This window comes from Bubalus kerabau, chromosome 6 (genome assembly GCF_029407905.1).
Source record: "Bubalus kerabau isolate K-KA32 ecotype Philippines breed swamp buffalo chromosome 6, PCC_UOA_SB_1v2, whole genome shotgun sequence".
NCBI classification, from domain to species: domain Eukaryota; kingdom Metazoa; phylum Chordata; class Mammalia; order Artiodactyla; family Bovidae; genus Bubalus; species Bubalus kerabau.
Window position 1 is genome coordinate 60,882,347 of NC_073629.1, and position 144,179 is coordinate 61,026,525.

The 144,179-nt window shown below is 40.4% G+C and overlaps 2 long non-coding RNA genes across 2 annotated transcripts; both read left to right on the forward strand.

The window, feature by feature from the left end:
* The first annotated feature begins 23,698 nt into the window (after nt 1-23,698).
* On the forward strand, nt 23,699-71,119 carry LOC129656176 (uncharacterized). Its single transcript, XR_008716247.1, has 3 exons — nt 23,699-23,817; nt 48,342-48,469; nt 70,987-71,119. It is a non-coding gene; the product is annotated as an uncharacterized LOC129656176 (long non-coding RNA).
* Nucleotides 71,120-102,085: 30,966 nt separating this feature from the next.
* Nucleotides 102,086-108,978, forward strand: LOC129656177 (uncharacterized). The gene is made up of 3 exons (XR_008716248.1): nt 102,086-102,259; nt 102,438-102,526; nt 108,568-108,978. It is a non-coding gene; the product is annotated as an uncharacterized LOC129656177 (long non-coding RNA).
* Nucleotides 108,979-144,179: the final 35,201 nt, after the last annotated feature.

A 144,179-nucleotide genomic window follows, 5' to 3' on the forward strand; every position in this document is an offset into this window, starting at 1 on the left:
GTCTCATTCTTAGAATATGGGTACATAATATCTAATTTGTAGTTTATAGAAGGTGATCCGATAGGACACTCTACTCTGAAACTAAAGGGCAAAATCCTGAGAAGTTTAAAGTTAAATATCTGAATTTTTAAACTTTATATTTAGAGAATCTTTGCCTAGCATGTGGTAAAGCATATTTAGATGTGAATTCATAAGTTTACTAACAAATATTTACTGAAAGCCCACCATATGTAATCCAGCCTGGCACTCCCATTTTCTAGCTTGTGACCTTCTTGCTTAATGCTGAGTCACACTGTCCTTATTGTAAAAATGGGGAGAAATGATACTGGCCTAACAAAAGATGTTGTGAGAATTGACACAAGACATGTGAGGGCATCTAGCAAGGCCTCTACTTTGTATGAGGGGCTCCAGAAATGTTAGTCTCCTTCCTTCTATCTGTATCCACTTGGATATTAAAATCCAATCAGGATACTATTACTATGATTAGGAAGCAAATTAAGTTGTCAAAATATGAGAAGTAAGAAAATACCTAAATTTTTTAACCTATCTAGGCACACTGTGAAATGGTCATACTTTCCAAGGTGATGCCATTGATGAAATTGCAGGATACTCTACCTGATAAAAATCTGTTAGCACCTCCCACCAAAAAATCCTGTTTCTTTGCCTAGGTTTGAAATTTGAAGACAGAATAGCACCCATTTTATCGCTATAGTTGCCAGGAGCGATTGGACTGGACAGATTACACATAAAAATAATGTTTAAGGGTCAGGTAATTATTCTAGTGACTTGGGGGAATTATCTTGGTAATAAAAGAAACACTCTCTTATCTCTTCTTAATTCTGAAATCTAAACTTCGTTAGTGCCAGTCTGCTTTAAAATCTGAACACAGTGCTGCTGGCTGTCGTTCCATGATGTTAGAGAAAGTGTTGAACACTTAAGGAATTCAAGGGTGTGTTTTTAGTGATGAGAAGTGCTGTCTTGTGTTAACAGTGTCAGTATGAGAGAGACTTGAAGGCACCAAAGACTATGTTTATATAGGTACTCTTTCATGTCGGGTGCTACACTTATTGCTTTTGATTAAGATGTATGATTGAGTTACTGGATATGACATTTGTTGAGAGAAGGAAGATTACCATGGCTGAAGTGCAAGAGAGTAAAGAATGAGGTGGTGGATGAGGTGTGAATGAAAGGTTACGTGCATTGATGTCTTGTTTATTTGATTTAGGGGTTTGAGATAGAATCAATCTATTTCATTTTTTAGCATGTTAGGAAAACTGTTTTAAAAATGTACCTCCCAATACATAATCAAAATATATCAAAATAGACTTTGGAAGTTAGCTTAAGTTGTAGAAAATTGTGTGTTGGGGCAGGTGGAGACGACGCTTGGGGACACTCCCCTTAGGAAAGCTTAGACTGCTGTTACATGTATTATTCAATTTATATTTACCATATTCCACTGCAATAGGTAAAGCCAGATCTTTTTCATGAAGCTTAAAGGCTTCAAATGAAAACCCATTTTATCTGCTATTTTCCTGGAACACTGTGAATGCAAACCAAACTCATCATCTCTGAACACAGAAATTAAAGAATGAAATGGACTATAAACTGAAGCTGAACAATCTAATTTCACTGTTGCAGTTAATATGGTGAAAAAAACCCTCAAAACCATGGACATTTAAAGGGCAGAAAATAAATGCACTGTTTGAGGTTGAATTCTGTAAATAGCACCTGGATTTTGGCAGCCAAAAATGATGCTAGAATCCACAATGAAGAACTGAAAATTCTCCCAGAGCTAATCTTGCTCTGAATCTATACACTCACTGTCTCCGACCGTTTGCTAATTCTGCTTTGCTAAGAGTAAGCTGGGCATATTATCATTTCCATTTTACAAATGGGAAAAAGGAAAGAATGGGGTTCTAAACTATCCCAATTTATAAAGTGATTCAATGGCAGGGTCAGAAATAGAAAACTAGATCTCCTTACTCTTAGACCAGAGCTCTATTCGCTAAACCAAATTCCCACTCTCTGGTCCATTCTAAACCGGTTTGTTTATTTTCATCCTCAGATAAGCCCCAGCATTGGGGTTATTAGTGCTCTTCAAGTGGTCTGGGCTGGCTTCCCCCACCCGAAGCACTGACAGCCACCAGGGACTTAGGCTTCTTTCTGTTTTCTAATCCAACCCATCCACTGCAAAGCAGTCTTGTCCTGCTCTGAAGCCTGTCTGCCTCATTTTGTTTTAGAATGTATTATAAATTGACTAAATATTTCTCTCTAAATTAAAAAAAACCAAAAACTTTAAAATGTGACATCTAATTTTTTAACTCTGTGGATCTTCCTTTTAGGACAAAATTTCATAGTTTACTAGGAAATGTTAACTCTTGTTACAAATGAAATAAATATCATCTTCGTTTTAAACTAATTCAGATGGTTTTCCTCGTTGGTTTAAAGCAGAAAACTTTTACTGTATGTTTGCATGTCCCTGGGTATGTATGTTTACATCTGTATCTAAACATACAGATATATACACCGAATCAAATGAAATGTTACTCTTTTCTCCTTTCTATTATTATTCCTTCTGCTCTGTTTTTCTATCCATTCCTTGTTAAGAGAATGACGTTTGTTGCTAGCAGTGTGGGAGAGATGATGGTAAATCGGTTAGTGAACTTTCCTGTTGAATCCCAGGACACAAAAACAAGTCTTAACAAAAACTTCATTTTTCCTTCTTCCCCTACACAAGATCATTTAAAATTGCATTCATTTTAGGATTTCTATTGAAACACATAGAACTGAAGGTCTGAAACTGTCTATCAGAATGGCCTGGAATTTAGCAATGCCAGCCTCACTCAAATGACTGCCTGCCCCAGATCAAGTGATCTGCCAGAGGGCATGGATGGAATCGGATATGAAGGCAGCCTATTGATTCTTTAGATTACCTCCTTGGGAAACTAATTATTGTTTAATCTTTATATGGGTAGATTTTTGTATTTGAAAATCTACTCTTTTTTGTCAACAAGAGAAATATTAGTTTTGATCCTCAAAGTTCTTGCCTCTGATTTTAAAGGGATATCACTTTGGTGCTCCATCCTTTATGGTATCAATAAGCTACTGGAAAAGGTGGCAAATAAATCCCATAGAAAGTAGTTAAAGAAGATCAAACGTAACCTTCACTGCAGAAGTAGAGGTGTCTATTCTTCTTTACTTGAAAAAAAGATCCTGACTTGGAGATGCCCTCTTCTTTTAGAGAGTCTGACATGTTCTTTTATTCTTCCACTAATATTTACATGAAAATCAACTTTTATTGTTTGCTGCAATTGATTGTGAGCTTTGATATATAGGGGGCAGATTTCAATTACAAATCAAATGCTTGCTTAGTAGATTCTTAACCAGTAATCACTTTAAAAGCACAAATAATACAATATACTTGGTCACTGGAGAAGGAATATTAATGAATTATGAACTTTTAAGTAACAAGGTTGCTAAGAATTTTAAGATAATTTAATCTTGCTACAGTGCATTCAGTTGAAATATGCTTTAAAATTACTATCCATCTTTGCTATTTGGGGGTTATTTCATTTTTCAGTAACGTGGGCAGAGATTTAAAGATACTTAAGAAAGATTATCCTTTGAAGTATATTTCATTTATCTTTCTTTTAAACATATGAAAAATAACATTTAAATTTAACTTGTCTGGGTCTTTGAAATTTCTGAATGCTTATATTTTATGTTAGAGTTTTCACAACAGAAATAAGTTAGTACCTTGGGTACAAATCTTATCGTGAAGAACTTTATGCTAACGTGGCAATTGGGTAATGAGGGGTTTGTAAACCGAGTCAGAGCATGTAATTCTCCTCATAGGTTGCTCTCTATCCAGATTTTATGACTTTAAGTACTTCATGATCAGTAAATAATAAATTCAATTTACCGGATAGAAGTTTTGTCACTTAGAAATACTCACTTGGAATATATATTTCTTAATTGGCATCAATGGCACATTTCCCAGGAAGCATAACAAAATGGATCATTTAATAGATGCCCAATCTCTCCATCCATCTATCTATCAGTGCGGCACATGATGTTTTGACTCTAATATGGTAATTATCTCAGGCTGACTTCAGAGCAGGAAGCTGCCTCCCACACAGCAGTGCTTAATTACTTTAGACTTCAGCTTGCCAAGTGAAAAATTGACTGTTTTTTTGCACATTGCATGGAATTGAAATGATTTCATTGTCATTTCATTTGAAATACAGCCTGACATCAGCATAGAATCATGGGAAAGATAATGCAAAATTTCTCTGAAATTCTAAAATGGTCTGAAAGCTGCCTTATTTTTTTATGAAGCTGCATTTCATTTTCAGAATGTTAATGAAGATCCACTTCATCATGAGAGAAGCAAACTTTCAGGAATTCACTTCTGTGAAACCTTTGCAATGGCAATTCAGTGAAGGGCAATATTGTCGGGTAGCTACAATTGCGGGGGCCTAAGCCATTGAAATGGGTATTGACATAGTTAGTAGTAAAAATTGTTAGCTTGAGCGTACCACTAATGAAATCAAAGGAATAATAACTGCCCCATTCAGAAAATTTAAGAAAACTTGCCTTTATGCGATTCTGTGATGTAAATAAAGTCACAAATAAAGGCATTTGTACAATAAAGTGGCAGAAATAAATCCAGGCTATCTTGTGTTGAAATTTATAAAAAAAATTTTTTTTCTTCAGATTTCTGCTGTCAGTCACATTCTACTAATTGAATAATTTCCAAGATACTAAAGACAGATTTCATGAATAAAATGTCCACAAAAATGTACTCTTGGATAGAGGCAGAAAGTAAAATTATGAGAGAAAGCATTGGTATTATGGAGCAAATCAAACCCAAGCTTTCACTTTGGCCAGAAGCACTCGGCAAGTAGCAGTGACACCTTTGCCATGTAAACCGCAGGGGAAAGTAATTAAATTTAACAGAAGCTGCCCTTGATTTAAAGCCACAAGGGAAGTAATTAAATTTAATACAAGCCACTACTTCTAAACAAAGATATATGGTATTTCTATCACCAAATGTTACCTTATTTTTTTCAAGTGTGCCTGTAACTTCTAGTAGCCTGCTTGCAGAAACTAGTTCCAGAACATCTAATGGACAATATGATGGAATATTGTGAGCCATACTGGGCAGTAATGTAATGTGAGCACATTTGAATTGCAATCTGAGAAATGTCAAGGTGCTCCCCTCTATGGCAGTCTGCTCAAAACCAATACCAGGCCTTAAGATGAAGACAAGAAATCTTGGGGAAAAAAGTAGACATGTGATTTTTTTTGGGGGGTGGTCAACTTTGATGCATTTTGTACATCTGTTTGAACTGTCCCCCAACCTTAGCCCCCAGGGCTGCTATTTTCTTATTGAGTTGATTCAGTATTCTGGTTTTGTAAGAAACAAAGTTCTCCTTCCCTATTAATAAAATGTGTGCTCTTGTCATCAGGGTTCTCCATGCCAGACCACGAGGCCCTACATGTTTTCTTGCTCATTGGGCCAGCCCAGTTGAAGCTGGTCCCAGGGCCACCATGGATATCTATGCAGAATGCTCATTTCGAATGGTGGTCTTTCCATTAAGCCTTATAACCTGGCTCTGATGTCTTGAAAGAAAGTTTGCTTTTTAAAATTTTGTGTCAGGATCCCTTTCTTGTCCGCTTATGCATCTTATGAGCTTTGTCCTAAGCCTCACAAAGGCCATAAAACCAGCATGTCTTGGTTTGCTCCTGTTTTATTTCAATATGATGTTAAGAACACCAACAATGAACATTTTTTGACACTTTTTACATAATCAGTTTGGAAGGAGTGATAGTGATTGAGGGTGAGAAGACTTACTTTTCTTCCTGAATTTAAACTTAAGAAGACCAGAGATATCTGCCCTTACTTATAGGGCATAAGCAGCAAAGAAGCAGTGGAATAGGTGTTATTCAGAGAAGTGGTATCAGTGACAAGTTTCAGTTGTCATACGACATTGTTTACAGAGGCAGAGGGATGAAGAGTTGGACTCTGTAGACTTCTTGCTTGAATCTTGAGCAGACTCTCAAGCTGCATGACATTGGCAAGTTCCTTTCTTGGTTTTATTATCTATGAAGTGAGGGCAGTAATAATATCTGCCACACAGAGCTGTGGAAAGGATTGAATAGGTTCATACATATCAAGTGGCTAGAGCAGTACCTGACACACAGTAAATGCTATCTAACTGTTGACTCTCATTACATGAAGTATATGTAACAGTACCCTGCTATTGATGGTGACAGTGCCACATCGTATCCAGTGTTATAAAAACCGTGCCCCATGGTTTTATTTGAACTCCATATCCAAACTACATTGTAAACATGGATCCTTATATATTATGTTTTAAGTGGAAGCTATGCAGCCACAGCCCCTACTGCTCCAATAGAAGAGTAATGGTGGTCTAGTTGGGAGGTGGGGTGGGGATTTGGGGCTGAAGGTATAGAGGGATGGACTAGAAGATAAACCTAGCAAGGAGGCATGGTGGTGAAAGATGTAGCTCAGTATATCTTGCTACATTTCTAACAAAAGCCCAAATAATGCCTCTCTAGCAGTTATGGATTATACCAGCTTTCTTGGTTAGCCCAGAACTGGCACCAGAATAAGTAAAATCAGTTACTCTTTCTTCCAGGACTGAACACATAGATGCAACACATTTATCAGCCATATCTTTTCCTATCGAGTAGTCATTGGGTGGAAAATCATCGAAAAAAATTTTTCTTTGTCAGATAAACTTTTCACAATGGAGGAATGTAGTGAAGGTTTCTGAAATAAATCTAGTGGCACTGGGGAGTTTACAAATACTAGCATATTAATATACAGCTAAAATAATAATAAAAAACACCATGCTGCTAAAGATGTTTAGTATTATCAGCTCACTGCAGGAGTTTATTAGAAACTCCTGCTTTCTTTTATTAAAATTTCAATTGGCTTGGTGAATGAGATCCTATGTTAGTGTCATAAAGTGAGAAGCCAGAAGGAGAGGATATTGGCATTTAAGTGCAGATTTCATTTTAAAAACACTTTACATTATAAAAGAAGATTGCATATTGTAAATATCACATATAACGCTAGTAGTGTTAAAAGGAGTGTTAGTAATTTTTTAAAATTCGTCAAATTGTCTTTGTTTATGATGATATCTGGCAGATTTTATGTTTCTGTAGTAAAGCAAAGTTTTAAATTTATCCCAAGATGTTTTTAATTATAAGCAGCAAACATATTTTTCAGAAAGTTTCATAAAATAATACATAAGTATAATTTAATGGGAATCTTTTTTGGCAACAGCACATGACAATTGCTTAATTCTATAATTAGCTGATTATTTTCCTTCTGCATTTTGGAAGCTTTTGCTACACTAACTTGGTTTAGCTGGGCAGCTGGAAGGATTGCAAATCTCAGTCTATGGTTGAATGTTTGGGTCGGCAATGCTGTAGTAAATTATATGGAGCACCTTCTGAAGGAAGCCAGGATTTTCTTTCCTGGTATTAAATGATCATAGCTTCTTTACCTGGTAAAAAAATTGTTTAAAAGATGGCGGCAGGCAATGCTCTAAGGTACAACAGCTGGGGAGCCACGATGAAAATCTTGCTTCTCTGTCCCGGCATCTGGAGTCTTCATGGAAGTGAGAAGTTTGTAGGTTTGCAGCTGCAGCCCTTTCATGACAAGTTCAGTAAATTTTACACATGGTTGCTTGCTTAGAAAATATTTTCCAGATTTAACATGTTTACAGCATTGACATTTGAAGCTGAAGCCCCTTCCTTCTTGATTAGAGCAGAGAGTACTCACAGACTGCTTTCTAACTTTATGGGGTTGGAAATCTGGGACTGGGTCATTTACAATTTTCAAACAAATCAAAATGCACTTTGATCTCTGGTCCAAGTTTCTTTAAATGCAATGAGTAGTAATAATAAATTAGCCCAACTTAGCTATTTTCCCCTTAAATATGGTCATTTTTAATGTAATCATTTTATTGCATTCTAAAATCCAGCCAACCATATTTAATTCATCTTATTCAAAGTATATATTTTTTGAGAAGGAACATTAACTCAACAAATTAGGTAGAGACTGTGTGTCTGTGTGTGTGTGTTTGCATGTGTATATTTTTACATTTTAAACCACAACACAGTTTGTGAAAATACATATTAATAATAAAGGCAGCATTTTTTTTCCTTTACACACATTTTCTAACTGAAATCTCATTTGATTTACGTATTTTAGATGAACGGGATATTGTCAAAGAAATACATGGAATGGTTCAGCAATAACACACATTCAAAAGAAAGAGAATGTGATTTTGAATTTTCCAGTGTTAACTAAGATCTCTAATTTAAAACTTATTTTAGCAGATTAATTTTACATTAATAACATCAGTTCTGTTGAACATTTTGACCACAACTTTGGAATAAAATAAGAGATAATTAATATTGGTACCTTTTTTAGAACCATAAAAATTTAGTTGACTGTTACCTTGCTCTTAGGTTGCTAGCAGGCGTGCAAAAGACATTCATATAATGTGATACATTTCAGCATCCTCATCTCCACAAATGTAAGCCCTGTTGCTTTAAACTGGATTTACTAGAGGCCAGATGCAAAGTGCTAAGAATTTTCATTAACATTTGTCACATTGAATACAGTGTATCTCCTTCATGATTTAAGACAAATGATGGCACATATCATATGAAAAAGTCTTTCCTAGAATAGTCTTTAGGTTATAATATTTCATATTCAAAACAAAAGCACCTCTATCCCTTCAACAAAACAAAGCAGCTTACAATTGTGAAACAATGCATTATACTGTATATATGATACTGCATATTATAAAATGATAATTAGGTACCAGTGTATCACTCCTCTAATTTGGAAAGGGTAAAAGCAGTTTGTTCTTTTTTGTGTACTAAGTTTACTTAATTCCTCGTCTCTAAATAAATGATAACTGTTTGCTTTGAGTAATGTTTAACTCAGCCCAAGGATGACTTATTTGAGCAGCCAAATGGTTTGTATTGATTTTGATCTTTATTATTTGTAGAAAGATATTTTAGCAAGTTTTTGAAAGAGAAAAGCATTTCAAAATCATATCCTTTTGGGATTAATTGCAGAGTCGAACATTTTAATTTTAACTGGGAGAAAGAGAAGAACGAATGAAAAAATATGAAGATCTGTAATGAAAAGACATAAAATAATCTAAGTGAATCATTTTATTAAAATGGTAGTTTCACTATAAATAAGGAACCATAAAAAATACAATTTGTATATTCTGTTACAAAAAACCGCACTCTAGGCAGCCAACTACTAAAATTTTATATGAAAAAAAAATGCTCCCCTAAGGAAAATGTGCATATCTGCTGTTTCTTTTTAACAAAGATTGAGATGCTTATAAAGGACTTAGAAAAGAATTCTAAAAATAAAACCTCTTTGCCGTCCCTCACCCCCTCTACTGCACACGCTGTGGATGTGAGAGTTTTTTTTTCCCCTATTCACGCTGAATTGTCTGATTCCAATTTAAATTGCTAGTCAGTATTTCACAGCTTTGCACAACACTTTCTAACCTTTTCCTCTTGGGCATCTCTATTTGAAATGAAGCTTTACTGTCTCTCATATATCTGAAACAAACAAGTGTACCTTCTTGATGGTTTAATCGTAACTGGCTAAGCTCAAAAAAATGAGCAGCAAGTTCAGGAAAAATGCATGGGACACAACCAGTCAACAGAACCAAAACCCTCAGCAGAGATGCAAATGATATTTTATTATTTGAAACAGCTGCCTTGCAGTCTCAGACACTTATTTTTTCTTTACAGATTTTTCCTGAATAACTTTGTGCTGGTGTGGTATATTCTTTCATGCTTTCCCTGGTGACCACGGCTCTCATGCCATTTACCTTGCTCCAGGTAATTTGGAGAAATACCACAGACACATATCATTACAGAGTCTGTATAGTTGTTTAGCTGCTAATTGATTCTCAAAGGAAGCCGACAGATACTGTCACTATTATGTCATATTTAAAATTCTTCGAGATAAGCGTGCTTATTTTAGTGAAATTAAAACTGCTGGATTTTCTGGATATTCAACTATAAAAAGCTTTTACAGAAGAGGTTATAATCAATATTGCCTTTACTAGCAAAAGAAAAGAAAAAGGAAATCTATGCACATTTTTAAGATTGAATTGTTTTTTTAATTTTCATTTTTTAAATTATTATAGTTTTAATTTATAGAAGTACTTGATGTCTATCATGAGAAAAAATCAGTCTAGAAGGTTTTAACCCATGATTCAAAAGGACTCATAGCCTAGAATCAGAATCTCAGAAGACAGTGCAATGAATACTTGTTCTAAAATGGTTTCATTTTTCTTCATTTTACCAGGTCACCCTGTTGTTAGTGTCTGTCTTGTAACGAATGCTGTGATATCACAGAAACTTGCACAGAGTGTCCTCACTTAAAAACAGAGTGTGGTGTCAATTTTTTAAAGGTACATTACTTCTATGAATGGGTTTATTAGCAGTACAACCACATTACAAGACAAGCTAAGCCATAAAAAGGATTAAGTGGCTCTGTGTAATACTGATTAAGTAACAGAGCAACACAGGCAAGTCGTGAGAGTAACTCGTGCTGCCAAGCCTTCTGAAACAACACAGTAATAAAAGTTTACTTTCCTTGCAGGCCCAGCTCTTTCCTCTGGGATCTTCTCTAACAATATTCAAACATTAGCTCTTCTACAGTCACTAAATTCTGCCCACATTAAAAATAGTCATCAACAACAAAACCCTTGATACAAATGAACTCATGTACAAAACAGAAAGAGACTCACAGACATAGAATGCAAGCTTATGGTTAATAAAGGGAAAAGATATAGCGGGTGAGAAGGATAAATTTGGAGATTGGGATTAACATATACACACTACTATATATAAAATAGATAACCAACAAGGACCTGTGTGTGTAAAGCACAGGGAACTTTACTCAATATTTTATAGTAACCTATTAAAAAGCAGAGACATTACTTTGCTAACATAGCTCTGTCTAGTCAAAGCTATGGTTTTTCCAGTAGTCATGTATGGATGTGAGAGTTGGATTATAAAGGAAGCTGAGCACCGAAGAATTGATGCTTTTGAACCATGGTCTTGGAGAAGACTCTTGAGAGTCCCCTGGACTGTAAGAAGATCCAACCAGTCCATCCTAAAGAAAATCAGTCCTGAATATTCATTGGAAGGACTGATGCTGAAGCTGAAACTCCAATACTTTGACCACCTGATGCAAAGAAGTGACTCATTTGAAAAGACCCTGATGCTGGGAAAGACTGAAGGTGGGAGGAGAAGGGGACAACAGAGGATGAGATGGCTGGATGGCATCACCGACTCAATGGACATGAGTTTGAGTAAACTCTGGGAGTTGGCGATGGACAGGGAGGCCTGGCGTGCTGCAGTCCATGAGGTCACAAAGAGTCGGACACAACTGAATGACTGAACTGAACTGAACAAGGGAAAAGAATCTAAAAAAGAATATATGTATGTGTGTGTGTGTGTAACTGACTTTGCTGTACACTTGAAACTAATAAGACATTGTAAATCAACTATACTTTAATAAAAAATAAAAGTAAAAATAAAAAATAGCTAAAACAACCCTCCCCCCCAAACATCCCTTTTTGTGTCTTCTTGCTTTCATAACACTTCTGTGATGTGAAAAAAGACGGGGTTCCATTTGGATTCTACCACATACCCTTGAGCGTGAGCCTTCACCTCTTCTGTTTCCTTAGCTGTAAAAAGAAGGTGATAAGACTCCCTTAAAAAGTTTCTGTGAGGGTCAGTCAATGCCTATAAAGTGCTCAATGCAGTACCCAGGACATTTTAAGCATTAAAATATTGGTAACTCTTATTAGGGGAAATAATTGTTAAGTCCTTTTTCCCCAATGATAAATATATTTTGAGCAAGTAACCAGCTTTTGGTTTTGAAATCTACAGAGAAGTTCTTACTGCTTTGCTCTTATTACAACACTAAATGGTGGCAGGTACCCAAGAATACTTTATAATACTGTGCCTTGAAATTTAAGATAGGTGCAAAAGAAGATTTCAGAGACATACACCTTTAAAATGCCTTTTACAAATGAGTTAGTTGGGCTATTTGCTCCAGTAATCTATTTAATATAAAGAATATTCCAAAACTGAAGTTAACACACTGGATATTCTTTACCTGTTAGCTGCTTATGAGAAGGGTTAACTCAGTTCAGTTTTATGTGAGAAATTAATTTCAGGAGACAATTTCATTCATATCACTTGAAATGTATTCCATATGGGCTATTGAGAATTATAAATTCTAACTTAATAAAAAGGCAAAGCCAAAAAAAAAAAGAGAAAAAAGAAAAAAAAAAAGACAAATGTCTGTTGGATTTCACACACTAAATCCATCTCACATTGTTTTTGATAGTTTTTCCAAGATCCCGAGGGAATTCAACAATAGGTTATATTGAGTGCAATTAACATCATTAATGTAGAAGCCAGTAAATTAGGGCAGATGTTGAGATTTCACAACTAGCCTGCTTTCCTTATATTGGAACATAATTCACTAGATGTGTTAGGAAGTAACAATGTCTCCTCTTGAACGCATCAAAATTATTTTCAGAAAATAGGGAAACAATGCCCATTAGCACATTGCCAAAATCTGGCCCCAAACAACTTTTGGAACCCTTGATTTCAACCTAATTTTATGGAATTACCTTTCTGGGATATGCCACAACCCAGAAAGCTGGGGTGTTAGGTGGAGTGGGGTGCAGTGGAATTAGGGCTGGGCCCAACCTGGGCAATAGGATAAAGGCCACCAAGCAACGCTTTGTATTAGATATCAATCTGCTGATAACGGCTTGGCGAAGCTGCTTTTGATTCGGAAAGGCTTCTCTGCTTGAGCTGGAGAGAAGAAAAGAGGAAGGAGCTACAACAGAGTCAGACGTGGGGTGGGAGAGGGTGGGGAGGGTCCGCGATGATCGGCAGAGAAGGAAGCTTGATCGCGATGATCGGCAGAAAAGGAGGAAGTCGGCGGATGGCAGGCAGGTAGGTTTGGGAGGGGACCTCAGAGGCCGGGTCCTGCAACAGCTTCCTAGAAAACCGCTCTCCGGTTCTCTTGGAAAACAGAATAGCAGTAGAGACAGCCAACCCCAGAGGACCTCTTCAGCCAAAGAAACTCTCAGTTTGGAGGGTATCTTTTTTTTTTTTTTTTTTTTGTATGATCACAACACAAACTATACATTAAAACCTATTTGGGTAATTTCCCCTAGGAAGAAAGCTGACCCCATCCCTCCCTCCTCTAAAAGTGCTACGAGTATCACGATGCATTTGGAATGCTTTCTTAAAAGTTCCAGATCATTCGACCACTTCCACTGCTATGTCAGTGCTTCTGCTTCTATACAGAGGCTGGCAGCGGTGGGCGGGTCTGACAGCAGCTGGGAGGCGGCACCCAGGGAATCTGTGGCAGGTGGAGGTGGAGGAGGAGATAATGACCACTTGGAGACAACCTATTTAAGCAACTGTCTGCTCTACAATAAAAATTACTCAGTGGCTCTGAGCTTGAACTCTCAAAGGGAGGGTGCTGCGGGCGGCAGTTGGAGACTTTGTTTTAACCAAATGAGCAAACAGGAGCCTGGGGCTTTGTTGAGAGGAGGGCCTTCCTCTCTTCCTCAGGCTTCATTTGCTTGTGAGGCGACAGGGCTGCCCCCAGGGACGAGGTGGATGAGGCTGCTGCAGAGGAGGTTCCGGGAGGATTCTCAAGGGTTGGGAAGGGGGAGGCCTCAGTCAGCAAGTACCGGGAGGGGCTGGAGAGAGCACCGCTTGGGGACCACCTTTCAAAGCACACGGTCCAGAATACTTCTTTGTCTTTTTTGTATTATGCACATTTTCACAAAAATGGGAGCAATTGAGCCTCCACCACAGCCTAACAGGACAAAGTCTGAACTATGGCAACTGAGTAAAGCAGTGATTTTTCAGAGCCCAGGACCCAGGGGAGCAGAATCTTAGCGGCCTCTGGAGGAGAGAAGGGGGTGAGCAGCACTAGAAGGACCCAGCCCAATCAGACCCCAGGAGCTCCCCCAATGGCTGCATCTTCTCTGAGATTCCACCAGCATCCAGATGTCTGGATGCTCTAGGGGAACACTGGCATCAGAAACACTGATCCTCATCTCCACATTCTCCTCATAATCAAAATGTTTTTTAATGTATGCTGTCTGCCTACTTCGGAGAAAAGGGTCAGCTGAAGAGCAAGAGGAGGCAAAGAGAGTCTGGAGCATTCTGGTAATAAAAATGAGGTCAGACAACACAGTAGCATTGCAAGGCATGCCTACAGGCAGGGTTTTCCGGATTGGTTTTTTATACCAAACAAAAGGCAAAAGGCCAGTTGACCTGTGGCCACAGGAATTGGCGGAGGACAGCTCTGGGGCCAAGCTGGCCTCTGGAGGAGTTGTGTTCTCCATCGCATCTGGGGCTGCTGTTTGAGGCTGTCCACCAGCGCGTCAATCTCAGAGCATGTAAAGCTAGTGATTAGAAGACTCTGTCTCTGTAGCTCATCTCTTTGAACCAGTTCCTGGCTCAGAAAATCTCCCTGCTGGAGGAGCTGGGAGTCTTCTGTGGTCTGTGGGTCTCTCCTGCAAGCTGTCTGCTCGCTTTGTACTATCTCTGGAGTTTGTTCTGTGCTCTGCTTGCATCTAATGTATATTTATTCTCAAAGATCGGGAGCCTCAGCAGGCAACTGAAGTTTCAGTAAGTGAAGGGCTCTTCAGTCCTGGGGAAGATTCATTATCAGTACTTTTCTAGGCTCTTTGACATGGGAGATTTGGTGTTGATTAGCAGTTGATGTGGTGAGGAGAAGGCAGAATGACAATATGGAAACCTCTTAGGATATGCAAAAAAGTGCAGCCCACACAAGACTGCCATTCATTAGGTAATAAATGTGATGCCAGATTTTGCCAAACAGTAATATAGAGAATAAATACTCAAGACATAGACCAAAGTCCAAGGAGAGGCATTGAGTCCTGTTCATGGCTTTCACCACCTCCTAGGAACACCATTTCTCTAGATGAGATTTAGCTTTTAGCAGCTACGTTATGAGGCAGGGTTACTAATATGACTCCTTTGAATATGAAAAATAGAAAGAAACCCCTTTTTAATCTTTGTTTTTATGGCTGCAAACATGATTACATAGAGGAAAATCAATCCCAATGGAGCACAATGGATAATACAAAGTAATTGATTGGCCTTTATCATTTTCTATTATGGTATTAAAATAACACCATAACATCAAGCAGCAGCCACTGATACATAAAGGAAAACAGGAGTTGATTATGTCTAAGGGTAATCAGGTCAGGGAAGTGTGAAGGTAAGATAAATAAGGTAAATACAAAAACAGAAAAAGTCTTCAAAGAAGCAAAAGGGAGTTGGTGGCAGAGAGTCGGCACAATAGAAGGGAGGTCTGCTGTTGGCAACATCATTAAGCAGTAAGCCACGAGAGACCGTCTACTGCAGCTGTGTGATTGCAGTATGTCTCGGTTGGTGTCCCAAGCCATGGGGGCAAAAGCTGAGTGACTTCAACTTCTCAGAAAGTGCAATAAGCCTTTCAGAATACAATGCCTGCAGCCTGACTGCCATCAGGCTATGAAATTCAAAAATGAAGGACAGGAAGCATTTAGCTCTTGGTATTTCCCAGGCACTAAGGCCACCAGCATGGTTTTGTGAGCAGCCACTTAGAAAACCTCCATTTGCAGCCAACTTTGCAAACTGCCCGCGACAACTGAGGCTTTGTCAGCTCCCCAAATGCTGTGGTCTGTGTCCTAGTGGCAAGTAGCTGAAGCAGAGCCCTGGAGAAAAATTCCATCAGTAGAATGCCTAGATATGTTATGCTGCGTTCTTGCCTGTTTTATCTCTCCATATATATTCATTCTCTCAACAAATATCACAAGAATACTGGAGTAGGTAGCCATTCCCTTCTCCAATATATTTATTCTCTCAACAAATATCCATACTTACTAATGCTTGCATAAATGTTACTAATTACATTGTTTGATATTAAAATATGACCAAATTTTAATTCTTACCAACATTTTTATTCTTTGAAAATACTTTTTGGGTCAAAATACATTATGCACATTGTGTCTGATCAATAAACAAATACACTCAGGGACTAGTTTATTCAACTATACAAGATATTAGTTCTAATCTCTTTGTCACTACCTAACTCTCTTATAATTTGAGTTAACATAATGAAATTTATGTTAACCATCCAGAAAAGCCTTGTTGTTGCTGGAAGTCAGTTTTTCACATTCACACTTAAAATACAGTATAAAAATATCATGTCCGCCAGAGTGACCCAGTCTTAAGGATAAGCAGTAATGAGAAATATAGCTTAAGGTGATAGAATAAGTCATCATGTGGGGTGGGAACATAAGAGAGCTGGTTAGCTGTGACACCCTCAAGAGATGTGAGAAGTAGTTTCTTACTCAGAAGGACTCTTGATAATATTGAATTTGTTTCTAACTTTTCTAAATCCTGGGGGGTTGAACTCCTTTGTTCATTCATTCACTTATTTATTCCAGTAATTGAATGCCTATTATGGGTCTAGAACGTAACTTGGTGCTGTGGTTACAGAGATGGCCTCAAGGAGCCCATGGGCTTTTAGAGAACATTGACATATATAGACAGATATATGAAAATGACATGACACAGCTGCTATGAAATATGGAGCAAATGAGAGTGAGAAAAAGGCTTCACAGAGGTGAGCATGGATGGAAAAGTAGATTTCCAGACAGAAAAGAAGGATACGAGCATTTTAGGCTGCAGACTTTCATATGAATGGCTCAAAAGACAGAAAGAGAGGTGCTGTGGAACAGAGGGAAGAGCAGAATAGTGCACCTGTGCATGGAATGAATGGTGGGAGTTGGACAGGATGGCAAGTGAAGCCCAGATTCCCAAGGATCTTGTTTGCCATGCTAGAGAGTCGTCCCTATATGAAATATAAAGCCTGTAGAGGTGTTTCAGCAGAGGCACAGTCTGATACGATCTTGGGGTGGTGGCATTTGGGTATAGGGTAGAGCATAGGTAGGAGTGGGGACGAGAGAGGCCATTGCACCATATAGTAATCTGTGGTGCTGGTTGAAGCATAATAAACCACCTATGCTCCATGCAGAGGGGATTGCATCAGAATTATCATGCCTTGTCTGTCAAATGCTCCCGGTAGCAAGTGACAGAAAAGTGAAAGGTATCATCTCATCTAACAAGAAGTTCATAAAGCCATGGCTCTGTGTGTGGTCTGTCAGGGTCAAGCTCCATTTCTCAGCTGTTCTCTTAGTGCTGCTTTCTCCTATGTGTTGTCTTTGTTCTTGAGCTGGAGGCAACATGACTGCAATGGCCCAGATGGTAAAAAATCTACCTGCAATGCAGGAGACCTGAGTTCAACCCCTGGCTTGGGAAGATCCCCTGGAGAAGGGAATGGCTACCCACTCCAGTATTCTTGCCTGGAGAATTCCACGGACAGAGGAGCCTGGTGGGCTACAGTCTATGGGATCACAAAGAGTCAGACAGGACTGAGCGACTAACACTTTCACTTTCTTTTCATCTAGACACACTGTGTCCAGAGGAAGAAGGACCATCTTTTTTTCCTAATGTCTCTTCCTTAGGAATGAGGACACCTTTCCCAGAAATTCCTAGCAGGTATCCCTCATGTTTTATTGTCTATGTTAGGTCAAATTCCCATTCCTGAACCACTTACTGATAAAAACTCACAATGGACTTTGGAAAGTCAACTATTATGCCTGTCCCGCTTTCCTTTAAATATCTTCCCTTTGGACTTTGTGTCTCCCTCACTGAAATGATAATTTGTATGATAAGAATTACTTAATGATAAGTAGTTCTGTAATGGGTATTGAATTATTGCATGCCATCCTGGGCATAAATACTGCTTTACTTCTTTATCAAGATGTCATGTTAATTCTGATCCCTATCCTTGAGGACAAATGAGATGTCTTCCATCAGGCACTGTTCATAGCTTCCTTTCCTTCCCTCTTGCTGATGGATGGGATTCATGCTATTTACACAGATTCAGAAGACACAGGGAGGCTCTGGTCCCCAGTCTTCACTGTTGCGCTTCTTGCCAGGCCTGTAAGGTCTTCTCGGATATTGTTTTAGGTCCACACACCCTCTCAGAACCTGCAAGTCTCACCCTACTCTCGGGTCCTAGAACCAAGCCCCTTCTGGTATAATGGGTTACCATTGTCAGACAAATTCAGTTTAATTATCTCAATGAACATGCCTGATAGTGGTTGTCGGCCTGGATTCATCTCCATCTGGCAACTTCTCCCAAAGCCTTGAGGACCCAAATATCAACTGACTTTGGCTGGGGAGATTGCAGATGTGCAGTGGGGAGTTGATTTCAGTTCTTCCTGATGAGCCTAGAGTCCACCAAATAAGATGCAGTCAATTACTTAATTGTCCGTTCTATACTACTGAGTATTCTTAAATGTCTTTATACAGTGCATCGAAGGAATAAATACAACTGTCCTGGGCCAGGCTGAGTCTTAATTGGTCTCTTAGAGGTAGTCTGACTTTGGAGGCTCTCTAATCCTGCAAAACCAATATTCCCTTTTTGCGTTACCCTTGCTCCTCATGCCCCTCCCCTATCTAAAAAAAAACACACTTACTAAGTTTACTGATTTAAGAAGCTTGTTAGTGGGAAATGATTTGATTAATTAATTCACACCAAGTTTGAACAACTGACAATCCTGATTAAGGTGATATGCTTTCCAGTGTTATTTAAAATTTAAAAGAGATGTCTTCTAACCCAGATGAATCGAGCTCCAAAGGTGAAATTTCAGGCAATATAGAGGAACATAATTATTGCCTCAGAGTTGCAAGTGTGACCTCTTAAATCCACACCTTTTATAAACCTCTGCTGTAGAATATTATACTTTAATACTCTGCTGAAGAGCCTATCTTAACCATGAAACTGACTTTACCAGAAGACCAAGCCTCATTTATTGTTTTTTCCTCAGCCCTTCGCACAGTTTATAACACAGAGCAGCTTAATGCTTTTTGGTGGTTGCTTGAAGCGTTTTTTTGCAGTTAATCTGTTTTATGGGACTTATGTGCATGCATGCTAAGTCACTTCAGTTATGTCCAATTTTTTGTGACCCCACGGACTGTAGCCCACAGGCTCCTCTGTCCATGGAATTCTCCAGGCAAGAATACTGGAGTGGGCTGCCATGCCCTCCTCCAGGGGACTTCCTGACCCAGGGTTGGAACCCATGTATGTTATGTCTCCTGCATTGACATGTGGGTTCTTTACCACTGAGCTACCTGTGTCTGTTTAGTCGCTAAGTCATGTCCAACTCTTTGTGACACTGTGGACTGTAGCCCACCAGGCTCCTCTGCCCATGGGATTTTCCAGGCAAGAATACTGGAGTGGGTTGCCATTCCTCCTGCAGGGGATCTTCCTGACCCAGGGATTGAATACCCAGTTCTTGCTGAGTTTTCTGCACTGGAAGGAGCATTCTTTACCACTGAGCCACCAGGGAAGCCCTTTATATGGGACTTGGGGCAAATCAAAAAAATAAAAAGTGACTTTTTTTTTTATTATTTTGGACTTGGGAAATCAAAAAAAATCAATTTCTTCTTCTCTATCCACTAAATAATCCATATTTTTCTAACTTTTCACTTATATTCTGTGAAATAAGACCTTTCATTTAGATTATGTAAATCTCTATTGTCCAATTTGGAACTGCCTTAATTTCCTTATGATCTCCTCAAAATGAAGAATTCCCATCAAGGACTGGAGTTTTACTACTGGATGTTTAAGTGACCAGCTAAAGAATTTCCCTCCGTTTGCTTCTCAGTGCCACTGGATGCCCGGATGTGTTTAATAGAGATTTCTTCCCAGGAAAGATTTCTTTGGATTTCCAGTCATTTTTCCTGAGATAAAATCCTCGACTTTAGCTTGAGTCCACAGTTTAGCTTTACCTTTGAAACGTTCATTTCCTTTGATTTGGAATATGGGTCGAAGTGCCTGCAGGTTCTAGGGGTGGTTTTTACTGAGAGCAGAGGCAACCCTTTTTCAAGCTGAACCACCAATAAGGCCTCACGTACTCAGTCTCCTGGTCTAGTGCACAAATGGTTCACGTTCGATGGTTTCCTGTTATGATGAATTAGTCTGCCCAACCTCTTTTTTTATGTATTTATTTTTATTTATTTATTTGGCTGTGCTGGGTCTTATTAATAGTTGTGGCTTGCAGGATCTTTAGTTGTGGCATGCGAACACATATTGTGGCATTTGAGATCCAGTTACCCGACCAGGGATTGAACCATGGTCACCTGTGTTAAGCAGGAGTGTTAACTGCCAGACCACCAGGGAGATCCCTGCCCAGCTCTTTTTTATTTCAGCGGTCATTCCTTATGGCTTGGTGAAATGTTGGTCGCAGTAGTTGCCTCCCCTGCCATGTTGGTGACCGTGTGACTCAACTGGCCACTCAAGTTGCCTCCTTCTTCTCCTGCAATACTTCCTAGATGGCCAGATGACCCAGATTTAGCCAGTCAGAGTCATCCTCAGGAATTCTGCTGAATTTGTTAGGAAAGTCTCCCTGACTTCTCTCTGTAATTAACTGTAGGTCAACAGAAGCGTTGGGTTGATTTGCTGGGGACTGTTTGCACCATTAGGTATGAAAAATCTGGTGGTGCAAAAAGAAGGCAGTAACTAGGAATGGATGGATGGATAAGAGGGAAAGAGAGAAGGAGCACTGGGGACAATATCTGAGAACCTAAATCCAGCCTTATCTGAAAAGCTGAAAACTTCTCTTTTATTCTGGTTATTTGAACTGGGTTTCTGTAAATGACATTAAAAAGAATCCAGATAAACAAACAAGCATGTTCCCAGTTTATTTATCAAGTACAAAATTATATGAGCTTCATGAGATAAAGGTGTATATATTTTTAGCCATTTAAAAATTGTATTTTGAATCCACTGAACTGGGTATTATCACACATTTAACTTTGAACAAATAAAAAAGAGCATGTGCTTTGTGCTATATAATATACATGACATTACTTCACCACAGAGAAATTTCTGTATCCTACACTTAGGTGAATTCAGCTAACTAATAACTTTATAAAGCAACTGAGAAGTTTTGGGAAGTAAACAAACTGAGGCTCAGAACTAAAAATGAAATTATACTTAACACAGAATTATCTAAGAGAGAGGGAGAACATGACAAGAGCAGAAATTTTAAGTCAACTATACAGAAAAAAAATAAGTGATTTCCTCATGTGTGAACAGGCATTGGTAGCTTTAGAAACATCCCTGTTTTCGGATCACAGCTTGGGTACCATTTGCTCTGGTAAACTCTCCTTCATAGCACCCAGAACTTAAGCTTGGCCAGCACTTACTACATGAAACTGAAATTGCAGGTTTACTTCTTGGTTCCCCAATGAGACAATAAGCATTTGAGTGCAAGGACTGTCTCATTCATCAGCATATCCATCTCATCTCTCTCAGTGCCCTACACCTGCTCCATTCATCAGGGATACTGAGCAACGAGACATGTCTGCTGATAACGGCACAGAGTTGCCTGTGCATGGAACCTGTGGTCTGGGATCTTCATCCTCTGGGGCCAGCTACTATTCTTTTTTGATCATCGACCATATCCTTGATGTTGATTGTCATGTGATGTTATGTTTATTATGTAGATGCCTCAGCCAGAGTCCAAAGCTCAGAAGAAACATAATCATACAGTGGAAAGTGTATGAAGATTTTGTTATCTGACAATAGTGTCTCCTTCCTGTGCACAGACATGTTAAGCTGCTGTGTTGTTAGACTCGGCTTCCAGGGTTGGAGAGGAAGAATATTTTCAGTGTGCCAAGACTGGCTTCAGTCAGTTCCTACAGGCTTAATTTCACTTACTTCTCCTAATTACCCTATGAGTATTATTCTATTTTATGGATGATCAAATTAGACTAAAAGCAAGTTCCCCTAAAAGAGAAAGCTTATAGTGAGACTGGATTTGAATCTAATTCAAACTTCCCAAACTGTGGCATTTTGTACAACCCTACTGGGAAGAGCAACTTCAATCCTGGGATTTTTCAAGCAAAGGTTAGACTGAATTAGTTTATTTAGAATTATATAGTCTTTGACAAAGCTCAGCCAGTAAAGAATCTGGCTGCATTGCAGGAGATGCAGGAGACATGGTTCAATCCCTGGGTCAGGAAGATCCCCTGGAAGAAGAAAATAGCCACTCTAGTATTCTTGCCCTAAAAATCCCATGGACAGAGGAGCTTGGTGGGCTACATTCCTTGGGGTCACAAAGAATCGTAGACAACTGAGTGACTGAGACATACATCGACAAAAAAGCAAATTTAATTACACTCATTTTTGTATTATCAGCAATAGAAAGGTTACAGAGAAAGCAGATTACCTGCAAACTTTATGTTTCTTACAAAACTCATAAATAATATATGAATAGCTGAAAGCTGCCATCAAACTACACTCTCAGCTGTAAAAAGAGGCTGGTTATAAGTGAGGTGTGATGATTACCATGTTAGGTCAACTTACTTCTCCAGAGTTTATGGCAAATGATTATTTACCAGATGGAATTTTCTCTAAGAAATTTCATTTACTTTATTTCCTCTTATCCATTTTTTTCATAAAGTTGATTCTACTTAAAAATAACTTCTGGGATATTATTTGAGAGTAAAAGGTAGACTTAACTTGATTCCAGAGGGAAAACAAAAGATTGTCTAAACATCAGCTTAATCCATAGCATGGAATGGAAGCATTATGTCTATCTATTCTCTGTGAGGAAGTCTGGGGGAGCAGAATAAGTAGTGTGTGGGAAATCCAGAAGGGACCTCTGTTGCAGAGTCTAAATTATGAGGTGTTTTTAGGAAACATGTATTTTATCCCAGGTCAAGGCCAGCTGGGGTTGGAAAGGCAGCCTCCAGTGATTTGACATTTCCCTGATGCCTCCTGGAGGAAATACTCATGTTCCTAGAGGGGAGTGTGCTCTGGGCTGGCAGCTCATGTCTTTTTTCAAGGCACCATTACCTATGGCAGGTGATGAAATACTCTGTAAGTTTTGACATGGGGAAGGTAGGACTAATTCAAAAGGGTCTTGCCCTCCTAGGCTAAGATGACTACCTTCCCTGTGAGTTTTTATAGACCCCTACCTCTTGTATACTCAGTCACACAAACATAGAGAACCATTCACACCCACATGTGTGTGCTCATATGCACACATATACAGGCTCAGGCTCTCACCTACCTATAGGTACTGTTAATTTCTAAACTTTTGCACTTTTAAAAAGTCTTTAAATTTTGGTGTTTTGTAACAAGGGAAATAATATTTTGGAATTATTAGGCTATATAGTTTCTTTCCCCTTAAATTTTGTTCTCTTGAAGTCGCCTACCTCCAAGGTTAAGCATGACTCATATGTTCATTGGAAGGTGTGCGTTAGGGGATGTACCATGCAGAACAAAGGAATCAAAACTATGGTTGCTAAGAATTGAATATTTGTGTCCCCTCAAAATTCATGTGTTGATACCTTAATCCTCAGAATGGTAGTATTTGGAAAAGGGGCCTTTAGGATGTAATTAGGTCATAAGGGTGGAACTTTCATGATGGGATTAGTGTTCTTTATGAGGGATAACATGAGAGAGATTGCTTCCTCTTTCTGCTATATGAGGATACATACATTGGGAAGATGGTTGTTGACAAATCAGGAAGAAGCCTCTCACCAGGAATAAAATTGATCTGGCATCTTAATCTTAGTGCACGTGTGGTAAGTTGCTTCAGTCACGTCTGACTCTTCATGATCCTATAGACCATAGCTCACCAGGCTCCTCTGTCCATTGGATTCTCAAAGCAAGAATTCTGGAGTGGGTTGCCATGCCCTCCTCCAGGGGATCTTTCCCACCCAGGGATCAAACCCTCATTCTTTACCCCTAATGCCACCTGGGAAGCCCATCTTGATTTTAGACTTAATGTAAATGTTGACTCAGTCTCCCAGTCTACAGTGATTTATTATACTGTAATAAACTGTCAAAGTCTGAGCTGGCTAAGAGAAAGATGAAAGAAATGGTCTGGTTAAGGAGGAAGAGAATATAGAAATATTGCTATCTCATGAGATGGTAGACAAAAAAGTGGAAATAAGGAAATAAATGGTAAAACTTGTTCTGAGCACCTGATCTAGATCTAGGTCACCAAATGTGGGTCACTGACCTCAGCATAGCTTCAGGTTTGGCTAAGACGACCGAATTTTGGAGTCAGGCATCAAGGGAGATGGCCTTGTTCCTCAAGAACTCACCAGCTACAGCTGCTCACTTCAAAGATGAACACAGTAGGATGTTCGCCCTGGGTACAGTCAAAACTAGATCAGATAGCCCACCATGGACCCTGCCCTTATACCAGCATGAGACCAAGGGCCTCGCCAACCCCATGTCCTGAGATATATCCTCTACATCCAAGCCTCATTTGTTGAAAGAAGAGGGGAAAGAGAGGAGCTGTTCCATTAAGGAGTAAACTTTGAATGAGTGAACAATTATCGCAAAGAAACTATGTAACAGAGCAGTGCTGAAACATCATAAATAGGCAAATTTAAAGTTAAAGACTGTTGCTCCCCACCGTCCACCCCCATCAGCTAGCCAGCAGAGTGAGAATTTTTGAGAAAGATTCTATCACTTGTAGAAAATAAAGAAGTTCATTTTTCTCTGCACATTTGATATGTTAATTGTGACCCTCCAGACATAAAAGCAATACCTACAGCATAGTTTTGGCATTCCTGCTAGGACTAATGTTGTTTTCTGGGTCTGTCATTTTCTGGGCCCAGGGAAACATCACTAAGAAAAACTTCTTAATGTGACCTGATGTCTTGTTTCTTTAACAGACTCCCAGTTTGGTTGGTGCTTGTTTGGGAAATGAAAAATGCCTTTTGGCCTATATTTCCCTGTGCAGATAAAGATCCTAATTGTGCCCTTACAAGCTGGTACATAAATCTGTGTCAGGTCTCTCATAATATTATATCTGCAAATGAGATCTTGGAGGTATTGTTTTCTTTTTCACTTGATGACAGAACAGGATTCTTCATTGGAAAAAAAATGGTAAAGGATGATTGAGTTCAATTCAGCCTAAGCATTTGAGTTTGCATATTTTAGGGGAAAGGGGATCAGAAAACAGAGTTTTCAGACAGACCAAGAAAGCTAATTGAAATATCTGGAAAAATCCCTTTGAGACTGAAAGCATGCGATATACAACAAAGGCAGCGAGAAGTCTCAATCTTTATGTTTTTATAGTTTCTTGATTGCAGTGGGGAAACTGAGGCACCAGCAACCTATAGATCCCATCTTGGTCCTTGTTAATCCCTGGTATTATTTGCCAAGATACTGAAAATCCTCAAAACAGTGAGAAAAGAAATGTTAAATACCTGAAACACTCCTTACAAATTTAAGAGAATCTGGAAGAAAATAATCAAAGCATCTAAAATAATTGGATTAGGGGTTAGTAGATATTACCCAAATCTCACTTTTATTGTGGCTTTTTTTTTTTTCCTGGCAGGATATTTACTAGTGTTAATAAGAAGCCTTTATATGTATTAGTATTTTTATTCCAGATAGCTCAGAGGCTCCACAGACATTCTTTTATTATTTCTCACAACATCTCTATAAGGTTTTTGGCAAGAGGATAGGTATTACCCTTGTTAAACCTGATGCAGGAAAAAGCAAGTGTTTTCAAATGCAATTTACAGAAAAGCACCTCTTAGGCTGAAATCTAAATTGCTGGTAAGGAACTTTCTCTTGGGAATGTTTTTCTCCCTTTTCCCCTTTAATTTAAAGTATGAGACTGTCATTTCTGTCATTAGTTACTGCAGTAACTTTTTCCTCTTCAGACCAAGGTCAAAAGTCTCCTGCTGTTAGTGTATCCAGGAAAGTGCTTGAACACACACAGCCGCATATCATGCATATTTATGCTGCACAAGTATTAGAGTAAACATAAGAGGGATGAATTATTAAGGGCGAAGTAAGACTGATGAAATGTTGTTAGCTTGAATATTTGACTGATTTGTACATTTATAAGCTGACATGAAGCAGTTGAAAGCAAAGGAAACAAACTTGGTCTTCATGCTAATTCCTTAAAAATGATAAGTTTTAGGAATTGAGAATGAATATATACTTCCCCAATGGCTCAGCAAGTAAAGAATCTGCCTGCAATGCAGAAGACACAGGAGACACAGGTTCGATTCCTGGGTCAGGAAGATCCCCTAAAGAAGGAAATAGCAATACACTCCAGTATTCTTGCCTGAAAAGTCCCATGGACAAAGAGCCTGGAAGGCTGCATTCCATGGGGTCACAAAGAGCTGGACATGACTGAGCAACTAAGCATAGCACATATCCATATATGCTCACATATAGGATTATACATTACACATTAGTGACTTATTTCCAGAAATGCAACGAGAGTTTCTATTTGTATTTATCAGGGTGCCAGGAGCCCATGAACTCTGCCAAGTAGGGGCTCCCATTGGTCCTTGGTTCTTCTGTAGATGTTTAACTGAATTGGATTTTTCTAAAATTCAAGAGTTAGTCTTTACTTCCAGAGCCACCTCCACCCAATCATCAGAGCCACTATCTAGAATGAAGTTTCATTTCTAGATCTTTGGCTCTGATGTGGATGGTAAATGTCATTGCACTCCCCCCACCCCCCCAGGCCCCGCCCCCAGGCTTCTTAGAGGCAATCTTCCTTCCATGTTAAGTAGCCTCAATTGTTTGGCATTTAAGGTTCATCATACTTTACAAAGCCTGCAAGTCAACTCTGTTGGAGACTAAAACTGTGGTTAAACAAGCCCCAGTAGATTTCAAGGGAAAATGGTATGTTTTATCTGCTAAGCCTGCTCTGTCTCCTCTCTTGATTGGTTCGGAGTGGCTGGACAGAGGCTGCTGAGGATTCCAGCCCACTGTAGCAGTTTGTTCTAATTGCTGCCAAACGGTGGCAGAGCTGGAAAGCTGCATAGTGCGAGAAGATATCTCCCCATCCTCTTTCAACAGCTCTGTAAACTCAGGTGGTAGAATGAAATTGTGACTAGGGTTCGGGGGTGACAATGGGCAACTGGAATGAATCAGTAAAAGGCAGGCATGGAATTTTATGCTCAGGAAGTTCAATTCAGTTCAGTCGCTCACTTGTGTCTGATTCTTTACAACCCTTGCACTGAGGCATGCTAGGCTTCCCTATCCATCACCAACTCCTGGAGCTTGCTCAAACTCATGTCCATCAAGTCAGTAATGCCATCCAGCCATCTCATCCTGCTTTCAATCTTTCCCAGCATCAGGGTCTTTTCCAGGGTGTCAGTTCTTCCCATCAGGTGGCCAAAGTATTGGAGTTTCAGCTTCAGCATCAGTCCTTCCAATGAATATTCAGGATTGATTTCCTTTAGGAAGGACTGGTTGGATCTCCTTGCAATCTAAGGGAATTTCAAGAGTCTTCAACACCACAATTCAAAAGCATCAATTCTTCAGTGCTCAGCTTTCTTTATAGTCCAACTCTCACATCCATACAGGACTACTGGAAAAACCATATTTCCATAGTTTTCACTAGATGGACCTTTGTTGGCAAAGTAATGTCTCTGCTTTTGAATATGCTCTCTAGGTTGGCCATAACTTTCCTTCCAAGGAGTAAGCGTCTTTTAATTTCATGGCTGCAGTCACCATCTGTAGTGATTTTGGAGCCCCAAAAAATAAAGTCAGCTACTGTTTCCACTGTTTCCCCATCTATTTGTCATGAAGTGATGGGACCAGATGCGATGACCTTAGTTTTTGAATGTTGAGTTTTAAGCCAACTTTTTCACTCTCTTCTTTCACTTTCATCAAGAGGTTCTTTAATTCTTCTTTGCTTTCTGCCATAAGGGTATTGTCATCTGCATATCTGAGGTTATTGATGTTTCTCCTGTCAGTCTTGATTCCAGCTTGTGCTTCATCTAGCCTGGCATTTCTCATGATGTACTCTGCATATAAGTTAAATAAGCAGGGTGACAATATACAACCTTGACGTACTCCTTTCCCAATTTGGAATCAGTCCCTTGTTCCATGTCTGGTTCAAACTGTTGCTTCCTGATCTGCATACAGGTTTCTCAGGAGTCAGGTCAGGTGATCTGGTATTCCCATCTCTTTCAAAATTTTCCATAGTTTGTTGTGATCCACACAGTCAAAGGCTTTAGCATAAGCAATGAAGCAGAAGTAGATGTTCTTTTGGAACTCTTTTGGTTTTCTTATGATCCAACAGATGTTGGCAATTTGCTCTCTGATTCCTCTGCCTTTTCTAAATCCAGCTTGAACATCTGGGAGTTCACGGTTCACATACGGTTGAAGCCTAGCTTGGAGAATTTTGAGCATTATTTTGCTAGCATGTGAGATGAGTGCAATTGTGTGGTAGTTTGAGCATTCTTTGGCATTGCCTTTTTTTGGGATTGGAATGCAAACTGACCTTTTCCAGTCCTGTGGCCACTGCTGAGTTTTCCAAATTTGCTGGCATATTGATTGCAGCACTTTCACAGCATCATCTTTTAGGATTTGAAATAGCTTAGCTGAAATTCCATCACCTCCACCAGCTTTGTTTAGAGTGATGCTTCCTACGGCCCACTTGATTTCACGTTCCAGGATGTCTAGAGAAAAGCAGTTCTCATTTCTAATGTTGCTAGAGTCTCATTTGTGCTCCTGCCTCTTGATTATTTTGCTTTCTGTGATGGAAGAGGTTGTAAGTTGTCAAAAAGAAAAAAAGAAATGTTATGAACTGAACTGGGGTCCACTAACCTGCTGTGCTGCTAAGCCAATCTACTGACACTGGGCTGTGGTGAAGGAAAGTACAGTGTTCACCGAAGGGCACCAAACAGGGAAAACAGGCAGCTGATGCTGGCTTTCAGGAAAGGGTTTTTATAAGCGGCATTTCAGGTGAGTGTTGTAGCTCATGGACTTTTTCCTGATTGATTGTTGGTGAGGAAACAGCATGATGTTTGGGGAGTTGTAAGCATCATACTTTTGGTTCCAAGCAGTCTGGGGTCTACCTGCTCATGCTTAGCATGTAGTCATCATTCTCTACCTGAGGGGTGGGTGTCTTAATTTCTGTTGAACAACTCAAAGATCTGTGTCAGATTGTTATGTATATTCCTTGAGAAGGAACTAAAACTCTGTTTTATCACTCAACCATTGTTTCTTGATGGCTTTTCCTTTGTTTCTGCATCCTCCTACTTCCCTTATTAGTAACTGCTTGAGTTTGTTCTCTGGAACGCCCCACTTTTCTTTCATATTCCTCCATCCTGAGGGGAGCAAGGGTGGGATAAGAAAGGGAATAAAGTTTTGGATAGAGAGGATTATAACCTTCATGGGGGAGCTCAGTTTTAGAGGGATTCAGTTTCAAAATCACAAAGACATGCCACCAAAAGTCATAATGTGGAAAAAGCTCTGCTCTTCAATTTTGCACAAAACAAATCAGAATCCTTTAAAAAAAAAAAAAAGGTGTATTGTTGTCTGAAGCGAGCAAAGAATTCCTTCCATTATGTTCTTTAGGAAAATGACAGCAGCAACCAACAACTTATTGCTTGATATGATTTGACTCAAAATTTATTTTTCAAGTTGACAGACTTACGGCATCTGGAGGGGTAAAACCATATACCCACCAAATAGCCTCATTGCACAAAGGTACATTTAAATAGAAGATTGTCACATTGTCCAGGTACTGCTTATCACTTAAAAATAATTATTTCTCCCCTATTGCTTATAATAACTACTTTAAAGCTCAAAAGTGAAATCTATTTCCTCACCTCAATTTTCTCTCCTCCATCAGGTTTGCATACACTGTAGGACTTCTGGAGACTGCTGGGCTGCTGCCATTGATCTTTCTTTTCCCTGAGGGGGGAAAGAAAAGTAGCCTTGAAATTTTTCCTTTGGGGAAAAAAATATCACACTTTTACAAGATAACCAGATTTTCTCTTCTTTCTTCTGATTTGGGTTATTTTATGTTATTAAACAGTCTTATACTAATGTAACAGTCATTTATATATCCATTTATATATTAGTACACTTAAATATTTATCTATTCATTCATGGAATATTTTTGTGTCACTCATGTGCCAGGCATTTTTTAAGGCTAGGTGAGGCTGCACAGGTTATGTCCTCACCGTCATAGGGCTTTAGGTCTATTGGTTTCCATTAAATTGCAGAGAAAATGGTACTATTCACTGTGAACTTGTTTGTTCTCATATACATATAAAATGATAAGAATATTTTCACCGAAGAGAAGATTGTGATGATAAGGAGCTTACCCTTTGGATCCACTAATCTCAAAGATAATATACTAATTGCTTTGTTTGGTTCTCTCATTGTGTAATGGGCTTTTAGAAATATTGGAGGATTCTGAAAGGTGAAAAGAAGGAGTAATATATATTTAGATTTTCAGAAGTTATGTAGAAGACTATGAATTCATATAAAATATTGATTTCTCAATCAGTTTACCTGAAGAGAATTTCAATCATTTTATTATGTATGTTCTCGATAGAATAGTGCCATCTTGGACCTGGTGATTTTAAAGCTTTGGGGAAAAGTTCAGTTCAGTCAGTTCAAGTGCTCAGTTGTTTTGGACTTTTTGCGACCTCGTGGACTGCAGGATGCCAGGCCTCCCTTTCCATTACCAACTCCCGGAGTTCACTCAGATTCATGGCCATTGAGTCGGTGATGCCATCCAACCACTTCAGCCTCTGTCGTCCCCTTCTCCCACCTTCAATCTTTCCCAGCATCAGGGTCTTTTCAAATGAGTCAGTTCTTCACATCAGATGGCTGAAGTATTGGAGTTTCGGCTTCAACATCAGTCCTTCCAATGAATATTCAGGACTGATCCCTTTAGGATGGGACTGGTTGGATCTCCTTGCAGTCCAAGGGACTCTTAAGAGTCTTCTCCAACACCACAGTTCAAAAGCATCAATACTTCGGCGTTCAGCTTTCTTTATAGTCCAACTCTCACATCCATACATGACTAGTGAAAAAACCATAGCCTTGACTAGATAGACATCTGTTGGCAAAGTAATGTCTCTGCTTTTTAATATACTATCTAGGTTGGTCATAACTTTTCTTCCAAGGAGTAAGCGTCTTTTAATTTCATGGCTATAGTCACCATCTGCAGTGATCTTGGAGCCCAAAAAAATTAAGTCAGCCTCTGTTTCCATTGTTTCCCCATCTATTTGCCATGAAGTGATAGGACCAGATGCCGTGATCTTAGTTTTCTGAATGTTGAACTTTAAGCCAAGTTTTCACTCTCCTCTTTCACTTTTATCAAGAGGCTCTTTAGTCCTTCTTTCCTTTCTGCCATAGGGTGGTTTCATCTGTGTTATTGATATTTCTCCTGGCAATCTTAATTCCAGCTTATGCTTCATCCAAGCCCAGCGTTTCTCCTGATGTACTCTGTATAGAAGTTAAATAAGCAGGGTGACAATATACAGCCTTGATGTACTCCTTTTCCTATTTGGAACCAGCCTGTTGTTCCATGTCCATGTTCCATGTCCACTTCTAACTGTTGCTTCCTGACCTGCAAGTTTGGGGTAAAGTTAAGCTTTGTTAACTAAAATGTACAGTTATGCATCCTGGTCTCTGACTTCCTCAAACACTGTTGAATTCTGTGCATCAAGTCAGTTGACCCTTGATACTGGGACGGGGTACTCTGGTCTTGGTGGTAGCCTTGGCTTGCCATGTGTGAGATTTGGTGAGCATGGGTTGATTCTGATCTGTGGTTTAACTGAAAACAAATTTTCTGATGCGCTCTGAACTCCAGATCAGAGGAAAGTTTCATTGCCAGGAGAGTGAAGGGCAAAAGGAGACCAATACTCTTCTGACCCCTCACTTTAAAACTGCTCACCCCTGTTTTATTGCTTTTTCAACTCTGCATCAAAACAAGGAACTTTAAAATCTCAGCGAAGGAGGAGAATTTCGCTTTTCAGGGGCCAGAGTAACTTTAATTAAAATTGGGTTTCATTTTGGAATGTTTTGCCTTGCATTTGAAACAGAAAGAAGAGAGGGAGACTGAAAAATAGGGCAGTTGATCATCTCCCTAATGGCAAAAAGATCAATTAATTTACAATGAGAAGAAAAAGAACTACATTACAGATTTACAAAATGTTCATTATCTATGGACTTTAGATATGAACCATCATCAGCCTAATATCCAAGACAGAGATCTGACAGCTCCAACCCTGAATTCAGGGACCAGTTGATAAATTAAAAATCATTTTAAAATTTAATATTAAAATTGATAATTGCTCTGTGGGAAATAGATTTTTCTGAACTTAGACCCTTTTCCTGCAGTGCTGAGCAAATGCAAAGCAATAAACTGTCTATTTGTCATAATGATAGATGGACAAATCCTACTTTTACCCTTGTTCCACGGTTCTCATACATTTCAATTACGGAGAATAAGTGCTACCATTTGTATCACATATCTATATTGTCTTACATAGTTCTTTAGGGATTAAAGAATTCTCTTTAGGAGTAGAAAAATGTTCCCCAGCATACCCATACCACTATTGGGAAGTATTGCCCATCCCTTCATGTAACGTGGCAGGTGGACTAAAGAAGAGTGTTGGTTATTATTTATTTCTTAGACAGGTAGCATAGAAAGTGGTGCCTGGAATAAGAGTTAATTTTCTAAATCCAGGGAAGCACTAATTCATGGTAGGCCTACTGAATTCTCTCTGCCTGGCGAATGCTGATGTATCCTTCAAATTTTAGTACAATTGTTACTTGAGATAGGATTATTGGATTACTCTTCTCTGCTTTTCAATGATTTCCTTTGCCCTGTGATTTTGAAAGTGTTAAAGAAAAAACTATTCATGACACTTATTACAGGATGGTAAGGCAGACTTGCTTCAGGGGGATGGTTGTGATAGGATGGACTTTGTAGCAGGAGAGAGAGACTGGGCTCAACTCCAAATACAACAAAGAAATAGGGGGATTTATAGCCAAGGAGCAGGGTGAGTGGGTGGAAAGTTACTAAAAAGAAACCTCAGGAATAAGCGGGTATTCTGGCTAAAATGACCTAACAGAATTCTTGCTAAAGGCAAGGTTAAAAAGACCACTGAGGGTAGTGGAGGATGAGGAACCTGATTAAACACTTAGGTAAATTCTCAGGTATTGAGAATGGGGGATTCTGTCTAAACTGACTTAGTAGGATTCTTGCTATAATTAAACAATGCAGAGATGAACATGAAAGGCCAAAAGTCAGGGCTCGTGGAAAAGAGAGTTTAGAGAAGCCTGACTAGAGTTTGGGAAAGGACAGACGCTTTGTCAAGTAAACTAGAGTAAGTGAGGTCTACTTGCCATTCCACTGATGCTAGGTTTGTTTATGACTTGCTTTAAGCCATGGACATATTAGGGGATGTGAGACTGGCAAAGTCTTTAAATATGCTTGTGAGTTTGCTTGTGACCACTTGGGCGTCTTCACTTGTCATTAGGAGAGCAAGTTCTAAGTAGCCGTTGGCTCTTTGCCCAGAGTCCCAGAATGAGGAACACAGAACAGATATGTCTCTAACTGGAAGCTTGTAGCCGACCCGAGTCAAAACAGAGTCTGAAGCAGAAGTGTCCCAGACAACCTGCAGACTTGTGAGTGAGAATAAGAAGTCCTTATTGTTGAATGCACTAAGTCTTAGGGTAGTTTACTGACCAGCATTAATTGCAGCCACAGCTGCCTAATACAAAATGCTCTAATTAACACTTCCAGTGGCCTCAAGACTTTGATTTGCTGCTAGCATTTATCACAACTGTAATCCATCTATGTTTTGTTAACCAGTATAATTTAGCACAGGGCATGTACTAAGTTCTTAATAAATGTGTGTTGAAGAATAAGTTTCTCTATATTTCATATCATGCCCAGCTGCCTTGCTTCATGTATAATGTTCTTAGTAAGTCATCTTGAAAATATGGGACTTTGTTTCCAGCTGTGTCTATTCTCAAGCATTTATGATCCTTAGCAGTTGATAACACAGATTAATAAATGTGGTGAAAAAGAAGTGTTTAATGAGTGCAAAGTTTGGGAACTGAACCCAAACTTACAGTGATGTCATTAGGGGATGAGGAGTGTAGATGTCCCAGTGAACTTCCTGGGGAAGAAATGCTTGAGCCACTTTAGAGATGTCCAGGCCAAATTCTGAAGCTAACAGTAGTTGTTAAGCATTTGCGGTAACTGTTTTACATATGCTGTCTCACTTGAGATAGATATCCTGATTATACCTATTTTACAAGTACAGAAAGTCAGGCTCAGAGACATTGAGCAACTTGCCTGAGTTCACAGAGCTACTAAGTGAGGGAGATGGGATTTTTATTCAGGACTGCTTGACTCCAGTATCAGCTTGTAATATCAGCCAAAAAAAGTCATCAATATACCTGCTGAGTCCTAGACCCAAGTTGCTGTCTCCTGAGATCTTTGACATTTCCCTTGTTTGGCTCATTATCTCCTATCCTCCTCCTTTTTTCCCCCCTCTGAAACAAATTCATTCATAACTGTAGATGTGGGTGAAGAGAGAGGTGTTCTTGTTCTTTGCAGTGGAGAGAAGAGAATATGCAGGAAGGGGGCCTCTAATTAGCTGGTCCCAGCCCTTCACTAGGCTAGCAGGGTTTCTTTATTTTTAAGGCTTCAAGGCAGGGGCCAGGCTAGGCAGAGAACAATGAGCAAGTCATAGAGGTAAGGCTTTTAATGATACATTCGTTAATGAAATGGCACGCCATGGGTTCGCTTATTAGTAACTTAGCTCAAACAGCCATGTCCTACTGCCAGCTTGCCACTGACGACCCAGTGTGACCTCAGAATTGTCAGCTCCACCTAAAAAAGAGCACATGTAGCAGAAAATAACAGAAGCAGCAGCATAATTTGAGTGGAAAGATTAGCAACAACAGAGAAAGCTCTTGAATCTCTGTATTTCTAGTTTGCTGTGAAATTATGCCACCAGCGCAGCTATTTGAAGAACGGGCTAACCTTGCGGTATTTGGGTTTGTGTGTGATTTGTAAACAATAGGATGACTTGATTGAATGTTTTCAGAGCCTGGATGACAGTGTTGGCACTAGAGGAGTGACTAGCTCAACTCCATTCTCAACTAATTACATAGTGTGGATCTTTATGTTTTCCAGGGCAATGGGGTTTTTAACTTTATGTTTGGAAAATGATTTATGGGGAAAACACTTGTATACAGACCTTGCTTGATGACTAGGGAATCAAATGATATGTGGATGTGAAAGTTTATAATACTTCCCATTTATATAACCTCATTTATTTGAATACCTCAATGACCTTTCCATCAATTATTGAATTAAATCTTTTAATATTCCTCTGCAAAATGGGAAGTGTGCATTTACTCTTTATTTTATGGTTGGATGATGGGGTCATGATGATTTGAACTGCTTTTCTGGGATGAACCAGACCTTACATTCATGCTTTGGATCCATAGTTAAAGGCTGCTTCCTAAATGGGACACCTATAAATAAAATGTCCTTTTTTGTGACTCTGATGGGATTAGGGCAGACTGCCTCCAAATATGCCACTTTGGCATATTGATTATTTAGAATTAAAGTTACTTAAGACATAGCAGGTGCCAGAAGGATTCAGTGCCTCCTTTGTCTGTCTGAAGGCAGGAAATAAAGTCCCGAGGTGAGGGTAGTCAGTCTCCTTGCACCTGGAGGGTGGATGGCATCCTTAATGCCAGAGATGGGGAATTCAGGACTGAGAAAGCTATATTAACAAACTTTGTTACTTATGAATTATGACTCCAAGTCTAGAAACCCTTTTTCATTTCTTCACAAATAATTTTTGTCTGTTTAAAAATATAAAGTTTGCCTGCTTTGGTCACTTCTTTGAGTCTCATATTCTTATGAGCTTCTGTGCATATGAAATTAAATTTGTTCTTCTCCTGTTCTTCTATCTTATGCCAATTGAATTACTAGGCCAGTCAAAGAACCTAGAAGTGAAGAAGGGAATCATCTTCCATTGTATACCGCTGTACATTCTCATGAACAATTCATGATTCCTGTGCGTGGTTCCTATGCACTTTCTTTGTGTAAAGCTAAACAAACGTAGTTTGTGTGTGTGTGTGTGTGTCTGTGTGTTTGAGGTCTGATTGTAAAACTAGAGATTTTCCAGGGTGAATGAATTCCTAGTAATTTTATAGCATGAAATCTAATGACTTTCATTTTCGCTGCTGATCAAGTCTTATTTTCTAGTGAGGAAATTGTGGAAAGGCCGATGAATTTGAATCATAATCAACAGCTTGAGTCAGAAAAGCTTTCCAGATATCAGATATATGGTGGACACAGGTTGGAGGTGATCCCTTTTTCATGTTGTCATTTCAGAGTTTCTCTTCACAATTTTTCAGTTCCTTGTGTCTTTTTACATAGCCCCACCGGTTTCTCACTTTGTCTCCTGTAACTACAGCATAATCAGCTCATTTCTCTCAGCTTCTAAAACAGCTCCACTTGCCACCAACTCCTGCACCCTTCTTGCCTTTGGCTATCTAGTCACGAAGCCAGGCAGTAATGAAAATGGGTTTCATTAAACAGGAATCCTACTTATTTTCTCCAACCACTATGTTAATAATCTCCCTCCTCAATATAAAGGCTTAAACACATACCAATATAACTAGTTTTTTCAGCTATTTTTTCTAAAGAAGATTATTTCCTGGGGATAAAAATATCCCTCTTCAAAATCCAGGACTTTGTTGTTAGAAATGAAGACCTAAAGTATATAGAACTCTTTTTTTTTTTCCCTTAGCTCTGGAAGCGAATGAAGCTTGAAACTCCCAACTTCTAGTTATTTGGTTTTGAAAATGAACACAAAATAGATATGAGGAGCTCAAACATTTCCTTACTAAACCATGAATTTTGCAGGCCCTTATGAATAATAAAGGTGAGTATTTGAATACAGACATAGTTTACAGGCATATGAATATAAAGAATAGAATATAATTTTTCCCCTGGATCAACCGAAACATGTACCAGGACATACATAGAATAATACTGAAGGAAGAAACAGAAACTCTGATGGGTGTTGTGTCTTTCTAAAAGAAAGCCAGCCATGCAGGGGAGTGTTACCCTTCTATCTCAGCAGGCTGCTGTCATAGAGTCCATCGTGATTGGGGTTGAAGTTCTTCGGCCTCTGCACCTTCTATCTAATGCCTGTAGTTTCTGTTTGAGTATCTAACTTACTATTTATCTGGAGGCCTGTTTTGAAATCATCTGCCTTAGCAGTTATCTTGACATTCTGCATCACAGCTTCAATCTCCCCCCTTTTTCCCCTCTCCCTTGTCATGAAGTTTGTGATCATCAACAAGAAGTCAATTTTGACTCTTTTCACTCTCTGGGGCTTTTAGAGCTCTTTGCAAATACAAGGAGCGTGACCCTGGAAATTTCTTTTCCCCCAGAAAAGGAAAAAGCTCCACTTGTCAATCAGTCATCTTGAGCATAAGTTCTCACAAAGGAACTCAGAGCAGCCCCTGTCTAAATCTATCAAGGGGGAGGGGAAATGGGGGAGGGGTGGGTCATGTTACCAAATAACTGTGATCAGCTTTAAAGTCTAGCTTCAGGGTTATTACTTACATCGCCTTTCATACTACTCAAACACAGCATAGGCGCACAAAAAATGAAAAACACCAAATCCTTTGTTCCTGGACAAGTTTGGGGATCCAGACATCCTAAGTAATGCAATTTCTGGTTAATTGAATATTAGCCTATTTATGGACAAAGCTTATGCTATGGTAAGGGTTTGCTGAAGCGCACAGAAGGATGAATGCCTCTTTTCAGATGTGCACAGTTTAAGGATTCATCCCATGCTACCATGTATCTTTCTTCCAGTTCTTATATTTGTTTTATTTTATAGTGAATTGTCCATATGTTTCTTTTACCCAGGAAGTAATAAGCAATTCAAGAGCAGAAGTGTTTTTTCCATGTTTGCAAAACCTGTAAAATATTTCATATTATAAAAGCTCATTAATTATTTGCTGAGTTGAATTCATTGTGCCTCTCTAATATGTTTTTAGATATGCTCTACCAATGACAAATGCCTGCTATGTAACGTCAATGCCTTAAGTGCAAAAAAAGAGGCCTGAGAAATATGAGACTAGTGTGTACTTTGATGACTTTTATAAAACTTAAAAGAAAAACTTTCTTTTAAAACTAATACCTTCATAAAATAATACCTGAAATCTTGAGGTATACACACCCCCCAACACATGTGCAGTTTGAAGTATATTCCACTGGAAATGTGAAAAGATAAAAGTGGATCATAGAACAATGAAGCACCTTGAAAATATTAGATATGTGATTTAAAGAGACTGAAAGTGATTTAATAATGAGTATTCAGTTCCTCTTGGGCTTCCCTGATGGTTCAGACGGTAAAGAAACTGCCCACAATGTGGGAGACTTGGGTTTGATCTCACGGATAGGGAAGATCTTTTGGAGAAGGGAATGTCTATCCGCTCTAATATTCTTGCCTGGAGAATTCCATGGACAGAGGAGCCTGGTAGGCTACAGTTCATGGGGTTACAAAGAGTCAGATATGACTGAACGACTAACATTTTTAGCTGCACAGTGCTGTATTTGGTATGACGAGGGTACAAAAATTATGAAACCAAATTTGAGCTCCTACTTTGTTTCACACAATCTTCTAGGTCTATAGAGTTCATTGTGCTGTGTGCTGTGCTAAGTTGCTTCAGTCATATCCGACTTTTTGCGAACCTATGGACTATAGCTTGCCAGGCTCCTCTGTCCATGGGGATTCTCCAGGCAAGAATACTGGAGTGGGTTCTCTTTTCCTCCTCCAGGGGATCTTTCCGACCCAGGGATCCAACCCTCATCTCTTACATCTACATTGACACTAGCACCACCTGAGAAACCCATTCAGTTCAGTTCAGTTCAGTCGCTTAGTCGTGTCCGATTCTTTGTGACCCCATGAATTGCAGTACGCCAGGCCTCCCTGTCCATCACCAACTCCCGGAGTTCACCCAAACTCGTGTGTATCGAGTTGGTGATGCCATCCAGCTATCTCATCCTCTGTCGTTCCCTTCTCCTCCTGCCCTCAATTCCTCCCAGTATCAGGGTCTTTTCCAATGAGACAACTCTTCGCATGAGGTGGCCAAAGTATTGGAGTTTCAGCCTCAGCATCAGTCCTTCCAATGAACACCCAGGACTGATCTCCTTTAGGATGGACTGGTTGGATCTCCTTGCACTCTAAGGGACTCTCAAGAGTCTTCTCCAACACTGCAGTTCAAAAGCATCAATTCTTTGGCACTGGGCTTTCTTTATAGTCCAACTCTCACATCCATACAGGACTACTGGAAAAACCATAGCCTTGACTAGACGGACCTTTGTTGGCAAAGTAATGTCTCTGCTTTTGAATATGCTGTCTAGGTTGGTCATAACTTTCCTTCCAAGGAGTAAGCGTCTTTTAATTTCATGGCTGCAATCACCATCTGCAGTGATTTTGGAGCCCAGAAAAATAAAGTCAGCCACTGTTTCCACTGTTTCCCCATCTATTTCCCATGAAGTGATGGGACCATATGCCATGATCTTAGTTTTCTGAATGTTGAGCTTTAAGCCAACTTTTTCACTCTCCTTTTTCACTTTCATCAAAAGTCTTTTGAGTTCCTCTTCACTTTCTGCCATAAGGGTGGTGTCATCTGCATATCTGAGGTTATTGAGATTTCTCCCGGCAATCTTGATTCCAGCTTGTGCTTCATCCAGCCCAGTGTTTCTCATGATGTACTCTGCATATACGTTAAATAAGCAAGGTGACAATATACAGCCTTGATGCCCTCCTTTTTCTATTTCGAACCAGTCTGTTGTTTCATGTTCAGTTCTAACTTCCTGACCTGTATATAGGTTTCTCAAGAGGCAGGTCAGGTGGTCTGGTATTCCCATCTCTTTCAGAATTTCCCACAGTTTATTGTGATCTACACAGTCAAAGGCTTTGACATAGTCAATAAAGCGGAAATAGATGTTTTTGTGGAAGCCCGTTGCTGCCGCTGCTGCTAAGTCGCTTTAGTCGTGTCCGACTCTGTGTGACCCCATAGACGGCAGCCCACCAGGCTCCCCCATCCCTGGGATTCTCCAGGCAAGAACACTGGAGTGGGTTGCCATTTCCTTCTCCAATGCATGAAAGTGAAAACTGAAAGTGAAGTCGCTCAGTCTTGTCTGACTCTTCCCCACCCCATGGACTGCAGCCTACTAGGCTCCTCTGTCCATGGGATTTCCCAGGCAAGAGTACTGGAGTGGGGTGCCATTGCCTTCTCCGATAGGGACCAATAAAATAAGTTCTTGATCCTCACTCTCATAAAAGGAGAAGGTAAAGCCCCACAATTAGCAATTAACATAATGAGTGAAGTACATAGTGGTCAGAAAGGAGGTACATATAATAGACAAAGAAAAATCAGATCAAGGTAAGTGAGATTGACTTGGTAGCAAGTTAAAACGTGTGATCAGAGTAGGCTACATTGAGAAGGTGGTATCTGAGCTGAGAACTTATGAGAAGTGGGAGAGTTAGGAGCATTCCAGGGAAAGGGAGTGACTCATGCAAAGGGTGAGAGCGAGCCTGGCATGTTGTGGGAAAGGAGGCAGAACAATGGAGGAGGATAGTAGGAGGTGAAGTCAAGAGAGTATCTCAGGATCAAACAGGATCTCTTAGGCTGTTGCGAATGAAAACTCCAGACTAAGATAAGGATCCATGGCACGATTTTTAGCAGTGAAGTGATGTGATCTGATGGACCTTTTAGAGTGTGCACTTTACCTGCTGAATGGAGGAAAGACCCTAGAGGTACTGCTGCTGCTGCTGCTACTAGAAGCAGGGAAAGGCTTCTTTACAATGTAGGTGTGACAACTAACACCCGATTAGTTGTCTGGCTCCCCATTAGACTGCCAGCTCCCTTAGGGAAAACACATCTTGTCCAAGTATCCCTTCCAACACAAACTTTGCTACCAAGTAGATGCTTAGGTGTCTTTTGAATAAATAAGTGTATATAATTTCAGTATATCATAGAAAATCACTAAAATATACCCCCAGAGTTTAGGATATAAAGCTACAGACATGTAGAGGAGGGTGAAATCATAACTCGTAAGGCTTTTACAGGAGGGAACATTTCAATAAGACTACCGAGGTCTCATGGTCATGGTAAGAGTAGGAGTTAAAAATAGTAGCCGCCAGCATTTATTGAGAACATACCACATTCCAGGCTGTGGGCTAAATTCTTTACATGTATCATTAATTACAAAGACCAAAGAAGGGAGTTCCCAGTATAGCACATAAGGAAGTGAAGTCCAGAGTTTGGAAAGGAGGCTGACTAGTTATTTCACTTTGTTGAAAACCTGATGCAGAATACGTGTGTGGGTGCATGCTAAGTCACTTTGGGAGAAGCTGGTAAGGTTATTTGAGGCTGGATTGTGGAAACCCTTAAATTCATGCATCACGCAAATGTTTTGGATATTTTCCAGGTGTTTCACGTTTATTTGTTTATTCAGCAGGAGAGTGCTAGGTTTAAAGCTGAGCTCGGGGAAGATTAATATAACTCTTAGATTACCTCTGGATCATTTAGCTAGAGAATAAAACTAGATGAGTGGCTGTTTCTAAGGTCAAAATTACAGTTTGATCATTTGGAAGCACTGATATAGAAAACAGAAAATGACACACCCTTAATATTTGTATAAGCCTGTGCTGTTTGTACAAACTCAGAGCCCTTGCCTGTGTGGCATCCCCCTTGATCATCACAGCAGCCCTGCTAGGTGGCATTGCTATCATATTTTACAAATTGAGATGATTTGTGCAAAAGCGATCAGTGTGCAGTCTGGCCTGTAGTAGATACTCAAGAAATGATAGCTCAAGTGGAAAAATAAGGAAACACAGGCTTGGAAAGGCTAAGCATTTAGCCCAAGGTCACATAGATGGAGATGAATGACAGAGCTAAAACTTAAAGCCAGTTTCTCTGAGTATGAGTCTGCTTCTGTTTACTGCTATCTTAACTACTTCCCTTCCAGTCACCAGAGAGCCTCATAAGTTCTTAGAAAATGACAGGTGAAGGCATTAAGCATACCTGTTAACTAACTTAGTTCAAACTCTCAGTATGGGAAATATTATTTAGTATGTAATATAAATTTTTACTTTATTTTAAGGGTTCTCATATATACATACATAGTCTATTGTATATGTCCTTTTATATGTTACCATATAGTTGTATGTATGTATGAGTGTGTGTGTGTGTGTGTGTGTGTGTGTTGCATTAGATTGCTAGGGCTGCCATAACAGAGTATCACAGGCTGGGTGGCTTAGACAACAGGCATTTATTTTGTCAGCTGTTTTATTTTATACTGAGGCCTCTCGCTTCGGTTTGTAGTTGGCTGCCTTCTCTCTGGGTCCTCACATGATCTTTCCTCTGTGTGCATAAACCCTTGTGTCTGTTTGTACGTCTAAATTTTCTCTTGTTATAAGGAAACCTATTAGATTAGAATGGGGCTGGCCTAATAGTCTCATTTTAACTTAATCTCCATTGTAAAGTTCCTATTTCCAAATAAAGTCAATTTGACCCGTAACATACACACACATATGTATATACAAATATTTATAGATTATTTATTTATTTGTTTATAGGCCTTTTAGAAATAGACAGTACATCCAATTGCCTACTTTGAATTTCCAAAATATAGTATTATCTAGTAACCACTTCCTGAGAAAAAATAAGGCCCTGGCACAATGACATAGGCATAGGTGCAATGGACATGGCATGGGGTTTAAATCCCTGTAACACGGGTTTTAATGCTGACTCCATCATCATTTCCCACCTGGGTGGTCATAGGCTTGTTACTTAACTTCAGTTTTTTCATCTGTAAGTTGCAGATGAAATGGTCTTCCTGGCAGGTTTGAGTTAAGTTTAAAAATAATCCACGTGAACCTGTCTAGGATAGGGCCTATCTGTTTGTAGAAGCTCAGAAATGTTAGCTCCCCTTTCCATCACTGCCCTAGGTGAGCTCTCAGGGCCATGCTCCCTCAAATAGAGGCAGACATCCACACAGATGATTCCAATCGGACTTGATATGTGCCAGGAGGGCTGGCTGTATATAACAAAAGACTGTGTTTGCTTCAGTGTTTTTTTTTTTTTTCTTTTTTGCTTGTATTAGCCTAATCAGGATGTTTCTATAATAAATACACTAGGCACCTATTCTCAATTCTATAGAAATATAATTAGCTAAGCAAGGAGCAAGACCATCCCCAAAAAAAGAAATGCAAAAAAGAAAAATGGCTGTCTGAGGACGCCTTACAAATACCTGTGAAAAGAAGAGAAGTGAAAAGCACAGGAGAAAAGGAAAGATATACCCATTTGAATGCAGAGTTCCAAAGAATAGCAAGGAGAGATAAGAAAGACTTCCTCAATGATCAATGCAAAGAAATAGAGGAAAACAACAGAATGGGAAAGACTAGAGATCTCTTCAAGAAAATTAGAGATACCAAGGGAATATTTCATGCAAATATGGGCTCAATAAAGGACAGAAATGGTAGGGACTTAACAGAAACAGAAGATATTAAGAAGAGGTGGCAAAAATACACAGAATATCTGTACAAAAAAGATCTTCACGACCCAGATAATCATGAAGGTGTGATCACTCATACTTACCTAGAGCCAGACATCCTGGAATGTGAAGTCAAGTGGGCCTTAGGAAGCATCACTATGAACAAAGCTAGTGGAGGTGATGGAATTCCAGTTGAGCTATTTCAAATCCTGAAAGATGATGCTGTGAAAGTGCTGCACTCAATATGCCAGCAAATTTGGAAAACTCAGCAGTGGCCACAGGACTGGAAAAGGTCAGTTTTCATTCCAATCCCAAAGAAAGGTAATGCCAAAGAATGCTCAAACTACTGCACAATCGCACTCATCTCACACACTAATAAAGTAATGCTCAAAATTCTCCAAGCCAGGCTTCAGCAATATGTGAACTGTGAACTTCCAGAATGGTTTTAGAAAAGGCAGAGGAACCAGAGATCAAATTGCCAACATCCGCTGGATCATCAAAAAAGCAAGAAAGGTCCAGAAAAACATCTATTTCTGCTTTATTGACTATGCCAAATCCTTTGACTGTGTGGATCACAATAAACTGTGGAAAATTCTGAAAGAGATGGGAATACCAGACCACCTGACCTGCCTCTTGAGAAACCTGTATGCAGATCAGGAAGCAACAGTTTGAACCAGACATGGAACAAGGGACTGATTCCAAATTGGGATAGGAGTACATCAAGGCTGTATATTGTCACCCTGCTTATTTAACTTATATGCAGAGTAAATCATGAGAAACACTGGGCTGGAGGAAGCACAAACTGGAATCAAGACTGCTGGGAGAAATCTCAATAACCTCAGATATGCAGATGACACCACCCTTATGGCAGAAAGTGAAGAGGAACTAAAGAGCCTCTTGATGAAATTGAAAGAGGAGAATGAAAAAGTTGGCTTAAAGCTCAACATTCAGAAAACTAAGATCATGGCATCCGGTCCCATCACGTCATAGCAAATAGATGGGGAAACAGTGGAAACAGTGGCTGACTTTATTTTTCTGGGCTCCAAAATCACTGCGGATGGTGATTGCAGCCATGAAATTAAAAGACGCTTACTCCTTGGAAGAAAAGTTATGACCAACCTAGACAGCATATTAAAAAGCAGAGACGTTACTTTGCCAACAAAGGTCCATCTAGTCAAGGCTATGGTTTTTCTGGTGGTCATGTATGGATGTGAGAGTTGGACTATAAAGAAAGCCGAGTACCAAAGAATTAATGCTTTTGAACTGTGGTGTTGGGGAAGACTCCTGAGAGTCCCTTGGACTGCAAGGAGATCCAACCAGTCCATCCTAAAGGAGATCAGTCCTGGGTGTTCATTGTAGGCACTGATGTTAAATCTGAAACTCCAGTAGTTTGGCCACCTGATGTGAAGAGCTGACTCATTGAAAAGACCCTGATGCTGGGAAAGATTGAGGGTGGGAGGAGAAGGGGACAACAGAGGATGAGATGGTTGAATGGCATCACCGACACAGTGGACATGGGTTTGGGTGAACTCCGGGAGTTGGTGATGGACAGGGAGGCCTGGCATGCTGTGATTCATGGGGTCACAAAGAGTCGGACATGACTGAGCAACTGAACTGAACTGAACTAAAAGCTAAAAAAATTAAAAATACAAAAGCGTATGCTATGTCCAAATTATCATCTTAAAAGAAACTGAGCGGCTATAAACCTAGATATTTTATCCTGTTGTAATAAGCAACCTCAGTGTCCCTCAGTGAGCCCCACCTCCTCTATTCACATGTATGCATGTGTGCTAAGTCGCTTCTGTTGTGTCCAACTCTTTGGGACCCTATGGACTGTAGCCCACCAGGTTCCTCTGTCCATGGAATTCTCTAGGCAAGAATACTGGAGTGGGTTGCCATGCTCTCCTCCATGTGATCTTCCTGACTCAGGTCTGGAACCTACATTTCCTACAGCTCCTGCAATGCAGGTGGGTTCTTTACTGATGAGCCACCTGGGAAGCCCCCTGGTATTCACACTCTTGTTTAATTCCTGCCTCTTTTGAGTGTGGATTGGATTTAGTGATTCCCTTCTAATGAATCTAATGTAGTAAGTGATAGGATGACACTTCTGAGACTGAGTTGCAAAAAACTGTGACTTAATTCCTCTCTAAAGCCATTTCTCTCCATCCCATTACCCTCTCTCTTTCTGTTTCTTTGTCTCTTTTTCTCATCACCGGATACCATGTTGGGAGGTTACCCAGGCAGCCCATGGACAGGCTCATACACAGAAAAACAGCATGACATGAAGCAGATCCTGTAAATCTAGTCAAGGGAACAGTCTTGGGAGCAGATTCTCCAGTGCCAGTTTAATCTCAACATGACTGCAGCTCCAGAACAGCTTGACTATATCTTGAACAAGAGGTGCTCTTTTAAGATACATCCAGCTTCCTGACCCATGGAAACCTGGAGATAATAAATGTTTATTCTTTTAATCTGCTAAATTTCCAGGGTAATTTGATACACAGCAATAAATAAGTTTGTAGTGATCCATACAGTCAAAGGCTTTAGTGTAGTCAATGAAGCAGAGGTAGATATTTTTCTGAAATTTCCTTACTTTCTCCAAGATCCAGCGAATGTTGGCAATTTGATCTCTGCCTCTTCAAAGCCTACCTTGTACATTTGGAAGTTCTTAGTTCATGTACTACTAAAGCCTAGCTTGATGGATTTTGAGCATAACCTTGCTAGCATGTGAAACGAGCACAATTATATAGTAGTTTGAACATTCTTGGCATTGCCCTTCTTTGGGATTAGAACAAAAATGGACTTTTTCCAGTCCTGTGGCCTCTGCTGAGTTTTCCAAATTTGCTGACATATTGAGTGCAGCACTTTAACAGCATCATCTTTTAGGATTTGAAATAGCTCAGTTGAAATTCCATCACCTCCACTAGCTTTCTTTGTAGTAATGCTTCCAAAGGCAGGCCACTTGACTTCACTCCAGGATGTATGGCTCTAGATGAGTGACCACACCATCATGGTTATCTGGATCATTAAGACCTTTTTTGTATAGTTCTGTATATTCTTTCCACATTTTCTTAATCTCTCTGTTTCCATTAGGTCCTTTCTGTTTCTGTCCTTTATCATGCCCATCCTTGCATGAAATGTTCCCTTGGTATCTCCAATTTTCTTGAAGAGATCTTTAATCTTTCCCATTCTATTGTTTTTTTTTTTTTCTATTTCTTTGCATTGTTCATTTAAAAAGTCCTGTACAGATGTGAGAAATGAACCATAAAGAAGGCTGAGCACCAAAGAATTGATACTTTGAATTGTGGTACTGAAGAAGACTCTTTAGAATCTTTTGGACTGTAAGGAGATCAAAGCAGTCAGTCCTAAAAGACATCAACCCTGAATATTCATTGGAAGGACTGATGTTGATGCTGAAGCTCTAATACTCTGGCCACCTGATGTGAAGAGCCAACTCATTGAAAAAGACCACAATGCTTGGAAAGATTGAAGGCAAAAAGAGAAGGGGGTGGCAGAGGAAGAGATAGTTAGATAGCATCATTGACTCAACGGTCTTGAATTTGAGCAAACTATGGGAGATGGTGGAGGACAGAGGAGTCTGGCATGCTGTAGTCCATGGGGTCACAAACTGTAGGACATGACTTAGTGACTAACAACAACAAATAAATAAGAACTTTGCCCAACTTGAGACATGTGTCTGTCTAAGAACAGAAATATTTGCATTTCATTCAACTTAAATATTTTAACAATCTAATGGGAAACTGCATTTTATTTTTCATGAAGGTCTTTGCACTTGTGTGTCACATCTATACCATTAAAAAAAAAAAAAACAGAAGAGACATTCTAATCAGAGGATGACTTGATACTGTTTCTTTTTCTTAGTAGAATCATTGGGTGAAATACTGTTAGACTTAATAAAATAAAAAATAAGCAAAAATATTTTATTTTTGCCTACTGGTGAAAGAGTCAAGTATGGCATAGTATTACTGTAAATCACTTTGAATACCACAATAATAAATCACAACACAACTTAGGATCAAGGCTCATAAATGAGATCTATGCACAGAACTTTAGCTGTCTAAAAGGTTGTTGGAAGAAAGCATAATAATGGAATCTTAGCAAAGGAAGAACTGTACAACTGAACAGAAATATATTTAATTTTTCCTCTAGTAGAGAAAAATGCAAATAGATACATCTACTTTTGAAAAGATAGGATTCAAAATATATAATAGCAATGACAAGTTATATTTATAGAGCACTTCCCTGTTCGTTCCTTATGTCTTTCATATCTGTAATATCCTGGATCACAGTTCAGTTGTGAAACAGGTCAGCCTAAATGATTTTTTCTTCATTTTACAGATGAAAAACAGAGATTTTGCTCTATCACCTTGGGGATGCAGATTGACTAAAACATCTTTCATTACAATAGTTTGGAAATTTTAGGTCATACTTCGTGAAACAGATACCTGTCTATCTATCTATCTATCCATTCATCCACCCACCCATCCATCTATCTCCTGTCTGACAATCACAACCCTCTAGAAGATAGTCTGTGAGGCTGGAAGTAAGGCAAAAAGTTCTTAACATTGGCTAAAATAACTCCCAAAGACATATGTACTAAAATCTTAGCTGTAAAATGGTAATACTTAACTTTTTAAGAGTTTCTCAAACTTTCTATGCAGAACCTATGGACACTTGTTTTAAACAGAATGCTAACAGGTTTGGTTTTGCTCTTTTGTTCCCAAGACCAGAGCAGACTAACCGAGGAGAGGCAGACAAGCCGACAGAATAATCTGACAGCAAGGATGGATAAGGAAGAAATTAAAAAGAAACCGTGGAACCAGAGAAAGCAGCTTTGGACACTTAAAGTGGAGGTAGGCATTGTGACCTGTTTCAAAGCACTTCACAATAATTAATGCTGATAATTATCACTCCGAAATCAGTAAAATGTCAAAATAGGATCAACACCTTTAAGGAGACAAACTAACTGTGGCTGGCATATTTTGAATATTTACTTTTTAGCAAGAACCAAGTAGATGTAGGTGCTTTACATACATTATCCCTAATCCTCTCAACCCTCAAGGTTTTGGAGTGAGAAAAATGAGACTCGCAGAATTTAAGCCACTTTCTTACGGTTACACAGGTGCCAATAAATGATCCAGAATTCAAGATCATTTATTTCTAATTGAAAACCTCCCTTCCGTCCACTATTCTACACAACCTGAAAGATGCCTATCAAAACCTGCTTAAGGTTTAACAACAAAAACAGTGTTTTAGTTTCTAAGAGCATAGTTTGCTAATTTGGGAACCAAATCATTTCTGTTCTACCTGTCATTTCCCTAAAGTACTAGTGAAATATTGATCTTTGTGTACTTTTCGGCAAAGAGCAGAGTACATTTTTTGCTTGGCATGAACAGGATATCTTTTTAAAATAAGAATTATACAACAGCAGAACAGACTGCTTTGTGAACTAGTGAGTTACCCATCTCTGAGAATATCATAGCCATAGGTATTTAATATTTTCCAGGGTTGCTGAAGACAATCTTTCTTTACAGAAAAGAAAATGGATCACTAAGGACTTGCCTCATTTCTAAGAATTCGTGTTTTGAAAATCCTGTTTCATTCTTGTATGCAGTATTTCTAACAAATCCTAAATGGTGAAGAAAGATTTCCTACCAGATGAATTATCATTCTTGAGAGCACAAAAATAGTGGGTTCAGCTCTCTTAAAAGTTGCATTTAGTTAAAAAATTTTTTCTGTCTTTAATCCTTTGGTGTCAAATGGATTACTGTATGTTCAATACTTAATTACTGAATCTTCATCATCTCCAAATACTTCTGTGCTTAATATTTATTAAAACCCTTTTTTTCAGGGAGACAAACCTCATCTACCATGTGAAATCTAATTTTCATGACATTTTGTAGATAGTAGTTATGAACTAATAATGCACAGTGCTGTTTGAAATCATCATTCCTTATGTTATACTACGCAATTAATTTTCCCTTTCGATTTTTAATACATTTCTCTTGTTCAGTAGGGTGCCCTCCTAGTGATAATTTTGACCAATCATTTTAAATTGCTATTCAAAACAGACTGAGTAGTGTTTCACATGAACATTTCTATTACATTTCCCATGATGTTACTTATGATTAAAAAATAACTACTGTGGTAGAAAAAAATAAAGCCAAAGAAATATATAATCAAATAATATCTTACTCATGACAGATGAAATAAACCTAAGTCAGCTTATGTAAGTACAGATAAATATTTGTAAAAAGTTTCATTGATGAATACATTTGCCCATTCACTCTGCTGCTGCTACTGCTGCTGCTAAGTCACTTTAGTCGTGTCTGACTCTGTGTGACCCCATAAACGGCAGCCCACCAGGCTCCCCCATCCCTGCGATTCTCCAGGCAAGAACACTGGAGTGGGTTGCCATTTCCTTCTCCAATGCATGAAAGTAAAAAGTGAAAGTGAAGTTGCTCAGTCTTGTCCGACTCTTAGCGACCGCATGGAGGCTCCTCCATCCATGGGATTTTCCAGGCAAGAGTACTGGAGTGGGGTGCCATTAGGCTCAGTAGGCATAAGGGTACTATACACTAAGTTGTGTGGGGTCTGCCATGTATTTAGGAGCACACAAAAATGTTTTATTTTAAAAACAGAAAGAAAAAACAATGAACTTTTAGGTTAAAGAAAATGTTTCAATATATAATATTACTATATTCATTTTTATACCTATGCAATTATAAAATATAATTTAAAAAAATCCTTTTTAAATGGAGAAAGTAGCCCACAAAGGCAATAGTGCCCAGGATCCATGCAAGAGGTACTGTTTTTCAGATTTACTCCTTCTAATAGGATTTAGTGAGCTCATTACTGTTTATTATCCCTACTCTAGAACAGATATATAGGTGGTGAGGAAAAGTGGGGTAAAATGGTGGATGGGATAAAAGACGCAACTTTTGTTTTCAAGGAACACATGAACTACTAGTAAATGAAGTGTATGAATTGATTACAATATGGTAAATGATATTATTGACACAGATAAGATACAAGGGAATATTGAGGAGGCAGTGACCAACTCTGCCTGGTGGGAAGAGTGTGTGGCGTAGCACATGGCAGTTATACTAGGTTGAGAAATGAGATGGATTAACCTCGTTTAATCTGAGGGGTAGTGAGAGGCTTTGCTCTTGCCAAATGGATGGCATGTGCAAGGGCCTTACAGTGTAATAGGCCTTGGTACTTTCTAAAACTGTAGATAATTCATTATGGCTGCACAGAGTAAGTGCAGGTACCCTGGGAATTGTAAAAAGGTAGACGGTGTCCACAATAGGAAAAGAAGGGCCTGGGTGCCATCTTTGTCATGCCAATGAGACTGCATTTTATTCATAGGATAGGGTTTCTGCATTTCTTGATCTTGGCATTAAATACTTGGCTCCTTAGAGTACCATCTCCCATGATACTCTCCCAAAATACTCCAATGCCAAACATCCTTATGGGTTTCTTTGCCTAATTCTACTCTTTTGTACATGTTCTCACTCTATCTGGAAAACATTCTGTCCTTTTCTCAAAACAACCATCTCAACATCCTCAGCTTGCCTCCCTCGGCTGCAGGGAGTTGAAAACTGAGAAGAACCTTTGGAATAATCTAGTCCCTTCTTTAAAAAAAGATATTCATTTATTTTATTTGTTTGGCTGCCTTAGGTCTTAGTTGCAGCATGGGGAATCTTCGTTGCATTATGCGGGATTGTTGCAATACACAGACTCTCTAGTTGTGGCTCTTGGGCTCAATAGTTGTGGCATGCGGGCTTAGTTGCTTCGAGGCATGTGGGATCTTAATTCCCCAACCAGGGATTGAACCTGTGTCCCTTGCATTGCCAGGCAAATTCTTAATCACTAGACCACCAGGGAAGCCCATGGAATTATCTAGTCCTTAACCTTCATTTCACTGATAAAACTGAAATCCAGAGGATCAATTAACTTGTGTCCATTTCCATAGTCAGCAAGAAATGGAAATGAAATGGGACCAAATTTGCTGACGGGTGGCTCAGATGGTAAGTAATCTGCCATCTGAGCTGATGTGGGACCCCTGGGTTTGATCCCTGGGTCAGAAAGATTCCCTGGAGAAGGGAATGGGAACCCACTCCAGTGTTCTTGCCTGGAGAACTCCATGCACAGAGGAGCCTGGCCGGCTACAGTCCATGGGGCCACAAAGAGTCCAACACGAGTAACTAATACTTTCACTTTTCATGGTGGGAATGATTTTTGTGGCAATTGTCTTCCCAATGCATTTGGTGATTAATCATGAATGTGAATATTGTCATAGCTTGTGTCATCATCAACTATTTAAATTTTACCATTTGATTTGTTTATTCCCTGTTATATTTTCCTAACAAATGTTAATGCCCTGTGGCCCTGAACTTCCTCTTACAGTGCTTTTCTACAAGGCTTAAAGCAGTGATTTTACATATAAGGAAGCCTTTAAAGAGTTAACAATCACCCTCCTGAAATGATTTGCCTACTTTTAGAGATGATTGAATTTACAATGGGACAGAGAAGAAAGCAGCACTTGGCTCTTTTCTGCTAAGGACAATCCCTGGAAAGGGGATAGAGGCAGCTGTGAATCACTGGGAGAAAAAGACCGAAGCAACTTGTGATGGGTGGACTGACTCAGTAAAGGGAATCTGGGCACAGAACCAGCAGCAGTGATTACCACTATCATTTAGGGGGACAGAGGCGAATAAAAACAACCAACAAATAAGCAAGACAACCCAAGAAAACAAAACAGAAAACCCAAATAAAAGGAAGCAAAGAACTGATCTTTTTCCTCTAAAGTCTGGCTTCTTTTGTTAGGTAATAAATTTTTTCAAGTTCCTCCCACAGAACTTTACTTAACCTAATGTCCATATTGACCCCTATTCTAATAAAAATCTATTGTACAGATTTAATGTACAAATAAATGAATCACTTCTAATGGTGTGGCTTGTCTCTCAGAGGAATGCAATCACTGTTGAGAAAAAAGTGCCATAGATCATCAGATAGTAGATCATTTCCAAGGTTTTGAAGAGCAGATACTGCAGTTTCTGATTTTGCCTCAAAAGAGCCATAATGACAAAGGAAAGGACCAAATCCCAAAATTAATTCCCCTCACATCCCTGAAAAAACTTTCTGAGTCATTTACCCTACAGATAACATTGAAACAAACCAATAAAGGCTCATATAAATGGAGATTTTTCTTAAAGATCTAACTGGCACCATAATGTCTGTTGGGTGCAATGGCACAGCTCTGGAATTAACACACAATCTGCCCAGCAGCGCAGGGTCTGGCTGTGTGTGATGGATCCTAAATACATTCTCCCCTTGGGCCTTGAATGTAATTTTGGTTGTTTTAATCTTAGTCTGAGCCTAGCAATTAGGATTCTATCAGGTCTCTGCTATTTCAAACGGCCCCTGTTTTCACTCCCATCATTTTCACAACAGAGTTGACTTTTTTACTCCAGCCCTGGACACCTCAGTTTACTTCAGTAAATCTGCATTGCCTCCCATGGAGCACATGGCTCTGCATCTGAATTTGGGCTTAGTAACCAAAGGAATCTTTGCTCTTCCAAAAGCTTCTCCCGGTGAAGCCAAGCAGTACGAGAAAGGCTTGGACCCACTGTGTGGTTTCTTTCTCTATAGCCATCTCTACCTGCCTCTCCTGGGCTGTTTTTTTGTTTTTTTTTTTTTTATCTTCTTTATTCTGTAAACCTCTCACAGTGTGAGATTTAGAATAATTCGGCATTCCACTGGAAAGATATAGCAGGAGGTTCTCAGAGATTTACTTGAGCACCATGAAGCTTAACTGGGATCCCGGCCCCCTTGCTATTTCCTTTATAAATCCCCCAATCTGACCAGATGCCAGTCGGTCCCTGTGGTTTGCACAGCATGTTAGGAGTATAAATTTTGAGAAAATAATTAGTAATAATCATTTCTAAGAAAACTGGGGTCAAAACTTCCACAATGTTTCCTTTTCTCTTGAATGTCTACCTAATTACATTATATTTAAACTATGACAAACTCTTAATGCATTTTGCACAGGGAGAAAAACAGGTAACAAATGGGCACTCAAAATGTTTCCCTGAGAAGCCATTTTATCATGCAACCTCTGTAATTAGAATTCTTTAACCCTCAGATTATGTTGGAACTCATGAGAAGCTAAATAAGCACTTAAAATGCACACTAGCCCCTCAAACCTTCTCTAGCTTTCACTTCACTTTACATATTTTTAAAATTTAAAATCATAATTAAAGGATGATTTAAAATCATGGATTTTCCTATGACCTACTGCCAGTTACCAAATAAATGAGTTTTTACCAGAAGATTATAGAGGAGAAAAAAGTCTTGGGTAATTCCACATTTTCTAGCCAGGAAGGTGAGGGGAGAACATAAATGGGGTTTGGGAGAGTAAACTGCTTTGGTGGGAAGGTATTAGTGGCATTGATTTTGTACATCGAATATTTGAAGTGACTTGGGACACCCAAGTGTTCATTCCATTTGGAACCATGGGGAGCTGATAAGAAATAAGACACAGTGAAAAATTATCACCATCTTTCATACATGAGGATCTCTCCTAAATGTCACAGATTTATCTGCCCACATTCACCTGTATTTAGGAGGAAAAAAAATATGCTAAGCATCATAGAGTTTGCACATGGGGTACCTACTGAAGGCAGTCCTGCAGACCATCACATGACAAATGCCAGTGCATTCTTGAGGGCAAGGGGACAGCAACTGAGTGACCCCTACAAGCCCCACTCTATATGCTAATGCTTTTAATGGGTTTGTCCTGATGAGAATTCACAAATTGGCCGATTTTCATTCCCATTCAACTGATAAGGGGTGGTCAGTGAGACACTTTAAACCTCAGGAGATTACTGGTTTTGGCTTCGCTGCCCACATGACTAGGGAAGGCCACAATTTCGAATAATTTCTTCTGCTAGAGGGGAGAGAAAGCCAATGGGAAAACTGTTAGTCTGGCCTTAATTCTGCACGCCAAGGGGAAATTGGTTGGTGAAGTGGAAATGATGAAACTAAGTGGGGAGAGTGTCCATGTCACCCTAAAGTGATAACCAAAAGGCTGGGGCTGGATTTCAGGAAGACTGACATTTGCAAGCAGAGAACAGATAGGCAGAGTTCCACAGCAACATTTTGAAACGGAAGAAAGTTTAAGAGAACTGGAAAACATTCATGAACAGGATTCTACCTGTATAGTTCCTTATTTTCCCCCACCAGCTTTACTGAGATATTATTGAAAACAGTTTTAAGATGTTTAAAATGTACAATGTTGTATACATTGTGAAAGACTCCCTCCATTGAGTTAATTGACACATCTATCACCTCACTTCTTTACCTTTTGGAGGGGATGAGAACATTTAAGTTCTGCTGTCTTAATAAATTTCAATTATACAAAACAGTGTTATCAGCTAAAGTCATCACAGTATACAATGGATCCACATGTGTTATTTATCTTGCAATTGAAACTTTGTACCCTTTTACCAATCTCTCCCCATTTCTCCCACCCTGGTAACTACTTTTCTCTTCTCTGTTTCTTTGAGTTTGCTTTTTTTTGAGTCCACATGGTAAGTGCTACTATGCTTATTTGTCTTTCTCTTTGTTGTTCAGTTGCTCAGTCATGTCTGACTCTTTGCAACCCCATGGACTGCAGCACACCAATCTCCCCTGTCCTTCACTATCTCCCAGAGTTTGCTCAAACTCATGTCCATTGAATCATTGATGCCATCCAACCCACTCATCCTCTGTTGCCCTCTTCTCCTCTGCCCTCAATCTGTCCCAGCATTAGGGTCTTTTTCAATGAGTTGGCTCTTTGCATCAGATGGCCAAAGTATTGGAGCTTCAGCTTCAGCATCAGTCTTTCCAATGAATATTCATGGTAGATTTCCTTTAGGACTAGTTGGTTTGATCTTCTTGCTATCCAAGGGACTCTCAAGAGTCTTCTCCAGGACGACAGTTTGAAAGCATCAATTCTTCAGTGCTCAGTCTTTTTTTGTTGTCCAGCTCTCACATCCGTACATGACTATGGAAAAACCATAGCTTTGACTATACAGACGTTTGTAGGCAAAGTAATGTCTTTGCCTTTTAATATGCTGTCTAGGTTTGTCATTGCTTTTCTTCCAAGCGGTAAGCATCTTTTAATTTCATGGCGGCAATCACTGTCCACAGTGATTTTGGAGCCCAAGAAAATAAAGCCTTCATTGTTTCCATTGTATCCTCATCTAGTTGCCATGAAGTGATGGGATCAGATGCCATGATCTTTGTTTTTTGAATGTTGAGTTTTAAACCAGCTTTTTCACTCTCTTCTTTCACCTTCAAGAGGCTCTTTAATTGCTCTGATGTTTTTCTCTGTACTGTGCTATGCTGAGTCCCTCATTTGTGTCCAACCCTGCAACCCAATGGACTGTAGCCCACCAGTCCCCTCTGCCCCTGGGGACTCTCCAGGATAGAATACTCGAGTAGGTTGCCATGCCCTCGTCTAGAAAATCTTCCTAACCCAGGAATAGAAACAGGGTTTCCTCCATTGCAGGTGTATTGTTTACCAGCTGAGCTACCAGAGAAGCCCCAATGTCTTTCTCTAAACAACAATAAGCAATCTAGCTTATTTCACTTAGCATAATGCCCTCCAGGGTCATCCATGTTGTTGTAGATGAACAGGATTTCCTTCTTGGCTTTGGCTGAATAATATTCTATATATGGGCTTCCCTGGTGGCTCAGATGGTAAAGAATCTGCCTGCAATGTGGGAAACTTGGGTTCAATCCCTGAGTCAGGAAGGTCCCTTTTGAAACGAATGGCTACCCACTCCAACATTTTTGCCTGGAGAATTCCATGGACAGAGGAGGCTTGCAGGCTACAATCCATGGGGTTGCAAAGAGTTGACATGACTGAGTGACTGTCACTTTCACTTTTTATTTATCTATCTACCTATCTATCATCTATTCATCTCACATTTTCTCTACCAGTTCATCAGTTGATAGACTCTTAGGTTATTCCCATACTTTGAAAATTGTGAATTGTAACTATGCAGTTTCAAATAATCTTAAAGTGCAATAAAAAGGGGGAGACTTTATTAATGAAACTAAGGATAAATATGAGAACAGAGAATTTCTGACAAGCCCATATTTTCATGTATGTTTTTAATAAAAAGTGCATAATTTATCCTAATAAATGAACTTTGGTTGTCAGGATACTAAGATTTGTTTTGTTAGACTGAAATGTCTAAATTGCTACTTTGGTTATTTCACAGGGGGAGGACTGAGGCTCAGAGGTGCTAAAACTCTGATTAAGCTCTGTTTCTTAGTGATACAATCAGGGGTGCAACCAGATTTTTCTAATTCTCAGTTCAGGCCTCTCTGCTACATCAGTGGTGTTGGGACAATGATCTGAAGATTCCAAGGGTTACAAAAGCATTTTTGGAGTGAGAGAGGACCCTGAATAAACATGGCTCCTGGTATGTTCCCACTTCTCTTCACCCTGGGTCTCACTTTTAACCAAGAAACTTACTCTGCTTTTTGTTCTGTAAATACGGTGACAATGTATGATTTAATCTTTAAAGGGAGTTCTGCTAAGGTGTTCCAAAACTAGCATTTTCCCCATGCCATTTCATTGGTTGTAATTCCAAAAATAAGAATATTAAATCATATAGTGTGTGAGTAAACAAAATGATTCAGATGGAGGCTCAAATAAAAACATATTAAAAACTTAAATACAAGTATTATTCTAAAAAAAAAAAAAAAAAGCTAGGGTATATAAGGTAAGAGGAAAGAGGGAATCCAGATCTACAAGAAACCCTAGAAGTCTAGAGCTGGACATGGATTGAGGTTTCTGAAAATGGCAGTGAAAAATGTCTTTTTAAAAATTATATTTGGAGGTTGATGACCAAGGACTACAGCTTTGCTAAATGTTGTTTTATTTTGACTCAATTGTAATAACTGGAGCTAATTCTTTCTGGATCACTACCATATATACAAGTATCTAATTACAGTGTTACATTTAAAAATTTTTTAAAATATTTAACCAGGATTTATCCTAAACTTAACCAATCATAATCTGAAAGTCATTCAGCCAAATACTTTTGAGAAATAAGATTTACTTGTCAATATCCATGGCGAGAACATTATGAGCTTTGGCCCATTCCCTTAGGTGCTCCGAGTTCTCTCCTTTGCTTTCCCCAGTCCTTTTCCTTGTATGCATGGCTAAGATTTAAAGATGGCCCCTCAGATATGGGGCTGCTGCCCATTGTTTCTGGTGAGCTGTGGCCTATTTGATTTTTCTTTGGTTCCTGATGCAGAGAACTCTCCCAGAGCATTCTGTGACCTGCCAGATTCTTGCTTTCTGCTGAATCTGCTTGTGCAGAGGTTGGATCATGTCAAGTCCTTGTGCTACCTGGCTGCCTCCAAACTTCTTGCTCAGTATCTCTTGAACTTGTTTATTTAGAAAATAATTTCGGTTCAAGCAAAAAAATTTTGTGGTATATGCAAGAGGAATCTTCATGGAGATGATGGTTGGATTCCTGCCTTGGCAAGGAAATGTATGTGGGTGCTGCTGCTGGGCATCAGAGCCAGGCCATTCTATTTTGTTCTTTCTGAGATTGTCATTCTGCCCTTTGTTCTGAACTGGTGCCTAATGTATTCTGAGGTTTTCCTTGCATGAAATGAGGGCTTCAGCATCAGTGATGAACCCTGTGCTCTTCCAGCTTCTGTGTATTTCACTCCCCTGGCTCTGACTCTGCCTGTGATCTTATTCATTTAACTCCCAGTTGTCTCCCCTGAAATGTTTAATTCATGCAACTCATGACCCTAACATATGTCTGCAGCCTCATCACCCAGTGCTCTGGCCACACTGAATTAAAAGTGATCTCTAAGCCTACTAGGTTTTGACATAATTGTGCAGCCTCGAGTACTCACTCCCTTCCTCAGATACCCTGCACCTGACCCCACTGGACAGACTCCTACATAACTGCCAAGAGCCTGTTCAAATGTTTCTCCCTTTGGGAAGCTTTGCTGAATCCCTTGGGCAGTACCCATTCACCTTCCAAAAAATTATTTTATTGAAGTATAATTGATTTACAATATTGTGTTACTTTTTGCTGTATAGCAAATTGATTCAGTTCTATGTATATATTCTTTTTCATGTTCTTTTCCATTATGGTTTATCACAGGATATTGAATATATTTCTCTCTGCTATACAGTAGGACGTTACTGTTTGTTCATTCTATATAGTAATTTGCATCTGCTAATCCTAAACACCCAACCCATTGTTCCCCCATCGTCCTCTCCCCTTGGCAACCACAAATCTGTTCTCTATGTCTGTGAGTCTGTTTCTGTTGCATAGGTAAGTTCATTTGTGTCATATTGTAGATTCTGTATATAAACAATATCATATGGTACTTGTCTTTCTCTTTCTGACTTTAGTATGATAATTTCTATTTCCATCGATATTGCTGCAAGTGACATTATTTAACTCTTTTTAACGGCTAAGTATTATTTTACTGTATATATGTATCATATTGAGGCTATTTCCATATCTTGGCTATCGTGAATAGTGCGGCTATGCACGTAGTGGGGCGTATATCTTTTTGAACTGTAGTTTTGTCTTGATATATGCCCAGGAGTGGGATTGCTGGATCATATGGCAACTATTCTACATTTTATATGGATCTTCCATACTGTCTTCCATAACAGCTGCACCAATTTACATTTCCACCAACAGTATATGAGAGTTCCCTTTTTTCCATACCTTTCCCAGCCTTTGTTTTTTGTGGATTTTTTTAGTGATGGCCATTCTGCCCAGTGTGAGGTGAAACCTCACTGTAGTTTTGGTTTGAATTTCTCTAATCATCAGTGATGTTGAGTATCTTTTCATATGCCTGTTGGCCATTTGTATGTTTTCTGTGGCGGAATGTCTGGTAGCTCTTCTGCCTATTTTCCAGTTGGATTTTTGTTGTTGTTGTTGTTGTTGTTGTTGAGTTGCAAGAGCTATTTGTATATTTTGGAAATGAAGCCTGAGTCAGTTGCATCATTTGCAAATATATTTTTCCAGTCCATATATTGTCTTTCATTTTGTTTATGGTTTCCTTTTCTGTAAAATCATTCACATTTTGATCTATTATAATGTGGGACACATTTTCTTGTTTGTTCATTCGTTGCTTCAACAAGTTTTATTAATCATCTAATATGTGCCAATCACACTAAGGCCCTGGTGCAGAGTGGTAAATAAAGCAGATATGGCCTTCAGTAGCTATGATTATCACAGGGACAAAAGATTTTTTTCTGGAGCAATACATTCCATACAGGAACGTGTATCAGAAGAGTAATATAGTTTGAAGCTTTACAAAGGCCTCCTTTAAGGCCAAATATTTAAGCTGAGAGCCTAAACCCTTGATGGAGGCAGGATTTGTGTATGCCCCTGTTTATCTCCATGCATAGTGCCTAGTCATCATTTGGCAAAAGCATGTGGAACAAATGAATGACTAAATGTACGGTACACTAACAGTGGCCATTTGAGGACCTCATTAGAGTTTAAAATCTGCCAACTCATTTTAACAGTTTGAAGGTTTTATAATATGGAAATAAAATGTGTATGTGTTTATGTGTATACTTACATATTCAGAAAGAACTTAATAAACACACATATATACCTGCTACATGATCTTGAAAATATTTTTGAATCTTTCCCCCAAAAAAGCTGTTTGTCTAAAACTAGGCTAGTTGAAAGAACCTACAGCCCATGGAATATGTTTGGGTTTGTAGAGGACATTGCTTAACCCAGATCCTTATTTCACGACTGAAGAACTGTCCCCCAGCTTCTGGGAGATCTGCTGATGAGCCTTAGGCATCAGCCCTTTCTGTTAAGTGTCCTTGGCTGAAGAGAGGTATCTGGATCAAGCTTACTCCCCTTGGGAAGCCAGAGTTTAGAAACCAGCTCTTTGCCCTAACTTAGCTCCTCACACAGTTGACAGAGGCTTTCATGCTTAACACAATTGGTTGGCTACCTAGACCCTTGCTTTGCCCAACCCTGCTTCCATTTCTTCTACCATAGATGACACTCAAACAGCATTCCCCAGTCAACCTCTTGCACACTGGGCTCTGTATCAGAGTCAACTTGTCAGAGACACTGACTGGAAACAGGATTCAGAGGGGCTCAATAAAAGGTGTCTCTCTCCCCTGCATGATTCTGAGCAAACCCCCAAAAGACAACAAAACCATAAGACTGGAAACCAAAATATCCATTATCGCTGATAAAGTTGATATTGGAAAATGTGGCAGATAAATGTGTACTATGCTGCTTCATCCTGAATAACAGATTTAGACCCATTTACCTCCCTAAAAGCACTAGGATGGGGAAAACAGATCCCACAGAGACAAAGCTTATAAATATATGGGGTGGGTGGGCAAAGAGAGGAGGAAGAGGGGGCAGGGCTACACATGCCTGGCTTCTGCATTTCTCTTGCCCTTTAAGAGACCTTGCAAGGTTCCTTACTGAGAGGACTCAGGCTGCAGAAAGAGGTCTGAACAGCTACCCTAGGAGCACTCTCTGCACTGATGGGAATATCAGGAGTAGGCAGAAGTTCCCCACTTCTCTTCTCCCATCGCACAAACATAGAGCACAACTTCTGGTTTCAGGAGTAGGAGAGGTCAGAGTCCTGGCTTGCTTGGGAGACCCTCACTACAGGGTAGCTGGTGTCCTTCTGACACCTGCCTCTATTGTAGATGTATTCAAAAGAAATGCTGGAATTACCTTCTGTACTCTTAGGAATGGAAAACACAGAAACAAAGAGAAGTTTCCGTGCCTAAGTCCAAAGCTCCAGGGTGAATTCCTTTGCTTCTTAGTAGAATGCTCCTGTGTTCATATTGATAGGAACTGTTTTCACTGGAGGAGAACTGACACACATACAGTCACAATAAATGCTTATTTTATATATATATATATATATATATATATATATATATATATACAGTGGAAATATATATGGGGAGAAGAAGAAAAATTGGCTTCAATTTTTTCTCCTAGATATAGATTTATTATGAAAACAATAAAAGTAAAGGACATTTTTAGAGAAAACAACTGTGTTTCACCAAAATTTTATCACAGCATTTTCACTCTGTTTTGTCCATAAATATTAGTATTTTTGCATGCACTCAATTTGGATAATTTTCTGTTTTGCTGCTTGGTCTTTGTAATGATCACTTTTAATGCTACATTAATATTCTACCTCATTAATTTACTATAATTTATTTAACTATTCCTTTTCCTACTGGATATTAGGAATGTTTATAAATTTTGCAATGATAGATACACCTGCTTTGAAAATTCAGTTCAGTTCAGTCACTCAGTCATGTCCGACTCTTTGCAACCCCATGAACTGCAGCATGTCAGGCTTCCCTGTCCTTTACTAACTCCAAGAACTTGCTCAAACTCATGTCCATCAAGTTGGTGATGCCATCCAACCATCTCATCCTCTTTTGTCCCCTTCTCCTCTTGCCTTCAACCTTTCCCAGCATCAGGGTCTTTTCCTAGGAGTCAGTTCTTCATATCAGGTGGTTAAGGTATTGGAGCTTTGCTTCAGCATCAGTCCTTCCAATGAATATTTAGGACTGATTTCCTTTAGGATGGACGGGTTAGATATCCTTTGAGTCCAAGGGACTCTCAAGAGGCTTCTCCAACACCACAATTAAAAAGCATAAGTTCTTCAGTGCTATGCTTTCTTTATGGTCCAACTCTCACATCCATGCATAACTACTGGAAAAACCATAGCTTTGACTATATGGGTCTCTGTCAGTAAAGTAATGTCTCTGCTTTTTAATCTGCTGTCTAGGTTTGTCATAGCTTTTCTTCCAAGGAGCAATAGTCTCTTAATTTCATGGCTGCAGTCACCATCTACAGCTTTGAAAAAAGCAGACATTAATATAATGCTACAAGTAATTAAAACATGACTCACTCCTATTGTTCTTTACAGGTGTGAAAGTCTGAAATACATCTAAACTCTTAGAGTTGAGTTTTGAGCTGTACTTGGAAGATAGGAGAGTCCCAGTAGCACTTGCTTATTACCACATTTAGATCTCTCGATCCTATGCTTGTGGGTAAGAATGTGAACTCTTTCATGGCAGTAACCACACAGTGTAACTTTATATCTGGAAGTTTTGATGGAGGATCAACTGTGCAGTAGGCATTCAAGAAATGTTGGTACAGTAGCATCATTTAATTTAAAAAATGAGTGTCAGGAATGGGGAGTGATGATAGACAAATCTAGATGGTCTGGAGGCACATTTTCTTCCTCTTTTAGGTAACTTAGCAGAGTGCTGGCTCAGCTTGTTCAAAGAAAAGTCCTTTGATTGATGTCAGTGGTCCTGCAAGGCAGAGCTGTTTCCAGGGACCTGCCAGAATGGAGACCTTGACCTTTGGTCCATGTGCTCTTTCACAGTGTTTCTGAGCCTGGAGTTATCTTTCTTAGAGATCTCACTTAGGGAAGCTAGGTGTTCTCTAGTTCCTCATAAGTCATCAGATCGGATCAGTCGCTCAGTCGTGTCCGACTCTTTGCGACCCCATGAATTGCAGCACGCCAGGCCTCCCTGTCCATCACCAACTCCCGGAGTTCACCCAGACTCACGTCCATAGAGTCAGTGATGCCATCCAGCCATCTCATCCTCTGTCGTCCCCTTCTCCTCTTGCCCCCAATCCCTCCCAGCATCAGAGTCTTTTCCAATGAGTCAACTCTTCACATGAGGTGGCCAAAGTACAGGAGTTTCAGCTTTAGCATCATTCCTTCCAAAGAAATCCCACGTCTGCTCTCCTTCAGAATGGACTGGTTGGATCTCCTTGCAGTCCAAGGGACTCTCAAGAGTCTTCTCCAACACCACAGTTCAAAAGCATCAATTCTTCGGCGCTCAGCCTTCTTCACAGTCCAACTCTCACATCCATACATGACCACAGGAAAAACCATAGCCTTGACTAGCCAGACCTTTGTTGGCAAAGTAATGGCTCTGCTTTTGAATATGCTATCTAGGTTGGTCATAACTTTCCTTCCAAGGAGTAAGCGTCTTTTAATTTCCTGGCTGCAGTCACCATCTGCAGTGATTTTGGAGCCCAGAAAATAAAGTCTGACACTGTTTCCACTGTTTCCCCATCTATTTCCCATGAAATGATGGGACCTGATGCCATGATCTTCGTTTTCTGAATGTTGAGCTTTAAGCCAACTTTTTCACTCTCCACTTTCACTTTCATCAAGAGGCTTTTGAGTTCCTCTTCACTTTCTGCCATAAGGGTGGTGTCATCTGCATATCTGAGGTTATTGAGATTTCTCCCAGAAATCTTGATTCCAGATTGTATTTCTTCCAGTCCAGCGTTTCTCATGAGGTACTCTGCATATAAGTTAAATAAACAGGGTGACAATATACAGCCTTGATGGACTCCTTTTCCTATTTGGAACCAGTCTGTTGTTCCATGTCCATTTCTAACTGTTGCTTCCTGACCTGCATACAGGTTTCGCAAGAGGCAGATCAGGTGGTCTGGTATTCCTATCTCTTTCAGAATTTTCCACAGTTTATTGTGGTCCACACAGTCAAAGGCTTTGGCATAGTCAATAAAACAGAAATAGATGTCTTTCTGGAACTCTCTTGCTTTTTCCATGATCCAGCGGATGTTGGCAATTTGATCTCTGGTTCCTCTGCCTTTTCTAAAACCATTCTGGAAGTTCACAGTTCACATATTGCTGAAGCCTGGCTTGGAGAATTTTGAGCATTACTTTACTAGCGTGTGAGATGAGTGCAATTGTGCGGTAGTTGGAGCATTCTTTGGCATTGCCTTTCTTTTTGGGATTGGAATGAAAACTGACCTTTTCCAGTCCTGTGGCCACTGCTGAGTTTTCCAAATTTGCTGGCATATTGAGTGCAGCACTTTCACAGCATCATCTTTCAGGATTTGAAATAGCTCAACTGGAATTCCATCACCTCCACTAGCTTTGTTCATAGTGTTGCTCTCTAAGGCCCACTTGACTTCACATTCCAGGATGTCTGGCTCTAGGTCAGTGATCACACCACCGTGATTATCTGGGTCGTGAAGATCTTTTTTGTACAGTTCTTCTGTGTATTCTTGCCATCTCTTCTTAATATCTTCTGCTTCTGTTAGGTCCATACCATTTCTGTCCTTTATCAAGCCCATCTTTGCATAAAATGTTCCTTTGGTATCTCTGATTTTCTTGAAGAGATCACTAGTCTTTCCCATTCTGTTGTTTTCCTCTTTTTCTTTTCATTGATCACTGAAGAAGGCTTTCTTATCTCTTCTTGCTATTCTTTGGAACTCTGCATTCAGATGTTTATATCTTTCCTTTTCTCCTTTGCTTTTTGCTTCTCTTCTTTTCACAGCTATTTGTAAGGCCTCCCCAGACAGCCATTTTGCTTTTTTGCATTTCTTTTCCATATATATAATTATAAAATTAGTATCAAGACTTGGCTGTGGTATTTGTGCAAGGAGAGACAAATAGACCAATGGAACTGACTAAGGAATTCCATGTTTACCCTCACTTATAGGGCCACCTAATCCACAACAAGGGCACTACTGCTGTTTGGAAGTGGAAAGATCATCTTTTCAATGATGCAGTGAGATATCTATATGAAAAAAATAATAATTTTTGAGATGGATAGACTTAAATATGAAAGGAAGACAGTAAAGTTCCTAGAAGAAAATACAGGAAGGTCTCAGAATCTCAGAATAGGCAGTGATATCTTAAAGAGGACATGAAAAGCAGTAACCATAAAAATGAAAGGTGGATAAATTGGACTTCAATAAAGTTTAAAACTTCATTCAATCAAAAACATCATTGACAGTGAAAATGCAAGTCACAGAGAAGAGATCAACAATACATGTACTCCACTAGAACTTATATTCATGATATAAATTCCTATATATTCAATTAAAATCAAGGTACAAACAACCCAGTGAAGATCTGGGCAAAAGACTACGATAGGCACATCACAAATTAAAATAGCAAACAGGGTTATAAGAAATCAGGCAATGTCGCCTGGAAAATACAAACCAAAACCATGAGATGCCACTACCTGTTACCAGTGTTACAGCTAAACAGACTGATGATGTCAAGTGTTGACAAAGATACGCTGTAGCTGGAACATTCATATTTTTAACAGGGATGTAAGTTGGTACAACCATTCAGGAAAATTTTTGGCAATCTATATTGAGGCTAAGTATATGACTCAACAATTCTATTCCTAGTTAAATGTTGAAAGACTACACTATAATATAGTACATATTCTTTAAGTAATATCTTACCCTTTTCATTGCAGCTCTGTAAATCATCATCATCAAAACAGAAAACAGTCCCAAAGTCTATCAACAATTAAATGGATAAATAAATTGTATCATATTCATATAAGACAACACTACATAATAATAAAAAAATATGCTCTATTGGTACCTGCAACAGAAGGATAAGTAACATAGATAAGATGTTGAGTGAAAGAAGCCAGATACAAAAGAATGCATATTGTGTATCATTTATATGAAGTTCAGAACAGGCAAACTGAGCTTCTGTTGACAAATTAGAATCATAATATATCTCTAGGGGTGGAAAGGGAAGGGCATGAGGGAGGCTTTGGTGATGCTGGAAATATTCTATATTCTCATCTTGGTGGTGATTACATGATGTATAAGTAAACATTGATTGACCAATTATTTAAGATTTTTGGTCTTTATTGTAAACACATTATATCTCAACAACAGTACCAAAAATTGTAGTTTTTCTTAATCTCATATTACAAATTTTCACTCATACGCAATATCAAAGACCAAAATTTCCTGCCTTCTCCTAATTCCCATTTAGAGATACCTCACTCATATATAGCAGCTATATACTCAGGGACAGTAACATGCGATTAAGGAGAACCAATGTGGGTCTTAGTCAAAAACCTGATTGTAGCTGAGTGAAATAATAGTCCAAACCAGATTATTCATGTTGTCCCGATTCCTAGTAAATCCAGAGGGTAGGGTGTTACAGTGAACATAATTTTACTTAGTGTCTGACTCTTACTCATCCATCCTCAGCCTCTTTTCACTCCATCATTAGAACTGGGGGTCTCTTCACCTCCACCAGATTGCTGCTACATCTAACTCCAACCCCATGTCCATGAATTCAATCTATAGCTCTACCGATGAATTATTCGGTAGCTTTTGCACAGTCTTTCTTCTAGCCTCCATCTATGGTAATAATGTTGTATTCTCTTCTTTTAATATTGTTTAACCATCTGTTAACCCAGGGTTCTGCCCAAGGGGATTAGTGGGAAGAAATGATTTGAAGGCTTTGCTTAAGTGCTTTACATTTGGGGATAGTCCACTAATTGTTGATTTTGTTTATATTCAGCATTGTGCTTCTATCTGTGGTTTTAATGATATGAGGGTGTCCCAGGGCTTCTGCTGGACCCAGCTGTATAAATCAAATAAATAAATAAATAAACAAATAAATAAATGAAGTAAATCACCCCTGAAATAAATAGATAACACAGCTTTCTCAACCTTCTTTTTCCAACAATGCTTGTAAATGTGCCCTGAGGCTTATGTGTAAGGGATGTATCTGAAGTTTAAATAAATAAATAATAAGCTTCCCTGGCAGGCTACAGTCCATGGGGTTGGACATGACTGAGTGACTGAGCATGATCATGAGCTAAAGATGCAATCACATAACTGTCTTCACCTTTCATTGTAGCATAGATGCTATGGGAAGATTTGGAAAATTGTTATTCACCTTATTACACTCATCCCTTCATTTCAGATTGATTTGGGGTTGCCATTGCTTCTGTCAGTTTCTTTAGAAGGTAAAACAGAAGCAAAATAAAATAAACAAGCAAAACGTAAAAGGAAATCAAATCTCAGTGGAGCAGTACCACCCACAGGGCAATGGAGAATTCTTAAGAACTGACTTTCTTCTCTAACAAGCGAATGGTTGACATCTGCTATGGTTCAAATGCAGGCTATTGAATGGGTACAGAGCCTGTCCTGGCCGAGAGCAGAGTGAGAGTAAATACGACAGTTGTCACGTTGGAACAGAGGCTTTACCTGTGCTTTTGAGCTTCTGCCATTGTGTGTGAACAACACACCCAGCTAGCAGCTGCTCCGTGAACTCACATCCCAGCACGAGAAGCAAAATGAGGCAAGCTGGACCCTGACCTGGCCACAGCTGGCCCTGAGACCCACAAGTGAGAAATAAATGTCTGTTGTTGTAAGACACTGAGATTTGGGGTTGAATTCTCCTGTGGCAACAGCCATCTACCACAGGGCCCACAGCTTCTGCAAATTTTCAGAGATAGAATCATAAAATCTTGGAACTGGAATGGTCTTGCTGATTGATGGCTTAGATTTCTTGTATCTCCACCATCCCACCTGGAGATGGTCACACTCTGTCTCTAGGATTGGGAGATGAGCTAAATTTTGAAAAGGGTTCTAACTATAAGAATTGTTTTCCTTAAGGCAAATGCTGTATGTTGGGGAAGCAATTTAGCATTGTGTGAAGAATTTGGGCTTTGAATCAGATGTCAGTTTGAATAGTGATTCTGCCAGTTACTAGCTGTGTGGCCTTGGGTTTTGAACCCCAATTTCCTTACATAATTGGATAGGAATACTACTACACGCTCTTCATAGGATTAAATGAGGTGGTATGTATGCCTGGCACATAGTAAGGGCTCCTTAAGTGGTTATTATTCTTCTTTCCTCAAACCACATAGTCTAATCCATCTTCCCTAGAGTGAACTTTCAAATATTTGGACACATTTTTCAGCCGCTTTTCTTGTACAGTTGGTCCTTTGAGCCTTAGTTTAGTTAATTTCATCCAGATCAAATCTGTTGGGGCTGGATGTGGCTTACTGGCCCAGTGGCTAGAAAATCTAGCAATGGCTAGATTCTCAGATCCTAATTCTGTCACCTGATGTATTCACTATGTCTCTCAGCTTTGTTTCAGCCACAGATTTGATCAGTATGCTGCCCATTTCCTCATCCTAATTGTTAATAAATATACTGCAGGTGTTTCATTAGCCAGGCTCTTGGAGTCCTTCAGAGTTGTAAGCTCACATGTATTCACATGACACTCAGATGTTTAAAGAGAATGTAAGTTCTTTATTTCCAATAACTGATCTAATCTTCCTCGTGAGCCTCCCACCTCAGTGTGTTGCAGGTAAAAATAGCTTTATTTCAAACTTTCCAGTGCAAAATATCTCTTTTTTTGTGTGAGTTTCAGTGGTTTTGTTTTGAGCTCAGACTAGAAGGTGTGAGTGCTTAGCCTTTCAGATTTCCTTTCCTCCCCAACTCTTCTTCAAGATGGCACCTGGGTAGGTTCTGTGACCTGGTGGGTTTGGTGTTGAAGGGCCCCGATCCTGCTGACCTCATGCTGGTCCTTGGACTGGTCTCCACTGTGGTGGTGGTTGGAGGTACCCCGTTCAGTAAGTATGCGCGGGGGTAGTCTGTGGAGGTGTGGTAGTTCTGATCTACCCTCTGTTTTGTCCACACTGAAGTTTATGGATGATGGAGCTCAATGTTGGTTCTTCTTCTTCTGCACAGTTAAGACCCCAGCATGGACCCACCTCACTCCACCCTGGCTCTGTGGATCTACTAAGGTCTTACTCTGCCTCCCTGACTTTGGGGACCCTCCCTGACTTTTAGGGCCCCGGGTTCACTAGGTACCTATTGTTCAATCCCCAGCCAGATATTCAGCCAAGTTCTGGATTTTCTCTAAGGGGAATTGAAGGAACTTCTGCTTAGGTGCATGGACTTGAGCCAAACTGCTCGGGTTTGATTTCCAACTCTGCCACTTATCAGCTGAGTAAGTTCAGAAAGTTGCTTAGCATAATGGGTACCCAAATGGGCTCATTTAAAATGCAATTAGGGATAATGCTTACCTTCTAGGTAGGGTCCTTGTGAGGGTTACATGAGTTAATACATGTAAATCACTTGCAGTTGTGCTTGATAATCAAGGACATGACTCAAATGGCATCTACCTGTAATGTGAGAGACCCTGGTTCAATCCCTGGGTTGGAAAGACCCCCCTGGAGAAGGTCATAGCTACCCACTCCAGTATTCTTTCCTGGAGAATTCCATGGACAGAAGAGTCTGGTGAGCTACAGTCCATGAGGTTGCAAGGAATCAGACATGACTGAACAACTTCACTTTCACAAGCACAGAGAACATGCTTGGTTAGTGTTAGCTAGTAGAAAACTAGAAAATCACATGTGGCAAGTTATTTAACCTCTCTATGCCTAAGTAGTTCCACATGTAAAGTAAAGAACATGATAATAACCCCTTTTCAGATTTCTTCTGAAAATTAAATGACTGAATATATAAAGGAATTAGAACATAGTTTGGTACAAAATAAGCCCTTATCATTATTGTTATTACATTGCTGTTCCCAGGTCAGCCCTAGAAAGCCAGGAGTGCCAAATCCGATTCCCTCTCTGCCAAGGCTGCAACTGTCCAGGTGGCTGGTTGGGATATCCCTTAAGAATGGGATAAAAGCCCCTTATCTGCCAGAATTCAGCTTTCCCTTCAACCTGCTGTCATGTCGCTCTCCCCCCACACTTCACCTGTGGGCACACCTTTCCATGGCTAGCTTCCTTTCTCTGCCTCCTGTTTCCTTTCTATGCCAACCAGAGGCACAAGTGCACCTCTTCACTTTCTTTCTGGATGGTACCTTCCTTATGTAAAACTCCATTATCAAATCACTCATGTCTGATTCTGTTTGTTAGTTAATGGAAGCTTCATACAATTAGGATTCCTTTTTCTGTCCATAGAAATGTGATGCTCAAGTCTATTTCCAGCCTGTTGACTCCAATAGAAATCAGCATTGAAATGATGATCCTCAAATGTATAAATACCACTAATTCAATGAGTGGAATTCACAAGACAAGGGGGTGTATGGAGATAGAAATATATATGAAAATATTTTTTAAAATATCCCGATAAGACAGACAATGATGTCATTTAAGGATCCCTTTGCCACCTTCTTTCTAGCTGCTGCAAGGTCACCACTTGGAAAATGTGCCCTAGAGCAGCTGACCAGGGAGAGGAATACATTTTACGATCACAGAGCATCTGGGATTCAGGATTTATTTCCTGCTTCTGCAATAAAGGAATGGAAAATAGGGGTTTCCCTGGTGGCTCAGTGATAAAGAGCCTGCCTATCAGTGCAGGAGACATGAGTTTGAACCCTAGTTTCGGAAGACCTCACATGCTGTGGGGAAACTAGACCTGTGTATACCACAGCTATTGAGCTTGTGCTCTAGAGCCCAGGACCCATAACTGCTGAGCCCACATGCCACAACTCCTGACGTCTGTGTGCCCTACAGCCAGTGCTCCACAACAAGAGAAGTCACTGCAACGAGAAGCCTGTGTACCGCAATGAAGAGTAGCCCTCGCTCACCACAACCAGAGAAAAGCCCATACAGCAGTGAAGACCCAGCACAACCAAAAATAAAGTATATATATATGTGTATATATATATAATTGTATTGAAAAAGAAGTGGAAAATAATATTGAGCACCAATTCAGTGTCATGCACTATACTTGGGGATATACAGTCAGTCAGAATGATTCATTCAACCTCCTATGTGGCCAACATGGTCTATAAGTTTCTAGAAATGCAGTGGTGAAAAAGACATAGTCTCATAGAAGTAACAATAGCTCTATGTGGGGGGATTATGATTACTTTATTTATAGAATGAAGGAATGAAAGTGTCAGAAAAGGTAAGTCACTTAGTTGATGTAGGGGAATCGGTCTTGCTCTGAAGCCCATGCTCTTTGTAGGAGGTGTAGCAGTGAGCTTAATGTTTGCAGCAGGTTGACAAAGACTCCAGAGATTTCTGTTCTGGAATGTAAGGACTGACACTCTGAAGTTTAATGCAATATTATGCTTGTGTTGATATGTGTATTTTCCTTTTTCTCAGGAGAGAGAATCTATAACTTCCATCAGATTCTCAGGAAGCCCTGCCAATTGCAGAGATGGTTTTCCTTGAGAGTTTGTATGAGTGCATGCTAAGTCACTTCAGTCATGTCAGACTCTTTGCTACCCTATAGACTGTAGCCCACCATGATCCTCTGTCCATGGGATTCTCCAGGCAAGAATACTACAGTGGGTTGGCATTTTCCTCCTCGAGGAGATCTTCCCAACCCAGGGATCGAACCTGCATCTCTTACATCTCTTGCATTGGCATCTGGGTTCTTTACCACTAGCTCCACCTGGGAAGCCCTGAGTGTTTACAAATATCTTCATTTGGCATTAATGGTGGCTCAGTTCAGTTCACTTCAGTTGCTCAGTCATGTCCGACTCTTTGCAACCCCATGAACTGCAGCCCGATGCCAGGCCTCCCTGTCCATCAGCAGCTCCTGGAGTTTACCCAAACTCATGTCCATTGAGTCAGTGATACCATCCAACTATCTCATTCTCTGTCATCCCCTTCTTCTCCTGCCTTCAATCTTTCCCAGCATCAGTGTCTTTTCAAATGAGTCAGCTCTTCGCATCAGGTGGCCAAAGTACTGGAGTTTCAGCTTCAACATCAGTCTGTCCAATGAATATTCAGGACTGATATCCTTTAGGATGGACTAGCTGGAACTCCTTACAGTCCAAAGGACTCTCAAGAGTCTTCTCCAACACCACAGTTCAAAAGCATCAATTCTTTGGTGCTCAACTTTCTTTATAGTCCAACTCTCACATCCATTCCTGACTACTGGAAAAACCATAGCCTTGACTAGATGGACCTTTGTTGGCAAAGTAAAGTCTCTGCTTTTTAATATGCTGTCTAGATTGGTCATAACTTTTCTTCCAAGGAGCAAGCGTATTTTAATTTCATGGCTACAGTCACCATCTGCAGTGATTTTGGAGTCCAAAAAAATAAAGTCTGACACTGTTTCCACTGTTTTCCCATTTATTTGCCATGGAGTGATGGGACCAGATGCCGTGATCTTCGTTTTCTGAATGTTGAGCTTTAAGCCAAGTTTTTCATTCTCCTCTTTCACTTTCATCAAGAGGCTCTTAAGTTCTTCTTTGCTTTCTGCCATAAGGGTGGTGTTATGTGCATATCTGAGGTTATTGATATTTATCCCAGCAATCTTGATTCCAGCTTGTGCTTCATCCAGCTCAGTGTTTCTCATGATGTACTCTGCATAGAAGTTAAATAAGCAGGGTGACAATATACAGCCTTGATGGACTCCTTTTCCTATTTGAACCAGTCTGTTGTTCCATGTCCAGTTCTAACTGTTGCTTCCTGACCTGCATACAGGTTTCTCAAGAGGCAGGTCAGGTGGTCTGGTATTCCCATCTCTTTCAAAATTTTCCACAGTTAGTGGTGATCCACACAGTCAAAGGCTTTGGCATAGTCAATAAAGCAGAAATAGATATTTTTCTGGAACTCTCTTGCTTTTTTGATGATCCAGCAGATGTTGACAATTTGATCTCTGGTTCCTCTGCTTTTCTAAAACCAGCTTGAACATCTGAAAGGTCACGGTTCACGCCTGGCTTGTTGAAGCCTGGCTTGGAGTATTTTGAGCATTACTTTACTAGCATGTGAGACTCGGATGGTAAATAATCCACTTGCAATGCCAGAGGCCTGGTTTTGATCCCTGTGTTGGCAAAATCCCCGGGAGGAGATCATGACAACTCACTCTAGTATCTGCCTGGAGAATCCCCATGGATGAAGGAGCCTGGCAGGCTACAGTCCATGGGGTTGCAAAGAGTTGGACACAATTGAGTGACTAAGCACAGCACAGCACAGCATTGCTCAAAACTGTATTTTCTCAGGTCCACCAGAGGGCACAGTTCTAAGCAGGGGAGAATGCTAGGTGGTCATGAAAATACACAGAAGGTGGAGAGAAAGTGGCTTTAGAAATTAATGCTCATATAAAGTACTGAGCCTTTTATGTAGTCAAACTCTAACCACCAGAAGGGTGGGACTGCCACCTGTCTTCCAGATGCCACCTGCCTTCCAGACGCCACCTGCTTCAGTGCTCAGTATAGCCTGATCTCCTTGCATAAGAAAGTTGATCTGCAGCAACAGTGAATGGTGAAAAGAACAACAGTGTGATTCATTTCTCGTCTTATTCAAGCTGACTCTGGACTCCATCCTAGCAACTACATGATGTGCATGGATGAGACCCACTGGAAAAAAGAAAGACACTATGTCTGAGGCAAAAGACCAGGCACAATTGGCTACTGGTTCCTCCTGTTGCCAAGAGCTGCCTACTCAGCATCTGAGAGCGATTGACCACACTCTCCTAAATATTATTCTGTCTGTACTGGGCCTCAGGGGCTAATCAGGGAAGTAGAGGAGCAATAATTTCTATTTTGAGGTGGGGAGACCATGTCTGGAAACTTACAGATGGAAAGAGAAAAACAGAACTGATTACATATCCTGAGGTCTCCTGGATGATACCTCGTAGTGACTCTATTATTATTATTCTTTTTATCTTGTTGTTCCTTCCTTCTCAGCACAGGGCTAAATGTCTGTGGATAATTCTCATACATCCCCATCTGACTTATGACTTTGTCAATCATATTCTTGAATCCAAAATATTGTCTCACTTGAGGTGCTAAATGTATTAGTCTGGAGAGGTAACTTTGAAAAACGGTATTATTGTGGTCTTTAAGCCCTTCTAAATATAGAGAACCACCACAACAGAACCATCTCTTTTATTCTTGGAAATAGGATTTAACCAAGCTAATGTTTATCGCAGCATAAGATCTGGAAACAATTAGAGATGTGACATATATTTGCATTTTTGATGACATTTGCAATGTAAATGATAGAATAATGGAAGGTTTTGGGAGAGACATTCATTCCCCTCTGTGCCCCGTGTACCTCTTCCTACAGAGGACACGGATTTAAGGAAAGCAGCTCCCCAAACAGAATAGATAATCGAGGTGAGAATGTTATTTTAATTTCAGGTTGGTGCATTTCTCTTTTATTGGATGAGGTAGGAAAGCATAGAATAAATGTCACCCAAATGACAGGTGTTAAATGTTTTTGCGGAGTGTGTTTGAGCACTTGTCAGCAGTGGAGAGATGTCTTTGGAGGTGTGTTCCTGTCTTGGATATCTGTGGCTGTCTTCAGCGTGTCTTTGCAGGCAACTCTGTGGTGTCCAGGTGGTGGGGGGATAGCTCTTGGAGGGTGTTTGGGAGAATTTTTTGCTAGGATTTTCTGTCCATCTCTGGTGGTGGTAGTTTATGTATGTGCGTTCGTTTTCCGTGAGAGCGTGAGTGGATATTTATAAGAAATGAAAACATAAAACCATAACCTATTATAATTAGAGACAGCTTTACAGGTCATTGACTAGCACTTCCAAAATAGAAATGTCTTGTCTGTTGGGAAAGAGAGAGACTAAAGTGGAATAAATATTTCCAAGGTGAGGCCTGGCCAATGAATGAATATTCGATAAGCACCCACTGAATACTGGGCACAGTTCTTGAGCAGGGGAGACAGTGATGAATGAAGCAGTCTTAGTCCTCTGGAAGGTTTCTAGTACAGGGAAGGAGATGGTCATTCAATAACAAAATCAGTTTTTTGGTTATGTGTGTAAAGTGCCACACAGGAAACAGACAGCATTCTAAGGCAGCATGTAACAGGAGATCCAATTTGAACAGTGGGATTAGGGAGGGCTTGCAAGAGACAATGACAGATTGAGAAATTTCTGGTTGCCCAACGTGATGGTGGTGTTCAGTGCCCCCTCACAGCCCACAGGAGAGTGGTGGTCAATGCCACCTGCCCCACCTCACATGATATTGGGGATTAATGCCCCCTTCAGCACCTCCTTCTGCATGTCAGATACCGCCCTCCTTCAAATTTGGCTTATTTTAGTCATCTAAAAGAAGAACTCATGTGCCTTCAGTCAGTCAGTCAGTTCAGTTGCTCAGTTGTGTCTGACTCTTTGCGACCCCATGAATCGCAGCACGCCAGGCCTCCCTGTCCATCACCAACTCCGGAGTTCACTCAGACTCACGTCCATCGAGTCAGTACATGCTAAGTTGCTTCAGTATGCATGAAGCAACTCTTTGCAAGGCTATGGACTGTAGCCCACCAGGCTTCTCTGTCCATGGGGATTCTCCAGGCAAGAGTACTGGAGTGGGTTGCCCTTTTCTTCTCCAAGGGATCTTCCAGACCCAGGGACTGAACCCACATCTCTTACATCTCCTGAATTGGCAGGCAAATTCTTACCAGTAGCGCCACCTGGGAAGCCCAAAGGTAGGCCAAATGACAGAGCAAACAAGCTAAAATGTGTCAATGTAGAAGCTGATTTCCTGTTTATGCATCAATTAAAACTAAGTGAAATAGGAGTTCCTTGTGTTGTGCCATCCTTAACTGTTCTCCTCTCAGCAGCGACTTGACCCAGGTTCCTTCCACATTGAGCCTTCACTCTCCTCAGAGGTCTCCACTTTCCTTCAAGGCAGAAGACAGAGAAAGAGAATGAAGCATGATCTTCAGTAGGCTTTACAGTCTTGGCCTTGGAATGGAGCGCACCTCTGTTGCTCATATCCCTTTGGCTCGAATTCAGTTACATGCCCCATTTAACTTCAGGGAAGAGTGAAAATACAGTCCACCTCTCTGCCAAGAAACAGTTTAGATGACTGCTTGGCAGTCTTCACACTATGTCTGGAGAGTCAGGTACCCACTTTTTAGCAGAGAAAGTGAATGAACGATATAGGAAATCACAGATAGATGATTTTGATGCATTGAACTCTGAACTAGTTGCTATACCATTATAGATGCTATTTTAACTTTCAGGGGACTTTTCTTTTGTCCTGCATTTTGTAGACATTAAAATCTTTGGAGGGGAAAAAGAAAATCATTTGTAGATTGCCAGAAGAAATATCAATAACCTCAGATAGGCAGATGACGCCACCCTTATGGCAGAAAGTGAAGAGGAACTAAAAAGACTCTTGATGAAAGTGAAAGAGGAGAGTGAAAAAGTTGGCTTAAAGCTCAACATTCAGAAAACGAAGATCATGGCATCTGGTCCTATCACTTCATGGGAAATAGATGGGGAAACAATGGAAATAGTTGCAGACTTAATTTTTGGGGGCTCCAAAGTCACTGTAGATGGTGATTGCAGCCATGAAATTAAAAGACGCTTACTCCTTGGAAGGAAAGTCATGACCAGCCTAGATAGCATATTAAAAAGCAGAGACATTACTTTGCCAACAAAGGTCTGTCTAGTCAAGGCTATGATTTTTCCAGTGGTCATGTATGGATGTGAGAGTTGGACTGTGAAGAAAGCTGAGTGCCGAAGAATTGATGCTTTTTAACTGTGGTGTTGGAGAAGACTTTCGAGAGTCCCTTGGACTGCACGGAAATCCAACCAGTCCATTCTAAAGGAGATCAGTCCTGGGTGTTCTTTGGAAGGACTGATACTAAAGCTGAAACTCCAATACTTTGGCCACCTCATGCAAAGAGTTGACTCATTGGAGAAGACTCTGATGCTGGGAGGGACTTGGGGCAGGAGGAGAAGGGGATGACAGAGGATGAGATGGCTGGATGGCATCACTGACTCGATGGACATGAGTTTGAGTGAACTCCGGGGGTTGGTGATGGACAGGGAGGCCTGGCGTGCTGGGATTCATGGGGTCGCAAAGAGTTGGACACGACTGAGCGACTGAACTGAACTGAACTGTGATACATCTGTGAATCTACTTGGGGAAAAATCCACTATGAATTAAAGTTCTATAGTAGTACAGTATTTATAGTATTTCTATAAGACAATACTATTATAGCATTTATTAGTACAGTATCTATAGTATTCTAAATATATATAGAAAATTAGTATTTTCACTAGTTATTAGTCCTATTACCAATCCACATCCCACCCACTTCTCTCTTTATCAGAATTATTGGCATACACACTGACCTTTTCTCTATGCTTCTGTTTAAAAGCATTTCAAAGTAATATTGAAATGATGAAAACAATGAAGCTCAGAAGAAAGATACTTTATTCTAATAAGCAACAGAGTTTCCATTCACTCAGCTATTAGGTGGCACAGTATTTGTAGTTTATTGCTTAAAATGATAATACCACCATTAAGAGAGAACACAAGTTTCTACCAGTTTTGCCTGGAAAACAGGTTTCATTCTTTAAGAATCAAGAATTCTGTTTCCTTGGCAAACCTTCCTTGACCTACTTGGGTCAAGTTGATTATTCCCTTCTTTGTGAGCATGTGTTTACTGGAACACATCAAATTGCCATAATGTTTTGTGTGTGCCTGTTTTCACAATAAGCATGTGAGGTGTCCATGACCACAGAGGTGTTGTTATTCATCATTTAATATTTTGAATTCCTCTTTTAAGGAATTATTCCCCTTTCAAGTGTCTGGTATAGTAGGAACTCAGAAAATATTTGATGAGTGAATATATGGCCTGATGGATGAAACAGAACACTTTACATGTCACTTTAATTGGAAAAAATAAGCATGTCCCAAATGTTCAGTTCTGTATCCATCCTTTCCCTACTCCCTCCTTGTTTCGGGTATAGACCTGGAATGTGAAGATCCACGGTTTCCTGAGCCAGCTGGTAGGCCTGCATCCCTGGCCCACCTCACCTGTGCAAACAAGCATACTTACAGCAGCTCTGCTTGTGTTTACACTGCCCCATCTGCAGACTGTGTTCGGAGAGGCTCGGCTTCACATGGTAGGGTGCCACAGCAAAGAAAATTGCAGAAAGTGTGGCCTCTCTTCTGGAGCCTTTTATTTCAACGTGGCATGTGAAATCTTGCCAGATTTGGATGACTTCTGCCATAAAATGAGTAACCCCAGCATGGGATGGCTATGGGAACGTAAAGGTTTAGCGTAAAACTTGGCATAGAGCAGGCATTTGATCAATGCCGGCCATTCTTCTTCTGATGCTGTCACCGCTGCTTGTTTTATTATTTTACCACAGGCTTTCTGCCAGCATCCCTATCTAGCCAGCTCACCCTGATTCAGAGAATGGGGAGAATGAAGTCCATTTCTTCCTTTGTGTTAAACTTCGTGAGTGTTAGTTACTGGCCACAGTAACTACTATTGTGGTCATCTACTGCATCGTCATCTCTGCAGTGAAATACTCGCAACAACAAGCTGAAAATCTCAACGCTCTGCTAATCGTCGGTCGGGTCTCCCAATTTAACATTCTGAAATAAGAAGCTTTCAAAGTTCCACTAAATGCTTGTCTCTGGATAGTCTGCGATTGTGTTGAAATACAGAAATTCTAGCTGGAACCAAAGTTAATAAAATTGCGTGACACACGCAGCTCTATGACGAATGGCGACCGAGAGTCCAGCACTGTTTTATTCTCTCTAATATACTGTTTCTCCGCAAAGGCCAAGGAATTAAAGAACAGTTTTATTCTCCCCTTCCAGCCTGTGCAGGGTAATTATGTATTATTAATAATGCAGCAGCACAAATGATATTAAATGAACTACATTTGTTAATGCAGATCTTATCTAACTGCTTTTTCCATCAGTGGACTGTTTCTCATCAGGGGGTACTAATTAGCTGTAATATGTAGAAAGATGGGACAGAAATCCAATCAGATAAATGGGATCTATTTGGAGAGATCCAGGAAGGAGGAAGAAAGGCATTCATGATTCTGTGAGAATTATTACAAGTAGAAAAGATGAAAATTTCTGCTGTTTCAACTTCATTTACATTTTGTGGCCACAGAAGTTAAAATGCAGTACCACTGAGTTGCCCAGGCTGCAAAGACCTGCATATAATTTTATTTATCATGACTGTAACAGTGTTGTCTTTTGCAGTAATAAAAGTGCGTATGGCTCTATAAAAATCCCAAATGGTTTACATGGCCCTTGCAAACATTAAACCTAATGTATTAGGGTAAAAACTGATGTTCTCCAGCTTTGCCTTAATAATGTGGGTGGACTTGCAGGAAGCACTCAGGCTCTAATTTTTTTTTAAGTAAATGATCACCTGAAGTTCTCAGGTAGTATATGCTCGATAAACCCCAGGCTGCCCATAAACATACATACCAGATTCTCATCCTTCATAAATCTCCTGGGAAAGTCCCTATGTTGAAGAGTTGATAAGTCAGATCCTTTTTAATTTCCCATCAACTAAGTTGGATGGACAGGTGGCCTAATTCCAAACTTAAAGCAATCCTACTTGCTCACCCGAGCCAGGTCTACCTCACCAGGGTCAGGATGTAAAACAACCCTACTTGCTCACCCGAGCCAGGTCTGTCTCTCCAATGTCAGGATGCATCAGTTATCTATTTACAAATGAACCGCCTTAGTAACCTGACAACACATTGATCACCGTTCTTGGGGGCCTGTGGTCTCTTGAGGCCACCTTGAATGAGCTGGCAGAGACTCAGAGGAAGGACAGATATTCTCACTTGAAAACAGATGTAAAGTGAATTATTTCATTTCAGTTAGCTCAATTCCTCAAATGTAGAGAACAGCTTGCCACACACTACTCAAAAAAAAAAAAAAAAAAAAAAAGCTTGCTAAGATTAGGCTGATCACTGAAGCTAATTTTTAGAAAAAGCCCTGTTTTTACCTGCCTGTTTGGAGCCAGTGATACCTGTTTGATCCTTTCTAACTTCTAAGCCAGTAGGCACTCCAGTATTGACTTGTTTGTGTGCACACTTAATGCCTGAAACTCTTAGGACAGTAGCATTACACTTAAACCTTGGAAGATTTGAATTTATGAGTCCTCACTGCATCTCAATTGAAAACATTCATTTTCTCAGTTCTTGGTGGTTCTACAAAACAGCCTGGCAATGTTTTGAAGCATTTGAGCTCATACTTCAACTGCCTTTAAAAGGTGATGTCATCATTAATTGGAACAGGATTGGGATGGGCACAAAAGGTTTTACTACCTGAGACCCCACTGATCACTGGAACAGAGTGAGATGCAGCCTGGTCAGATAGAATGAGACTCGATGCCTCAGCCATCTGCAAATATTCAACACCTTCTTGGCAAAGTAATCACAAAAATGCAGGAGACATCATTATAATATAAAATCATCCAGGCATCAAGGGAAATATATTTGTATACCTCATGACAGAAGTTGAGTGGAAGCTCAGGAGTACTATTTACATTTATATATACTTATATCATGTAATTAAAGCCAACAGATAAACACATCAATATGTTAAAACAGATGTAAAAATATATAGATAGACATATTGCACTGAAACCTTGATATTGCATCCAAATGAAATCCTGTATTCCAAATATGCCCCGTAGGAGTTTTGCTCAAGGCTATGCTTAGGTATACTCAAAAATTCCCCATAGCAAGTCACCGGGGAAAACATGTTCTTTTACAGATAATTGCTACTGGCAGCCAGAGACCTAGAGAATTTGATGTGCAGTAATGTGACCTGACTATGTATTAAACTTTTTTGAAGGACATGTGTAAAGTAATTTTTATGTCTCTCACACACCTTGTTTTTTTTTCCCCCCACTTGCAAGCACATTTTTTTAAGCAACTTGACTGTTTTTAATATATCATTCAGGTTGTATATTAATAGTTTAATCGTGCAAAATATGGTACTGTTTTCCTCATTAAAAAAAAAAAAAGAAGCAGCAGCAGTCTGGAGACAAGGAAAAATCCCATCTGAGTTGTAAGGAATATGTAAACAAAGCAAAGTTATATTATTTATTGGTAATGAACTTCATTTAAAAAGTGAGAAGTAATAGTTGCTGTTCATAAACAAGAGAAATTAGAGATGAACTGATTTCTTGAAGGTTGGGAAGCATCTCTGCTGCTATTTAAGGCAATAATCATTGCCTTAGCTTTTCATTAAATCTAGGGACGTTTAGGAGATGGTTCCTTAGGTATTTTAAATATATTGCTTTCGAAGCTATAATTAATAACTTGAAAAAATTATAAATTGGCAAGGACACACATGTGCAATGATACAATTCAATGAACAAGTATCGCTACTAATTACTTCGGTTCTATTTTTTCTGTGTTATAATGCTGTCCTCATTTTATTGTTCAATATTAATATGTAAACCTTAATTAAGCATAATGTCAGAAGGTTCCAGGAATATTGCTGAAGATTTCACAAGGTAGTTCAAAAGCTTGTTTGGAAAGAATCCTTGGATCAACTAGAGAGTTTAATCTGTAAATAATGTGCTTTTGTGTTGAGAGGTACATGAATTATTATGGGCTAACATTGAAAATTAGCTTTTAAGATAAAAAATCCAGAGAGGGAAAAATGAGCTCAAATCAGCATGTAGAGTACAAAAATCAGGTGTGGGAACAGGCTGCAAAAGCAGGGAATGTCACATCAGTTTCGTTAATGACAGGCGGCAGTTCGTAGATTTACATGCTTGTATTCTGGTGCCAGGAAGATGAACATCCAAAATGACAACTTATCAGGAAAATGATATATTTCTAGTTTCCATTAAGATCATTAAAAGCCACATTCCTTCTTCAGATATGCAAATGGGTTCTCTATAGAAATCCATGAACAAGGGTAAAATTTGCCCTGTGTTCATGAAAAGTTGCAAAGAAAGTACTTTCAGAAAATGCTAGATACTTGATGGATTATGTAGGTCACATCTTTGTATCCTTGTATCTTGTGTTTTAGTTATTTTAGGGTCAGTTAGTATCAATGCAAAGAAAAATAAGGTGAAACTAAGGCACATAGTTTTGTCACTTATTAATATCTTATAAAAATAGTGGTGGGATAAAATCAAGATGAAAGCAAAACTTAGAGAGATAGTCCCTCAATTTCAAGGTGGCCTTTGAAGTATAGCAGATAAAACCAGGATGGAGTGATCATCATGAATTATCTACATCATAGCAATGAGAGTGCAGCACAGAGTTCAAAGCCAGCCTTAGCAGCCAGCATGCCTGTGTTGGTTAATCTTTTCTTCATGTTCATTACCTGTGTGACCTTGTATAATTTAACCTCTCCATGCCTCAGTTTCCCCATCTGTAACATGAGCATAAATTTTGTTTCTGCTTCACAGAATTCTTGTCAATATTATATGAGATCTCATATGTAAAGCATTTACTAGTACCTGGTAATATATTAAGTACTTAATAAATGCCCACTATTAATATTTTTCAAATCCTGGAGAATATCTTATGGGAGCTCATAAATCTGTGATTCGTGCCAATGGGGTTTCATCACCCAGCAGTGAAGCCATTGTGTTCCCTTCAGTTAAACTTTGTTACAAAAATCACTCTCAAAAAACGTATAAAACATGATGAAAATGTAATCTATACCACACTCTTTGCTTCCTTTTAACACTTAAAACTTGGTCTATTAAAGTTCTATAAATGAGTTTGACTTTGCCAGTTTTTTTTTTTTTTTTTCATTAGGAGTATATTCTCCTCAAGGGCAGGAAGGACACTATTTTATAAGTTCTTATACACGCTGGGAGCACCTCATAAATGTTAAAATCATTTCAAAACAGACTGAGCTTGTTGGATAAATAGGCAGTGTATGAAGGAAAAAACCAAAATACTTGATTAAGAAAAAGCCAGTGTATAAAAATGGCTTTATTTACAGAGGCTAACTAAGTTCATTCAAAATAATATGTCTAAATTTTACAAAAACTGTTTCCATGTCATGTCTTGAAAAGAAACTAAATAATAAGAATACACTTCAGTTTTGGTGTTTTAAAATTTCTTTCCAGAGTGTCAGAAAAACAAAAATCTCAAGTGTCATTCCTCAACCGAGTTCTAGAAGAGCAATACCCAATAGAAACAGAAAAGGGACCATGTAATTTTAAGTCTCTATTTGCTGCATTTAAAAATGTAATTAATTTTAAGAAGCACATTCTATTTAACCCAACAGAATCAAATATTTTCATTTCACATGTAATCAAATGTAAAAAAAAAAAAAAAATCAGTGTGATAGTTCACATCCATCTCTTTCCATACATAGATTTCACAATCTGGCAGGAGTTTTGTGATTACAGCACAGCTCAGCTTGGACCAGCTACATTTCAAGTGCTTCATAGCTTCACATGGCAAGTGGCCACCAGATTGTATGATACAATCCTATAACAAGAGATGTGGGCTCCACTTTGAGAAAGTATTCTGAATGGTGTTTGTTGGCCTCAATATGAGTTCTTCTTCAAGTCTCTACTTAAAAAGAGATTTTTACCAGGGCCTTTGGCTTTCAGTGCCATTGGTGTTGGACACATCACCGTTTCTGTCTGCTAATTTTTCTTTTAAGTGTGTACAGAGTACTCTAGTGCTTTTGACGTCTTGCAGCCAGGTTTGTTCTCTTAGAACAAATGGAAATCAGCTTTGGAATTCATGTGTCTGAAGAAAACTCGTCTCGACAGCTGCTGGGGCAGATTCAAACACACACAAGGTGAGAGAAAGCCACCTGGGATCTTTCTTTTAATACTAGGAGGGGGAATAAGGAGGTGGAGGAATTCCTTCTTACAGTGCCAGATGAGACAAACAGGTGGCACGAGGAAGGAACCAATAAAGGATGAAGGGAAGAGCAGCAGGTTAAGGCCTCAGGCAGAGTGAATACAAGATTCATCTACTGCAGGTTCAAGCCTGAGGCAGGATAATAGAGCTGACTGCGGCAGAAAGGAAATCAGACCTGTCGACACTGCGGCTCATCCATGAACCTGTACGGTACAAGAGAATAGGAGTGTGTTCTCCAGCTTCACAGGTCAGCCTCATGGTCCACAGAAGCTGCACCGCCTCACAGAGAAGCCCTGGACCCCTCCAGAAGCCATCAGATGACACCTACGAACACGATGTTGTGACAGGGACTTACAAAGCTTTCTATGGTTTAAATATTTCTTTTCTCACTTTGCACACCAAAGAGACATAGGCAGCCGACCCCCAAAGGAAGCAAATGCACCATAACTGGAAAAAATATGAAGAGAAATAAAAATGTTTCTAAAAATATTTCTCTGCAAGGGGCCCTACATATCAATGAGGAAAAACCAATAACCTCCCTCTTCCACACAAATAAATCATCACAGAGCCAGCCCCAATGCCTTCCGAAATGAAACCTGACACTAAAAAATACAAATCCCTAAGAAAAAAAAAGGAAATATGTGCAAAACCTACCATAGTTCAGGGAGAAAACCATGTTTTTCTTTTTCTTCCAGTACTTAACGTCTTCCACATCCGTACACACTCGAGGGATATTGAGACATAAACTGCAAAGATCCTTGCATCGAGCTGCCTTTTGGTGATGAAAAAGCCCCGGTGTGAACAGCTCCTGAGTGGTAAGGCTTTGCCTTCCCCCAGGAAATCCAGCATCATGGGCTTTGAAATGCCCTCGCCACGTTTCAAGGCCAAACAGTTCTTCAAAAGTCCAGAGATAAAAGTATACTTGGCATAACATTTAGAGAAAGCACTTAATTTCATAAGTAAAGATGGAGTGGTATTAAGTTTTGGAATGACTCTAAAAATCTTTCATGGAATTAGTTACATTTTCACTGGTATTTCTAAAAAAAACAAAGGCTGACTAGCTGACTCCACTCTGTCCCTCTGTCCCCTGATCTGAGTCCTTACCTTGTAAGAGTGGCCTCTGAGGAGGTGCTTCAGTTTAACTCCTTAGCCTTAAGGAGGGTTTCAGTCTTGGAAACTGTAGCTGCTGACAAATGCAAACACAGCCTTGCAGGAGAAGGGGCCTCTGTCTTTCCATTCCAAGAACTGGATGGGCAGTGGGTCACCTTTGTTCAGAAGCAATCAGAGCAGAAGGGAGAAAGCTTGAGTGGAAAGCCCTTGGTCAGTGCCTCCAGTGAGGGGGGGCAATAAATTACTGACATCCATGCCCCTCATGTCAGTGTCTGCTACTCACCATCCTGCTTTGTTTTCTAAACTCTTCTTTCTTAGGGTCATAATGGTGTTTGTCTCTCATACTCTTTCCTTGAAATCCTAATATTTTAGAGCCAGCTGGTATCTTTAGGATCAATCTTTCCATTTTTTAAGTAAGAAAATTGAGGTCCAGTGGAAGCACCTCAACTGGTATAAAAACACCACACCATTATTATCACAAACCGGAACCAGATCACAGGAACTGGTGTTTCCCCTGACCCCTCACAGCACATAGACTGGATTCCAAGTGTCGAAACTTTCAGTTGTGGGAGTTATGTCAAAAAGAAAGAAGGAGATTAGACAGAAGCTAGAAAGACCCTAGGAAGACAGAGTGGCCTGCGAAGATATGCACACCCTAATCTTAGGAACCTGTGACTATGTTACCTTATGTGGCAAGTTAGCTACTGTTGAGGTGGCAAGAATACACAGAAGAACTGTACAAAAAAAAGATAACCACGATGATGTGATCACTCACCTAGAGCCAGACATCCTGGAATGTGAAGTCAAGTGGGCCTTAGGAAGCATCACTACGAACAAAGCTAGTGGAGGAGATGGAATTCCAGTTGAGCTATTTCAAATCCTGAAAGATGATGCTGTGAAGTGCTGAACTCAATATGTCAGCAAATTTGGAAAACACAGCAGTGTCCACAGGACTGGAAAAGGTCAATTTTAATTCCAATCCCAAAGAAAGGCAATGCCAAAGAATGCTCAAACTACTGCACAATTGCACTCATCTCACACACTAGTAAAGTAATCCTCAAAATTCTCCAAGCCAGGCTTCAGCAATACAAGAACCGTGAACTTCCAGATGTTCAAGCTGGTTTTAGAAAAGCAGAGGAACCAGAGATCAAATTGTCAACATCTGCTGGATCATTGAAAAAGCAAGAGAGTTCCAGAAAAACATTTATTTCTGCTTTATTGACTATGCCAAAGCCTTTTACTATGTGGATCACCACAAACTGTGGAAAATTCTGAAAGAGATGGGAATACCAGACCACCTGACCTGCCTCTTGAGAAACCTATATGCAGGTCAGGAAGCAGCAGTTAGAAATGGACATGGAACAACAGACTGGTTCCAAATAGGAAAAGGAGTCCATCAAGGCTGTATATTGTCACCCTGCTTATTTAACTTATATGCAGAATACATCATGAGAAACATTGGACTGGAAGAAGCACAAGCTGGAATCAAGATTGCCAGGAGAAATCTCAATAACCTCAGATATGCAGATGACACCACCCTTATGGCAGAAAGTGAAGAGGAACTAAAAAACCTCTTGATGAAAGTGAAAGAGGAGAGTGAAAAAGCTGACTTAAAGCTCAACATTCAGAAAACGAAGGTCATGGCATCTGGTCCCATCACTTCATGGGAAATAGATGGGGAAACATTGGAAACAGTGTCAGACTTTATTTTTGGGGGCTCCAAAATCACTGCAGATGGTGATTGCAGCCAGGAAATTAAAGGACGCTTACTCCTTGGAAGGAAAGTTATGACCAACCTAGATAGCATATTAAAAAGCAGAGATATTATTTTCCAGCAAAGGTCCATCTAGTCAAGGCTATGGTTTTTCCAGTAGTCATGTATGGATGTGAGAGTTGGACTGTGAAGAAGGCTGAGTGCCGAAGAATTGATGCTTTTGAACTGTGGTGTTGGAGAAGACTCTTGAGAGTCCCTTGGACTGCAAGGAGATCCAACCAGTCCATTCTAAAGGAGGTCAGTCCTGGCTGTTCTTTGGAAGGAACGATGCTGAGGCTGAAACTCCAGTACTTTGGCCACCTCATGCGAAGAGTTGACTCACTGGAAAAGACTCTGATGCTGGGAGGGATTGGGGGCAGGAGGAGAAGGGGATGACAGAGGATAAGATGGCTGGATGGCATCACTGACTTGATGGACGTGAGTTTGAGTGAACTCTGGGAGTTGGTGACGGACAGCGAGGCCTGGAATGCTGCAATTCATGGGGTTGCAAAGAGTCGGACACGACTGAGAGACTGAACTGAACTGAACTAGCTACTGTTAGTTGCTCAGTTGTGTCTGACTCTTTGCGACCACAAGGACCATAGCCTGCCAGGCTCCTCTGTCCATGCATTTCTCCAGGCAACAATACTGGAGTGTGTAGCCATTCTCTTCAGGGGATCTTCCCGACCCAGGGATCATACCTGAAAATCCTGCATTGCTGGTGGATTCTTTACCATCTGAGCCAGCCCCTTAATGTGGCAAAGGGCTTTGCAAATATGATTAAGGTTAAGGGCCTTGAGATGAAATTATCCCGGATTATATAGGAGGACTCAGTCTGATCATGTAAAGCATGACAAACAGAACATTTACAGAGTGTATGGAACCAGAGAGAAGGCAGCAGGTGGGAGAGGTGTGACTTTTCTGGCTTTGAAGATAGAGGAAGGAATCAGCCTCTAGAAGATGGAAAAGGTAAGGAAAGAAATTCTTCCCTAGAGCCTTGAGAAAGGACACAGCCTGCTCACATCTTGATTTTAGCCTGGGTCTGATTTCTGTTTTACGGGCTGTAAGTAATTGATTTGTGTTGTTTTAAACCACCAAATCTGTGGTATTACAGTAGCAACAGAAAATGCATGCAGACCTTCTCATAGCAAATATCTTCTTTGCTCAGTGTTCTTGTTTCAGCAGCTTTAGCTTTTGACCATCTAGCCAGATGAGTGCTGATTTATGCTGGGGCAAAGGGTGGGAGCTGGAAGACCTGTTGAAGGATGAAGGATGGAAGAAGCAAACAAAGATGGTAACTGCAGGAAAAGCTACCACTCCTGAGGCTGGTAGAACACAGGGAAGGAAGGGGTTGGAGTTACCAGAAACTGGAAGTTGGGAAGGGGCCCTGGGCAGGTGAGACTCAAATCTGGAGGACAGGGAGTTATCCTGAGCCATGAGGCAGCTGGTCCTGCGGGCTCCAGTGAAAGGCCTGGAGCCTGGGAGAAGCCTACTGTGGGGTGGTGGGGCCCTGCTAGGGTGACACTGATGGGAAGAGCAAGCAAGGGAAGAAGGATCCTTCTCTGCCTCTCATCTACCAGTCTCTCTGTTGGGCTGCTCAGGCTGCCATAAAGCAAGTGGAAAGCCTTACAACAGGTGTTTGTTTCCTCACAGTTCTGGTGGCTGGAAGGACAGGTCAAGGTGTCGGCCGATTTGGCTTCTCTCGAGGCCTCTTTCCTTGGATTACAGATGACCGCCTTCTCCTGAGTCTTCTTGGGGCTTTCCCTCTAGGCATCTTGCTGGAGTGGGGTGCCATTTCCTACTCCAGAGAATCTTCCTGATCCAAGGATTGAACCCAGGTCTCTCTCTAGTGTCTCCTGCCTTGGCAGGTCAGATTCTTTACCATTGTGCTACCTAGGAAGCCTCTGAAAAAGGCTCTAAGTGACCCTAGACCTTAGAATCCCACAGGGAATAAACAACAGCTATCAGTCTAGGACCTGGGACGCCTTTTCCCAAGGTCATCGCTACTGCTTATATGTGACCTAAGGATTGAAGGGCAGAACACAAGCCAATCTGGTGGGGGGAATACTAAAGTATTCTTGTCTTAGAGATCTGATGAACAAAAGGCGTTTCCAAAAGTAGTTAATACAACACGAAGGAATCAACCTCCCTTGGTTAATTTATTCCAAGCAAAGAGAAAATCTCAGCACTATGTTAGTGTTGTAATCTTTTAAGTCAGTTTGCCTTTCTTGAACTGGAGCTAATTTGTACAGTTTGGATTGTCCTGCAAGTTCTCTTTGTCATCAGCGACTTAAAAATATTGCTACTGGGCAAAAGAAATCAATGATCTCTACATTGCAGGCTGAGTAATTACATAATAATGATTTGCATTAATGAAAAGACAAGTTGGTCCAGATACAGATGTGCCAGTGACCACAGTTCCCCGCAACATCTAAGCGGAATGCTGAGGTCGGAGAAATTTCAGCGTCAGTTGTGAGACAAAATGACTGGTTAAAAAAGTCTTTCCTAATCAACATCATTTAATTGCTCTTTAATGACTGACTCATCATTTTCCTCCAAGTAAAAGTAAATTTAAATTTTAAAATAAAGCAAATTTTACTTATATCTGTGGTACAGAAGCAGATGTTTCTCTGACATGTGCCCACAAGCTGTTGGCTGTGACCTTGCAGGGTAAAGCAGTTTTGAAAATTAGCTTTTGTCTCCCAATCTGGGGGAAAACAATGCTGCAGTGAAGATTTAATAAAAAGTCACAGGTCCTCACAGAAGCTTATTTCAGCAAAGTAAACTATTAATTAAAATAACAAATGTCAGCTGTTTCAGAGGCTGACAGTTAACACAAGGCAGCATTTGCTTACCTTGACGTACAGGATGCATGGGACACCGGCAGGACCCATAATTCATTCTAGCTATGGCTCTCTCCTGCTCTAATATAGTGATAACAGAGTGATAAATTAGCTGCTGTTCAGCAGTTTCGTTTAGCAAAAGTACTTGGGGATTTGAGGAAAACCCACCTAGAGAGGGTCTTTTGGCAGGCTGAAGGAATACATGCTTGAACAGCTTGAGGAGAAGTTTCATGGAATTCCTGGAAAACTTGAGTACCAAGAAAAACAGGTGGGAAAAATGTAAAAGTAGGTGAGAGAAAGAATAAGAGACATGGCATGCCAGAGCAGTGCGTTACAATCTGCTTTCTGCCGAAGTGGGGAAAAAATTATTAAGCAGAGGAAGGACCATGTCACCCCCAAGAGACCAGGACAAAGAGAGGTTAGGGGGAAAGCAACACGGGTCAGATTTCAGAGACAGAGGCGGACGGAGGAGGCAGAGAAAGAAAATTGACAAACGTTATTCACCATCTCTAAGGTCAATGATTTGAAAGAAGTTTTGGAGAACATGAGGAGCAGTGTAACATCTGGGGAGACTGGCTCAGAGCTATTCTTTTAACATGATGGCATAGGTGAGAATAATAAGTATAAAAAGCTACATTGACTCTATGAGGTGTATTGATTGGGAAGTCTGTTTTAGTGTCTTTCTATTAAGACAGTTCAGTGATATATCTATCATAACATCAAGGAGGGAAGAAAGGCCCTTGGAGTTAGGACACCCTAAAAAATATGCATAATAAAAGCCCAAAGAGGTGAGATGTGGAAAAGGCAAGTTGACTTAGGAGAAATGTCTGGGTATAGCAGAGTAGCAGGGTGGTGGGTGCGGTGTGGCTATGTCAGGTACTGGTGAAGGAAATGCACTTTACCATCAAGATAGAGCCACTTAAGGAAATACAAACCCATTCTGTGGGTTCTGTGACAAATAAAAATAGTTCTGTAACATCTTTCAGTATTATAGAAGGCAGAGCAAAAGCGTGCATCCTACAGTTCAGGTGTTCCATGCTTCTTTTCAAAACAATAGAAAAGAAAAAAAAAAGTAGGAACCAATTAAATTAGGAGCTGGCTACATGAGCTAAATAGTTATTCATTTCTCTTTAACAAAACCCATGGTGGTTCAGTGAGGGTACCCCCCTCAGATTTCTGAGACTATTTTAGTATATTTTTACAGTATCAGAATCTACATTTTAAAACTTACTTATTGTCATTTCTGGGGCTTCCCTGGTAGCTCAGCTGGTAAAGAATCTGCCTGTAATGGAGGAGACCCTGTTTCAATTCCTGGGTCGGGAAGATCCCTTGGAGAAGGGATAGGCTACCCACTCCAGTATTCTTGGGTTTCTCTGGTGGCTCAGACAATAAAGAATCTGCCTGCAATGCTGGAGACCTGGGTTCGATCCTTGGGTTGGGAAGATCCCCTGGAGGAAGGCATGGCAACACACTCTAGTATTCGTGCCTGGAGAATCCCACGGACAGAGGAGCCTGCTGGCCTACAGTCAATGAGGTCTCAAAGAGTCAGACACAAGTGAGTGACTAAGCACAGCATATTGTCATTTCTACTGGAGTCAAAGCTTAGTACATTAATAAGCATGATACAGTTCACTGGACTAAAATGAGCCAATACTAATTAGAATCCAGAGCAACCCTTGTGCACCATACCTGTTCCCCATCATCCATTCCTTATTGTTGGCTTGGCGACTTCAGCTAAGATACAGGTTATAGGTGAAAGGTGTTTAGCATTCATAAAAATGAAGAACATCAGAGGCATATAAACAAGTCTTGTGGTTATGTGGGCTTCAATCAAGCTAAAGCCTGCCCCAAATTAAGGACAAAATCAATATGTAAAGCAGAAGGATGATGAGCCAGTTTGGATGAAATCCTATCTGAAAACTTTATTAAAAATACAAAGCAAGCTGAGTCCTTTCAAGTGATCTGAGTCGGCAATCTTCAAGCCCGATATTTCCTGTTAGAGGCAGAATTCTTAGGTACTAGGTAATGCTGCTTTTGTAAATATGATAGAATGAGGGGCCCTGAGGGTTAGTGGGGAAGCACTTTCTCCCTCAGGGGTGCCTGATCCAGGCTCCGCAGGGCCACCTGCTCCCGTGGGTGCCCCCGGTCTTGAGATCAACTTTTGCATCCAGCGTGAATGTGGTGTGAGCTTCGTGCATATCTTCCAAAGGATCCTGTCAACTCACATCCCAGTGTAAGAAACCCCTTCACTGCATAGCTCTCATATTCTCACTTTCATAGTGCTAAAACCCATAGGAGTTTTAAGGCAAGCTGGGTCTGGACAGTGTTATTACAAACTCCCTGAGCACCAGAGAGAATCGCATTCCCACACTAGTTTACTGAAAGCAACCTAAATCAAGGGCAGCCAGTATTATATGATTTCTGCTTTCTCCTTTTTATTTTCCCTGCAAATGCTCTGCGACACTAAGTTGTCCCATTTGATGGGCAATTTGCTTCTGTGCTATGCTGCCATTAGCACTTGTCTCCAAGGCGCTGCTCCTCCCTCAAGGGGCTTTTCCACCAGAGTTCAAATCTATGGCAGAGCTCTGGCTGCACTCCAAGTTCAATGCTCCTGTAAGATATGCAAAAAGAAAAAAAGAAGTTGGAATGCCATTGAAAAAGTAGGACATGGCTATCTTTGTATTGAGTTTATTTAGGGATGAAAACTGAATTCTGTCACTGCTGCAGTTTGTGGATGCTTTACTTCTGTGTAATTGCCGAGGAATTAATGTGATTTAATAGCCACAACAATAAATATAGCCTTGACAAGGTGATTATCCCATAAGACTAAAATCGTGATATAGCATAAATCAATACCAGCCCTAAGTATGTCTCCGAATGGGGTATATATTTCTATATTCACTGCGAGATGTTGAACTAATTTTGGAATTAGAAGCTGTATGAAATGCAAAAGCTATTTTTCTCAGTGAAAAATTACAGAATATGTATGATGATCACTCAGAATATATATTGCTCATAAAATGAGTAGAACGAAAAAGAGTAGGTGAAAGTAGGCAAACTTTGAAAGTAGTTCAAGTGTAAACCTCTGCTCCTGAGGGCATCCTTCTCTCTACTTCAGACCAACACAGCTCAGCCAAGACCCTCTGACTGTTCTTTTTCTGCCACACTTGTGGACCATCAGCCCATCCAAGAGACCCTTCTTGTGCGAATTGGCCCTTTCAGCCTGTGCTACTAAGTCAAATCAATTGATTCTCCTGCCTGAGAGAGCTCTGCCTAGTGCAAAGGCCTCTTAGAGTCTCTGTGGCTGGAGTTGAGTCATACAGAACGAGAGGGTTATTGATCAAGAGAAATCAGGCTTAGCTTGCATGGGGAAGCTTCCCGGGGAGACACAGGCACTTGATTTTGAAAGTCAATATTAACCACTCTCTTAGCTGTCTGCTAACTAAGGTAATCCTGTTTGAGCTGGCTTTTCTGGAAGCCTGACTCTGTTCATGTCAACCACTCCTCCCTCCAGGGAACTTCCTTGGAGGCAAATTGCTCCTTATCCCTCAACACCCGACCTGCTCAGACACACATCCTTCTCCCCCACAGCCCACTGAACATCACGAGCAGATACTAGACCCCTTCCGACCTCCAGAGCAGCTCTTGCTTAGTCAAGAGGGTCCTAAAAAATACTATTTAAAACCTTAATATGTGAAGTGCCCTCTCTCAGAGTTTCCCACCGCCAGATAAGTGCCGCCTTAACTGCATTTTTGTGAGGTAGCTGCAGTGGCACTTGATAGCTGATTATGTTAATCCTTTAGGGATATTTGAGAAAATATCTGCAGATTCTTCCTATAGGAGAGTAATCAAGATTGATTCAGGTATCAACCACCCGACAGGCCTTCTAACTTACATGTTCTCAGTGTGCCACATTTTGTATTTTCACTTTTCAATATTGTACATTTTTTTTTCTTTTTCACTCCCCCCTCCCACAGTGCACACAAACATTTCCTTAGTCACAAAGGATTAAATAATTCACCTATGAAGAATCCTTTTAAAGCATCAGTGCCTGTCTTGAAAATTGCTTCCCCTCCTTGCTTTTCCTTTTTTTCCAAACAGAACAAAGGAAAGTGTTAATCTTTTGATAATTGACTCTATTTTTACTGGAATTTCTCTTGTGATTATTTAATACATCTGCAGTCAATTTCAAACAGTGTCTGTTTTCAGCATCTATCCTCTAACCAGAGACATGTTGTCCAAGCAGGGGGGCTGGGGTGGAAACAAAACCCTAACAGTAATGAATGCAGCCCAAGCACACTGTTTGAAAATGAATTTGGCATTACTTATTTAGACAAAGACACAAATGTACTTGCAGCTCTATTTACCACACAGAGCTCTTACAGAGAGTCTGTCTGCAAAGGGACAGAAAACTTCCTACTCTGACGGGCGTATCAGTAGGGATTTTATTTGTGTCTTCCTGTAAATGCAGGCGAGCTCAGCTATTGATGACTTTAATTCTACAGGCACCAGTGGTTTGTATTTAGCCTGAGAAATAACATTAGGCAAGTTTATCTGATGAGCCGGGGAAAGTTTCCCCTGAGTGTGATGGACAGCGGGTACAGTGTGACTAGCTTGCTCCTTCTGGAACCTCTTCCCCTTCTCACCTCCGTTCCCCATCTGGCTCCCACAAGCCTCCTGTCTTTTCACAAAAAGCAGAGAATCCAACAGATGTACACCACTTTCTTCATTGTTTAGGCTGATGCTGTGCTATCGATTTAGTCAGTGCTGTCGAGGTTGTGAAAATCTGTATTAACACCCGGGTTAAATGGAAAAATATTTTTTTAATGCTTTTGTTTACTCTTCCTCCTGCTTCTGACCCTGGGAAACACCCAGGGACAGGAGCGGCCCCAGCCGGGCTCTGTCTGGCCCCTTCCCGGGTTAATCACATTTCACACGTCCCTCGTTCTGGCAGGTGCAGCACCTGATCTCCTCTTTGTCCCTCTCTGGATAAAAGTGTGAGGCTCCGTCTTGTCCCCCAGGCACCAGAACAGTTTGCTTTCCTGCTGGAGGTGAAACTGACTCTGGGAGAAGGCACAGCTGGGGCTTTTATCTCCCCTTCAGTAAGTACCCGGCGGCTGCGCTCTTTCACTTTGCAAGAAAATAAGACCGAGGTTGGAGCCGTGACTTTTGGCTCCTTACAACGCCTCTCATAAGGGTAGGGGTGAAAAGGACGCGGGGCCGCGGTTTGCAGTGGAGGAATTAAGCTGGGAGCGGAGCCGACTTTTTCGGTAGGAGGTGGCCTGCGCTCCCGATAGAGGCCGCGCTGGGGCTGCTACAGCATCTGCGGCCGACGACGAAACGTGCTGTGCAGGACTGAAAGCGCTGGCGCAGCAGTGAGAGCTGCGGAAACTGTCTTGGGGAGGTGGTGGAAGGGACAGGTCTGTGACAGGCGCTTGAAGAGCACAGACAATCGGGAGCGCGTTGGCGAGGGCATGGCTCACCCTGGACAGCTCCGTGATGACTCCGAGACGCACATCTCTCCCTTCTTTCTCACTGGTCTCAAGGCAGCCGGCTGACCCTTGCTCTCCAGGAGTTGGCCTGCTGCGAAGTCAGTAGCGGTTCTCCGTGGGGTGGAACTGAAGTCAGCAGATCCATTAGGTTGACTAATGGTGATGGAAGGCTCTGTGGCCATTGGGTTAAGGTGACATTTATATTTGGACACCCTGTGATTACTGGCAGGCACCCCAGTTGCTTGGGAAATGTTCTGGGAGCTGGAGCTGCGGAGTGCCTCCCTGGGAGGGTGGCAGGGGTGACAGGCGAGCCATGACAGGGAATAAGCCCAAGTGGCAGCCTCTCCGGTGGAGACCATGCCGAGTGGCAGCCGCTCGCGGGCGCCTGGCAGCGGAAGGCCATGTCCTAAGGTGTTCTGCCGACATCCACCAGAGCAGCTGGCGCCTGGTGGAAGGCAGATGGTGTTGGATCCCCCAAGTGTCACTGTCTAGCAAGATGCCATGTCCACTGATTAAAAATAATTAAACATTCCTTCCTCCAGTGAAGGAGAATGGCACGGCACGCCAGGCGGGGAGGTTGACAATGGCATTACGCAGCAAGACGTGGCAGCAGCAGTCAGTGCCTGGGGTAGCAGGTGCGCCTGGCTTGGAGAAGGTGGAGTGGGAGTGGGGCGCCTGGTTTAGCAGTGACAGCAGGAAGAGTTTAGTGAGGATGCATATGCATGAGGGAGGCATGAACAGATCATATTGGATGACTTTCTACTGCTCAGCCTAGTTTATGGAGAACATTTTCCACTTGCTGAACAAAAAGAACACATTTTATGTATATGACCTAATCAATATGCACTAATCTGCTGGTATATGTCTCAATGCTAGGTGCCGTGGACAGAATATATTAATAGATGCTACTGTCCATGTCCTCATCGTTGTGTGTGTGTGTGTGTTAGTCACTCAGTCATGACTGACTCTTTGCAACCCTATGGACTGTAGCCCTCCAGGCTCCTCTGTCCATGGAATTTTCCAGGCAAGAACACTGGAGTGGGTAGATATTCCTTTCTCCAGGGGATCTTCCCGACCCAGAGATAGAACCTGGGTTTCCTGCATTGCAGGCAGATTCTTTAACATCTGAGCCACCAGGGAAGCCCCTCTCATTGTCCTTGTGCTGTGCTGAACTTGGTCGCCCAGTCGTGTCTGACTCTTTGCAACCCCATGGACTATAGCCTGCCAGTCTTCTCTGTTCATGGACATTCTCCAGGCAAGAATACTGGAGTGGGTTGCCATGCCCTCTTCCAGGGGATCTTCCCAACCCACGGATCAAACTCAGGTCTCTGGCATTGCAGGTAGACTCGTTGTCCTTACTTTGGTTGAATTGACCCACTTTGTTCCTCTATACATGTATATGTGTTTTTTTCTTCTTCTCCTGCAGTATTGAGTCCTGGAAAGAATCTGACAAAAGGGTTCGGCACACTGATGTTTCTCAGGTGTACTGTCATGTTTAAGGACTCAGTTGTATTATCATGAATGGGACCACTTTCCAAATCTACCCAGACTCATGAATATCTCTATCCTGTCCTCTTCCCCACACTCCTTTCTCATCCTCATTCAATCCCCTTTCCTTTCCCAAACAATTTCCTGGATGTTGTCAGGAACCTCTGAAAAGGCAGGCCACTTTACTGTGTTTCTGTTAATTGTCTTGAATTTGCACAATGCTAATGTATTTTCCTAAGTTTCTAAGACATATGAAAGATTTTAATGTGGATTGAATAAATTTGGTTTCAGGCAAATTGAAATGTTCTAGTCTCCTGTTAACTCTAAAAAGGAATTTCCTTCTTCCTCTTATTTGTGTTTGAAATCATCAGTATTTGTTTGATAAATATCGACTGTACGAGTTCTACATGTCACTCCTTTGTGAGAGTAGGGTTGTAAGAACAATGTACTATGTACATAAAAAAAGGGTAAATTCTTGTAAATCGGTATCACTCACTGAAAGGGAAGACTGAGAGGTTTTGGATTGAAGGAGTGATCACAATATGATAATATTACTTAGGGAAGCGAGGGATACGCTGGTTCTTGGAATTTGGGGTTGCACACATAGTCATGGTGAGGAATAGAAGCGTTTCCCAAGGATGGAGGAAAGATTTCAACAAAGGCATTAAAAAACGTGTGAGTGAACAAGAAAGTATGGCTTGGCTAGTGGAGAGAGCCTGCGTTTTTAAAAGGAAAGAGAGTACTTCCCTGATCATTACCCAGATAAGGACAACTGCTTACCCAATAAGATATTCTTTATAGTGATCTCTGCAGACTGAATGACAGACACTGGAATGTTGACACTCAGAATTCTACTGCGGAGGACTCTGTATTTAGGCTTTTTCAGCACCCATTCTAAACAGTGACTTCGTTTGATACTTAAATCACAGAGGTATGAAAAACTAAAACTTAACAATTCCACAAATCCTTTGTATCAAGGACTTTACACATGATCTAACTTCTGCTGAATTGATGCCCTCTTGTGAGACTTGCAAGTGGCGATGAACTCCATGAGTCAGCCACACCAGAGGTGAGACTTGATCACCAAGTAAATTCAGTGACAGAGATACCTGGTCCTTTAGGGAAGCCAGGGTGGAATTTCTGGGGTTACTACCAAATGGCTTTGGTGCTGAGCAGTTGTCAGCGATGGTCTTTCTACAGACCAGTGTGATTGGACATTTTTCCAGGTTGCTCTGTTCCTGAGTGTGAATCATCTAAGCCTGGTTTTCTGGTTCTACTTGAGATTTTGTAAGTTGTCTAATACCTTTGACTATAACATTTTTCAACCTTAAATTAAGTGGATATTTTTGCCCACAAATAAGAACACTGGTTATTATAGTTCTCTTCTGAGTGTTCCTTCTATGTGGTGCCAGGTAAGTGAAGAAATCTTAAGATACATATGGGTGATCATGTGACACCCCATCCTGCATTGGATGCAACTGACCAGATCAAAGAAGAGTACCTGACAAAGGGGCAAGTTGATTGGTTGACTAGTAACCTAAGAAAGAAAGTGAAGTCGCTCAGTCATGTCTGACCCTTTGCAACCCCATGGACTGTAGCCTACTAGGCTCCTCCGTCCATGGGATTTTTTCAGGCAAGATTATTGGAGTGGGTTGCCATTTCCTTCTCCAGAGCATCTTCCTGACCCAGGGATCGAACCTGGGTCTCCCACATTGTAGGCAGATGCTTTCACTGTCTGAGCCACCTTGGAAGACCAGTAGCCTAAGAGGTGACCTTAAAGAGACTTTCCCCAAACAGGACCAATAATTACATACTCAACCAATACAATCCTCTTTGTCAAGAGTTTCAACTGCAAATAATAAAAAATCAGTTGACTAAAAAAAATATGAAAGACTTACAGAAAAAGAAGGCAGACAGTAAGTTCACATATAATGAGAATCTGAAAGCATAGACAGGATATAGTGATCATGGTTAATAGTAGCAGGATTAGTAAAAGAATATTAAGAGTTTAAAGGTTATGTCAAGATGGTACGTGCTAGATCCAACTTCCCTTTTTAGAGGATTCTGCCTCATCCACAGCTTCCAGCTTCAGAATACAGGGCTGGTGGATTCTTTGTTCAAAGAGAGCCATAGAATTAGACCAAGGAGCCCATCTTCAGGCTAGCAGGTAATTCATGGAATCACTGGTGTGAATGTCTCAGCCCCATAACCAGTGTGATACTAGCCAAACCAATCAGTCCAATTTATTTTCGAATGGGTTGGCAAGTCTGTAATGAGAGGAGAATAAAATAGACATGAAGGAAAAGCAGATATTCACAGGAAAGAGAACAAGTCAGTGAAGCTGACTCCTCACTTTGGGCTGGCATTTTCTCCCAGTCCACATACGGTTCTAGAATAGACAGTGCCCTTTGAGCCCCTTTGCTGAAGGTAATGTAAGGAGCCTCTTTTTCCAAGAGATTTCCAAGAACATGACCACAGCCTGATTTCAACCTGAAGAGATTACCCAACTTGCAGAACAATACTGGGTACTGAGTAACTATCCAGTCCCCAAATTAGCTTGGCTCATCAAAGCCAGATTCATTACGCCTTCTCTTCTGACCCTCTGCTGGTTCACCTTTTTGTTTTTGTTCTTGTTTTCATTTTTGTTTTTTTGAGACCAGCCTACCCAACTGAGATTCTTGCTCTGTTATCACAAAAGTCCCTGAGTTTCTGATCCCATCTCACCCACAGCACTTAAGCTACCTTGAGCGTTTGTTTCTTGTGTTCTAATGAGCCCCGTTTACAGAGGACATTCAACTTAAAAAACAAAACAAAAAAAATGTCATTCTTCTGTCTTGCTCCCTTGGAAATTTCAGAAGGAGGAAGAAGAACAAGGGCAAACATCCTTGACTTGGATTTAGAAAAGTTTGAAATAACTTGATTTTGGTTTTTTTAACTTTGAAATGTGGGTGAATAACCCTTGAAAGTAGAATGTTGCCCAACTGATATGTAGGCCACTATTAAGTCACCCTTTAAATGTAGTATTTGATTGCCACGCCTACTGAATAAGAGTTCTCAACTAAAATTATCACCAATAGAAACCACACGAGCAGATCTCAACACGAGAGTGGTAATGTACCCTTAAATTAAACTATTTTGGCCTTTTTGAAAGTCAAACCATTTTTAGTAAGTGCTTTCTGAAACCTCATTATTATTATGACTAGTACTAATTTATGCCTATATAATGCATTCTGCCTTTTTGTGCTCTGAAAATTATATTTCAGAGTCATTTTACCCACCTGTAGAGAAGCGTAACAGCTATTCCATAGCACTCATGTCTATGTCTCAGGCCTGGCAATGAACAGAGGAAAAGGCCATAAATATGCCACTTACAACAGAGAGGTGGAACATTCTTTCAAAAGGGAGTTTGGCTTTGACAGGTGGGTCCAGCTATTTGGGAGGATTGTATTTCTTCATCCTCACCTATCATTCATCTCAGCCCTGTTGGGTGCAGAAAAACACCCACAAATGATTTTCAACTTTGGCTGAATATTAGAATCTCCTGAGGAACTTAAAAAACATCTATACCCAGGTTTCACTCCAGCCAACAGGAGTTAGTTCTGCAGGTAAGGCCTGGGTTTAAGTATTTTAAGCTTTACAGATGACTCCAATGGACAACTATATTTGAGACTTACTCACTGAAAAGCAGTTTGAAAGTTGATTTTCAAATTTTGGTTGCCGTTTTCATCACTGGGGAAGAGTCTACTTATACTTACTGAATCCAGATGATCCTGATGTATAAGAAAGTTTACAATCCACAGACTTATACATAATGAATTTCGTTCTTTTTGTCCCAAGATTCTGTCCTCTACATTCTCCAATATTCTGCTCCAGTCCTGGCAATAGCTACCATTATCAGTTCAGTTCAGTTGCTCAGTCGTGCCCAACTCTTTGCGACCCCAACGACTGCAGCACGCCAGGCTTCCCTGTCCATCATCAACTCCTGAAGCCTACTCAAGCTCATGTGCATCGCGTCAGTGATGCTACCCAACCATCTCATCCTCTGTCATCCCCTTCTCCTCCCATCTTCAATCTTTCCCAGCATCAGGGTCTTTTCAAATGAGTTGGTTCTTCGCATCAGGTGGCTAAAGTATTGGAGTTTCAGCTTCAACATCAGTCCTTCCAATGAACACTCAGCACTGATCTCCTTTAGGATGGAATGGTTGGATAACCTCACAGTCCAAGGGACTCTCAAGAGTCTTCTCCAACACCACACTTCAAAAGCATCAATTCTTTGCTCAGCTTTCTCTATAGTACTACTCTCACATCCATACATGACTACTGGAAAAACCATAGCTACCATTATACATCTTGTTAAAATGCAATAATGTTAACTGGAGTGATAATATATCAAATCTGCCATCATGAGAATGCTCTCCACAGAGAACAAGAGGGGACAAAGGATGGGTATACTTCACAGATGATAAGAGAATTTGAATGCTCTGTTCCTGTCTTCATAGATTCCTAACGCATCCAGCAATCACTGTCCACCACAATCAAACACTGAGTCATGGTTCTTTTACTCCTGGCAAAAAAATAAAGTGTTATTTATTAAGGGTCCACTTCAATACTGGGACACTGCTAGTATTTTCTCCTTCTACTCTTACTATAGCCTCTTGTGATGTGTATGAATTATTTTTGGGACCCAGATGAGAATCTGAATTTCAGAGGAAGCAAGCACTTGTCTGAGGGCCTCTAACTAGTGAATGACTGATTGAAGATTAGACCTCAAGCCCTTAGATCAAGGCTACTCTGTCGACTTCCATGTTATCTTGTATCTGGCAGATGTTTTGAATAGAGAAGGAATCTGGGTTCAAATCTTTGAGGAGCTGTCATGCAAAGGAAGCAGATCCACTCTGCATTGCTGCAGAGAATGGAATACAGCTCAGGAAGTAGAAGTTCAAGAGAGGCATATTTCACCTTAATAAACTATGGGCTGTGCTGTGCTTAGTTACGTCTGACTCTTTGTGACCCCACGCACTGCAGTCCGCCTGGCTGTTCTGTCTCTGGGGATTCTCCAGGCAGGAATACAGTAGTGGGTTGCCATGCCCTCTTCCAGGGGATCTTCCCAACCTAGGAATCGAATTGGGATCCCCTGCATTGCAGGCAGATTCTTTACCAGCTGAACTACCAGGGAAGCCCAATGATAGCTGTTTCCTGAACACTTTGTGGTCAGCACTGAACTTTCAGTGGTTAAGCTAGTTCATCTCATGTCATCATCCTAACAGCCCTGTGGTGACAGAGGTACTATTATTAACCCTATTTTTAGGTCAACAAACATCTCCGCATGTGCTCACACTGGGACAGGCAGGATCATCTGTAAGCAGAGGAACAGGCAGAGCAGGAAACTTCATGGAGGGATCTAGGGGCATAGAATGCTTGCCTGCTCTCCTCTCCCATCTTGAAGTCTGTTTGTAATATCTTGCCACACCCCATCAGGGCTTTCCAGATTTTCCCATGAGCATGCACCCAAATGTAGAGGAGAAGGAGTGACCCTCAGTGGCTGTGTCAGGTAAGAATTTTTCCAAAAACCAGTATTTCATTTCAAAAATTCTTATGAAGCTTTTCATATATAATATACCTACATTTGTTTTATTGTGAAAAGAATGTAATTTTCTGCTATTTTTAAATAAAAACCGTGGGTCAACATCTCTGTCATGCTTACTTTGTGATTGGTCTGCCCCTGACAGCTACAGCTTGACTTGGAGCTAGCATCGTTTCTGTCTAAGATACCATGCCTTGCTGTGTATCCTTATAAAATGTGAAGCTTCTGGACAAGGTAACGTAGCAAGCCCTTAACACCTTAACCTAATTCTACTTTTATTTTCTAAAATAATTTTTGTATTTACCAAAATATTGTCTAGAGATCATTAAAAATATTCAATACTAAGAAAGTGTTTTAGCCCCTCTCTGCCACGAGTTTTCCTGACAGTCCTATTGGTTCTACTGAATAAAAAGCTCTGGAAACTATTCCCCTGAAACTAGGGTGGCTACACATCCTGGACAGTCCTGATTTATATCTAATCACTTGTATAAATTATTAATATTTTTTTACTCCAAAATGTCTTGATTTGAATGTCAAATTTCGTGGTCACTGTATGTACCCAAGGCTGCCGCTTCTGATGCTGCCCGTGTTTGTTTTCTAGCGGTAGCCTCCATGTTCTAAAATTTATGGTTCTGTCCTTATTTCTTGATACTGTACCTAATTTGGACATTTCCCATTGACTTCCTGCTATCATGATTAAGTATTTAGCTCACACATAGCCCCATCTCTTTTCCTCACTTCCTTTGAATAAGTACATTGCTCTTTAGTTCCTTTGCTGATTACCTCTGTAACTCTATTTCTTGTTCCATTAATTATAGATCATTTCCCTTGACTTTTTAGTTTATAAAGTAAAGATATGGGCACCTTCACAACTTTCTTTACCTGCCTTCTCTCTTTCACTCAAATCCTTCTCTTTCACATTGTCAAAGTTGATAACAATTATATTCTGTCTTATAACTAAAATGAATTTTGTGTTTAAACTTTGGGATGACTCTGTTGAAAATCAATTGCATTTGTGCTATTATGTGCATGTGTTTGCCATACTACTGCTGCTAAGTCACTTCAGTCGTGGCTGACTCTGTGCGACCCCATAGACGGCAACCCACCAGTCTCCCCCGTCCCTGGGATTCTCCAGGCAAGAACACTGGAGTGGGTTGCCATTTCCTTCTCCAATGCATGAAAGTGAAAAGTGAAAGTGAAGTCGCTCAGTCGTGTCTGATTCTTAGTGACCCCATGGACTGCAGCCCACCAGGCTCCTCCGTCCATGGGATTTTCCAGGCAAGAGTACTGGAGTGGGGTGCCATTGCCTTCTCCATCGTCCGTGTGTTTATTCCCTGCTAAATAAGGCAGCAGTGCTCTGTGGTTCATTCCTTTAGTCCTAATAGTAACACCGAACTAGAAAACTATTATGATTTTTTTTTACAGAGACTAAAACTGAGGCACAGAAAGGCTAAGTCTTGCCCAAGACCACACCTTTATTAATCATAGTCAAATCTGATCACAGCAGCTGGCTCCAGAGTCAGTGTTCTTATGTCAGCTGTTTGGGCTACTATTCAATGGCCAAGATGTCTTTACTCTTCACTTTTCCTCTAAATCCAATATTGCTGATGAAGAGTCAGATGTCAGACTGATTGGTGCTTCTTTATCAATGTACTTTCTCCTCTGATCTCCACTCCAGTCCTATAGTTGCTTAGGATAGTCTCTTTATTGTTAGTATTCTGAAATTTTACAATACATTGTCTAAGAATGGGTCTCTTTGTCATTCACATTGTTCATTATTACTAAGTCCTTTAAATTGGAAGATTCATATTTCTAACTCTGAGAAATGCTTTTTACTTTTTTTCATTGAAAATTTCTTGCCCTCTTCTTTCTCTTGTATATCTTTCTGGAATTCTTATTAATTTGCATATTAAATATACCATGAATCTTACATCTCTTATATTTTATTATATTGTCTCCTTGGTTTTTCATTTATTTTAACTCCAGAAATACTCATTGGGCACTTTATATTTTCACACAGAAAATAGAGAAGTGGACAAATAGTCTGATTTCAGAAAAATGTCACTATGTAGAGAAAATAAAACACTGTTTGGGGACACTCATCTTTTTGTTTCATCGACTAAGATTTCCTTATCTATTATTCTATGGACTGTTTTATTTTGATAATCAGCTTATCCTCATACTTTTTTCAAAGATATCTATTTTTGTGTACAAATGTAATGTATTCTTGAATATCATGATGGCAAATCTCTAAGGATAAAAACTAAGGTATAATGAAAACTCTTTTTAACTCCAAATTATCTCTGCATGCTCTTTTTATTTTCTTCTATTCTTATTATGTTGTTATTTCTCTGTCATATTTCTGGCTTTTCTCAAATATCTTGGCTTTCCATTCATATTTAAGAATAAGGCTTCAGAGAGGCTGCCTGGAGACTGTGTATATGTGGTCAGAGATTGTCAACTGGCAGCCATCTGAGGGAGGAAGCCTGAGTGCCAGGATGACCAAGAATTCTATTTGGGGCACTGGAGCTCATGTCACCACCCTAAGGCTTTTCGAATTACATGTTCAATTTATTTAGAAAATATCTCTCCAACTTTATTATATGGCTTTGAATCATTTTGGGTGAAGAGGTGAGTTCAGGGTGGTTCCTTGCCAAATTAACTCCCATTCTCCACCCCTCTTCTTCTTCCTGCCCCCGCCCCCTAGCCCCCCATGATAATATCCACCTCTGTGCATCAAGCCTCAGAAGGATTTGGCTGGGCAGTTTGGCTGCCTCTTTGCTGTACCTTCACATCAAGGAATTACGGCTTCTTCCGCTTTGTTTCAAAGTTTTCAGGTTCCAAGACATTTGAAAACCTCTCATCTTATGGCCTCCTACTTTTGTTATTTTTCCCTTGACCATAAGTGTATTTGGGATTTCAGTAGCTGTAGGACAAAAGTATATCTGCTCAGCTTGCCATCAAATTCTCATAAATATTTTTAGAAGATGGTAGTCCAAGAGTGGGCTTTATAAGTACAGAAACATGACAGAATTATCCTGGGAGAGGCACTTTGATGGAAAAGAGAGAAAGTCAGAACTGAGGAAAGACTGTCCCTGAGATGGGCAAGCTGGTTTTAAAGGAGCTTTATGATTCCCAAGGGGCCAATTACTATGAACTGACTTGTGGCCCCCACTCCAAATCATATGTTTAAGCCCTGATCCCCAGTGCCATTGAATCTGAAGATAGGGTTTCAGGGAGTAATTAAAGTTAAATTAGGTCATATCAATAGGACCCTAATCTGACAGGACTGTGACCTTATATGAAGAAGACAAAAAGATTTTTTTCACTGCATCATATGAGAATACAGAGAGAAGGTGACCATCTGTAAGCCAGGGAGAGTACTCTCACCAGAGTCTGTATAGGATGGCACCCTGATCTTGGATTTCTCATTCTCCAGTACAATAAAAAATAAATGTCTGCTGTTTAAGGCACACAGCCTATGCTATTTTGCTATGGCAGCTTGAATTGACAAATATACCAATATTAGTACAGTTTCAGGGAGAAAGCACAAAAGGAGTTTCTGACATGTTTGCTGTGCTTGAAACATTGAACTTGAGCCAGTAGACCTGCAGAACAAAGCTCTAGCTCTGATATTAACTGGAGTGTCTTTAGCCAATCACTTTACCCAGTGAGCTACTGTTTTCTTATTTCTAGAGTGGAATTAATAATTAAAGATTCCCTGAGTCTTGGTGTGAGTATTACATCCATTATATTTTACCATAATCATTTATTGTACCTAGTTATTTATTCACAGTCATTTTCCATGGCTGATCCTTAACCTTAGCAATTGAGTCTGTAAACTAGAAAAGGCAGACAAATATTAACAGACATGGCCAGCATGGTGCTTGGTATTCAGTAGATGCTCACTAAATTCAACTGTAAAGTCTATGTGTAAGCAGGTGGTTATAAATTACATGGCTCTCTGATTGTGGTATCCCCCTAGGGAGGCTCATGGAGACCTTGGAAGCTGCTATCCTCAGGAAGGCTTCAAGTTCCTGCTGCTGTTTTGCCCTTGGCCAGTCTGAGATAGCAGGGCTTCCCTGGTGTCTCAGCAGTACAGAATCTGCCTGCAATGCAGGAGATGCAGGTTCAAGCCCTGGGTGTGGAAGATACCCTGGAGAAGAAAATGACAACCCACTCCAGTCTTCTTCCATGGGAAATCCCATGGACAGAGGAGCCTGATGGGCTACAGTCCATAGGGTCATGAAAGAGTTGGACCTGATTAAACGACAAAACAGCAACAGCAGTCTGAAACAACACCTCTGGGTTACCATTACTATGTGTCCTAACTCAGCCTTCTGTATTTCTGGGACTCCTTCTCTGTATCTAATATTTAGTTTTTAAATCAAAAATTTTTGGCTAACATTTATGTCTGTCTTTCTAGACTGAGATCTTCTCAAAGACATGACTATATCCGAATTATTTTTTCCCAGCATTTAACCTATTACCTGTTAAACAGTAGGCCTTAAGCAAATGTTTATTTCATGGGGGAGGTGGTTTATCTGGCAGACATCAGGACTTCTGACTTCCCTCACTTTCTCCTTAGAATTGTTTGAGGTTCTCCGGTGTGCATCCATCTTTCTGCATATGCCTAGGACAATGGGTCTCGTTTCTAGTTACAGTGACTTAAACGAGATCAGACTGTGTGACTCTAGGGCCATGTTGCTGCCATTTTCAACTTTATATTTGAAGTGAATTGTGGCACAAGGGGGGATTCTGATGGGAGGCTGAAGAAGCTAAATGTGTCATGTGTGGCAGCGTCCAGTCCCACTGCCATGGATGATGTTGAACACGACGTCTATGGGACTGACCTTTAATCTGAGTCTGGAGGTGAAAGCCACGTCGACACTATGCTTTGTCAGCCTTTCTCCCAAAGGACAACCTGATCTACTGATATAATGTTCCACTTTGAATCTAACACATCATTTGTCATTGTTCTCTCAAGAAAGTGAGAACTGTAGTAATTTCACTTCTCTGCTTCTAACAGCAATAGTGGGTGTTAGTGCTAAGTGGTACATGATGTTAGTTTCGTAGATAATTAGACCACAGTACTTTGTGGAGTCTGCAGTGTGGTTTAGAACTTCCCAGTTTGTCGGTGGTATTTATGGTTTCAGGATATTATAGATAACGCTAATAAATTAAACTCCTTTTCATTTGTATTGCTTTATTCATCAAACATATAGTAAGAACTGTTTTTGGCAGGTCAAGTATAAGCCTCTGACTTTCTCATAACCTTTAGCTACTGATGTTCCCAAGCTATTAAACTGAAAACATAGAACAATAAGTCTAAACTAAGTCTAATATTAGCTTCCAGGTAGTTTTCTACGTAGTAATATTAACATATTGTACATAAATAAATGTATGTATAAGTATATACAAAAATACATCTATGTATGTGCAACCTCAGACACTGTAGCACACCAGGATCCTCTGTCCATGGGATTATCCAGGCAAGAATACTGGAGTGGGTTGCCATTTCCTATTCCAATATATGCATGCACCTGTTGCTAATACTGATACCTCACAGAAGTGCATGGTATTTTTTTTAATTAATAAAGTATTTTAGCACTTAAAAAAAGTCTCATTTTCAATAACTCTGAAAGGTATTCAGCATAGGCATGTCATTGCCACATGACTAAAATGTTTCAGAGTAGATAAATAAATTGTTCAAGACAACAACACCAGTAACTGGCAGAGGTGGGATAGATAAATGACTAACGCAGTCTTCTTTTTACTTAAGATCATTGCCCTCAAGGAGTTTAGGGTGGAGATATTATTCAAGGCATGCTGTGCATACACTAAGCAGTGAAACACTGCCCAGCAGCATGTGTTTATGCACCATTGCAAAAAGAATGCAACATTTTCAAAGATAAGGCAAAGCAGCACTGGCTGGAGAAGTGGAAGAGCTTCATTTTGCACTGGTAGATCTTAAAGAAGAGCTTTAATCAGGGCTGAGGAAATAAATTTGGATAAATCTGGTGGGAAGAGGAAAAAATATCAGGTCTAAAATATCAGGTTGAAAACTATGAAGTTTTTTATGTAATTAGTAGTAATACATTAAAGGTATATGTGTAGGTAAGTAGCTTGCTGTGATAAACAATTTCTCTGTAACAGTTTGAAGACAGGATTAGAGTAAGACGATTCTGGAGATTTTGTGTTTTATTGTATTGGAGAATAGTGACAATATTCTGCTGGTTAATTCTTAAACATTTCTATCATCCCTTTATCCACAGCTGGGATCATTTGGGGCCTGCTCTGTCTATTGAACTTTGGCTAGCTTCAGTGAAAGGCTGTGTCTCAGATCTCTACTCTTGGAGTGTATCCATTCCTGGGCCGTGAACCGGAGCAAGCCTGTCTCTGCCTGAAATATGGCTGTGCCATGGACTTTGTCTCAGAGTCTTGAAGAGCTGCTCTGAACATCCAGGCTAATTTACTAGCTGATAGATTCTAAATCTATCAGTACCGACAAACATGACAAGGACACAAGCTTGAACACATGGCTGGTAGGTCTTGATTAAAATGAATCCTAGCAGGATCTTTTTAAAATTTAATATTGCAAGATTTCCTCAATATTACTTCAGTCAGCTTAATTTTCTTTTTTCTCCTTAAAGATAACAATCTAATATTCTCAAACACTGAGGGCATTTGTGTCACGCTCATTTGCTGATGAACAATCTGAGCCTATATTTAAGTAGTCACTCTCTTAGTTTTTCCTGTGAGCTTTGGTTGGCAGAGATCATCTGTAACATGGAGATGTGGTGAGGAGAAGGGTGCTCAAGTCCACAACTACAGTGTCACACTCCTGGGTGATAAGTGCTGAACTTGACTCATGTAAGGCCTGTCTGGGGACCTTAGAAAAAGAAATGACATTTGGTTTACATAGGGAAGGATGGTGTAACCTGTGGAGCAGATAGAGGGCCACTGATGGGTACTTTCTGGGGCAACAGTGTTATCAGATTGGATTTATAGACCTCACTTTGGATTGTGGGAATGATGGAGTGAAACAAAATGAGGAAGGGGCCTAAAGCAGGAGAAGAATTAAGGGCTATATTAGGTTCTCCAAAGAAACAGAACCAATAGATGTGTGTGTGTGTGTGTGTGTGCACATGTGTGTGGAGGGTAGGCCAGCAAGCTGGAGATTCAAAGAAGAGTTGAGTTGCAGCTTAAATCCAAACACAGTCTGGAGGCAAAGTTTCTTCTTTCCGGGGCACCTCAGTCTTTTATCTCTTAAGACCTTCAACTGATTTTATGAAGTCCACTGACACTACGGAAGTTATTCTGTTTATCAAAACATACTGATAGATGGTGACTGAAGCCATGAAATTAAAAGACGCATGCTCCTTGGAAGAAAAGCTATGACAAACCTAGACAGCAGATTAAAAAGCAGAGACATTACTTTGCCGACAAAGGTCTGTCTAGTCAAGGCTATGGTTTTTCTAGTAGTAATGTATGGATATGAGAGTTGGACCATAAAGAAAGTTGAGTACCAAAGAATTGATGCTTTTGAGCTGTGGTGTTGGAGAAGACTCTTGAGAGTCCCTTGAACTGCAAGGAGATCAAACCAGTCAATCCTAAAGGAAATCCGTCCTGAATATTCATTGGAAGAACTGATGCTGAAGCTGAAGTCCAACACTTTGGTCACCTGAAGGAAAGAACTGACTCATTGGAAAGACCCTGAAGCTGGGAAAGATTGAAGGCAGGAGGAGAAGGGGATAACAGAGGATGAGATGGTTGAATGGCATCACTGACTTGATGGATGTGAATTTGAGCAAGCTCCAGGAGTTGGTGATGGACAGGGAAGCCTGGCATGCTGCAGTCCATGGGGTCACAAAAAGTTGGACATAACAGAGTCACTGAACTGAACTGAACTGATAGAAATGTTAGTATCATCTAAAAAGTACCTTCACTGCAACATCCAGACTGGTCTTCAATCCAACAACTGGTTACCATAGCTTTGCCACATTGACACAAAAAATCAATCATCACAAAAGCCAATGAAATTTTATCCTTCAGGTGAGAGGTGAGAGAAGAGAAAGAATGACAGTAGAATTTGATTGGGTGGACTCATTGAGCAATTGGATGCACAGTCTGAACATCTGGGGCATGGATATCTAGGACAAATATGGTCCTGCCAGTTTATTCATAGATGTGGCCCAGCACTCTTACTCCCTTCCTTCCGAGTTCACTTTTTCTATCATTTATTGGGTAACAATATGCCAGATGGCTCATGGTAAGGAATCTGCCTGCGATGCAGGAGACCTGGGTTCGATCCCTGGGTTGGGACGATCCCCTGGAGAAGGGCATGATGACCCACTCCAGTATTCTTGCCTGGAAAATCCCATGAACAGAGGAGCCTGGCAGGCTATGGTCCATGGTGTTGCAAAGAGTTGGACGTGACTTACCAACTAAACAATGCCAGGTACTCTGCTAGGAACTGAAGATATAAAGGATGATGGAACACATTGTTTACCTGAGATGGTCTCTCAGTCTATTCATTGCTCTGCACTGCAGCTTTGCAGGCAAGACTGAGAGCCACTTCATACACTTTAGTCCATTCTTCATGCCACTCAGGCATTTCCTGGAAGTGAGGACAGGTATGCATGGCAAAAAAAAAAAAAAAAAAAAAAAAAAAAAGACCACCAAGCAAAGCTAAAGCAAATGCAATTCCTCAACCTTGATTAAGTTGCTCTGGGTCCATATTTCTGGTGAGGGTGGAGCCAGCTTTGTGATTCTCTTAGCCTGTTGGTCACAAGCTCCTGAGTCCTACAGAGAAGCCTAGGGTGGTGTCTGTCCTACCTTAGCCTCTTCACTCCCAACACACAGACTTCCTCACTTGAAAATGTGTTATGATGCAGGATTCTATACATTTCCTGAAAAAAAAAAAAAAAAAACCCGAATCTCTGCAAACTCTTTTGTCCTGGTCCCCAAGAGACTTGCAGAAGTTGCCATCAAAATGATGAGAATAGGAGCGAGGAAAAAAAAAAAAAAGCTTCTTTGGAGAAAGATATACTTTAAAGCATTTAGTATAATGTTATATGGGATTCCACATCTGGTTTTGCCACATTTATCATGCCAATAAAACATGCACCTGTTCGTTTTTCATCACGAGCCATATTTCTCATCAGTCTTGTTTGACCTTGTCACAAGACATTTTCCTTTTACCGCTCACTTGGACTTTTGTTCTGAGTGGAAGTTGGAAGTGATTGCAAAGGAAGGCAATTTTTTTTGACATCTTGCGTATGATCCGTTTATCTCCTTATGGAATATGGGGAAGTATTGGAGGGGAGCACTAGAGAATAAGAAATATTTCTATAAATGACAGGACTCCAGTTTCATTTTAGGTCTGTCTTAGTGATTTTAGCTAAACAATATGTTATAATTACATGGGTGTTTGGATTTGGAAACTTGGGTTGCTTTGGAGAGGGACAGAGAGTAAGAGGAAAGCCATTTTTTATATTCCTAGGTCCTGGCTTCTTTCTATTCTGTCACCCATTTTATTATGGGAATTTAAAACATGTAGAAAAGTACAGAGAAGAGTATAAAGCACTTCATGTACCTGTCATCTGGCTTCAACTATCATTAACAAATGACAAGCTTGTTTCATCTCTACCTCCCTCCCTCAAACTCCTTTGGATTATTTTGAATCAAATTCTAAGTGCATCCTTTCATCTGAAAACACCTCAATATATATATCCCTGGAAGATACATACTCATTTTATAATGTGACTATGATACCATCAACATACCTAAAACACAATTTATTATTATCACTAACCATTCAGTTAATACTAAAATTTACTTAATTATATCATTTGTTCAAATCAGAATCCAAACTAGGTCCAGACAACACATGTAATTGATATTTCTTTAGTAACTTTAAATCTAACCTCTTACTTTCAGTTTATATGTTGAAGCAATGGGATCGTTTGTCTCATAAATGAAAGTGAAAGTCACTCAGTTGTGTTCGACTCTTTGTGACCCCCATGGACTATATGGTCCATGGAATTCTCCAGGCCAGAATACTGGAGTGGGTAGACATTCCCTTCTCCAGGGGATCTTCCCAACCCAGGGATCGAACTCAGGTATCCTGCATTGCAGGTTGATTCTTTACTGTCTGAGCCACCAGGGAAGCCCAAGAATACTGGAATGGGTAGCTTATCCCTTCTCCAGGGAATCTTACTGATCCAGGAATTGGACCGGGATCTCCTGCATTGCTCAGCTCACTTACCAGCTGAGCTACCAGGGAAGCCCATTTTATACCATAGAGCTACTCATATTATTGATGTGTTGATTGAATCCTATAATGTCACATAACATATTTCTCTGTTATATACCCACAACTTATATTCCTGTAAATATGGAATTTGATTCAAAATAATCCAAGAGATTTGGGTTAGTTTTTTTTTTTTGCAGGAACACTTCATAGGGGAACGTTCTATTGCATCATGTCAGGAGACACATACTGTCCACTTGCCTCTTTTTGAGTGATGTTAAGATTGATCAATGGATTTAGATGTTGTTGGACTAGTTCATTATTGTCAAATTCCCCATTCAGCTATAGAGGATCATTACTTAGATCTAGCTTTTATTTTCATTAGAGGTTGCAAAATGATTATTCTCTATCATTCCTTCTTTGGTCAGTGAGAAATTTTTGGTTGATTCCAAAGTCTTTTTTTTTTTTTTTTTTTTGACAAAACCGCTTAACATAAAATAAGGGACTTCCCCAGTGGCTTATTAGATAGTAAAGAATCTGCCTGTAATGTGGGACTCCCAGGTATGATTCTTGGGTGGGGAAGATCCCCTGAAGTAGGGAATGGCAACCCACTCCAGTATTCTGGCCTGGAGAATTCCATGGACAAGAAAAGACTGGCAATCCCATGGGGTCGCAAAGAGTTAGACACGACTGAATGACTAACACTTTCAGTTTTCAAAGGGTTAAGTATTTGTAAAAGATGGAAGCTTATTTAACATTGCCACATGAGAGAGAAATTCAACAGCACTCATACTTTCCTAAAACAATGGTTTGACTTACTAGAACTTAAAGTGAAATTCTAATAGAACTTTTCACTCCACAGATAAAGCAAAGGGGATAAAAAAAAAAAAAGAAAATTAAATGCCACTGATATGAGTAAAGCCTGAACAATAAACTAAGCCACATTGCCAAGAAAACCAGTCAATTAGCAATTCAAAGTGTCTAACCTGTAACTTGAATTCAAGGCATTAAAACAAATTAGAAAACTATCTTTACTGTTTTTTTGTGTGTGTCTGTTTATGTCTGTACAAACAGTTTATGTCTGGATAACTCTAAAACAAAGCCACATTTTATTATGGATTAAAAAAATTTGAGGGCTGAAATACATGTACTTAAGTAGTAGAATCTATGATATATGTCATTAAAGTTTTCTGTGTGATTTTGATAATTGTACCTCATAGACATCTAATATCTTAGAAGGATTTCCTGAGGTTCATTTTCCTGAGATTTTATAGTTTCCTTTAAATATGGCAGCCATTTACAAGATCTGTTGCTTTCTGCTTAAAGAAAGTGAAAGTGAAGTGAGCCAAAACTTATCTGAATGCTCCTCTTTTTACCTGCAGTTTATCAGACGTGTGGTGGGACAGTGCTTTAAGTCACTGTTTGTTTACCACATGAGGCACTGGTTGGTGCTTCCAAGGTGGCACTAGTGTTAAAGAATTTGCCTGCCGATGCAAGAGATGTGCGGCATAGGTTTGATCCCTGCGTCGCGAAGATCTCCTGGAGAAGGGAATGGCTACCCACTTCAGTATTCTTGCCTGGAGAATTCCATGGAGAGAGGAGTCTGGTAGGCTACTGTCCACAAGGTCACAGAGTCAGACATGACTGAAGAGACTTAGCACAAAGGCACAGGCACATCGTGGTTTTAGGAAACTTGACCTGTTCACTGTAATAATGCGTAGTTGGGAACTGAGAAAAGAGTGAAAGGCAGAAAAGCCATTTAGTACATTCACATCTGCATGTTGTATGTCCATTTAATGTCCCCATATTTGAGTGGTTGGGAGAGGTGGGGGATGCACACAGATAACTTTTCATAAATATCAGTCGACTTTCACTCTTGCTAGATATTTTCACCGAAGATAAGTTTTAAAATTAGTTGAGAACCATATTTGGTAAATATTGTTGTAATCATTTTGGAGACAAGGAAACTGAGACTCAGAGCATCATCTGTGCAAGTGCAAACAGCTAACAAGGAAAAGAGCCAGCTCTGAATCCACACATCTGTGCAATTCAGAGATGCTGGCTTTTCCCCTCTGTCATTTATCTGCCTGCTATCTGTGTCTAAAAGGGGGGCAATAAACAAACTAGCTCAGTTTTCAGAAAATGTACAGTGTCAATTGTTTAGTATAGATTTTATACTGACTGGATGTCACCATATGCTTGTTTTTCTTTGCAAAAAACACACTGTCCAGGAGATAGGGTCTCTCAGAAGGTGCACAGTGGCCAGGTTGTCCTCTCATTGGAAGTACTATAGAAGGTAGAATTGTATAAAAAAGTAATCTGGTATGGTGCTAGGCAAAAAGGAATTCTGAAAGCCCTGGCTCAAGCAGAAAGTCAATACATTAAGAGCCAGAAATCACCAAGGAGCAATGTGCTTGGAAACTCAATACAGTAATAAGTAACTCAGTACCGTGTCTGGGAAAGATCCCTTATTGTTCACCAAAAAATGTTAATGCACTGCCCTTCAGTGTCAGTCAGTCCTGCATTTTAAAATATACACATAAAACAAATCAATGAGAGGATTTTTCCCTCCTAGAAGTTTGCCACACAGTCTTGATGATATTATCAAGGCAAAAACTCTATGGGACTATTTAACAACCCTGGATGCTTTTATTGTAAAATGGATATTGAGTACATTCAGAATATGCATTTTTGTGAGAGGTTTATAATCACATACATGTAACTAAAATTTACAAGAATAAAAAGAATGACATCTTGTCATTTGCAGTGACATGGATGGACCCTGAGGGTATTCTGCTAAGTGAAATAAGTCAGACAAGGAAAGATATCATATGATCTCAACTTAAATGTGGAATCTAAAACAAACAAAAAAATTTCATACATACAGCGAACAGATTGGAGGTTGCCTGAGGTGGGGTGTAGGCATGTAGACCAAATGGGTGGAGGTGATCAAAATGTACAGACTTCCAGTTATAAAAGTTCCCTGGTGGCTCAGATGGTAAAGAATCTGCCTGCAATGTTTGTGTGTGTTAGGCTGATTCTTTACCACTAGTGCCACCTAGGAAGCCACTTTCACTTTCATGAATATCTATTGCAAAGCATGGCTACTATAATTAATAATACTGTATTGTATATGTGAAAGTGGCTAAGAGAGTAAATATTAAGACTTCTCATTACACACACACAGAAGAATCAGTAACTGTGTATGATGACAGATGTTAACTAGACTTATTGTGGTGATCGTTTTGCAATATATACAAATACTGAATTATTATGTTTTAAACTGGAAACTAATATAATGATATATGTCAATTATACCTCAATAAAAATTAAATTAAAATAGACTATTTCTCTCTATACAAAATATTTCATCTGTTATCCAGTCATTGTGTTAGTGGTGATTGTGAATGTATCCAATGTAATAGGCATTCTGCATTTTATAGCATTGTATGGACAGGCACCAACCTACCTTAATCAAGACTCTTGATAGTCTTATTTTTTATAGAGTGCCTATGATATGCTAGGTTCTTAAGTCAATTTATTTCCTTGTTTTGGATTATATATTACAGGTAGGAGCGGCAAAATCACATTTAGAATCAAATGCCATACCGACCAGAGACACTCAGAGGGCTCAAACAAACCTTGTGTGCACTAGGACCCAGAGACCCCACAGAGGTAGCCAGAACTGTGTTTGAGTGTCTCTTGTGGGGGTATGGTTCAGCAGTGACCTGCTGCAGTGGCAGGGGTTCTGGATGCAGCAGACCTGGGTATGGCATAAGCTCTCTTGGAAAAGGTTGCCATTAACCCCACCATAAAGCTGCCATAACCTAAACAGCACCGGGGAAACAGAATCTTGGAGGGCACAAACAAAACCTTGTGTGCACTAGGACCTAGGAGAAAGGAGCATTGACTGAATAGACTGACCCAGACTTGCCCGTGAGTGTCCAGGAGTCTCCGGCAGAGGCATGGGTCAGAGGTGACCTGTTGCAGGTTTGGAGGCACTGAGTGCAGCAGTGCATGCATGGGACCTTTAGAAGGAAGTTGCCATTATCTTCATTACCTCCACCATAGTTTGGCCTCAGATCAAACAACAGGGAGGGAACACACCCCCACCCATCAACAGAAAATTGAACTAAAGATTTATTGAGCATGGCCCCACCCATCAGAACAAGACCCAGTTACCCCTTCAGTCAGTCTCTCTCATTAGGAAGCTTCCATAAGCCTCTTATCCTTATCCATCAGAGGGCAGACAGAATGAAAACCACAATCACAAAAATTAACCAATCTGATCACATGGATCACAGCCTCGTGTAATTCAATGAAACCATGAGCCATGCCATGCAGGGCCACCCAAGGCAGATGGGTCATGGTAGAGAGTTTGAACAAAACGTGGTCCACTGGAGAGGGGAATGGCAAATCACTTCAGCATTCTTGCCCTGAGAACCCCATGAACAGTATGAAAAGGCAAAAAGATAGGACACTGAAAGATTAACTCTCCAGGTCAGTATGTGCCCAATATGACACTGAAGAAGAGTGGACACATAACTCCAGAAAGAATGAAGAGATAGATCCAAAGCAAAAATAACACCCAGTTGTGGATATGACTGGTGATGGAAGTAAAGTCCAATGTTGTAAAGAGCAATATTGCATAGGAACCTGGGATGTTAGGTCCATGAATCAAGGCAAATTGGAAGTGGCCAAAAAGGAAATGGCAAGAGTGAACATCGACATTTTAGGAATCAGCAAACTAAAATGGACTGGAATGGGTGAATTTAGCTCAGATGACAATTATATCTACTACTGTGGGCATAAATCCCTTAGAAGAAATGGAGAAGCCATCATAGTCAACAAGAGTCTGAAATGCAATACTTGGATGCAATCTCAGAAATGACAGAATGAGCTCTGTTCCTTTCCAAGGCAAACCATTCAGTATCACAGTAATCCAAGTTTATGTCCCGACCAGTAATGCTAAGAAGCTGAAGTTGAATGGTTCTATGAAGACCTACATGACCTTCTAGAACTAATACCCATAAAAGATGTCCTTTTCATTATAAGGGACTGGTATGCAAAAGTAGGAAGTCAAGAGATATTTGGAGTAACAGGCAAATTTGGCCTTGGAGGACAGAATGAAGCAGGGCAAAGGCTAACAGTTTTGCCAAGAGAACACACTGGTTAAAATAAATTAAACACACACACACACTCACATAGCAAACACCCTCTTCCAACAGCACAAGAGAAGACTATGCACATGGACATCACCAGATGGTCAATACCAAAATCAGATTGATTATAATCTTTGCAGCCAAAAATGGAGAAGCTCTACACAGTCAGCAAAAACAAGATCAGGAGCTGACTATGGCTCAGATCATGAACTCCTTATTGCCAAATTCAGACTTAAACTGAACAAAGCAGGGAAAACCACTAGACAATTCAGGTGTGACCTGACTCAAATCCTTTATGATTATACAGTGGAAGAGAGACATAGATTGAAGGTATTAATTAGATCTGATAGACAGAGTGCCTGAAGAACTATGGATGGAGGTTTGTGACATTGTACGGGAGACAGTGATCAAGACCATCTCCAAGAAAAATAAGTGCATAAAGGCAAAATGGTTGTCTGAGGAGGCCTTACAAATAGCTGAGAAAAGAGAAGCTAAAGGTAAAGGGGAAAAGGAAAGATATACTCATTTGAATGCAGAGTTCCAAAGAATAGCAAGGAGAGATAAGAAAGCCTTCCTCAGTGATCAATGCAAAGAAATAGAGGAAAACAATAGAATAGGAAAGACTAGAAATCTCTTCAAGAAAATTAGAGATACCAAGGGAAAATTTCATGCAAAGATGGGCACAATAAAGGACAGAAATTGTATGGACTTAACAGAAGCAGAAGATATTAAGAAGAGGTGGCAAGAATACACAGAAGAATTGTGCAAAAAGAGGTCTTCATGACCCAGATAACCACAATGGTATGATCACTTACCTAGAGCCAAACATCCTGGAATGCAAAGTCAAGTGGGCCTCAGGAAGCATCACTATGAACAAAGCTAGTGTAGGTGATGGAATTTAAGTAGAGCTATTTCAAATTCTAAAAGTTGATGCTGTGTAAGTGTTGCATTCAATATGCCAGCAAATTTGGAAAATTCAGCAGTGGCCACAGGACTGGAAAAGGTCAGTTTTCATTCCAATCCCAAAGAAAGGCAATGTCAAAGAATCCTCAAACTACCACTCAATTTCACACATCTCACACTCTAGCAAAATAATGCTTAAAATTCTCCAAGCCAGGCTCCAACACTTTGTGAACTGTGAACTTCCAGATGTCCCATCTGGATTTAGAAGATGCAGAGTAACAAGGGATCAAAATTGCCAGTGTCATCAAAACAGAAGGAGAGTTCCAGAAAAATATCTACTTCTGCTTTATTGACTATGCTAAAGCCTTTGACTGTGTGGATCACCACAAACTGTGGAAAATTCTTAGAGATGGGAATACCAGACCACCTGACCTGCTTCCTGAGAAATCTGTATGTAGGTCAATAAGCAATAGTTAGAACTGGACATGGGACAACAGACTGGTTCCAAATCAGGAAAGGAGTACGTCAAGGCTGTATATTATCACTGTGCTTATTTAACTTATATGCAGATTATATCATGTGAAATGCAAGGCTAGAAGAAGCACAAGCTGGAATCAAGATTGCTGGGAGAAATATCAATAACCTCAGATATGCAGATGACACCACCCTTATGGCAGAAAGTGAAGAAGAACTAAAGAGCCTCGTGATGAAAGTGAAAGAGGAAAGTGAAAAAGTTGGTTTAAAACTCAACATTCAGAAACCTAAGATCATGGCATTCAGTCCCATCACTTCATGGCAAATAGATAAAGAAACAATGGAAACAGAGAATTTATTTTCTTGGGTTCCAAAATCACTGCAGATGTTGACTGCAGCCATGAAATTAAAACACACTTACTCCTTGGAAGAAAAGCTATGACCAGCCTAGATAGCATATTAAAAAGCAGAGACATTATTTTGCTAACAACGTCCATCTAGTGAAAGCTATGGTTTTTCTGGTAGTCATGTATGGATGTGAGAGTTGGATAATAAAGAAAGCTGAGTGCCAAAGAACTGATGCTTTGAACTGCAGTGTTGGAGACGACTCTTGAGAATCCCTTGGACTGCAAGAAGTTCCAGCTAGTCTATCCTAAAGGAAATTAGTCCTGAATGTTCATTGGGAAGACTGGTGCTGAAGCTAAATCTCCAATACTTTGGTGACCTGATGGGAAGAACTGATTCATTAGAAAAGACCCTGATGCTGGAAAAGATTGAAGGTGGGAGAAGGGGACGGCAGAGGATGAGACAGTCGGGTGGCATCACCAACTTGTTGGACATGAGTTTGAGTAAGCTCTGGGAGTTGTTGAGGGACAGGGAGGCCTGGCGTTCTATAGTCCATGAGGTTGTAAAGAGTTGGACATGACTGAGCAACTGAACTGAACTGATTACAAGTCAAGACAGATAAGTGAGCAATTGATTGTCATATTGTGTAATAATTGACATTTTCCTAAACATATAACAAAGTCATCAAATGTAGCCTGGGGTCTGGGTGAGGAGGGGATTCTGAGAAGGCTTGTAAAAGAAAGTGACCTTAAGCTGAGGGAAGGATAATTTGAGCTTAGAGTGCAGAGGTTAGAAGGTGCAGAATGGAAGGAGGCATGTGTGTTCAGGAGAAAGTGAATGGTATCTGGGAAGGCCTATAGACTAGAGAGGGGATAAGGTATTGGACAAACTCGACAGTCAGAAATGTGGGAGTGAGGATAATGTGGGAGTGAGGATAATGTGGGAGTGATGATAATGGAAAACTTAGAGGACTGGTGAAGGCTGAGGCTAGAGAAGTCAGGAAGAGCCTTGGAAGCCATGTTCAGATAACTGGACTTGAGTCTGGAGACAATTGAAGGGAAGTGAGGTAGAAAGAAAAATGGTTCAGTCTGTGGTTTATAATTGGCTCCTGGGGAAGAATCATCATCATCGCATAGTCATCACATAGTTGCTCCGTTGTGTCCAAATCTTTGCAACCCCATGGACTGTAGCCTCCTGAGCTCCTCTGTCCATGGGATTCTCTAGGCGAGAATACTGGAGTGGGTTGCCATCCCTTTCTCCAGGGGATCTTCCAGACCCAGGGATTGAACCCACATCTTTTGCATTTCAGGCAAATTCTTTACCATCTGAGCCACCAGGGGAAGAATGAATGGGAGCAAATAGAACCACCTGGGAGGCTTTGCAGCAATCCAGGTGAGAGATGATGGTGGCCTCACCTGGAGGACAGTCAGTGGCAATGACAATGGACAGAGATGGAAGGATTTGATAGTTGATAGGACATGATGATCATTTGGATGAAGGTGGTGAGAGAGAATAGAATCCAGGATGATGCCTAGTTTCTGGCTTGGGCAACTAACTGAGCCAGTGCAGATAAAGATTATAGGATGAGGAACACTGGTTTGCAAGAGAAGATAATGAATTCATTTCTGGTTGTGTTGGGTTAAATATAGTAGGAAATGAATCTTAATTTTCTACTGTTTTGCAGAGAGTGAGATGCATTGTAGACAAGCATAGACAAGCTCTCAGCTTAATGTCTATGTGGGTGCAATGGCATTCAATAATCATAAAAAGCTGAGCTTCTTCTGCTAGTACTCCTTTATAGTGACAACCGATATTTACTGGGCCCTTAGAATTCATGGAGAATATGTTTGGACAGTCCCTGTGTTAATCCACGTGGCTAAGAATTATAAAAAGAAAAAGTTGGGGTGGCAGTGATGAGCAAAGGCATCTCTTTCACAACTACTGTCCCATCCCCTGTTCCCTCACCAGTTTATTTTTTTCTAGAGAAGATCAAGACTTGGTTGGGAAAGACCTGAAGCTGTACTCAGGTAATTGTGACTTACTCTCTAGCACAGGGGAGGCTGTGGGAGTTCCCTGATGACTGTAACTGTTGGCTTTATTTTTTAAAATAGCTTTATTAAGGTTTAATTCACATGCTATACAATTCACACATTTAAAGCATACAACTCAATAGGCTTTATTATATTCACAGAGATGGGTAAAAATTACTACTGTAAATTTTAAAGCATTTTCATTACCTCAAGAAGAAATCCTTTACTCTTTGTGATCGCATGGACTGTAGCCTGTCAGACTCTTCTGTCCATGGAATTCTCCAGGCAAGAATACAGGAGTGGGTTGCCATTTCCTACTCCAGGGGATCTTCCCCACCCAGGGATTGAACCCAGGTCTCTCACATTGCAGGTGGATTCATTACTGCCTAAGCAACCAGGAAAGTCCATTCTTTAGCTATCACTTCCTTAACCCCACTCCCCTCCAGGTCTAAGCAACCACTAATCTATTTTCTGTCTTTATGAATTTCTCTATTATGGAATTCATATGAATGAAATCTTATGCTATATAGTCTTTTGTGATTGGCTTCTTTCACTGAGTGTGATGCTTTTAAGGTTCATCCATGTTATAGCATATATCAGTAGCTTGTTCTCTTTTTATGGCTGAATAATATTCTGTCATATGGATATGTCTCTTTGTTTCTCTGTTTGTCTGCTGATAAACAGTTGGGTTGTTTCAACCCTTTGGCTATTATGAATAATGCTACTGTAAACATCTATTTATGCAGTGATAGCTTTGTCTTCAGCTGTCTGCCTCCAGGCCTAGAACAAAGAAAGATTAACTTTTTTGCCACTGATGTCAACTCAGAGAGGATCTCTAAGGGCAGTGATAGTCAGTGGCTTCCAGGTAGCCTCTAGGATCCTAGGCGCAATCGTAACTTAGGAACATTTACTCTTGGTTATCGGTTCATGGATATAGGTGCCCTTTTATTGCTCCCTCCCTCTTTCCTTCAGAGCCTTGGACACTAAAGTCTTGACTCCTTTCAAGGACTGCTCTTTAGGTTGCTGAAATTTCTACTCCTTCAGCCTCCTCTAATCCAAGCTGCCATTCTTTAAGTATGCTGAAATAGCTGATAAATTCACATAGAGCTATGCACTCAGTTGTATTCACCTCGTTGCAGCCCTATGGACTGTAACCCACCAGGCTCCGCTGTCCATGGGATTCTCCAGGCAAGAGTACTGGAATGAGAAGCCATTCCCTTCTCCAGGGGATCTTCTCATCTGGGGATCACACCTGGGTCTCCTGCATTGCTGGCAGATTCTTTACAATCTGAGCCACCAGGGAAGTCTATGGAGGTATGAATGAAGCTTCAAACACAATGGCTCCTTTGCTCTTTCAAAGAGGGGAATTGGCCCTCAAAATCTTATTTTAAGAAGGGAGATTTCTTTAAAATTCGAGTATGCAAAGATTCTAGACTGCTTCCAGAAATTCCTTACACTCTAACTCCCAAGCCTTCTTCTTCTTGGTCTTTGCAGTAAGTCTGAGACTTAAATCATGAGGAATCACTTGATAAATGCCTAAGTAAATTCTACAAGAAAAGTAAACACATGAATCAGAATGTAAAATCTTTACTATTTCAAATAATTAATACAATAAAATCAGGACAATAAAAAATCATGTGTTTGTATGCTTACCATCATAAAAGTTATGATTTACCTTCCTAGGAGATATCTTATTTAGAAATGCCCATGAGCAAAAATCTGATTAGCTTTGCCTGAATGTGAAGGGAGACTTTTGTAGAATTCTTTAAAGTGTGATCTGTGTACCAACTGTATAAATAATAACTCTGTGTGCCAATTCCAGGGGCCTCATTCCAGCTACTGGAGCAAAGTCTCTTGGAGATATGACCCAGGAATCTGTCCTTTGAGCAAAACTTCTTGGATGATTCTTATACATATTCATGCATTGAAAAGAAAAAATGAAAGTGAAGTCACTCAGTCATGTCTGACCCTTTGTGACACCATGGACTGTAGCCTACCAGGCCCCTCTGTCCATGGGATTTTCCAGACAAGGGTACTGGAGTCGGTTGCCATTTCTTCTCCAGGGGATCTTCCCAACCCAGGGATCAAACCCAGGTCTCCCACATTGCTGGCAGAAGCTTTACCATCTGAGCCACCAGGGAAGCCATTCATGCATTAAGGCCATTCAAAAAGGTCAGAGCTTCAATTATTTGCATATCTGACTCTTTTGCAACCCCATGGACTGTAGCCCCCAAGCTCCTCTGTCCATGGGATTTCCCAGGCAAGAATACTGGGGTGGGTTGCCATTTTCTTCTCCGGGGGATCTTCTGATGCAGGGATTGAACCTGCATCTCTTCATTGGCAGGCAGATCCTTTACCACTGAGCCACCAGGGAAGCTCTAGATAAGAAAGGGTGATCATAAAATTTTTCATCCAGACTTCGGAGAGTATAAAGAATTACTACTAATAATTATGCTCAGAATACAAGTGTAAAGCAGGACTATCCTGGCAAACCAGAACACATTGTCACCTTGCAAATAAATACCACCTTATTTGAGTGAGAACTTATTCTGCCATCTTACCCTGCCTTTTTTTAAAAAATCTTTTTATTTTAATTGAAGGCTAATTACTTTACAGTATTGTATTGGTTTTGCCATACATCAACTTGAATCCTCCATGGGTGTACATGTGTTCCCCATCCTGAACCCCCCTCCCACGTCCCTCCCTGTACTATCCCTCTGGGTCATCCCAGTGCACCAGCCCCAAGCATCCTGTATCCTGCATCAAACCTGGACTGGCGATTCGTTTCTTATATGATGTTATACATGTTTCAATGCCGTTCTCCCAAATCATCCCACCCTCTCCCTCTCCCACAGAGTCCAAAAGACCGTTCTATACATCTGTGTCTCTTTTGCGGTCTTGCATGCAGGGTTATCGTTACCATCTTTCTAAATGCCATATATATGCATTAGTATACTGTATTGGTGTTTTTCTTTCTGGCTTACTTCACTCTGTATAATAGGCTCCCATTTCATCCACCTCATTAGAACTGATTCAAATGTATTCTTTCTGATGGCTGAGTAACACTCCATTGTGTATATGTACAACAGCTCTCTTATCCAGTGGTCTGCCAATGGATATCTAGGTTGCTTCCATGTCCTAGCTATTATAAACAGTGCTGCGATGAACACTGGGGTACACGTGTCTCTTTCAATTCTGGTTTCCTTGGTGTGTATGCCCAGCAGTGGGATTGCTGTGTCATAAGGCAGTTCTATTTCCAGTTTTTAAAGGAATCTCCACACTGTTCTCCATAGTGGCTGTACTAGTTTGCATTCCCACCAACAGTGTAAGAGGGTTCCCTTTTCTCCACACCCTCTCCAGCATTTATTACTTGTAGACTTTTGGATTGCAGCCATTCTGACTGGCGTGAATTGGTACGTCACTGTGGTTTTGATTTGCATTTCTCTGATTACCCTGTCTTTCTAACTCACCAGAGCAACATTCTCAAAGCCTGCTTATCTCACAAGTACCACCTATGAGTTTCCTACTTTTGTTGATTACATATTCCCTACGTAACCTTGACCTCAGCATGGCAGTCATTTGTGTATGCCCAGTTCCATGGTCCTTCTTTGTTTGACATAGACCAGGCTGAATGTTCTGTCCACCTTGTGGTTGGATGGGGTCGTGGGTCTGGCCTGGTCAATGGAAGGAATGTTGAATCACCATGGGAGACCCAACAGAGCTCCCTATACCTGTAGTGACAAAGAATTAGGGATGTGAGAGATACTCCTTCAGTGCTGCTGTTGATAAACCTGCTGTGTTACTGAATGGTGTTTAGTGTTTAGTATCTAGTATACTGCTATTTAGTGTCCAGTAGGACTCAGATGTGATTCTGAATTTGTCATTGCAGAGGCCAAATGTGGTATTAGTAGTACATATAGGTGTAATACTATCAGAATCATACCTATTTACCCCAGGTATCTCTTCTCCCACCATCTGTTTATAATTTACAAAGAACTTTCAGATACTTTAAAACTTGTTATTTGTATTAGCAAACCTGTGGCTGCTAGAAGAAATTACCATAAACTTTTTGGCTTAAATAAATGGAAATGGGACTTCCTTGGGTGATCCAGTGATTAAGAATCCTCCTACCAATGCAGGGGGCATGGCTCAATCCCTGGTCTGGGAAGATTTCAAATGCCATGGGGCCACTAAGCCCATATACTGCAACTACTGAAGCCCATGCACCCTAGAGCCCGTGTTCCATAACAAGAGAGTGATTCCCTCGCCCAGCAATGAAGACCCAGTGTAGCCAGAAATTAAATAAATAAATATAAAAAATTAAAAACAAAACAAAACAGAAACATGGTCTGTCACAGCCAACATTAGTGTCACTGACCTGAAATCAAGGTGTTAGCAGGTGTGAACTTAAAGGTCACACTCCCTTGAAGGCTGTAGAGGAGAATCTATTCCTTGCCTCTTCTGGCTTCTGATGACTACCCGCATTTCTTGGCTTGTGACTACATCAGTCTATTCTATAATGCCTCACATCTTTAAGTTTCTCTGTCCTCTGTCTTTAGAACACCCAGTGTTCCATATGTATGGCTCATCTCTCTCTGTCTTACTCTTATAAGGATATATAAATATGTGACTGTATTCAGGGCCCAGCGAGATAATCCAGGAAAGTCTTCATCTCAAGATCCTTAATTTAGTCACATCTGCAAAAACCCTTTCTCCAAAAGAGGTAATACTTACAGGCTCTAGGAATTGGGACCTGATATCTGTGGGGACACCACAATATTGACTAAATCTTTGGGGGGGTGGTAAGAGCAGTTATGCATTGTCATCTTCATTTCACAGTCAAGGAAGTTGAAATTCAGAGAATTTAAGAATAGGTCATGAGCCTGTCCAGAAGCGGACAAGGGATTAGAAATACTGAGCAAGTGCCTCTAAGCTGTGCTGCTTCTTCAAGAGAGCCCAGAGGGTGGATGGCACATGGTCCATCTCCTTGCCTTTGTGTGCACCATTGGACAAAGCGCTTCAAAAGCACGCCGCAAAAAGTGACTCTTGGGGCTGTCTTGCTGATGGAAGTCTTAACCTGTGTAGAACTTTCCTGGTACCCTCAGTTCAGTTCAGTTCAGTCACTCAGTCATGTCCGACTCTGCGATCCCATGAATTTCAGCATGCCAGGCCTCCTTGTCCATCACCAACTTCCGGAGTTCACTCAGACTCACGTCCATCGAGTCAGTGATGCCATCCAGCCATCTCATCCTCTGTCGTCCCCTTCTCCTCCTGCCCCCAATCCCTCCCAGCATCCGAGTCTTTTCCAATGAGTCAACTCTTCACATGAAGTGGCCAAAGTACTGGAGTTTCAGCTTTAGCATCATTCCTTCCAAAGAAATCCCAGGACTGATCTCCTTCAGAATGGACTGGTTGGATCTCCTTGCAGTCCAAGGGACTCTCAAGAGTCTTCTCCAACACCACAGTGCAAAAGCATGAATTTTTCGGCGCTCAGCCTTCTTCACAGTCCAACTCTCACATCCATATATGACCACAGGAAAAACCATAGCCTTGACTAGATGGACCTTTGTTGGCAAAGTAGTCTCTGCTTTTCAATATGCTATCTAGGTTGGTCATAACTTAGACTAGTGAAAAGCCTGGTGTGGAAATTTGGATCCAGCTATGCCATTTCGTGAGTTATGTGAGCTTGCACAAGTTTCTGTGTATTTCTCTCCTCAGATTCCTTATGCTTACAACAAGGAGATTGTCAAAATATAGATATCATGTTTGAGTCCCCACAATGTGCTAAGAATCTCTGTGCTGGGCTAAGAACTTGGTCTACATTATTTCATGCCCTCCTCACAAACAACAGATGAGAGGGTTGTAAGTATGCCCATTGTTCTGAGGATGTTTAAGGAGATTGAGCAGTTTGACAAAAGCTACACTGTAAGCAAGCTGTGTGACCAAATCTTATCCATCTATTTGGCTCCATAGTCCTTCTTTGACCTTCTGTTCCCTTGATTCCCATCAGGGACCTCCTCATCTACACCACTGTGATATCATGATGCTGGCATGGCACAGGGGTCTGTGGCATGTCATGGCCACACGCTGACCAAGCCAGTTTTCACCAGACAACCCTCTTGTCTCTGCTATTTTCTAAGAAGCTGGCTGCTGGCTGGCAGCCAGATGCAGGACAGTCCTTTATTCAGGATAGTTTGTGAGAGAGATGCAGTCCTGAGGAAAGCCAGGAATTCCCAGGGAAAATTCCCATATGGGAATGTCACAGGAAGCAGAACTGTGTGGATCAGTGGCAAATAGTGGTCTGCTTTTACCGGTTAAACAGCTTTTACTCAGTAAGCATGTGTGTCTGTTTTGGTTTATAAACCCTAGGTTCTTTGTCTCCCTGACTTTTGAGGCAGCTTCATAGAATCATTGCATATCAAGGCTGGGAGAAGCCCTAGAAACAGGGTAATGTCACCTCTACATTTTGCTTTTGAAGAAACAGAGGCATAATTAAATGAAATTTATTTATTCAGCAAAATATTTAATGAGAACCAATGTTTCAGATGCAGTGCTAAGTGCCAGGATGCAGGAATGAAACAACGCATCACTGTTCTAGGATCTCTGTGCCTAGTGGGTGGGGTAGGCTCATAAACATACAATTACAATAAATACGGTAAACACTGAAGTTGTGCTGAGAATTCTATGGGAGCCCGAGGGAGTCAGCAGAGACTGCTGTTTCAGCTAGAAGACAAAGGAGGAAAAGACAAACCAAGTAAGGGAAAACAGACCTGTGGGTCAAGTGTATATTCAAAGAAGAATGGTGAGAAGTTTGTGGTGGCTGGAACCTGGGTAGTGTGAGAGGAGGTCACTGAAGGGGTGGGAGACTTGCCCCAAGTCAGATAACTTCTGGCCTGTTGAGATTCACATGTTTCAGTCCATACCCTATTGCAGGTTTTAATATCGGTTTCCTTTCACTGGGTCTATTTTGCACACCTTGGTTTTACTGGGCCAGACTTGGCATCCTTTACCTGGGATTGCTTTCCCATGCTGCAGAACTTCTCAGAGTGGCCAACAGGTCTGCTGTCCACATGGCAGTGTTCTGTGATGTGTATGAATTAGCCCAGGCGCTGGTACCTGATTTTCTTTCTGTTTCTAGCCTGCAGCAAAGTCCTAATCCACCCCCACCCCTCCCAGCATGGAGGCCTCAAGTTACACCATGATCCTGAAAGAACCTGGTACACCTGTGTGTGCATATAACTGAAAATTCCTTCTGAATAGAGTCATTTGTTTTTTGATGCTTTTCTCAGTCCTCAGGTGCTCTCGTTCTCCTAGCACATCCCACACCTGACACGGCTGCCCCCTGGGTCCGAATCTCATGAGAATTCCTGGTCACTGTTTTTCAACCCCCAAAGAACCAGGGGAAATTCTGAAATTGGGACTGTTGTTTTCCACAGGAAAGAGTAGAAGAACGATCTATTGCTGCTTCTCTCAATTTCAAGATTATTCCTTTGGCCTTTTAATCCAGATTCCAGGTTTTTCTGTAGAATTCATTAACCACAAGTTGGTTTTGGGATCCCCGTGGTTCCTATGTATATTTGATGTACTTTTACTGGCTGGCTGAACAGTGTGATGGAAATGGAGGTGAAGATCCACTGCCACTAGTGATTCCATGGTATTCCCTTGTCCCTTGAAATCGGTGGGTTCTGCCAAATTCCTTTCCATTAATTATAACAATAATAACAAAAGCTTCTTTTAGGGACTCCTCTCTGCCTTCATGGTTCAGTTCTTTCCTACATTCCCCTTAGGATATTTTCTGCTTGCTGCTGCTGCTGCTGCTACTACTAAGTCGCTTCAGTTGTGTCCGACTTTGTGCGACCCAGTAGATGGCAGCCCACCAGGCTCCCCCATCCCTGGGATTCTCCAGGCAAGAACACTGGAGTGGGTTGCCATTTCCTCCTCCAATGCATGAAAGTGGAAAGTGAAAGTGAAGTCGCTCAGTCGTGTCCAACTCTTAGTGACCCCATGGACTGCAGCCCACCAGGCTCCTCCATCCATGGGATTTTCCAGGCAAGAGCACTGGAGTGGGGTGCCATTGCCTTCTCCGATTTTCTGCTTAATGAGATACAGTGATACATGTTCTTCCTCGCTGTTTCTCTTCTGGCTGAATGTGCTTTGTGCACCTACAACGGTCCTGCAGTTTGAGTCTTGAGTGCCAAAATAAGAATCTTTAAAGAAGAAGGAAAGAAAATACTGAGGCTTAAATTATGCACTATGGAGAAATATTATTTTCTTCCTGTAGTATTTATTGACAGACTACTATATGTTATTCTAAAATTTGAGGGTGTAAAGCTAAATCAGTTTATGTCCACAAGAAAGTGAGTTGAGTGCAGAAGACTACTGAGTAAAGAAAGAGGCACACAGAAAGGATGGGCATCCCTAAAGGGCTGTGAAAGTACGAGGCAAGGACCACTTAGCCTGGTTGCAGGGTGGGAGAGCAAAGAGGATGCATTTCCAGAGACATGGTGAGTTGCCTCTTAAGGAAGAGAATTGAAGAGTATTGAACGGCACGTTGTGGAAGTGGAAGAAGGGGAGGAGGGAGAGATGACACAAAGGGGGATAGAATAGAAGGGACACCATTACAAAGACCTGGAAGCCAGAGACTGGCGTGCAAGAGCACATGCAAAGGACTGTATTAGGAAGCGGATAAAAGTTTTAACTGATACCTTTTTGTATATCATTATTTCACAAATGTTGGTTGACTAGATGGCTGTGGTAGATATATATATTACTCTATATAGATAAGGAGAGTCTAGGCCAAGGACATTAAGTCTTTCTTCCAAGTCCTTGCATCCATCTCGTAAGTGAAGAAGTTGGGATTTGCGTTCACCCCTCTGGCTTTTGGTTTGGGTTCTTCACAGATACCTCATGTCCATAGACATTCACCTCATGTCCTCATTAAGCAGTCCTTCTCAAGAGGAAGGTCCAGTAGCATTACTTGAATTAAAGACGACAGTCTAGGACTTTGAAGAAACCTATGCAATGTGTTTGGGTGTATGTAAGAAATCAAGGAAGAAAAAAAGTGGCTCTCTATAGGGCATTGGATGAGTTAAAAAGAGAAACCAAGGATAAAGAAGGTTAAGCAACGATGAAGAAAAGGAGGAAAGTAATTGGAGTTCAGTGAGCTAAAGATACAATTTAAAGACTTTTCAGGGAGGAATCAAGGTGGTAGAGATTTGATTGCAAGGTTTCTAAGGGCTGGCAAAAGCTTTAGGGTAAATCAAAGGACTGTTACCAATTCAATAGAATTTTATATTTTCTAGGAAATTGAGTAACAGTCCATTAGCTGCAAAGCCCAAGCTCAAGAAGAAAGTTAGAAGACAGGGCAAGTTCTGGAAGCCTCATATATGTAAAGGTTTTGGCCTAGTAACATGCTGATGCTGGAAGGGTCTCAGAAACCATCTCCTAAGATGTTCTCACTCTGAGGTCAAGGAAACCGAGGCCAGAAAGATAGTATTAGTTCTACATGTGATTGAGTCTACTGCTAAGCTGGGACTTGATTATATACTTTCAACACTCAATTCAGTGCTCTTTGCAATAATGTGAATTTAGACAAGTGTTTGCAAATTGGTTGGAACCTTCTATATCCTCAGGTCAAGCATAGAACATGGAATATAGAGAACGGGACCTCAACTACGAAGAACAATGGGAGGAGAAAGAGAAGTGTGACCTGGGAAAGCAAACTCTAGGAGGAGGTGACATTATAACAGAAGACTGGGGCATCAGGAACAATGCAGTGTGGTAATGAAAGGGGTGAAGAAGCACAGGCGGAAGAAAAGGGGCTGAAATCCTGTTAGTAGATGTATCAGAAAGCTTCTTTCATTTTATGCAGAGTAAGCCATCACTTATGCTTTTGTTAAAACGTTTTTTTTTTTAAAGATTAAAGTGTGGACATTTCTCCAGATAAGGCAACATGGTATAATGAGGAGGGTGTGGGCTTTGACTTATGTTAGACTTGACTTATATTCCTCACTTGGAATCCGTGTCAGGTTTCAGCTGAGCAAGTGTGAACTGCCAAGTTAATTGACAGAGATAATTTACTTTAGAGAAGCTGTTAAGTATTATGGAAAGATGGAAAAGAGTAAAAGGAAGAGGGAGGAAACGCAAAGCTGCAGGAAGCAGCTACAGGCCCTTGGGCCTGGGAACAAAGTTAAGAGCCCGATGTTTTACAGCTTAGAAGTTCGAAGGAGGGGCGCTTCCAGACTTCAGAGGAAGGAACTGTCAATTGGTGCCCTGAAAACAGGGGCTCAGACCATAGAGGAGGGAAGGCCACCTGCGTGGCTCTGATATTGTAAGCAGTGGTTTTAAGAGTGAAGGTAAAAAACAGACAGTAGAACTAATTGCTGCTATTGGGACCAACTACTGCCAGGGTGAGAAGCATTGCTGGGCTGGTGCTGACGGGAACAGCAGGAAACAGGAAGGCATCTGGGCCTTTTCCCTCCTCCAATCTTCCAGACTCAAGCAAGAGTCCCCTACTGGCAGAACACGACGAAGAGCCATCAGGAATCGAAAGATGCAGTTTGTGAAGTCTTAGTTCCCAAATTTAAAAAGCAGAGTACAGAAGGGTAGATTTGAGACTGCAATGCAATAGCTTAAAACCAAACAACCTCTCATTAGCTTTCTAGTCCCCAGCTGTACAGATCTCTGATCCTAGAAACTGACTACCCCTCCCTTGATGTTTTAACCCCTTTTTGATTTTGACCCTCTTTTCCTGTTCCCTTTTATGGTAAAAATGCCTCAAAATGGCTTCAATATCTCTACTTGCCTAACTCCTGTTTTCTCTTTAAGCGTTTCCAATCAGGCTCTCATCCCTAACACTCCATGGGAACCAACTTGTTTTGCATTCCAGGAGGCTATTCTTCCTCTGGTCATGGTTCTAAGTTTTACCTAAAAGTATGCTTTTTAGAGGGGCTTTCTTCTAAAAACTCATTGCTCTCTAAAGCCAATAAAAACAAACAAACACAAAACTGTTAAGGCCAGAAGTAGAACTTCACCAGAAAAACCTCATGGAGAGATATCAGGATATCATCTAGAGGAGACTACTAGCTCCAGCTCTGGCTTTTCTTTCTTTCTTTTTTTTTTTTTTAATTTTATTTTATTTTTAAACTTTACATAATTGTATTAGTTTTGCCAAATATCCAAATGAATCCGCCACAGGTTTTCAAGTGGCTCATTTGAAGGCCTGATTTGGGCCTCAGGGAAGTAAAGAAAAATCTGATCTGCTTTTTAGAGAGAAATTATGGCTGATGAAACTTGTCCTTCATTCTCCTCACTTCCTTTAATAATGCTCACCATCTCCTCCTTGTTCTGCAAGTTATCAGTGCAATTTAGGCTAGAGAAAATTCTGAATAGCCATTTTGATTTCACAGATAACTACTATGGTTTCAATCTCTGGTCCAGAAAAATCCCACCAGATTTGAGGAGCTCTGAAGCTACTTTTAATCCACAAATAACACTAATCTGAGCTCTGTATTCATGGGGAAAACACAGGCACCCTGTAACTGGAACAAAGTATATTTTACTGTAAGTAAACAGTTTTTGAATATGAGCTTGTAGAGGCTGGAGAAGATTTCTTTTAAAAGAAATCATACAAATACCTTAAATATTAGAGCAAACCTCACCAACATGCATTCTTTAAATCCTTCTTTAAACCTCTTTAACCTCACTCTATATCTTTGATTTAGTATTATAATTCAGATATTTGTCTCAAATCTTTGGATGCTTATCTTGTTCTTCATCATAGGTAAAATGGGATAAGAAATTAGATTTAATGTGACAATTAATGTAATATCATGAATATGGAAAGAACTTGAGTATCCACAGATGGATGAATGGATAAAGAAAAAGATACAATCAAATATCATTCAGGCCACAGAAAAGAAGAAAATCTTGCTATTTGCAATACCATGGAAGAATTTTGAATGTATTATGCTAAAGGAAACATGACAAAGAAATGCGTTAAAAATTAACTTATATATAGTGCCTAATTGAAACTCAACATTCAGAAAACTAAGATCATGACAACTGGTCCCATCACTTCATGGCAATAGATGGGGAAGCAATGGAAACAGTGACATACTTTATTTTTTTGGACTCTAAAATCACTGCAGTTGGTGACTGCAGCCATGAAATTAAAAGACGCCTGCCCCTTGGAAGAAAAGTTATGACCATCATAACTTAGACATAACTTAGACATCATATTAAAAAGCAGAGATACTACTTTGCCAACAAAGGTCCTTCTAGTCAAAGCTATGGTTTTTCCAGTAGTCATGTATGGATGGGTATGAGAGTTGGATTATAAAGAAAGCTGAGTGTCAAAGAATTGGTGCTTTTGAACTGTGGTGTTGGAGAAGACTGTTGAGAGTTCCTTGGACTGCAAGGAGATCCAACCAATTCATCCTAAAGGAATTCAGTCCTGAATATTCATTGGAAGGACTGATGTTGAAGCTAAAACTCCAATACTTTGGCCACCTGATGCAAAGAACTGACTCATTTGAAAAGACCCTGATTCTGGGAAAGGTTGAAGGTGGGAAGAGAAGGGGATGACAGAGGATGAGATGGTTGGATGGTATCACTGACTCAATAGACATGAGTTTGAGTAAACTCTGGGAGTTGGTGATGGACAGGAAAGCCTGGCATGCTGCAGTCCAAGGGATTTCAAAGAGTTGGACACGACTGAGTGACTGAACTGAACTGATGGAGTCTAAAAACCAACCAACCACAACCAAATGAACTGTTAGGTACAGAGCAGTTTGAAAGTGAGTCACCCAGTTGTGTCTGACTCTTGGTGACCCATGGACTATACAGGCCATGGAATTCTCCAGGACAGAATACTGGAGTGGGTAGTCATTCCTTCTCCAGGGGATCTTCCCAACCCAGGGATTGAACCCAGGTCTCTCACATTGCAGGCAGATTCTTTACCAGCTGAGCCACCAGGGAACCCAAAGAATACTGGAGTGGGTAGCCTATCCCTTCTCCAAGGGACCCAGAAATCAAACAGGGGCCTCCTGCATTGCAGCTGGATTCTTTATCAGCTGAGCTACCAGGGAAGCCCTAGAGCATAGTTTAGTAGTTACCAGAGGATAGGGGTTGGAGGAGGGTAAAAAGGGTGAAGATGGTCAAATAGTACAAAATTAGAGTTATAAAATACAAAAAGTCATATGGATATAATGTACAGAGTGGTGGCTATAGTTAATAATACTGAATTGAATATTCAAAAGTTGCTAAAAGAGTAAAGCTTAAAAGCTCTTATCACAAGAACAAAAAATTCTAACTATGTGCTGTGATGGATGTTAATTAGACTTATTATGGTGATCATTTTGCAGTATATACAAAAATTGAATCATGTTGTATACCTGAAACTAATATAAAGTTATATGTCAATTATGTCTCAAAAAATAATATTATGAAAGAACCTGGCTCATTGAAGGCACATGGTAAATGTTTGTTTATCTTAGCTGTAAAGATGCCACAAATGGATTTCAGGAGTCTCTGTGGTGCCTTTGCTTCCAAAGAATCTTCAAGAAGGCTACTGGGCTTTGGGTGAGGGCCTCAGATGACTAAGGGCAGCCTGGACTGCTTGGCATTTTCAGGGAGTTCCTGGCTCTTCAAAGATAGATACTATTAGGCTCAAGGTATCACCTGGACCTTTCTATTTCTTTTCAAGGCATTAGGTAAGCTTCCAAACTGATCTTCACACTTCAGTACGTTTTCAGACTTCTAAACAAACCAGGCATGATTGATTAGGAAAATGGGGTAACTAGAGCAGTTCTGATGTCTTCAAGGAGGTAACGGACTGTGGAAAGATGCAAGGTTGAAGATGAGACAGTGGAACAGAATGCATACGTGCATGCTCAGTCATGTCTGACTCTTTGTGACTCCATGGACGGTAGCCCACCAGGCTTCTCTGTTCACAGCATTCTCCAGGCAAGAATACTGGAGTGGGTTGCCATTTCCTCCTCCAGGAGATGTTTCTGACCCAGGAATTGAACTGAGTCTCCTATGTCTCTTGTACTGGCAGGCAAATTCTTTACCTGCTAAGTCACCAGGGAAGCCCAGTACAGAATGAACAGATGCATTTATATATTGAATTGGCTATCGACACATAGAATTTTAAAAATAGGACTGAAATTCTGGCTCATAACTGTTAAGAACAATGCCAACAAGTTACTATTAAGATGTATATGGCAACCAGCTACTTTTAAGTACCCCAGATTAAAAATTCCCCTAAGTAATACAGAAGATTCATCTACTTCATCTGTTAATTTTGTCTCTCAAACACTTCTATTGTACTTTGAAGGCAGTTAACACTTCCAATCTTTCAACAAGTATAGAAGAAATAGTTTAATTGATATGTTAATTGCCACCACCCTCATTTGGGTAGACAGAAATGTATGAGTCTTTTTAAAAAATTTTGTGAGTCTTTTTTAAAAAGTTTAGGATTGACTATGGTTATTTTGAAAGTTCTCTTGGGCAATTTTCTTTGATTGAGTTCCACAGATATTTTTCAGCTTGTCACTTTTACTCAAGGACCCACAGTGGCTCCTCATTGATCCTGAAATCTGATACAAACATCTTGACCTATTATCAGTCACTCAGCCCATCTTCCCAATCTAATTTTCATTATAACTCAACCTAACACTCTGGCTTGTCAAGGTAACTTGCTTCTTCTCTAAAAGCAAATTACAAAATTACAGAGTTTTGGAAAAGACCATCTCATTTACTCCCTTTATTTCAGATAAAGGCAGGCTAAGATTGGCTGAGTCAGAAGGCTGGTTACTAAGAGACTTTGATTTAGGCTTAGGTCACCTTACTTTCCATTTAGTTATCTTTCTCGCAGACTGCTGCTTCCTGATTCTCATTTTCACCTCTGAGCCCCTGATCAAGCATGGCACTGCCCCAAATGCCATCTGCTTTCCTTTTTAAATGCATGTCTTTCCATAATTCCAGAACACTGCTTCAAAACTCTACTCCCCTAGAACCCTTGGCCTTTAACCCCAGGCAGCTCTCACTTGCTTTCATCTTGTGCCAAAATCTTTTTTCAAATCCCACTAGCCCTTCCTCCTATGTACACACATGAATGAATTCAAAGTCAAATTAATATGACTTTGGGTTTATTCTACTTTCTAATATATTTATGTGCTTTTTGCTTCCCTAAGCTTGAACTACTTCATGGAGTTCAAGCCTGGAGATGAACACAGTGGTTCTTTACACAGACAGTAGTTTGATATCTATTGACAAAACAACAGAAGTGAAGTAGCGAGGTGCCTCATCTTGTTTACATCTTATTGCTTTTAAAATACACAGAATTCTCTCTCTGATGATGGAGTGCATGTTCAAAGCTGCCCATTTTAGGCCAAATACATGCTCTGTCAATTCTTCTTGGCCTTGGAGCTGTGATGTGGTTGAAAGGTATAGTGCAAGTAAACTGTTACTAATAATAGTTATAGTACTGACATTTGGAAATAATTTACATTTTTTAAAAGAGAAAATTCAGAGTTGTTATCCATGTAATATTATCCTAACCACTTATATTTTTGAATGGTTATACAAGGGTGGAGCTATGGCTTTAGGTTAGCCACCCTCTTTTAAGATAACCTTGCATTGCACTTTTGTGCAGTGGCCTTCTGTTCATCCCTCTGCTTAGGCCATGTACTTTCTCCTCTAAGAGTATCTGGCTGTCACCCCAGCCCAGACTAAGTGTCCCTCCCCTGTGCCTCCATCGTCCTCTTTGTGATATCCCTTCTACATTGTATTGAAACTGTCTGTTTCTCTTCCATGGACTATAAGCTTCTTGGAGACAGAGACTCTGTCACAGAATAAGCTTTAAACATGGCTGTTAAAGCCAATAGAACAGATTTTTCTGAGTGAGTTTGGCTTGGTAAGTTACATTTTGTTATCTTTAGAAAATCTTCACAATGGTGTCTTACACCACATACAATAAAAAGAAGCAAATGGAGGCAAAAAGACTTATCATTTTTAAAGGAGAAAAAGTGAATTGGTCTCAAACTATGTACTACTGAGTGTTACAGGCAGCTTTCAGACTAGATTGGGGAGGTATTAGATTTTATGTCCTTAGAGATAAAGGAACAGTGGTCACTGGTAACCAGCACAGGATCCCCCAAGAATATCTGTTGGTTCATAGTCATTTATGGAAAATATTCTATGGGCCAGGCACTGTACGAAGGTAATTGATCTAAGCCTTATAGAGATTCCAGTTCTTGTGGGACGGCCACATCTGAACAGCCTTCAAAAAGATATGTGTTGGAAACCTTCATGACTTATGGAAAACTTTACTCAAGGGCTGGTGATTAACAGATTAGTGTCTACCTAAAGATATATTTAAAGTGATATACACTGAGACATTTCCCTGTTTTGTCTTTACCTACCTGTTCTGAGTGATAAATAAAATGATAATGGAGAGATAGGTATATTTGTGGCTGGATCAAAGTTGGGAGGAATGGTAAATATGGTGAATAATATCTATAACTATCTTTGTGGTTTTAATAATAAACAAAATTCATTAATGTGAATAAAGTTCTGTACATCAGTTGCAAGGCTCAATGTCCTAAATGGAGGCTGCTGCTTAGTCACTTCAGTTGTATCTGACTCTATGCAACTCCACGGACTGTAGCCCACCAGGCTCCTCTGTCCATGGAACTCTCCAGGCAAGAGTACTAGATTGAGTTGCATGCCCTCCTCAAGGGGATCTTCCCAACCTAGGGCTTGAACCCAGGTCTCCTGCATTGCAGGCAGATTCTTTACCACTGAGCCAGCAGGGAAGCCCTGAGCCTTAATGGCTATAATGGCAGCTAAAGCAAAATGGACAAAATGTGGTCCACTGGAGAAGGGAATGGCAAACCACTTCAGTGTTCTTGCTTTGAGAACCCCATGAACAGTATGAAAAGGCAAAAATATAGGACACTGAAAAATGAACTTCAGTCGGTAGGTGCCCAATATGCTACTGGAGATCAGTGGAGAAATAACTCCAGAAAGAATGAAGGGATGGAGCCAAAGCAAAAACAACACCCAGCTGTGTATGTGACCGGTGATAGAAGCAAGGTCTGATGCTGTAAAGAGCAATATTGCATAGGAACCTGGAATGTTAGGTCCATGAATCAAGGCAAATTGAAAGTGGTCAAAAAGCAAATGGCAAGAGTGAACATTGACAGTTTAGGAATCAGCGAGCTAAAATGGACTGGAATGGGTGAATTTAACTCCGATGACCATTATATCTACTACTGTGGGCAGGAATCCCTTAGAAGAAATGGAACAGCCATCATAATCAACAAAAGAATCCAAAATGCATTACTTGGCTGCAATCTCAAAAACAACAGAATGATCTCTGTTCCTTTCCAAGGCAAACTGTTCAATATCACGGTAATCCAAGTATATGCCCTGACCAGTAATGCTGAAGAAGCTGAAGATGAACAGTTCTATGAAGAACTACAAGACTTTCTAGAACTAACACCCCCAAAAAATGTCCTTTTCATTATAGGGGACTGGAATGCAAAAGTAGGAAGTCAAGAAACACCTGGGGTAACAGGCAAATTTGTCCTTGGAGTACAAAATGAAGCAGGGCAAAGGCTAATAGAGTTTTGCCACTAGAACGCACTGGTCATAGCAAACACTCTTTTCCAACAACACAAGCAAATACTCTACACATGGACATCACCAGATGGTCAACACCAAAATCAGATTGATTATATTCTTTGCAGCCAAAGATGGAGAAGCTCTATACAGTCAGCAAAAACAAGACCAGGAGCTGACTGTGGCTCAGATCATAAACTCCTTATTGCCAAATTCAGACTTAAATTGAAGAAAGTGGGGAAAACCAATAGACCATTCAGGTATGACCTAAATCAAATCCCTTATAATTATACAGTGAAAGTGAGAAATAGATTGAAGGGACTAGATTTGATAGAGTACTTGGTGAACTATGGACAGAAATTCGTGACACTGTACAGGAGACAGGGATCAAGACCATCCCTAAGAAAAAGAAACGCAAAAAAGCAAAATGGCTGTCTGAGGAGGCCTTATAAATAGCTGTGAAAAGAAGAGAAGCAAAAAGCAAAGGAGAAAAGAAAAGATATATCCATTTGAAGCAGAGTTTCAAAGAATAGCAAGGAGAGATAATAAAGCCTTCCTCAGAGATCAGTGCAAAGAAATAGAGGAAAACAATAGAACGGGAAAGACTAGATATCTCTTCAAGAAAATTAGAGATACCAAGGGAACATTTCATGCAAAGATGGGCTCAGTAAAGGATAGAAATTGTATGGACCCAACAGAAGCAGAAGATATTAAGAAGAGGTGGCAAGAATACACAGAAGAACTATACAAAAAAGATCTTCATTACCCAGATAACCACAATGGTGTGATCACTCACCTAGAGCCAGACATCCTGGAATGTGAAGTCAAGTGGGCCTCAGGAAGCACCACTATGAACAAAGCTAGTGGAGGTGATGGAATTCCAGTTGAGCTATTTCAAATCCTAAAGGAAGATGCTGTGAAAGTGCTGCACTCAATATGTCAGCAAATTTGGAAAACTCAGCAGTGGCCACAGGACTGGAAAAGGTCAGTTTTCATTTCAGTCCCAAAGAAAGGCAATGCCAAAGAATGCTCAAACTACCACACAATTGCACTCATCTCACACGTTAGTAAAGTAATACTCAAAATTCTCCAAGCTAGGCTTCAACAATATATGAACTGTGAACTTTCGGATGTTCAAGATGGATTTAGAAAAGGCAGAGGAACCAGAGATCAAATAGCCAACATCTGTTGGATGATAGAAAAAGCAAGAGAGTTCCAGAAAAAGATCTACTTCTGTTTTATTGACTATGCCAAAGCCTTTGACTGTGTGGATCACCACAAACTGTGCAAGATTCTTAAACAGGTGGGAATACCAGACCACCTGACCTGCCTCTTGAGAAATCTGTATGCAGGTTAGGAAACAACAGTTAGATCCAGGCATTGAACAGCAGACTGATTCCAAATTGGGAAAGGAGTACGTCAAGGCTGTATATTGTCACCATGCTTATTTGACTTATATACAGAGCACATCACGAGAAACGCTGGGCTGGATGAAGCACAAGCTGGCATCAAGATTGCCGGGAGAAATATCAATAACCTCAAATATGCAGATGACACCACCCTTATGGCAGAAAGTGAAGAGGAACTAAAGAGCCTCTTGATGAAAGTGAAAGTGGAGAGTGAAAAAGTTGGCTTAAAGCTCAACATTCAGAAAACTAAGATCATGGAATCCATCACCTCATGGCAAATAGATGGGGAAACAATGGAAACAGAGGCAGACTTTATTTTTTTGAGCTCCAAAATCACTGCAGATGGTGACTGCAGCCATGAAATTAAAAGATGCTTACTCCTTGGATGAAAAGTTATGACCAACATAGGTAGCATATTAAAAAGCAAAGACATTGCTTTGCCAACAAAAGTCCATCTAGTCAAGGCTATGGTTTTTCCAGTAGTCATATATGGATGTGAGAGTTGGACTATAAAGAAAGCTGAGTGCCGAAGAATTGATGCTTTTAAACTGTGGTGTTGGAGGAGACTCTTGAGAGTCCCTTGGACTGCAAGGAGATCCAACCAGTCCATCCTAAGGAAATGAGTCCTGCATATTCATTGGAAGAACTGATGTTGAAGCTGAAACTCCAATACTTTGGCTACCTGATGTGAAGAACTGATTAATTGGAAAAGACCCTGATGCTGGGAAAGATAGAAGGTGGAGGAAAAGGGGACGACACAGGATGAGACAGTTGGATAGCATCACCGACTCAATGGAAATGAGTGTGAGTAAACTCTGAGTTTTGGTGATGTACAGGAAAGCCTGGGGTGCTGCCATCCATGGAGTCACAAAGAGTTGAACATGACTGAGTGACTGAACTGAACTGACTGAACTGACAGCAAGACAAATTAGAAATTAACACAAGAAAGAATTGTCTATAGTCAGAGCCATTTTTCAGAAATGGAACAAACCATTCTAGGGGATAATGTTTTGTCCTCACTGAAGCTTTCAGGTAGAGGCTGGGAACCCCCATGGCTGCAGGCTGGAAGAGGGGCCCTGGCAGCCCCAGTGGTCCATGATTCGAAGGTGGTGGATGAAGAGGATTATGGTGGCATGGGAATGCATAGGCCTGGGGTCGCAGCAGAGCTGAATTCCCAGTCAGCAGGATAAGCTTAGGCTCAGAGCACCAGAAGGCAAGGGAAATCTATTGTTAGGAGAAAATATCTCTGAAAGCATTTGATAGGAAGTATTTCTAAAAAGACATTTTAAAATGAATCCTCCTGGGAAAAATCAGAACATCATAGTACCTCATTATACTTTGCTTAATATATTTATATTGAGTGACATATGGGCTGTCACCATAATCTCTTTAGGGGTTACTAGAATCTCTGAAGACCTTTATCTTGTCCTCATTTGAAAAGAGAAGTCCTGACCCTGGTTCTGTCTTTGATTCTCTGTGTTCTTCGGGCTGCAGTTTTCTTTTTTTTTAAGGGGGAGTTTGATGAGGTAATCACTCAGAGGCTGCGATAGCCCAGGTTGCTTCATTTTTTTCTCTTCCTTTCCAGTCAGCTGGCTGAGGAGCCTGGCAAGCCTAAGAGGCCCTTCATCTCTGTGGAACCCCAGCAGGTTTGAGGCCTGGACTGGATGCCTCCAGCCCGTGGCAGGAAAGAGTAGGCTTGCCTGGGTCTGCCAAACCTCTAGGCCACACTAGACATTTCAGCTAATATTAAAAAATAAATCTGGAGCTGTTTAACATTCCCAAGATGGTTGTGTGCATGCATGCACTTGTGTGTGTGTGTGTGTGTGTGTGTGTGCACGCACAATGTGCAAAACTTGAAAGTAGAGAGTTTCAGCTGGCTCACAACCTGCCATCTCCAACCAGCTGTTGGCCTCATGCCTCACAATACACATACAGCCTGTCTTCCTGCATAGCTCCTGTGAAATGTACTAGGTGATTTACCCAGGCAACAAGATTCCCAACACCTGGAAGGAACGTATTTTGACCCAACAACAGACAAATAAGATTCTTCATCTGGTTGGAGCTTGGGGTCAAGGTGTGTGAAACAACACTGAGATCTTTCTTCTTCAGAGAATCAATGTCAGTTGGTTCCTTACCAGAATAAAAAATAAGATTTATTTATCAAGATTCCACATAAAATACAAACAATTGTATTTTCTGTTTTATCTGTCAGTCATCATGCTCCTTTCACAGATTTACCGTGAAAGTCACAGATTTACTCAAATCACGACGGAGAGGAAGGGACAGCAGAAGGGTAAAGTGCCACTTTCAGCGGCAAGGATGTCATCTTAGGGAAGCAAGCAACATTTTCGGCAGGATTGTTGTTACCAAGCTTTCAGTTTAAAGTGATTAATAAGAGGATGTGGGAGGCGGGAGAAAGAGGTGTCTGTTTCAGTCTCTGCTGTTGTGTCTGCTGTTGTCTCTATGATGTTAGGAAGGACGCCGAATGAGTTGAGGTCCCTGTTTATCAGCTGGCCCCAGACAGACCACATAATGTCTTCTGTCAGGGAGACTCATTGGCTTTTAGCAGCCTCCATTCCCAAGCGGAGCTTTTACTTCTCGGCTCTTGCAATGATGTCTGATAGCTAACTAACCACTTTGCAGCTTTTTAGTTGTGTCCACATTTTCTATCTTGCCCACATTTTGGAAATGAGCTGAGAGAAATGTTTGTGTTTGCTGAAGGTCTAAACTCAAACAAGGCTTCAGGATTTTCTAACTGGGACCAGACCCTGTCAGGCTAATTTGCTAGGGTACTATTAGAAAACTCAAACTACATCTGAACAGACATTTTTAGATCTTGATTGAAGACTTTTTTCATCTTTATTCAAGGATCTTGATTCAATTAAAAAATAAAAATAAAGACAATGCTCCACCTGGCTCCTACTTGGTTAAAGCCAGACTTATTGTTACTCTAAAATGCTACAGCACTTATTTCTTACTTGTTCTATAGTTTTCAAGCTATTCAGCATCTGAATATAAAAATTCATTGTTTTGCCCCAAATAACCTCTGTATATTTTGAAGACTCAAAGGCAACATAATTAGCTTATATATTTTTACTTTTAACTCAATTGGGTATCAATTTTTGTCATTTTGAAAACAATGTCACAGTAAATCTGAAATGATATTATCAGGAGTTTGTAATTTGGAATCCCATGCTATATTTCGGTAATTATGCAAATTAATGAAGTAAGACAATCTTATTTAGAAGCAATTCACATGATAAATGGAAACTAAAAACACAAGAACATAGTTAAGCTCAATTCTCATTTTTACAAGCTGTGTCTTATCATGTTACTGGACTGAAACTTATTTAGGCTTTCATTGTGAAATGCTGTATTTGTAACAAGTAAGATCATTATTAAAATTAAGTGTTTAAGAGTATATTCTTTGCTCTTTCTTTATGCAGCTTCAGAGTATAATGTGTTCCTCAAATTGCTACCATATTGTTTCAGAAATGCTTATCAATGAGACGGCTACGGCTAAGTCACTTCAGTTGTGTCCGACTCTGTGCGACCCCATAGACAGCAGCCCACCAGGCTCCCCCATCCCTGGGATTCAATGTGAAGTGTCATTCAATTTCACGGAATTCTCTGTTCCCATTCAATTGTAAACCAAACAAGAAAACAGATACATGATTGCAG